The 143507-nt window shown below is 34.6% G+C and overlaps 5 protein-coding genes, 2 long non-coding RNA genes, 1 other non-coding gene and 4 pseudogenes across 9 annotated transcripts; 8 read left to right on the top strand and 4 right to left on the bottom strand.

Annotated features, from left to right (window-relative positions):
* The first annotated feature begins 3244 nt into the window (after positions 1–3244).
* On the top strand, positions 3245–5542 carry LOC142635576 (putative leucine-rich repeat receptor-like serine/threonine-protein kinase At2g24130; annotated as a pseudogene).
* A 4517-nt stretch (positions 5543–10059) lies between these two features.
* On the bottom strand, positions 10060–17366 carry LOC142635570 (F-box/LRR-repeat protein At3g03360-like). The gene is made up of 4 exons (XM_075809708.1): positions 17138–17366; positions 16663–16790; positions 10418–11695; positions 10060–10326 (listed from the first exon to the last, which is right to left on the bottom strand). The coding sequence occupies exons 3-4, from the start codon at positions 11675–11677 to the stop codon at positions 10060–10062; spliced, it is 1527 nt and encodes a 508-aa protein (XP_075665823.1). The 5' UTR covers positions 11678–11695; positions 16663–16790; positions 17138–17366.
* Positions 17367–28943: 11577 nt separating this feature from the next.
* LOC142642347 (putative leucine-rich repeat receptor-like serine/threonine-protein kinase At2g24130) lies at positions 28944–30881 on the top strand. The gene has a single exon (XM_075816702.1). It carries the CDS (start codon positions 28944–28946, stop codon positions 30879–30881), a length of 1938 nt encoding a protein of 645 aa, XP_075672817.1.
* Positions 30882–34710: 3829 nt separating this feature from the next.
* On the top strand, positions 34711–43929 carry LOC142635561 (putative leucine-rich repeat receptor-like serine/threonine-protein kinase At2g24130; annotated as a pseudogene).
* A 2838-nt stretch (positions 43930–46767) lies between these two features.
* LOC142627756 (FBD-associated F-box protein At5g56380-like) lies at positions 46768–49501 on the bottom strand. The gene is made up of 3 exons (XM_075801668.1): positions 48236–49501; positions 47965–48144; positions 46768–47051 (listed from the first exon to the last, which is right to left on the bottom strand). The coding sequence occupies exons 1-3, from the start codon at positions 49460–49462 to the stop codon at positions 46854–46856; spliced, it is 1605 nt and encodes a 534-aa protein (XP_075657783.1). The 5' UTR covers positions 49463–49501; the 3' UTR covers positions 46768–46853.
* Positions 49502–53802: 4301 nt separating this feature from the next.
* LOC142607686 (uncharacterized) lies at positions 53803–55313 on the bottom strand. 2 transcript variants are annotated; one of them, XR_012839367.1, is made up of 3 exons: positions 55017–55258; positions 54549–54670; positions 53803–54203 (listed from the first exon to the last, which is right to left on the bottom strand). It is a non-coding gene; the product is annotated as an uncharacterized LOC142607686 (long non-coding RNA). The 2 variants fall into 2 exon arrangements; XR_012839366.1 differs by having other exon boundaries at positions 53803–54670; positions 55017–55313.
* An 11212-nt stretch (positions 55314–66525) lies between these two features.
* Positions 66526–70224, top strand: LOC142641580 (putative leucine-rich repeat receptor-like serine/threonine-protein kinase At2g24130; annotated as a pseudogene).
* A 9062-nt stretch (positions 70225–79286) lies between these two features.
* Positions 79287–82995, top strand: LOC142627914 (putative leucine-rich repeat receptor-like serine/threonine-protein kinase At2g24130). Its single transcript, XM_075801820.1, has 2 exons — positions 79287–81810; positions 82592–82995. The coding sequence occupies exons 1-2, from the start codon at positions 79287–79289 to the stop codon at positions 82993–82995; spliced, it is 2928 nt and encodes a 975-aa protein (XP_075657935.1).
* Positions 82996–86486: 3491 nt separating this feature from the next.
* LOC142623012 (small nucleolar RNA R71) lies at positions 86487–86595 on the bottom strand. The gene has a single exon (XR_012842037.1). It is a non-coding gene; the product is annotated as a small nucleolar RNA R71 (small nucleolar RNA).
* A 360-nt stretch (positions 86596–86955) lies between these two features.
* Positions 86956–91463, top strand: LOC142635554 (uncharacterized; annotated as a pseudogene).
* A 12530-nt stretch (positions 91464–103993) lies between these two features.
* LOC142627906 (putative leucine-rich repeat receptor-like serine/threonine-protein kinase At2g24130) lies at positions 103994–108098 on the top strand. Its single transcript, XM_075801808.1, has 2 exons — positions 103994–106644; positions 107317–108098. The coding sequence occupies exons 1-2, from the start codon at positions 104100–104102 to the stop codon at positions 107721–107723; spliced, it is 2952 nt and encodes a 983-aa protein (XP_075657923.1). The 5' UTR covers positions 103994–104099; the 3' UTR covers positions 107724–108098.
* A 22395-nt stretch (positions 108099–130493) lies between these two features.
* Positions 130494–134571, top strand: LOC142643733 (uncharacterized). The gene is made up of 3 exons (XR_012845911.1): positions 130494–131238; positions 132673–132750; positions 134049–134571. It is a non-coding gene; the product is annotated as an uncharacterized LOC142643733 (long non-coding RNA).
* Positions 134572–143507: the final 8936 nt, after the last annotated feature.

The following is a 143507-nucleotide window of genomic DNA, read 5'->3' as shown; positions in this document are numbered from 1 at the left end:
TTCCCAACCTATTTGAGATGTGGCATACTCCGTACTTCCTTTCTTTGAATTTGTACAAGAAGTCAAGAATTGTTTTCTAGACTACTCAAGTATGTGGCATACTCCGGTAATAACTAATAAGCAATCCAAACTCAACTACTCAAGTGTCAAGTTGTCAACCAATAAATTAATTCAATGTGTTTTGTACTTATGTTATGTGTGTCCATACATGTGTCCAGCCGGTAGCCAAGGCCCAAGAGGCATGATGAATCATATAAAAGACAAACATGTTCCAATAAATATCATATAAGACTCTCCCCTTCTTAGTTCTTATCCGGAGTTCCAAAACAGACAAACACTCTCCACTCCAACAAACACTCTCCAGCAAACACTATCTTCTCAAAGTCAGAATCTCAAAGCACAAACACGTTAATGGCAGATGGCTTTTGTCCAATCTTACTATCTTAGTACGTACAAGGCTACAACTACAAACACAATCTCTCTCACTCCATTTCCATTAAAACCAAAAAAGAGGGGCTGATGGCTTACCGTGGTGAGCTGCTGCTGCTGCTGCTGCTGTTGCAAGGCGTGACTCAGGCCGGCGAGACCACTAGAGGTGACTGGCGAGGTGAGAGCGAGAGAGAGAGTTAAGGGTCCCAGGTGCGAAAGAGTGAATTTATAGTAGGTAAGTCTGAAAACCTAAACATAAAACGGTGTCGTTTGTGTCCGTGTGTGTGTGTTTTTTTTTTTTTTTAAATTTTATAAAACCCAATACGACTACGTTTTAGTAAAAAAATTTAAAACAGATTCACACCTAATTCTAAACGATGTCGTATCCCTGATCTGAAAAATATTTCTCTATTTCTATTTTTTTTCGGTTCGGTTCGGCTCTACTCGGTGCTTGCTTTGCATCTCCGATGTCCTCACCGCACCGGCATCGGAGCTCCATTCGCATTCCGATCGCCGGCATCGGCTCCATCGGTCGGTGCCAATGGCGGTGCAGGAAGGTCGGTGCCGGTCGGTGTTGTCGGCTTCGGTCATGGTTTGCACACTCCTACCATTACCTAATGCCCTCAAGTAGAAGGGGGACCCTAAAATTTTGGAAAAGAAGAGTAGTAGATTTTTTTTGTTTGGTCTCAGATGAAACTCAAAAAATTTGGTATATCTTTATAACCAAAGAACAAAAAATGTGGTATATCCTGGTAAACATTGTTACCCAATTTTTTTTTTTTTTTTGGTTTAAACAAAATCAATTGTCTCAAAAATAATTTCCTTAACCTCTAGTCAAACCAAAATTCAACAAAATAAAATAAAAATCCGGTTTAAAAAATTAACCACGAAACCATCACAAATCAAAATTCTTAGATCCCTAAAATTTACTCATATTATCGTTTCTCTCGCTCTTGCTCTTTGCCTCTCTCTCTCAGCTCTTGCTCTCTGCCTCTTCATTCTTTATCTATGTTGGTCCTACTCTTAAATCCTCCTGTTGCTGGCTTAAGCTTCCTCGGATTTGATCACATCTAAACTCAGGTATAGTTTTATTCTCTTTTTCTTATTTGATTTTTCCTCTGCAGATGCCATGGTTTTTTGTGGGGGGAATCTTGTCTAATAAGACTTCTGGATGGGGCCGCTGGACCTACTTGAGTTCTGGCTTAGGCCATTGGGCCTTGAAGTTCTATTTTTTATATTTAATAATCTTTTTATTTATTTTTTATTTTTTGGGTTATAGGTAATAGGATATATATATATATATATTTGTGGGTGGATTCTTATCTAATAAAACTTGTGTACGTGGCTATGGGTGGAGTTGTACACTTGTACTTCTGTTGGCCTTGGATTTAAATTTTTTTTTTAATCTTGAGTTTATATATATATTTGTTATAGGTAATATAATGAATATGTCTTTATGCAGGTTGAGATTGCTAGATACTTGCTATTGTTTGGTGAAATTATGATTATACGTTTTATATACATTAGGTTCTATTACTCTACATTTGAAAGTTATTTGTTATTTCAGTCAATAAAAATATATTGTTTTATTAGAAACGTCTACTTAAAAATATGCATCTGGATATGAAAAACTTAAAAAAAAAAATTAATTGAGTCTAAAAAAAGGTCAATGAATAAATTTATTATTTGTAATAAACAAAATATAACACAAAATTTAGATGAAAATATCACAAATGTGTAAGAAATTCACCAAAAAGAGTTAGAAGATAATGAAACAATACAATTGCAAGATAAAAATGATGTTCAATTTTGCACCGAGTTAATTTAAGTAGATTAGTTATATTATCAATTGAAAAGGAGATGTTACAATAACTTAAATACAAAAATTTAATTAATTAATTTTCATTTTAAAATGTAAGAAAAATAGATTTTAAATGAAATATATTATAATATTATCTTCCTAAACAGCACGTCATCCTCTAAGAAATGTATGTTCTTCTATTCTTCTATTAAGAAAAAAAGAAAGAAAAAGGAACCCACATGTTCCACAAAGCACAATATTCTCAAATATTAATGATTGGTTTAATTTAGAGACACTCCAATTGCACATACTCCTTTTGGGAATATAAACAAATTTCTAAATATATGAGAGGTATAAACATATAGAAAAATAATACACACACAAGGCAATCACGTGATCTAAGAAATTACTTGGTTTGGTAATTTGCATATGTTCATGCATTGATTTCATTATTTTCAAGGTAAAATACAAGATGCAGCAATACAATTTTTCTTTCTAAAAAAATATACAAAACTTTAATTTGAAACAACGGTATTTATATCCCACATAGAGGATTCACAATGAGCTAAAAATTAGCCAAAATTTTTTTAGGTTTGGCCTAACCAAGTCTTAGAGAATCTCTCATTAAAAAATCACAGCACTTTACATCGGATTGAGTCATAATCCGAATTAACAATCCGAATTAAACACAAACTAGGCTTCACAAGCCTAAGAACTTCATACTCACTCCTTTAAAATCTTGTTTTTCAAAACATGATTTCAATCTAAATTGTTATTACAAAAATTTCAAAACAATGTGTAAGGAATGTGCCCAACAACAGGTGTGTCATGTGTGATACTTGTTACTCTCAATGGGTACGTGGGCAAGTGCTTACATGTACACCACCATTGCATTTGCTACACGAGTCTTAACGTTGCTTATGCTTCTTTACATAGTTCCAAACTTGTTTTGTGGCTATAAATACATCTCCTCCTTCAACGGGCACAAAATATTAGGGTTCCCAAAGGGTTCAAATGTTTTGTAGCACTCAGCTTAAACAACTCAGCTTGTCATGGAACTTTCTTGAGGGGAAAATTCCCTACCACTTGGGATTTCTTCACAAAATGGTATATCTTGATTTGGGAAGTTACAAGCTTCAAGGTGAAATCTCATAATCACTTTTCGGTAATGGGCCTTTATCCCTGAGGTATATTGACCTTTCTAACAGTTCTTTAAGTGGAGAAATCCCCTTAAAGAATGAATGTGGGCTTAAAGAGTTGCAGTTTCTTTTTCTTTGGTCGAATAGGCTTGTGGGACATGTACCATGAGCCTTTTCAAATTCCACACAACTTCAATGGCTGGACTTGGAGTCTAATATGTTAACTGGGGAGCTACCATCAGAGATTGTACTTGATATGCCAAGGTTACAAATACTCTATTTGTCCTACAATAGATTTGTTAGCCATGATGGTAACAACAACCTTGAACATTTCTTTGCTTCCTTAGGAAATTGTTCTGACCTTCTAGAACTCGAATTGGCAGGAAATAACCTTGGTGGGAAAATACCTCCCATTATTGGTGATCTTTCTACCAATCTTGTGCGACTTCATCTTGATGAGAATCTTATCTATGGCTTTATTCCACCTTACATTTCAAACCTTGCAAATCTTACCTACTTAAACTTGTTGAGTAACTTATTGAATGGTTCAATCCCACCTGAACCATGTCAAATGGGAAAGCTAGAGAGGGTTTACTTGTTTAATAATTCACTCTTGGGTGAGATTCTGCCAGCTCTTGGCAACATTCCCCATCTAGGTCTTCTAGATTTATCGAGAAACAAGCTATTGGGTTCAATTCCGGATAGCTTTGCAATCCTCAGTTAAGAAGACTCATGCTTTACCAAAACCAGCTCTCAGGAACAATACCACCAAGTTTAGGCCAATGTGTCAATTTAGAAATTCTAGACCTCTCTCACAATAAGATTTTTAGGGTGATTCCTAGTGAAGTTGCAAGGTTGAGGAGCTTGAAGTTATACTTGAATTTGTCTAGCAATCACTTATATGGGCCTTTACCATTAGAGAGCTTAGTAAAATGGACATGGTGCTAGCTATAGATTTATCCTATAACAATCTCATTGGCACAATCCCAACACAACTTAAAAGCTGCACTGCACTAGAAATTCTCAACCTTTCACATAACTTTTTAGAAGGCCCCCTTCCATTTTCAGTAGGGCAATTGCCTTATCTTCAAGCAATTGATGTGTTTTCGAACCAATTGATTGGAGAGATACTGCAATTTCTACAGATGTCCTCTACTCTCAAGCATGTGAACTTTTCTTTCAACAAAATCTCTAGAAAAGTATCTAACGAGGGAGCATTTTCATTGCTCACCATAGACTCTTTCCTTGGAAATGATGGCCTTTGTGGCTCAATAGAAGGCATGCCAAAGTGCTCGAATAGACATTCTCATCTTATGCTTATTTTGTCGGTTCTTCTCTCACTATTTTCAATTCTTATTTTGTGCATATTTGGGTACTACCTTGTACAAAGGTCAAGAGTCCAATCACAATTGGAAATATTCAATGGAGGAGACTTGGACCTCAAGCACCCTAATATCTCATATGGGCAACTCAATGAAGCCACGGCGGGTTTAGTGCTTCAAGCCTAATTGGTTCAGGCCTATTTGGTCATGTCTATAAGGGAGTTCTTTGTGATAATACAAGAATTACTGTGAAAGTTCTAGATACAAAGACGGCTAGAGAAAGTCCATGGAGCTTTAAGAGAGAATGCCAAGTCCTAAAGAGGGCAAGGCACAGGAATCTAATAAGGATAATCACAATTTGCAGTAGGCCAGACTTTAAGGCTCTTGTTCTTCCATTGATGTCGAACAGAAGCTTGGAGAGGCATCTCTACCCAAGCCATGGATAGAAATGTGGGCTGGATTTGATACAGCTAGTGAGCATATGCAGTGATGTTGCTGAAGGAGTGGCCTACTTTCACCATCATTCTCCAGTTAAAGTTGTACATTGTGATCTAAAACCGAGCAATATTCTTCTTGATGATGACTTGACAGCTTTGGTAACTGATTTTGGAATTGCAAGGCTGGTTAAAGGGGGTGATGAGAGTGCTAATGTGAAGGAAACAATATCCATCTACTCAACAAATCGCTTATTATGCGGGTCTGTTGGCTACATAGCTCCTGGTAAGTAATTTTCTGCCAAAGCTAGAAGCCTAGAATTAAATATAATTATATTCTCCTCATGTGTTTATGTGCTAGTTTTGTAGTTAGAATTCTTCATAGTGTTTATGTATCAATATGGTTACCCCTACATATTTCATATTTGCTGTATAAAAAGGTATGAGCAAGTCACAAATCTTTATTATATCATTTAGTTCAACACTTCTTGGCTGGTTTGTGCAAAAAAATTATGTTTGATAGGCCAAGATATCTGTGCAATTCTTATGAGGTGATGGAGCTTAAGTGTAATTAAAAAAAAAAAAATGAGCCAAAGTGTAAATATATGGAGTGCGGGGGAGGGTTTTACTGTTTACAGAATTTTTATGAAATTGGGGGGGGGGGGGGATGGGCCAATTCAATTTCAATCTTGATTTTATGGACAATTGATTTTGGTAATAGTGAGGATTTATGTGAGCTTATATATATATATATATATATATATATATATATATATATAGAGAGAGAGAGAGAGAGAGGTTGGGTTCAAGTTGCACCTGGTATAACTCTAAACAATGTTACACCACTCAATATTTTTTAATTGGATGAAATTGTGACAAATCCATTGTTGGATTACATTATTTTCCTATATTCTCCATGCTTGCAAAATTTTAAGGTGATTAAAGATTAATAGTCATGTCGTCAACCAATTTTTTAAATTTCAACTCATATATATATATATATATATATATATATATATATATATATATATATATAACACTTACAAAATTACACATTTTTTACACTGTAGATTTCTGAAAAATCCAATGGTTAAAAAAATATCATTAAATGTTATTTTCTCTATTTCCTTATTAAATTGGTTTCCACTTTCTGCTTGATTAGAGGGTACATAGCCATTTTCAATACCTTGCAAATCATATTTATCTCTACTAAAGAGCACCCCACCATAACCAAACCTCCTGTTTCGGCAAAAAAGTATACCAATTTTTTTAAAAATTTTATGCAGATGAGTAGATCTGGATAGATTTTCATTTAAATGACTCAATCTTACTTCAAAAAAGAGAGAGAGGAGAAGCCAATCAAGTGACTCAATCTTACTTTCTTTTTATGCAGACATGGATAAATTTTCATTTTATGTTTTGAATTTTTTTTTCTTCAAAATAACACCAATTTCCAAACAATTTTGTTAATTAGCATCATTTGCAAACTATTTAGGAAACTAACATCTTGAGTATGTACCACTCGAGTTCACTGTAACAAATCGAGTATTAAAAACTTGATTTCTATGAAAATTTCCAAGAAAACCCAGAAATCAAAACCTGAGACAAACCCAAGCAAGCTTAAGAAAGCAAAGTTGGACCAAAAACCCAATCACAAACCCAAGCTGCGTTGATGCTCACCATCGCTCCGGTGGAGGAGAAGAACACGCTAGAGTTTTGGAGAAGAAGAAGAGTTGGAGGAAAAGATCCAATCTGATCAACTCTGGGGTTTTTATTGGGTTTTGTTCTTGGGGCTTGGAAGAATTAGTTTTTGTTTTGGGTTTTGTTCTTGGGGCTTTGGAAGTTTGAGAGATGAGAGTGGAAGAAGAAGAACACGCTGGATGTTTGAGAACGGAGAAGAGTAGTGGTATGGTAGGAGCAGAAAGACGGAGAAAGAAAAAAAAAAAAAAGAACGAAGAAAGAAGGAAAGCAAAGCAAAGGAAAAAATTGCAAGCGGAAAAACAAAGAAATCGAGTCTCTTAGGCTCGATTTCTAAGAGCAAAATCGAGTTGCTTAGGCTTGAGATATTAATTTCCTAAATAGTTTGAAAACGTTGCTTACTAACAAAATTGTTTAAGGATTGGTGCTAGTTTGCAATATTATCCTGAATTTTTGTGTTTATTGAAATAAACAAAATCATAGTAGTGATTCTAGTGATTTGGTGAAGGTGAAACGGATGATTATTTCCCCAATTGATTGGCGTTGAGCAGCTTTGATGTTGATCATAGCCAAAGGTCCCAAATTTGGCCGCCAATCACTACTATGATTTTATTGGGTAATATCCTTGATAGTTGATAGTATTGGGTCATAATATATCAAGGTACCAAACTCTTGAAAAAATATTTCCACAGAGATGCTTGATAGTATTGGATAATGTCCTGCAACTGTTTGATTCTAAAAAAAAATAAAAAAATCTCGCCATTGTCCTTAGTTTTGTACAAATTTATATTCTACATGGGAGCTCACCATGAAATTCAAAGATACAAACTCAGGAGAGAAGAGAGAGAATGTGAGCACATTTTAGGAGTAGTAGAGACGAATGTGGAAATTCATAAATAAGGGATAATAAATGAAATGGTAATCAACATTAATGAGTTTAATTTTTTGAGCGTTAGATTTTCTAAAATATAATGGTGTACAAAATGTGTAACCCTAAGTAATGTTACACCACCCAATAAATTGATATAAAATTCATATTTTGAAAATCCTACCGTTGAATTACATATTCTATATATTCTTAACATTCATGCCAGTTTTCTTGTCAATTGAATGTTATTTACTATTCAATCTATAAACTCATATTTTATGCATTATTTTAAATTACAAAAATTTGAATTTAAATAATTGATTGATGACATGGCTATTAATCTTTAATCACTTTGAAATTTTGCAAACATGGAGAATATACAAAAATAATGTAATCTAACGGTAGATTTATCAAAATTCGCATCTACTTAAAAAATATTGGGTGATGTAACTTAAACCCAACTCATATATTAATAAGTAAAATTTAGAGAAAGTTCAATTAGAATTTGAAATTTAGAATCCAATTTTGCGTCATGTGTCTAAATTTATGTAGGGATCATACCGTAATTATCCACTTAAGTTTTTTAATCTTTGTACCAAGTGAGTTAATGAGTGCAAAATACTAAGACTCTAGTTTTAATGACCTGTAAAATTCCAAAAAAAAAAAAAAAAACCCAATTACATATACTCAATAAAAACCACCACACAACAAAGTTCACTGCACGTTCTATCTTATTAAAAATTAGGAAAAAAGTTATCATAAGTAGTATTAAATTTAGCAAAGAATTATAACATGAGACTAATTACGTTTACTTAAAAAAATTAACTAATTATTTATATTTTATGATAAATTGTGTTTAATTTTTAATGTATCCATGTGTATGCATATGTTACATGCTATTTTTTTTAATAGTTTGATTAATTATTTATATTTTTATAATAAAAATTGTGTTTAATTTTAAAACTCATCCGCGCATTTGCATGAGTTACATGCTAGTTTCCTTAATCGGCTAACAAGGGGAAAGAAAATGATCAAATCAGGGCCAAACCTAGTAGACCGTAGTGACAACCTTCCACTTTTTTAATTTTAATTTTAATTTTTTATTATCTATTTCCTTGACTTTTTAAATATCTTTTTTTTTTTTTTAGTACTTTCAATGTATTTGCTTATGATGTATGAAAAGCTACTCAGTGAGCTTTCTTTAAACCTTAGAATTTATGAAATCTCATTTCAGAAGTCATACATAATATTAAAAACAATACAACCTCATAAATAATACCAAAAATTTAACTATGCATCACTTAATCCAAATTCATGTCTAACATCACTATCTCACTATGTTATTGTTATTATGGTTACCATAATAATTTAAAATGAATTTCCTTCTCTTTATCCAATTCATCAAATAAGGTATCCTGGTCAAGAGGCATCTCAACTCCATTTCCTCCAAATTTCTCAATTATCACATTTTTTAAGCCGTGCAACCAGCATTGGATCCCAGTAGAGCAGCAACAATTTGAATCTTCTCTATGCAATAATCTACCACATAAGAACTGTAATTCAAGTAGAGAGTAGTTAATATAATTCAAATATAGTTCAATATAAATAAAAACCAAAACTCAGAGAAAATTCAATTAGATTTCATTAGGATTTTTAATCTTGCACTATGTGTCATGTAAAAATCGAAAATTCTAAATTAAATTATATTTTAAATCGAATTTCAATTAGAGTCCAAATTTGTGCCACATGTACCTCTAATTTTTTTAATTTTTGAGGCAAGTGAATTATTGGATACAAAAACCAAAGAGTTTAAATCTAATTAAATTCTAAATCATATATAAGTAATGAGAAACCATTAAATATTTTATAAATGTATGGTTTAAAAAATGGGTAAGCTAATACCATGTATAATTTGAACTTTTTTTTTTAAAAAAAATTGTATATATTGAACTATATAATTATGATTATTTTTAATTATACCCGTATATATGTACGAGGTTACACACTAGTATATATATAGACACACATATATAAAGTATAAGTGACTAAGCGTTTAAGTAGTTAATACTTAATAGTAAAAAAAAATCAGACTTTGTGCAAAAAGTTCAAACACATCCCCATTTATATCCCAAACGTAACCAAAGATGGTGTACCATTTGGAATGCAAAGCTAAGATGTTTGCAAACGATGTAAGTAACCATCATCAAAGTAGAATGCAGCATATGGACTGTGAACCATTTCAAGTGCATCTAAGCTATTTAAACCTAATTAATTTCAGAGAAGTAATTAGAAAAACAATGTGAATAAACTGTTCTTTGAAGCACAACTCGATAAACCTCAACCATGTCTATGGACTGATATATAAAATTTATAAATAAAAAAAAGGATTTATTTTGGGAGGGGAGAGAAATAAAAAATAAATAAAAAAGGAAGAGAAGAAAAAAAGAACATATACCTTTGCGAAGTTTTTATTGGAATCAGAATTTGAGGTGACTAACAAAGTCTTAGGATGACAAGTCAAGAGCAAACCATCGACAAAATCTGAATAACTTGTGGGTGGTGACGATACATGTAGCTTCAGAAGCTCAAGGTCATAGGGTGTAGTTGGAATGAATTCTTCCAAGTTGCATGTAGCCTTCATTACCAAGACAAGATGCAAAAACATTTAGATTTGTAAGTCACCAAAATAACAAAAGGAAGTTAAACTCTAGCTTATCTAGACGTACCTGCCCATTCAGAGTTAGGGTCATGATCTGGATCGGTTTTTCAAGGAATTCCCTCAATTCAAGGAACCAATCAGTGTTGAGCCCACCGTGAAGATAAAATTTAACTGTTGTTTGAAGTGGAGCACTCTTAAAAGACAATTTAGGAAAAGATTTCTTAGCACCAATAGCAACTATGAAATCCTGTAAATTAGGGGTATCAATCTCTGCCTCCCGTAGCTTATGACAACCAATCAATGTAAAACTCTTGAGCGAATGGCTTGAAATATGAACCTTTTCCAACATATCACAAGAATGTAGAGTCAAAGAGTGAAGATGGGGCATTTTTGTATTGAGATCATAAAGCCACTGATCAGTGATACTTGCACTGACTAAGTACAACTCTCTAAGATTTTGACAAGCATTCACCTTGATCTCACCCAACCGCCCAGTAGGATGATCATAACGAAGATATCTAAAGCTTGATCCTTCAACGTAAACCGACTGAAGTCCAACTTCCGGGTAAATGCAAAAATATTTCAGGGGTTTGAGGGCTTGAAATTTTTTCAACCCCAAACAATAAATAAGAGTGAGATGCTCAATTGAAGGGCAGCAAGAAATCAGATTTTGAAGCATCTCTTCGACTACATAAACGCATCGCAAAGACAGTTCTTTCAGAGAATAGAAATTTATAGTATTCTTCAAATTAATGGGATGCTCCAATTTACACCCTGTTAATTTCAATACTGTTATTGTGTTGGCAGAAAAGTCTATTTGTGGCAAAATATACTTCATTCTATTTTTCATTCTGACACTGACTTCGAGCATTTTGACACAATTCTCTACCGCCAATTCTATCCATTTGTCCACAAGAGCCTTTTCCGTATTAGTAAAGCTCACCTGAAGCTTGAAAGTGTCTATGCAAATCTTCTGCTCATAGAATTTTAGTATGGATTTATTCACAAAATGCATCAAATCTTCTCTGGTGGAAAATTCTGGATATTTTGGCCTAAATGGCATATAATCTATCCTCCAATTGTGATACTGTAGGTGCATCTCATTTTTTGGTATATCTTGAAAGTAGTCCTCGTCAAAATCTAGAACAGGGAATGATAAGGTAAAACTTTTCCATCTCTTGGAAAGTATACTGGTTTTTGCAACAGCTTTTGTGGAAAGGAAAGACAAGATATGATGGATGATGACTTCAGGCAATTCTGAGATTCGATCCATGGTACCAACTCCGTCATTCATGTAATTGAACAAATTTCTTCTTCTGTGCTCCATTATGATCAATGGCTGCTCCTGCTTAATTTGCCAAATATTAGTCATAAAAATAATTCCAAAATCTGAAGATGCAAGTGCGTACCATATCTATGATATGAAAAGGTAACAAATTTACAAATTTATGCTACCATTAAACGTGTTCATTTATTTATAAACAAAAGTAATAGAAAAATTGATGGACATCACTCACTCATAAAAAATTTCCTTTTTTTTTCCTTGAGAATAATTAAAAAAAAAAAAAAAGCACCTATTAAATCTAGCTGTTCTAGCATGTTCCATGTCATCCATTGTACCAATTAATATGCAATTCAAAATGCATATAAAGATCGCTGTTGTGAATATTAACCTGTATGGCTGTATCTTTTTAAAGATTTTTATACTATCTGTTTGATTATCATTATTTTTAATTAGAAAAAAGAAAGACAATATCACATAAGTATATAACAATCGACAAAAAGGTAATAAGCTTAAAACAACTATAAACTCTAGCTCCTATAAATAAAATAAAATAAAATAAAAAACTATAACCTCTAGGGCTTTTAAAAAATGTTGGCTTGAAATTGGGTTTCAATCTAGTCTTGTGTCAGTGTGTGAATTAAGAAAACCAATCAAAAAATTTAATCAATCCTCCAAAAACCTCCATATTATCACCCAAAGCTGACCTGAGATCTTCACGTCACAGCTACAAAAATAAAAAATCCTTCTTTATTTCTTTTTCACAAGTGCTGTTCTCTCTCTCCTTGGCTTGGCTGTGTTTCGGCTCTCTTTGCAAAACCACACCAAACTGTGTTATATATATATATAAAATAACCTTTGCCGCCTCAATATCTCCTAATTCAATTATAATAAGAAACCCTGACGCGGTGACTATCTATTTCTTGAACCTCAAGTTGTCAAAATTCTTATTGAAATCGGATAGGATTTTGCTAGATTACATATTGATTTAGGAGACTTTCCAAAGTTAACGTGGTTTAAACTTTAAAATACCACAATCCTTCAAACATATCTGATTAAGAGTCCAAATTTTCTGTCCCACTTTTTCTGATCCACTCAATACTCCACCAATAAAAACTTTAAAACAGAAGATTTGGACTCATGTGGACTGGACTTTGTGCACCTCATGCAAAAACCCCCCATATACCTTCAACCAACGTTTAGTTGCAGGTCATTCTCTAAAATTTAAAAAAAAAAAAAAAAATCGATGTGTCTTATTGTCTAAGATGGTGTTTTATTGTCTCTTGTTGTTTTTTCTTTTCAAGTATTTCTTAATAATAAAATGAGTGCCATGTTCACAACAAATCTTAGGTGATAAGTTATTATGGGTGGGGAACATAGTAATTTAAGTTGTGGATTCAAATTTTTTAATCCACAACTTTAATTACTTTTTTGCCCATCCATAACAACCTACCACTTAACATTTGTTATGAAAGTTTTGTGGGATAACATGTCTCTTGTAATAATAACAATAATTTGTTATCCATCTTATGCATAACCTGAAGTGACAATAGTGAAAATTTGAGGAAAAAAAAGAACAGTGAGAATTTGGAAAAGAAAGAAAGAAAGAATTCGCCGAAAGAAGAAAGAACGAGTGACAAGAACTATGCTACGATCACTACGAAGAGGGCCTGTCTATGCTATGCAGGCGAAGGTGAACATGCAAGGGCTTACGAACCTTCGTCCAGCCGTGGAGGGCGGATGGTCTGCATCTTCGTTAGATTTCAAAATCAAGGTATTATTCTTTATTTCTATGTATATAGTCATCTTGAATCTTGATTTGATTTATACGTATTTTTCGGTATCTTTATTTTTTTTTGTACATTGATTTATATGAATTTGTTTTACTTTCCAAAAGTTTCGTCTCTTTATTTCTTTGTACATTGATTTAAACGCATTTCATTTCCTATCCAAAAGCTTCTCTGTGAAAACTGCGGAGAAAATTCGTGCTTTGTAACCATCTGCTGTGATGATAGCGACACTGTGAAATATGGCAAGAAACGATATTGTCAATTTTATGAGGTTAGAATTGCCGTTTCATTTCACAGTGTGATTTTGCTTTTTACATAATTGTCATTTCATTAAAATCCTCTTCTTCTTCTTCTTTTTTTTTTTTTTTTTTATATATAATTCAGTGCAAAAATTGTGAAGAACGAACGGCCCTGATTACTTTTATGAGGCAATTAAGCCCACCAGCATTGATTAGCAATAGGAACATTACTCTACTCTACTTGGCCATAGATGGCATGGCCCCAATTGATGGCCCTTTGGAATTTGACTTTCCACTGATTGCTAATACCATGGTAAGATTTATTTTTGTAAGTGTACGTGTATGTGTATGTGTATGTGTATGCGTATGTTTTATATTTATATATATATATATATATATATATATATATATATATATTTTTTTTTTTTTTCTTAGGATGGGGCAGCTACAAATAAATTCTTTTTGGAGAAAAAAGATCAAGATATCTTCTGTGGCAGTGCGAATGTGGGCAAAGTTCAAGAAGTCGAATGCAAATTCATCCAACAGTGACTTTAAAGGTATGACTGAGTAAAAGGCAGTGCCACTTTGTAGTCATAGAAGGAGCCTTCACATGAATAATGAGAAATTCTTTTCAGTATTTCCAATTATCTCAACTGTTACAGACATGTTCGTATGCATGTTGGGAGTGAAATCACATCACTACCTTTCACTTATTGCTACTTTTGAGTATATGGCAAGCATTGCCAGCCCATCATGTGTGATGGGAATTCACTCTTGCTGCATATCATCAGAGTCACTCATTCATTTTTTGTTGATCATTCTAATGTGAATACACAAACACAAGAAAAGGTGAGTGAGTGTCTGTAACCAATGTATGCTAGAATATAAGCTGGCTGCCTAGTTGGTCCCTATCAGCACCAATTTTCTTACAGGCAGTCCTTGGACTTTGCCTTTCCTTGTTATACCTTTGATTTTGTTTGCAATAGGCAGTGAAGTCAAAAGATACGTGTTTATGTAAAGAAATATAGAATGCTAGTAACTTATGAGTAATGCTCGGGACACACAAATTTTCACAATATTTTTTTACTACTAGTACTGAGTGCTGACTTGGAAAGCGTGATCGAAGCAACGTATATTTCACATGCATCCACCTCAGGGATTGTGAATAAAATCGCGAAAATTTGTGTGTCTTTAGACTTATTGATAACTTATAAGTACAAGAAGACTATTCCACACACACAAACACAGCTATAATTGAGGGAAGTAGGAGAGACACAGTGTGCAAGAACTACAGAGAAAGTGGGGAAGGAAACAAAGCAGCCTTGGGTTGCAATAACTGAAGACAGCTGTTAAAGGGCCCTAAGAGATGAGTAGTCATTATAGATTCTCCACTTTTTTTTTCTTTTTTTTTTTTTAAAGGGCCCTAAGAGCCTGTTGGCATGGATCTCTCTTAGCAGTTCGTACTACTGATCTAGTTAATATCACAGTGTAGCAATGGATTGGGAACTTATTTGTTAGACAAAAAAATTGGAGGCTGAATCAATGGGATATCTTCAAGCCATCTTTACTACCTTATGGACTATCTGGAATCACAGAAATCTGGTGGTCCATGAAGGCAAACTCCCTAACCCCATGGAAGTGAGATTAACTGCTCAAAATCTCTCTTGCAGGTACCAGGACACATTCACCAAATATTCGGATACCAACAGGCAGTCTATGGATCCAGTTTTCTATGGTGTAGCTAGTAGTGCAGCAAACTCAGCTTATGGGGCAGCTCAAGAAGCTCTGGTGGAGGCAGCTCTGAAGGCCAGGAACATGGGTTTTCACTGTGTACTCTTCCTAAGCAATAGATTCTCCAATTTTGAATAGGAATAAAGATAATCATAATACTCTCTCATGACTTTCTAGAGCACCCAAAAAAATATCTCTTTCTACCTCTCAATTCATACATTGAATCTTAAACTAAGCTTCTAGAGTGTCTTGATCTTGATAATTAGTCTTACTGAGGATCAAAAACTTTGTCATTGTGGTTGTCGTGATTTTCTTAAATTTACTTCTACTAAATAACCCCACCCCCATAAAAATGCATATATGTTCTTTTGCTTACCATTCCAGCAAATGTAATTAGTAGTGTAAATCATGAACATATTTAGCAATCAAGTAAATGCATGTAATTTAATCTAATTAACCAATTACCCAAGTTGATCAACTTGGGTAATTGGTTAATTAACTAGGGTAAATCTATAATCCAACAGTTTTAAAATTGAAGACTAGCAGCTTACAATCCATACATAATTTAGAAGTCAAGATACGAGTGCTTGTTACAACTGAGAGCTGAGTTTATAATGGATACAACAAGTATTTCTCAGACTACAACGCAATAAAGCAATGTGAACAAGCTTTATGAAGATTTCCTAGCAACAATAGAGTTACCTTTGCGTGAAAGTTCTTGACTCCTGATTTTGGGAAAAGACATTGCCACTCATTACTACACATCGCCTTATCAAGTCTTTCTTTTACATTTGCTAGACCATCCCTTTTGTTTGACCATGTGAACTGTGAGCCATTAAATCCAAGATCTATAGGTCCCGTACTATGCATAAACAGCAAACCATGTTTTCCATGAGACTCCAAAATCTTGCCCTAAAACTCCCTACTGTAACCACAGAGCACAACAATACAAAGTAAACCCACCTCACCTCTCCACAGAGAACTCAGACCAAAACCAAAACCAAAACCAAAACAAAAATCTAAAAGATGAGTACCTGAATAAAACTACAAACTTTGCAATTGTTCTAAATAGGGTTATTTATTTATTTAATAATACTATATAAAGCCCCTGTGGTATGGTTAAAGTAAAGTAACATATCCCGTTAAATTTACACAACCTTAATATTTGAGATGGTCCGTTAAAACATTTTCAAAGATCCTTAACTGAATCAAATCATAAAAGGTGTCCGAAAGCAGAATCGAGATCCAACAGAAAAAGTTAAGGAAGAACCTGTCGGAGTGCGTCGTCGTTTTGGGAAGAAGAGTCGGCTTCGTTGTCTTCTTCGGGTTGTGGTTGTGGTTGTGGTTGTATAGGAACAATCTGGTCCTCTTCTTCTTCTTGTGCATTTACAGTGTTGGCTGAAGAAAAGAACAATTTTTTTTTTTTTTTTGAGAAACTGAAAAAGACCAATTGAAGCGTATTTCATACTAAAGGTTGCAATTTGAAGATTAACAATTCTCATAGCACATAAATAGCAACTGATTCTGCAAAATTGGTATATAAATCGTTTTTCAGAAACCGATGCTGAAATAGATGATATGTAACTTAGCATTAAAGATTAGATTTTTGGCAAGGTGAAATTGAAAATCAATCTAGTGGAATAGAATAGAATAACGTTAACTGAAACATTCATTCATAAAAAGCAAATCAGGATCCACTAGAAAAATCAAATGAACTAGTCTAATACCCAAATAGAATAAATAACCTGTTGTTGTTGGAGTGCGTCGTCAATGTCAAAACGCAGGTAAGATTTCCAAATCGCAAAGTGCGATTTTGAAATCCCAAAGCGCATTTCAATTTTGGGGGTTTGGTAAGATTTCCAAAATCGCACCTTTTGAAATCGCAGACCACCAAAAAGCTCGTTTCGGTATTGGAACATCTGAGGCGAAATTCCAAAGCGCAAAAATGAGTGGATGAGCGGACGAGAAAAAAAATGTGGAAGACATGCACGGAAGCGAATAAAATTTGAAAGGTCGGATCGGGTTTGGAGCTGACCCGTACTCGACTCGAGGATTGAAAAACAATACAGTATTAAAATTTTGATTTAATTTTTTTTTTTTTTCATGTGCAATCCATCGATGATTAGGCTATATCTATTGATATTTCATAAAATACCAGTGTAAAAAATAAATAAATTCGCGTCTACATAATAATTTTTTTTCTCTTTTAAAAACTAGTTTTTGACCACGTGCTTACACATGCTTAAAGGTTTTTATATCTTTTGTGTAAAGGTCAATAGTGCTCATTCATTATAGTTCGAAATTATTACATTTTTCAGTTACAAAAATACATAGGGGTATGATAAGATTTATGAATTTTGTGTGAGAAATAATTTGTTGGAATAAATATCATCACATTCCTATATATTTTTGTGATTGGAAAATGTAGCAATTTTGAATTATGATGAATAAACACTGATGATGCAAAGAAGATCAGTAGGCTGGATGCTTCGGACTTGAAAGGACCACTTGCTCTCTTTGCGGCCTAAAGAAAAAAAAAAAGCAAATCAAATGTGACCGGGGCTGCCGGCCAAAAACCCTCCGATGGCAAAGTTAGTTTTTCTCTCTATATTTTTGGAGTTCCAACTTTTTTGGAGTCAAATTCACATACCTTTGCCTTGTCTGAATCAGTCTTTATATAGTGCCTTCATAGGCGGTTATCGAAATTGGAACCTCCCCTGGATTCGAGAAGGTGCAAGGGTCAAATGTAACTCCCATAACTGTTTAGGAGTTATTGCTTCTATTTCACAACGTATACCTGACAGTTATGCGTGGGATAAGGAATTATCACATTATATTCGGAGATTTTCCTAAGTATGATACTCTCGTCCTGGAATTCCTTAGTTAAGTATACTTTGGCACTTGCGTAGGGGTTGTCTCGTCTGACAGACAAACTCCTTCAAGACGAGGTTGTCCGCGCTCTGGACGAGCGCCTATTCTCTGGTGGTGCTTATCTCGTCCAGAGCTCTTCTTGCTTGGACGAGGTAGTTGCAGGTAGGTTTCAAAGGGTGTTTACAATTCCAGATGGGTTACGGACGACCTTTATGGACGACTTGGAGATAGGCAAAATCAGTACCCTATCAAACACTATTAACCTTTACACAAAAAATAGAAGAGTTACGTGCATGCTTAGAGACTAATCTATCTATATATGTTAATTCAAGAAAATCCAATCAGATTTTAATTGGATTTTTAATTGTGTACCAAATTAATTATTGAGAATAAAAATCGAACAGTTCAAATCCAATTAAATTATAAATTAGATTTTAATTGGAATCCAATTTTCTGCCATGTATTCATCTAAGTTTTTAATTTTTGTGGCAAATGAATTATTGGGTGCACAAACCAAAGAGCCTAATTGTGATTTTTTTTAATTGTATTCATGTATATGCATGGGGCTACATCCTAATTTTAATAATGTTTCTATTAGTTTTTTTTTATTGTTATAATTTTTTGTTATTACTATTGATGTGACAAATTATTACTAATTCTAGTCCGGTCCCACCACTAATATCATGTTATTACTTACCAATAATTATTTGGAAAACACTAAAGCCACTTTAGCAGTTTATAAAAATGTTGTATAATAATTTATGTACGTAGCATTTAGGGTCATCCAGCGAGCTAGGGACCTAACCAAACCAACCAAATCTGACCAAACTGAAGCCCAACGAGTGGATCCAAATAGCCCAGTTGGTCGAATACAAGTCTTCTTCCTTTGAAATTCGAAACTTTGGTTTAGGTGGCTAAGTAAAGGACTAGAGAGTCGAATAAACCGAGCTGACCAAAATAGGACTGAGATCGGGTCGGGTTCATGGCCACCTGTAACCCGACCCGATAAAATCGGGTCTTCCAGATAAGAACCCGACCCGACCCAACAAAATATTTATTCCCAATTAATTTACTAAACAAGTTTATAAAATTATAACCTAGCAACCTACTAATCTGAAAGAGAAATGATATGTCCACAACATTTTTACAACAAATCCTAAGTGGAAGATTGTTACTGGTTGTTATTGTTGGAGCAAAAAAGTCATCTTAGTGTTATATTCAAATTTGAACCAATAACAACTAACCACCTATGATTTGTTGTAAAAATATTATAAAAATATTGTGAACATAACATCTCTTAATCCGAAAAAGCAATTGATCTAATTAAAGCTTCAATTTTGGTAAAAGCAAAAAAAGGAAATTAGCATATATAATTACATCCCTATTAGGGATAATTTTTTTAGAATACATTTAGACTACTTGATCTTCTCATTAATTAATTAATTTAAGTTTGACTTAAAAGTTAGTAGCTTACTTTAGCCAATTCCTAACCTGTCATGAATGACCAAATTTTAAATAGGATTCAAATTTGGAATCAAGATTTAATTGAAGAAGACAAGACTCAAAAGGTAACTTAAATTTTTAAAAGGTTTGCATTAGGAAAATTTCAAAAGATGGTTATGATTGGCAAATAATTTATGAAACATTCTAAGTTAAGAAGAAAAAATATATTAGGAATAATTATTTTAGAAGATCATATTCAGAATATAACATCATAATGTTTTTTCTTAAATACATGTCCATAAATAAGAAATATTACTCCTTAACTTGCTCTTACCTTTTTTACCCTTCTTTGACTTATTAAAATACTTTATACATTAAAACACATATCATATATCCTTAAATACATTAATTTATTTCCATTTAAACAAATTTATTTAGTTTCATTTCCTATTTGTAATAAAGGAAATTTTCGTTTTAATGCATTTTCAACCAAATTTATGGCTTTGGTTTCTAATTTCTATTATAAATTAATTAATAGCTTTTTAAATTTCACTTAGTTCTATTTTAAATTGTTCTCTTTTTTTTTTTTTTTTGGAGAGAAAAGATAGAAGATTATTTTTGAGTAAAAACCACAGTAATACAACCTTAAAAGAAATAGTAAGAGAATGAAAAGCTTTCAACAAGGCTTAGAAAGCTTACAAAAGCTAGCACAAGCAACTGAGGTAAGCATGACAGCAAAACGAAAATAGGAAATTGTTCTCTTTTTAATTGTTCATTTAAGAATTTTATGAGCTTTATATTCATAAGTTGAAATACCAAAATGAATTCAACCAAATTTTTTTAAAAAAATATTAATAGGCTAGGTCGGGTTGACCCTAACTTGAAATAAACCCGAGTCTTTGGCGGATCCTAACCCGAGCATCCATCAGACCCACCCAAGACCTTTCGGGTTGGGTTGAATCGGGTTGGGTGGGCCGGGTCCATGCTCAGCCCTGCGTACACATGAAGTGAATTCTCTTTTATGGAGCTGTCTCTTGTATTGATCCATGTTTGTAAAAATTTCCTTTTCACTTTCTTTTGAGGTTCTCTTACACGTTTGCTATAAGACCCATTATATTAGTGCTAACGTGTCATATGTACATGAGACTAAGGAAATGTGCTTTCTCAGTATTGTTTTGCACTGTTGTGACTGTCCAGCAGTTGCTAGTATTTTTCCGGTGCACGTACAAAAATAAAAAAAGAGAAGTGTACAAAAATAAAAAAAGAGAAGTAAACAAAATGTGCGAGCTGCATAGCCTGCATTCTAAACCAACTGGAGCTGCTATTGTGATTGCATTTGTGTGTAGCCCTCTCTGTATGCTCTATGCACATTTTTAAAGGATTTTTACTCTTTAGTTCCTATTTTTATTTATTTATTTATCTTTTCTTTTTAAGGATTTTTTAAGGGTTTATTTGGAGCGAGAGTGGAGGGGAGTAGAGTACAATTTTCTAAAAATAGGTTAATTTTGGGCCAATTCTTATCTACTCTATTCTATGCCTCTTCATTTACATCAATCCAAACAAACCACAATGGTTTCTATAGGCAAATAACTTTTTTTTTTTTTGGAGATGATATAGGCATAAATTAACTTCAAATTAAAAGAAAGTATACTAAAAAAAATCTAACATATTTACGTGAATAAAATGAAACTAATAGAAAATATTCAATGTAGTAGACATATTTTATAAAAAATTTTAAAGATTCAATAACTTGGGCGCCTAACATGCAGATGAAGAATTTAAACAGAAACTTTGATCTATTTTCTTGACTTTTTAAACATCTTTTTCTTTTTCATTTCTAGCACGTTCAATGTCTTGGATGTAATATATAAGAAGCTACTCGATGAGCTCTCCTTAAAACTTAGAATTTATGGAACCACTTTTAAGAAGTCATCTATATATATCTATATCTATATATATTATTATTATATCTAAAAGCTGAAGTGTAGTATTTATTGTTGCTATACTTCAGTTAAGCTACATCAATAACCATGTCATTATCATTTTTTTTTCCAATTTTTTATATGATCTTTATCATTTAAGGTGAATTAAAAACTCTATTATATTACAATCAAAATATCATATTTATCTTATTTTTAACTACTCTTATTTATTATTAAATTTTCAATTCTATTTTAACTTTTCATATTCTCTCTACTCTCTACCTTAATTTTCTTTAACCTTTCTCATTCCATTTTAACTTTTCATATCCTCACTACTTTCTAACTTAATATCATTATTTTTCTATCCCTTTATCTTCCTTTTTTTTTTTACTCTTCTTATTTTTATCATATGTGGTAAGTTGGTATTGGTAGACAAAAAAAGTAATTTCAATGATAGGTTTAATTTAGAATCAATAATAACCTATAATTTGTTGAATGATGAATGATGAATCAATAATTGCTTTTCAATCCTTTTGTAGAAAGGAAAGACAAAATATGATGAATGATGACTTCGGGCAATTCTGAGATTCGATCTGTGGCACCAATTCCATCATTCATGTGAGGATACTTCCCCAATTAATCGGATTTATCCGCTTTGGGGAGCCAGTCCCTCACGGTTTATCGGCTCGTCCCCGAGTGCAGGCAGGATTTTCACCTGGACCAAGGGCTAGACCTTGTAATCGCAGGCTTGACACCAAGTCCCACATCGGTTAGAGTTCCCTCCCACACATGGTTCATATTGCTCAAATTTCTTCTTTTGTGCTCCATTATAATTGATGGCTGCTCCTGCTTTGCCAAATATTAGTCATAAAAATAATTCCAAAATCTCGAGATGCGAATGCGTACCTTATTTATGATACAAATTTATGATACCATTAAACGTGTTCACCTATGTATGAAGAACAAAAGTAATGGAAAAATTGATAGACATCGCTCAGTCATAAAAAAAATCTTTTTTTTTTTCTTGAGAAAAAAAAAATCACCTATGAAATCTAGCTGTTCTTGCATGTTCAGTGTCATGCATATAAAGATCGTTGTTGTGAATATTAACCTGTATGGCTGTATCTATTTTAAGATATCTATACTATGTGTTTGATTGTATTTATTTTTAATTAGAAAAAAGAAAGACATTTTTACATATAAGTATGTAACAATCGACTAATAAGCTTAAAACAACTATAAACTCTAGCTACAGCTGGCTTTTAAAAAAATGTTGGCTTGAAATTGGGTTTCAATCTAGTCTTGTTTCAGTGTGTGAATTAAGAAAATTAATCAATCCTCCAAAAACCTCCAAAATATTATCACCCAAAGTTTCTATCAATATTGTTGTTGTCGTTGACTGTTTCTATCAACATTCAATTGATGTGTGTCTTGGAGCAATTATTATAAACTAAACATCATAGATTTAAAATTTTTAAAAATTCACATCAAATACAGTAATATTATATAATTTACCTGATATCTTCCCGTCACAGTTAAAAAAAAAAAAAAAAAAAATTCTTTATTTCCTTTTCACAAGCGCAGTTCTCTCTCTCCTTGGCTTGGCTGTGTTTCGGCTCTCTTTGCAAAACCACACCAAACTGTGTTATATATGTTATATATAATAACCTTTGCCGCCTCAGCATCTCCTAATCCAATTGTAATAAGAAAACCTGACGCGATGACTATCTATTTCTTGAACCTCACGTTGTCATCAAAATTCTTATTGAAATAGGATACATGTTGATTTAGGAGACTTCGCAAGTTCACGGGTTTAACGTTTAATGTTTAAACTTTAAAATAAAATACCACTATCCTTCAAACGGGATTTTTTTTTTTTCAAATAACATTAAATATTAAAAAATTTAGTTAGTTGTGATGTTTCAAAACAATGTTGAAAACTAGCATTTGGAGTGTCTAAAACTCGAGTTCCAAGACAAACTCGAGTTTTTAAGTCTCGATTTGTAAGCGGTAGGAGTTGATGTGGCAAGGAATTCCACATGGAACTCGAGTTTTAAAGACTCGAGTTTCACTTCTTCTTCCTCACTGAGTTCTTCGTGCAGATCAGACACATATCGTCCAATCGCCCACTTAGATCTGTCTTCATCTCTGTTCTTCGCCGTCAGATCGTTCCTCTGTTCTTTGTCGTCAGATCGTTCCTCTCTCCGTCGTGAGATCGTTCTTCGTCAGATCGTTCCTCTATTCTTCGTCGTGTTCTTTGTCGTCAGATCGTTGGTTCTTCGTCGTCAAATCGTTCTTCCTGTTCTTCTTCCTCGTGTCTGTTCGTTCTTCATCGTTGCTGAAGACTCTGAAGATCAGATCGTCCACCCAGTCGCTGAAGATCAGATCGCCCACCAGCATTCTTCTCCAACCAAATCGTCTTCTTCGGTGCTGCGTTCTTCTTTAGGTTTGTTCTTCATCAAGTCTGACAAAAATCGAGTTTTGAAGACTCAGTTTTGCTTTTTAGAACTCAAGTCTTATAGACTCGAGATCTATGTGGCTAAATTGGTCCCCGGCAGCAATAGAGCTCGAGTTTGAAAGCCTCGATTTTCATCATCGATCTCGAGTTTTAAAAACTCAAGATGTTAGTTTCCAGAATTTTTCTAACCGCATGTTAACTTATTATATATTTTCCCCTCACTGTGCTAACCTGCAAAATCCCTCCTTCAAACGGAAAACATATCTAATTAAATATATCATATATGTGGATTGGACTTTGTGCACTTAGGGCCGGCCCTAGGCAAAAGGGACTAATAAACCCATGTAAAGTGGTTTGTGCACCGTCCAATGGTAAATTAAAAACAAAATTTGGGCACTGCCAATATAAATAGTGATTTCTCAAAAGACTTCCAACCGTAGTTTAAGGCAAAGCTTTAAACAGCTTCAGTGGTTGAGCTATTAATTTTGAAGGTTTGCTTAAAAAAATTTATTTGCTATATCAAACATTTGAAAATTTTTAATAAAAATTTTTGGCATAAATGCACTTTTAGTCCCTACATTTTGCATATTTTCTATTTTGGTCCTTACATTTTAATTTCACTACTTTTAGTTCCTAAATCAATTAACGCGTGTTACTTTGGTCCTTGCCGTAAGTCAACAAACGAAAATATCTGACATGGCTGACAAATGAATTAAAATATTATTAAAAATCCACATCACCCATGCCACGCCAGCATCTAAATTTAAAAAATTAATTTATTAATTTTAACTAGATAAAAAAAATTAAAAACAAAAAATCACATGAATTGAGATCTAAGTGTGTCTTGAACAAGAACACAAACCCAGAAATTAAAAAAAAAAAAAAAAAAAAACAACAACAACAACAAACAACCATTCAACACCAAATTCTCCAGCAAATCACTAATCCACATGATTTTCACAAGGTCCATAATTGAATAACTAATCAGCCACACAACACCGAATTCTCTAGCAAATCAAACCCATAAACCCAGTAAAGAAACCAATCTCCAACAAACCCATAAACCTATATATTTTCTTAGGAAACAAACACACACACAAAAAAAAAACCCCCATAAAATTTAGCTCAAATACAAAGGAACAGATCTCCACTGTCTGTTGCCGTGCTGGTCTTTGATGTTCATGTACAGCTTCAAATCTCGAGGCTTTAGCTGTTCAATTTCGTTGGATACCGTGTGGATGTGTTGGAGATAAGGTCGGAGGATTCTGCGTTTGTCAACTTTTCTGAGGCTCAAAACGAAACAGTTCTTGGAATTGGTCCAGGTTACCTTGGTGCTGAGGAAGTTGTCGTCGATGGTTTGGTTCAGATCAAGGCATAGACCGATGTCATTTGGCGATGCCCTTTTGTATCGTTCGCCGGAAGTGAAGACTTGAATGAGACACTAGTGAAGGAAAATAGGCAGTTTGTGAGGTTAAACAAAGGAAGAATGGTGATGAGGAGTGAGATTGAGATTGAGAGTGGTTTGCATGAGAGAGTGGGATTTATGAATTTGTATTTTTTGCTTAGATGTGTCCGATTTACACAGAGAGAGAAAAAGAGTGAAAGAAACTGAAAACCTGTGAGTCCAAATTGAGAGAGAGAGAGAGAGAGAGAGAGAGAGAGAGAAACTTTTAGATCTGGGTTGGGGTTCTTGGTGTTCTTGTTCAAGAAATTTTTAGGTCTTAATTCATGTGAATTTTGGTTTTTAATTCTGTTTTTAATTTTTTATTAGTTAAAATTAATAAATTAATTTTTTAAATTTGTATGCTGACGTGGCATGGGTGATGTGGATTTTTAATAATATTTTAAGTCCTCCATCAGCCACGTCAAATATTTCCATTTGTTGACTGACAGCAAGGACCAAAGTAACACACATTAATTGATTTAGGGACTAAAAATGGTGAAATTAAAATGTAATGACCAAAATGGAAAAGATGCAAAATGTAGGGACTAAAAGTGTATTTACGCCAAAATTTTTTATAAGTAAAAGATTTCATGTATGAAAATAGATTACTTCAAAACAACTGAAACATAATATAATTGTTATTAGAATGTCAAGGTGTGGAGTTCTAGTCCTAGGTCTTTTGGATCTTTTAAGATTTCATCACCATCTATTCCAATTTAAAAATATAACATAAAATGAAAATATGGATTTCTCTTAAAATGTTCTTTTGAAACTTCTGATTTCTTTACACCAATATTTTAAAGTAAGACGTGCAAAATTTTTACAACTTGATTGGACAAATTAAAACTTATAAGTTGACTAAAACAACCAAATATCAAACAAAATTCAATTAAAATATCTCTATTCTTCTCAAAATTGGATCCATGTTGTTTCTTGCAAGTACTGCTGGGACTCTTGTCCTGATATAGTTATTAAAATTAATCATAGCATAACAGGCTGGTTTTGGATTGAAGGCTATGGCATGCAGCTTGCTCAGGAGGCTGTTGGCTGAAATTTTCCATAATGAAAATTTATACTACTACATTGGTTGATTTTTTGAGGGAAAGATAGACGCAGATGAAATATTTACAGCAAATGTTTCTTTGCTGTAGGAGCTAATTTTAAGAGATCATCTTAGGGATGCAAAATCAAGAGTTTTCTTTGTACCTTTTTCATTTTTTATTTTAATTTTTTGTGTGTGGGGGCATATATAGGTATACAGTGCCGGCTTAAGGTATTATGGGGCCTAAGGCGACAACTTTAAGTGAGGTCTATTTTTATGCTTTGAATATTAATAGAATATTTATTTAACTTTTGGTTTTTTTTTTTCCATTTAAAATCTATTTTTTAGAAAAAAAAAATTATAAATTAAAACGAACCCATCGCATTATTCAATGACTATACAACTAAAATAAACACTATTCATTGAATGAATTAACTAAATACTAAAAAATTATGACTGAAAATTTTAATAAAGTTATATATTTGATATTTCTAAATAGAATTTGAGTATAAATTTATATACTAGTGTAAGATTAATGAGTTCTTTTAACATTTATGTGTGAGAGATTAAAGGATTGACCCATCTAATGAATTATGAAAATATTTTTCTTTAACTAGTTTTTCTTTGATAAAAAACAACTACTTTTTATTTATTGGTGAATATTTAGGGCTTAATTAATACTTCTATTGGTACATGAATATCTCTATTGGTAAAAATTTAGAGGCCTTTTTTCATCGGGGGCCTAAGGCGGTTGCCTATTTGGCTTAGCCATTGAGCCGACACTGTAGGTATATACAAGGATAGGTTGTAATAATGATGGTTGAATTTGAAAAATATAGTTTCATAAAGTAAAAAATTCAAGTTCTGAAATTTTTTAAGTGAAAATTTGAAAATCTGAATTTTCTGGAATTTTTTGCAGAATTTTCTGGTGACTATTCAGAAAGGTTGAAGAGGTTTCAATCTTTGTTAACCATTTTATGAAAAAAAAATTAACAAATTCTTCACACGTGCCTTTTCATGAAACATAACGAGGTTTCAATCTTTGTTAACTGTTTTATGAAAAAATAACTAACTCTCCATACGTGCCTTTTCATGAAACATAACCTTATGGGTATAAATAGAGGCTTTTGTTCACTTGAATATTAACATTGAGGGAAAAAAAAAACTATGACCTCAGAGTAACTTCACTTTGTGTTTAATTAGTTTTTCCTTTTGTCTTTTGTCCTTACAGTTAGTTTTTTACTTATAATTTTACCACGACATCAATCTCTTTCAGTAAGTTAGTTGCATGGTGTGCTACATCTTTGTGAGTGCAATGCATGATACCCAAATGCCAATGAAATCAGGTATGGATCATCTTCTGAACTGACATCAACGTAGTGCTAAAACACATCACTCAGACGACAAATGTGCCGAAACCAATACCCCCAATTAATGCCACATCACCGTCCCTAAGCGTGCCTATTATGCTACATTATCTTCCTAAACAGCACATCATCCACTAAATTAGTCCAAAATCACCACTCACAAAGAAACCCATGTTCTTCTATTCTTCAATTAAAAAAAAAAAAAAAAAAGGAAACCCACATGTTTCACAAAGCACATATTCCTTTTGGGAATATAAACGATTTTCTATATATGTGAAAAGGTAAAAACATATAGTACACACATAAAAGACAATCACGTGACACAAGAAATTACTTGATTCGGTAATTTGCCTATATCTAAACAGTGATTTCATTATTTTCAGGTTAAAATACAAGATGCAACAGTATAGTTTTTCTTTCTAAAAAAATACACAAAACTTTAATATGAAACAATGGCATTTATATCCCACACAGAGGATTTACAATGGGCTAAAAACTAGCCAAATTTTTTTAAGCTTGAGCCGAACAAGCCTTAGAAAATCTCCTATTAAAAAACCGCAACACTTTATATTGGATTGGGTTATAATTCAAATCAAACACAAACTAGGCTCCGCAACTCTAACAATTTCATACAGTCCTTTAAAATTGCGTTTTCCAAAATATGATTTCAATCAAAATTGTTATTAAAAAATTTCATAAGAGTGGGTAGGGAATGTGTGCAACAATAGGTGTGTCATGTGTGATAATTGTTGTACTCTTAATGGGTACGTGTGCTAGTGCTTACATCTACACCACCATTGCATTTGCTACACGAATCTTAATGTTGCTTATGTGTTATGCCATAGTTCCAAACTTGTTTTGTGGCTATAAATACATCTCCTCCTTCAATGGCAGTTAGGCACAAAATATTAGAGTTCCCAAAGCAAATTTTTTTTAGCATTACAATTCCTTCTTAACATTGGACACATATACAGCTTTCCCTCTCCTTATAAATCAATACCACAATGGGTTTTTGTAACTTTTCCATGTACAATTTCCTATATTTGGTCATTGTTGTTTTGTTTGGTGTCTTTGGTGAGCAAAATTCTCAGCTTATGAATGACAAAGTAGCATTACTTTCTTTCATGTCAGAGATTGTTTCAGACCCTGGAAACGTCCTTGAGAATTGGAACTCTTCGGATGTTCATGTTTGCAACTGGGCAAGAGTGAGCTGCAACAATGCAAGTGACAATGTCACAGAGCTTATTCTCAATGCAGCATGGCTAAGTGGCACTATTTCCCCATCACTAGCCAATCTTTCTTCCTTGACTGTTCTTGATTTGTCAATGAACTTCTTTGAAGGTCCTATTCCAAAAGAGTTAGGCTGTCTCACTCAGCTTAAACAACTCAGCTTGTCATGGAACTTTCTTGAAGGGAAAATTCCCTACCACTTGGGATTTCTTCACAAAATGGAATTTCTTGATTTGGGAAGTAACAAGCTTCAAGGTGAAATCCCAGAATCACTTTTCTGTAATGGGTCTTTATCCTTGCAGTACATAGATCTTTCTAACAATTCTTTAAGTGGAGAAATCCCCTTTAAGAGTGAATGTGGGCTAAAAGATTTGGGGATTCTTTTGCTTTGGTCTAATAGGCTTGTGGGACATATACCACGAGCCCTTTCAAATTCCACACGACTTATTTGGCTGGACTTGGAGTCTAATATCTTAACGGGGGAGTTACCGTCAGAGATTATACGTGAAATGCCAAAGTTACAAGTACTATTTTTGTCCTATAATGACTTTGTTAGCCATGGTGGTAACAACAACCTAGAACCTTTCTTTGCTTCCTTAGGAAATTGTTCTGACCTTCTAGAACTCAAATTGGCGGGAAATAACCTTGGTGGGAAAATTCCTCCCATTATCGGTGATCTTTCTACCAATCTTGTGCAACTTCATCTTGATGAGAATCTTATCTATGGCTTAATTCCTCCTCACATTTCAAACCTTGTGAATCTTACCCTCATAAACTTGTCTAGTAACATATTGAATGGTTCAATCCCACCTGAACTATGTCGAATGGAAAAGCTAGAGAGGGTTTACTTGTCAAATAATTCACTTTCTGGTGAGATTCTGCCAGCTCTTGGCAACATTCCCCATCTAGGTCTTCTAGATTTATCGAGAAACAAGCTATCGGGTTTAATTCCGAATAGCTTTGCAAACCTTCCCCAATTAAGAAGACTCATGCTTTATCAAAACCAGCTCTCAGGAACAATACCACCAAATTTAGGCCAATGTGTCAATTTAGAAATTCTTGACCTTTCTCACAATAAGATTTCTGGGGTGATTCCTAGTGAAGTTGTAGGGTTGAGAAGCTTGAAGTTATACTTGAATTTTTCTAGCAATCACTTATATGGGCCTTTGCCATTAGAGCTCAGTAAAATGGACATGGTGCTAGCTATAGATTTATCCAATAACAATCTCTCTGGCACAATCCCAACACAACTCAAAAGTTGCATTGCACTAGAGAGTCTCAACCTTTCGCGTAATTTTTTAGAAGGCCCCCTTCCATTTTCAATAGGGCAATTGCCTTATCTTCAAGCACTTGATGTGTATTCGAACCAATTGATTGGAGACATACCGCAATCTCTGCAGATGTCCTCTACTCTTAAGTATGTGAACTTCTCTTTCAACAAAATCTCTGGAAAAGTATCTAGCGAGGGAGCGTTTTCATTGCTCACCATAGACTCTTTCCTTGGAAATGATGGCCTTTGTGGCTCAATTGAAGGCATGCCAAAGTGCTCAAATAGACATTCTCATCTTACGCTTATTTTGTCGGTTCTTCTCTTATTATTTTCAATTCTCATTTTGTGCATATTTGGGTACTACCTTGTACAAAGGTCAAGAATCCAATCACAATTGGAAATATTTGATGGAGGGGACTTGGACCTCAAGCACCCAAGATGAATATGTATAAACCGCCCAAGATGAATATGTATAGACAATACTTTTGTTTTGAATTATTTATTTATAACATCAAAATTAAAGTCCTTGAATATGGAAAACTAAAACAATCTAAGATGAATTTGTAAAGACAATATATTTATATATTTAATATTGTAAAAAAATTAAAATTAAAAAATAAATAAATATGAAAAAGAATAATGACATGGTAGATGAGGTGGCTCAACAGAATTGTAGCAATAATAAATACTACGCTTCAGTTTTTAGATATAATATATATAGATAAATCCAAAATATCTCAACAATTTCTTTATGAATAGATCTCCCATAATTCAAAAGGAACAAAATTCAAACATCATGCACATAATGCCAATTGGCCAATAGATATAAGACTATTACAAGACCATCTAATCCCAAAATCACCAAGCTTTTTTCCCTGCTCACAACACAATAGCAAAACTCTCAAAACTTACTATTCTTTACAATCTGAAACTGGAGGGAAAATGGGTTAAGTTGACTACTCAATAAATAACCAAATCCTAATTAGTTGAGACAAGCATATAGATTGTAAAAATAATACATTTTACATAGGATCAAATATTTCACATATATCAAAAATTATAATATACTATGAGTTTCAAAATAAACATCAGAAGTTTCATAGACTTAAAATAGTTCATATATTCAAACATAATTCATATTATTGATAATCTTTTATGATTATGGTCACACTATACCCCTGTGAGTCAGTGACTGGGTATCAGAATTAGATGAAACTAGTTCCGTACTAATGTATATCTCCCATTAACTGGGTCTAGAAACACGATAGACTTGTGATGCCTTAAATAAGCTAATATATATTCTCTTTTTTGGTATTGAAGATCGCTATGCAAATTTGATGGGTATTGATTTTGCCCATCTCCAACTCGTCCACAAAGGTCGTCCGTAACCCGTCATTATTTTGACCAAACCAACCAAACCGGGCTAGGGACCTAACCAAACCAACCAAATATGACCAAACCGAATATGGTCGAATACGAATCTTCTTCCTTTGAAATTCGAAAATTTGGTTCAGGTGGCTAATTAAAGGACTAGAGAGTCGAATAAACTAAGCTGACCGAAATAGGACTGAGATCGAGTCGGGTTCGTGGCCACCTGTAACCCGTCCTAATAAAATCAGGTCTTCCAGATAATAACCCAACCCAACCCAACCCAACAAAATATTTATTCCCAATTAATTTACTAAACAAGTTTATAAAATTATGAACCTAGCAACCTACTAATCTGAAAAAGCAATTGATCTAATTAAAGCTTCAATTTTGGTAAAAGCAAAAAAAAGGAAATTAGCATATATAATTACATCCCTATTAGGGATAATTTTGAAATTTTAGAATACATTTAGACTACTTGATTTTCTCATTAATTAATGAATTCAAGTTTGACTAAAAAGTTAGTAGCTTAGTTTAGCCAATTCCTAATCTGTCATCAATGACCAAATTTGAAATAGGATTCAAATTTTGGAATCAATATTTAATTGAGGAAGACAAGACTCAAAAGATAACTTCAATTTTCAAAAGGTTTGCATTAGGAAAATTTCAAAAGATGGTTATGATTGGCAAATAATTTATTAAACATTCTAAGTTAAGAAGAAAAAATATATTAGGAATAATTGTTTTAGAACACCATATTCAGAATATAACATCATAATTTGTTTTCTTAAATACATATGTCCATAAATGAGAAATATTACTCCTTAACTTGCTCCACCCTTTTTTACCCTTCTTAGACTTCTTTGTCCTGATATAGTGATTAAAATCATAGCATAACAGGCTGGTTTTGGATTGAAGGCTATGGCATGCAGCTTGCTCAGGAGGCTGTTGGCTGAAATTTTCCATAATGAAAATTTATATTACTACATTGGTTGATTTTTTGAAGGGGAGATAGACGCAGATGAAATATTTGCAGCAAATGTTTCTTTGCTGTAGGAGCTAATTTTAAGAGGTCATCTTAGGGATGCAAAATCAAGAGTTTTCTTTGAACCTTTTTTATTTTTTGTGTGTGGGGAAGAAGTGGGGGAAAAATTGTTCCCATGTAATTTGTTGTGTACATGTTTTATCAAATAGAAAGGCAGGAAGGGATTTATTCATATGTTGAAAAGGCAAACATATACTCTGAAAAGCTTGGTTTTAGGTGATGTTTTTAGGTAGGAAATAGATAAATTTAGTAGATATAAAAAGGTGTTTCACCCCTAGGGAAGAGATATGTGAAAAAATCTTGAGAGATGTCTTGTTTATTGATTAGAATACCTAAACCAGAGCATCAATTTAACATCAGAGTGTCCTTAGCTGAGGATCGATCTCATGAAGAGGGCTTACTCTTTCTTTGCAAGAAAGATCGAGCCACCAACCATCCCTTTTCTTGTGATCTTCTCCTATTCTTAAATCCAACTCCAAAATTATATATATGCACACGCACCATGCGTGCAATAAGGGGTCATGGAGGATTATTGTTATCAACTAGCATACAACTATACAATCACTCAGAGAATATTAACAATCATGAAAAAAAAAAAAAAAAAAAAACTATGACCTCAGAGTAACTGCACTTTGTGTTTAATTAGTTTTCCTTTTTGTCTTTTGTCCTTACAGTTAGTTTTCTACTTCTAATTTTAACACCACATCAATCTCTTTCAGTAGGTTAGTTGCATGGTGTGCTACATCTTTGTGAGTGCAATGCATGATACCTAAATGAAATAAGGTATGGATCAACATCCGAACTGACATCAACGTAGTGCTAAAACACATCACTCTCAGATGACAATTGTGCCAAAACCAATACCCCCAATTAATGCCAAATCACTGTCCCTAAGCGTGCCTATTATGCTACATTATCTTCCTAAACAGCACATCATCCACTAAATTAGTCCAAACTCACCACTCAGAAAGAAACCCATGTTCTTCTATGCTTCAATTAAAAAAAAAAAAAAGAAGAAGAAGGAACCCACATGTTTCACAAAGCACAATATTGTCTTAATGATTGGTTAAATTTAGAGACACTCAATTGTACATACTCCTTTTGAGAATAGAAACGAATTTCTAAATATATCAGAGGCAAAAACATAAGAAAAATAATACACACACAAGGCAATCATATGAAACGAGAAATTATTTGGTTCGGTAATTTGCTTATGTCCATGCAGTGATTTCATTATTTTCAAGGTAAAATACAATATGCAGCAGTACATTTTTTCTTTTTGAAAAAATACACAAAACTTTAATTTGAAATAACGGTATTTATATCACACACAGAGGATTCATAATGAGCTAAAAACTGGCCAAAAATTTTTAGGCTTGGGCCAACTAAGCCTTAGAAAATCTTCCATCAAAAAACCGCAATACTTTATATCGGATTGTGTCATGATTCGAATCAAACATAAACTAGGCTCCACAAATCTAACAACTTCATACACACCCCTTCAAAATCGTGTTTTTTTAAATATGATTTCAATCTAAATTGTTATTAAAAAATTTCAAAACTAAGGAATGTGTGCAACAATGGGTGTGTCATGTGTAATAATTGTTACTCTTAATGGGTACGTGCTTACATGTACAGCACCATTGCATTTGCTACACGAATCTTAACGTTGCTTAATTATGTGTCATGCCATAGTTCCAAACTTGTTTTGTGGCTATAAATACATCTCCTCCTTCAACGGCAGTTAGGCATAAAATAATAGAGTTCCCAAACGGTTCAAATTTTTAATCGCATTACAATTCCTTCTTAACATTGGACACACATACATCTTTCCCTCTCCTTATAAATCAATACAACAATGGGTTTTTGTAAATTTTCCATGTTCAATTTCCTATATTTGGTCATTGTTGGTTTGTTTGGTGTCTTTGGTGAGCAAGATTCTCAGCTTAAGAATGACAAAGCAGCATTGCTCTCTTTCATGTCAGAGATTGTTTCAGACCCTAGAAACGTCCTTGAGAATTGGAACTCTTCGGATGTTCACGTTTGCAACTGGGCAAGAGTGAGCTGCAACAAAGCACGTGACAGTGTCATAGAGCTTATTCTCAATGCAACATGGCTAAGTGGCACTATTTCGCCATCACTAGCCAATCTTTCTTCCTTGGCTATTCTTGATTTGTCAGTGAACTTCTTTGAAGGTCCTATTCCAAAAGAGTTAGGCTCTCTCACTCATCTTAAACAACTCTGCTTATCATGGAACTTTCTTGAAGGGAAAATTCCCTACCACTTGGGATTTCTTCACAAAATGGTATATCTTGATTTGGGAAGTAACAAGCTTCAAGGTGAAATCCCAGAATCACTTTTCTGTAATGGGTCTTTATCCTTGCTGTACATAGATCTTTCTAACAATTCTTTAAGTGGAGAAATCCCCTTTAAGAATGAATGTGGGCTTAAAGATTTGGGGATTCTTTTGCTTTGGTCTAATAGGCTTTGGGACATATAATACGAGCCCTTTCAAATTCCACACGACTTAAATGGCTGGATGTGGAGTCTAATATGTTAACTGGAGAGTTACCGTCAGAGATTGTACGTGAAATGCCAAAGTTACAAATACTCTATTTGTCCTACAATAGCTTTGTTAGCCATGGTGGTAACAACAACCTAGAACCTTTCTTTGCTTCTTTAGTAAATTGTTCTGGCCTCATAGAACTCAAATTGGCAGGAAATAACCTTGGTGGGGAACTACCTCCCATTATTGGTGATCTTTCTACCAATCTTGTAAAGCTTATTCTAAGTGAGAATCTTATCCATGGATTTATTCCACCTTACATTTCAAACCTTGCAAATCTTACCCTCTTAAACTTGTCGAGTAACTTATTGAATGGTTCAATCCCACCTGAACTATGTCAAATGGGAAAGCTAGAGAGGGTTTACTTGTTTAATAATTCACTCTTGGGTGAGATTCTGCTAGCTCTTGGCAACATTCTCCATCTAGGTCTTCTAGATTTATCGAGAAACAAGCTATCAGGTTCAATTCCGGATAGCTTTGCAAACCTTCCCCAGTTAAGAAGACTCCTGTTATATCAAAACCAGCTCTCAGGAACAATACCACCAAGTTTAGGCCAATGTGTCAATTTAGAAATTCTAGACCTCTCTCACAATAAGATTTTTAGGGAGATTCCTAGTGAAGTTGCAGGGTTGAGGAGCTTGAAGTTATACTTGGATTTGTCTAGCAATCGTTTATATGGGCCTTTACCATTAGAGCTTAGTAAAATGGACATGGTGCTAGCTATAGATTTATTCATGTGTGATACTTGTTACTCTCAATGGGTGTGTGGGCAAGTGCTTACATGTACACCGCCATTGCATTTGCTACACGAGTCTTAACGTTGCTTATGTGACATTACATAGTTCCAAACTTGTTTTGCGGCTATAAGTACATCTCCTCCTTCAACGGCAGTTAGGCACAAAATATTAGAGTTCCCAAAGGGTTCAAATTTTTTGTAGCATTAAAATTCCTTCTTAACATTGAACACACATGCCTCTTTCCCTCTCCTTATAAATCAATACCACAATGGGTTTTTGTAAATTTTCCATGTACAATCTCCTATATTTGGTCATTGTTGTTTTGTTTGGTGTCTTTGGTGAGCAAAATTCTCAGCTAATGAATGACAAAGTATCACTGCTTTCTTTCATGTCATAGATTGTTTCAGACCATGGAAACGTCCTTGAGAACTGGAACTCTTCGGATGTTCACGTTTACAACTGGGCAAGAGTGAGCTACAACAATGCAAATGACAATGTTCTACTTTCAAGCCAAAAAAAAACAAATTGTAACAGAGCCAAGCCCACGGCAAGCCCAACAGATTACAGAGGTAGCAACCCCACGGGTTCTCCAAAAAAAAAAAGAGCAACGCGCCAACGCCTTAGTCCCTAAAGGTCTAAATCAGAAATCACTAAAGGCTTTGTCAAAAAAGAAAAAGAAAAAGAAACCACTAGAGGCCTAAAGCAAACCTAAACTCAGTCCCTCAGAGCGATGCCGCTTGAGCCTCAAGCCAACAGACAGAGATTGGATCGGTCACAGCTCGCTCGTCGGAGATCGGCCCAGTCCAGATCGTCGTTGTCGCTCGCTCGCCCCTCCGCGTCATCGTCGCTCGTCGCTAACCCTCATCAGAGGACGGAGATCGGCAGATTGCTCGTCGCCTCGTCATTGCCTCAGCCTTCAGGCTTCCTTGCTCAGCTGCTCTGGTGCTCCCTCCTTCAAGGTATTTCATTTTACTAAGCTAACTTCTCTCTCTCTCTCTCTCTCTCTCTTTCTCTCTCTCTCTCTTTATTCTTTAATAAGACTAACTCTCTCTCTTTACTCTTTTGATTCTTGAACTGTGAGTCTGTTTGTGATTGGCTCATTGGCCGAACTTTAAGTCTTTAACTTTGTTAATATTTTGTCTTTTTTGACTTTTTGAATTTGGCTTTATCAGTTTATCTTATCCGTTGGTGTTGGTTTTGGTGTGTGTAGTGTGTTGGTGTTGGTGTTGGTGAGATATTAATTGTCTTTTAGTGTAATGTGTGATTGTGAAATTTTCTGATTGGCAGGGGGCATTAGGCATGAGGCGTGCTTGTGTGTTGACTGGGGAGGGGGTAGATGGGCACATGGGGTGGGGGGCTGCACATTACACTGTTTTAGTGCTTTAATTATTGTGTTGCAGATGGGATGTGTAATGTGCACATCAATGGCTCTTTTAGTGTAAACAATATAACAAATTAAAGCAATATAATTAATGACAAATAAATTAAAGCAATATAGTTTATTGTTATGCTAAACAATAATAATTAAAGCAGTATAATTAACCGATACATTATAAAAGACAAACAAATTAAATTATGTTAAGCTAAATAATAATTAATAATTTTATAATTAATGAAACAACAATATAACAAATTATAGTTTATAAAGACAAACAAATTAATGAAACAATTAAACAACAACAATTAATAATTTTATTAATATTTCAAATGAACTTATAGTTTATTGTTTTATTCTTTTGCTAAAATTATAGACAAATATTTGATAAGAAAACTACGTACCCTAGATTCATCTTCTGTGCAAGATTTATCTTCATCTTCTAAGAGAATTTGTGTTGACTTTAACTTAGAAAATCTTCCTTCATATCCTGGGCTACGACAAAAGATATCATCTTACCATCCTAATAATCATGATGAAATAAGAAGATATTATTTAACAAAAGGCCCTTGTCAACCTGTTCATGATTACCTTGTATCACATTTTTCTAGAAAGCCCCGTCGATTTAGAGCCGAATGGTATGTAAATAGAAAATGGTTAGAATATAGTATAGACAAGAATGTGGCATTTTGTTTTTATTGCTACCTATTTGGGCAAGGAGGAGGTGAGACTTTTGTAGCGAAGGGATTCAAATTTTGGAATCTACTTGTGAAGTTAGATTCTCATGTTGGAGGAGTTAATAGTGCTCATAACTAAGCTGTCAAGAAAAGTGAAGATCTACTGAATGAAAACCAACACATTCAAAGTGTTTTGGTTACGCAATCAAATCAAAATAAATTTGAATATCGGGTTCAATTAAATGCAATAGTTGATTGCATAAGATTCCTTTTATGCCAGGAATTAGCTTTTCGTTAGGGATGGCAATTTAGATCCGGCCCGCGGATACCCGACCCGGCCCGACCCTAATGGGCCGGATTTTACCCGGCCCGATAAAGAATAGGGTCGGGTATGGGTTTTTAAAAAAAAACCTGAAGCGGGTTCGGGTCGGGTCCGGGTTTTATAAAAAAATCCGAAACCCGACCCGAAACCCGCCCCGGATAAAAACCCGGTTATGGAGGATAAGACATTTTGTAAGAATTTCTTAGTCTTTTTCATTTGTTAGTTGGAGGATAAGACATTTTGTAATTTTCTAGACTTGTGGGATTTATTTTGTAGCTTTTTAAGTGATTTGTTGATTTAAAATCTTAGTTGTGATTTATTGATTTATGATTAACTTATAATTGGGTTTAATTTGGTTGCCCTATAATGTGGCCTAAATGCCAAATTTTGGCATTTGGGCCATGTTAAATGGCTTAAATAGGCTTGAATATAGGGAAAAAATTTAATGGGCTTCAAAAAAAAAAAATTTTTGTTAGGCTAGATTTGGGCCCAAGAAGATAAACGGGGCCCCGGGAAAAAAACCCGATTAATAATCGGGCTGGGTCCGGGTTTCGGGTCTTGGCCCGCGGGTCGGGTCCGGGTATGCAAAAACCCGGCCCGAACCCGACCCGTTGCCATTCCTACTTTTCGTGGTCACGATGAATCTCAAGGTTCAAGTGATAAATGAAATTTCATTGAGCTTCTACAATTTTTGGGAGATAATAATGAATCTATCAATGAAAAGTTGCAAAAAACTCCGAAAAATTGCAAGCTTACCCACTCTGATATTCAAAAAGACATTGTAAATGCAATTGCACGTGAAACATCCAAAGTCATCATCAAGGATCTTGACAATGGGTTCTTTTCAATATTAGTTGATGAGTCACGTGATATCTCAGTGAAAGAACAAATGACCCTCGTTCTTCGTTATGTGAATAAAAAATGAATTATTATAAAGCGGTTCCTTGGTGTTGTACATGTAGCAAGTACCATCGCTTTGTCACTCAAATATGCTATTGAATGTTTACTTTGTGAACATAATTTGAGTTTATCGAACCTACGCGGGCAAGGTTATGACGGGGCTAGTAATATGAAAGATGATATCAATGGTTTCAAAGCTTTAATTTTGAAAGAGAATAAGTCAGCATTTTATGTCCATTGTTTTGCTCTTCAATTTCAATTGACACTTGTTGCCGTTGCTAAAAATCACGTTAGCATTGCTGAATTTTTTTATGTGGTTAGTAATTTAGTAACTGTTGTTGGAGGCTCTTGTAATAGACATGATGCTTTTTGAGATACACAATTTGCCAAATTTAAAGAAGATTTAGAGAATGTTGTACGTAGAAGTGGGCAGGGTTTGAATCAAGAGACAAATCTTAAACGCCCTGGTAATACACGTTGGGGATCATATTATGGGACTATTCTTAACTTGATTTTGATGTTCTCTGTTGTTGTTGATTTATTTGAGATTATTGAAAAAGATGGTCTCTCAGACCAAAAAGTTGAAGCTTGATCTATTATGAGATTAACTCTATGTTTTGAATTTGTCTTTGCTCTACACTTGATGAAAAATATTTTAGGGATCACAAATGAGTTGTCAATAGCATTGCAAAAAAAAAAAAAAATCAGGATATAGTAAATGCTATGGATCTTGTTAAAGTGTCTAAGCAACGATTGCAAGTAATGAGAGATGATGAATGGAAATCTTTATTGACTGAAGTGTCTTCATTTTGTACCACACATGATATTTCTATCTTGAACATGAATGAAATATTTGTAGTTAGTGGGAGGCCACGATGCAACATTCAACAAAATACAAATTTACATCATTATCATGTTGAGCTATTCTACACAGTCATAGATATGCAACTTCAAGAGCTTAACAACCGTTTTTCTGAGGCGAATACCGATTTGCTACTTTGTATGGCTTGCTTGAATCAAAGTAATTCATTTGTGGCTTTCTATAAGGAAAAGTTGATACGTCTAGCTAAGTTGTATCCCTCTGATTTTCTTGAGACAAATATTTTGGCACTTGACTCTCAACTTCAGAATTACATTTTTTATATGTGTAGCAATGGCTTCTTTTTAGAGCTTCAAGGAGTTAGGAAACTTGCTAAAAGTTAGTGAGCACAAAGAAGCATGAGACATATCCATTAGTTTATTTGCTTGTGAAGTTAGCTTTGACCCTTCCAGTTGTTATTGCAACAGTAGAAAGAAGTTTTTCAGCAATGAAATATATAAAGAATGAACTACGCAATCGAATGAGAGATTAGTGGATAAATGATTGCTTGGTTGTGTATATTGAAAAAGATGTAGTTTGTAGCATTGATAATGAGACTATCATGCAACGATTTCAAAATATGAAAACTCGTAGAAGGCAATTGTAAATTTTATGTATTTGCGTGTTTTTTTTTATTGTTGTTGTTGTCAATATATAAAATTTTCTTTTTATTAGATTGTGTAATTTATGCTTGTTGAGGAACACCCTGAAAAAATTTCCTGGAGTCGCCATTGCTTGTGCGACATGTACCACGAGCCCTTTCAAATTCCACACAGCTACCATCAGAGATTGTACTTAAAATGCCAAGGTTACAAATACTCTTTGTCCTACAATAGATTTGTTAGTCATGATGGTAACAACAACCTTGAACCTTTCTTTGCTTCCCTAGGAAATCGTTCTGACCTTCTAGAACTCGAATTGGCAAGAAATAACCTTGGTGGGAAAATACCTCCCATTATTGGTGATCTTTCTACCAATCTTGTGCGACTTCATCTTGATGAGAATATTATCTATGGCTTTATTCCCCCTCTCATTTCAAACCTTGAAAATCTTACCCGCTTAAACTTGTTGAGTAACTTATTGAATGGTTCAATCCCACTTGAACCATGTCAGATGGGAAAGCTAGAGAGGGTTTACTTGTTTAATAATTCACTCTAGGGTGAGATTTCGTCAGCTCTTGGCAACATTCCCCATCTAGGTCTTCTAGATTAATCGAGAAACAAGCTATCGAGTTCAATTTCGGATAGCTTTGGAAACCTTCTCTAGTTAAGAAGACTCATGCTTTATGATAGGCCACAAACGTATTTACCTCTTGTGTTGGATTAATTGATTAATTAGTCAAGTTTATTAATTAATCAAATTAATATGCAAAGCGCGTGGTAGCATAAACAAATCACCAATTAAACTAAAGTATGCAGCGGAAAATAAATGACACGATGATTTGTTTACGAATGGGAAAAACCTACACGGCAAAAATTCCACCGGGTGAATTTAAGGTCACCACTCTCGAAATTCCACTATTATCACAACAAATAGTTACAAGTAAAGGAATCCCAAGTATCTTACCAACCTACAGTTGAACCCTTACCCCAATACCCAATTGGACTTGTTTTGTAGTGACAATTTCTCCTTTCAATGCACGGCTCCCAAGTACGTGACTAACCAATTTGATGCGCAGATCCCAATACGCGGCTTACTCCTTTGCACAAATCCTAGTACGTGACTAACTCCAGAGCAACCCTTTGATTGTTATAGTTGATTTGTAGCAGCTTCACATAGAAACACCAATAGGATCTTCAATGTTAGTGCAAGAGACTTTGCTTGGTTACAAAACCTAAAGGCGTACAAGAAACGCAGCAAGAACTCTTTCTTCTGAAGAAGGAGGCTAGGGTTTTAAAAAGAAAACCTTATGAAACTCTCTAAGGTTAGATTTTTCTTTTTCCACCTCCTTTAAATAGGAGTTTTAATGGGCTCTCCTATGCCAAATACGTTTACACAAATCTTGGGCTTTCCTAGTCCAATAAGAATTATACAAACTCATAAACAAATAGCCTTTTAGAGTAAAAACGTTGCTGGCTATAATCTGAAACCCGTAAGCTCGATCGATTGGGACATCTGTCGAGCCTTAATGAATCTCGACAGATCGAGCTTCTGTCGAGAAGGTATCGAGACCTGCAGTTTGCACTTTTCTTAAGCAGTTCTTGAGTAATCTTCATGTCTTCAATTTAACCACTTGTAATGATCATCTTGAACCTACTTAGATTTACCCAAATACAAGTAAAGTTCGTTTTGTCAAAGGATATGCCAATTACGTAAAAATATGTCCCCAACACTTTACCAAAACCAGCTCTCAGGAACAATACCACCAAGTTTAGGCCAAAGTGTCAATTTAGAAATTCTAGACCTCTCTCACAATAAGATTTTTGGGGTGATTCCTAGTGAAGTTGCAGGGTTGAGGAGCTTGAAGTTATACTTGAATTTGTCTAGCAATCACTTATATGGGCTTTTACCATTAGAGAGCTTAGTAAAATGGACATGGTGCTAGCTATAGATTTACCCTATAACAGTCTCATTGGCACAATCCGAACACAACTCAAAAGCTGCACTGCACTAGAAATTCTCAACCTTTCACATAACTTTTTAGAAGGCTCCCTTCCATTTTCAGTAGGGCAATTGCCTTATCTTCAAGCAATTGATGTGTCTTCAAACCAATTGATTGGAGAGATACCGCAATCTTTGCAGACGTCCTCTACTCTCAAGCATGTGAACTTCTTTTTCAACAAAATCTCTAGAAAAGTATCTAACAAGGGAGCATTTTCATTGCTCACCATAGACTCTTTCCTTGGAAATGATGGCCTTTGTGGCTCAATAGAAGGCATGCCAAAGTGCTTAAATAGACATTCGCATCTTATGCTTATTTTGTTGATTCTTCTCTCATTATTTTCAATTCTCATTTTGTGCATATTTGGGTACTGCCTTGTACAAAGGTCAAGAATCCAATCACAATTGGAAATATTCAATGAAGGGGACATGGACCTCAAGCACCCTAGAATCTCATATGGGCAACTCAATGAAGCCACTGGCGGGTTTAGTGCTTCAAGCCTAATTGGTTCAGGTCTATTTGGTCATATCTATAAGGGAGTTCTTCGTGATAATACAATAATTGCTGTAAAGGTTCTAGATAGAAAGACGGCTAGAGAAAGTCAATGGAGCTTTAAGAGAGAATGCCAAGTCCTAAAGAGGCACAGGAATTTAGTAAGGATAATCACAAATTGCAGTAGGCCAGACTTCAAGGCTCTTGTTCTTCCACTGATGTCGAATGGAAGCTTGGAGAGGCATCTCTACCCAAGCCATGGATTGAAATGTGGGCTGGATTTGATACAGCTAGTGAGCATATGCAGTGATGTTGCTGAAGAAGTGGCCTACTTTCACCATCATTCTCCAGTTAAAGTTGTACACTGTGATCTAAAACCGAGCAATATTCTTCTTGATGATAACTTGGCAGCTTTGGTAACTGATTTTGGAATTGCAAGGCTGGTTAAAGGGGTGATGAGAATGCTAATGTGAAGGAAACAATATCCATCTACTCAAAAAATGGCTTATTATGCAGGTCTGTTGGCCACATAGCTCCTAGTAAGTAATTTTCTGCCAAAGCTAGAAGCCTAGAATTAAATATAATTATATTCTCCTCATGTGATTATGTGTTAGTTTTGTAGTTAGAATTATTCATGGTGTTTATGTATCAATATGGTTACCCTTACATATTTCATATTTGCTGTATAAAAGGGTATGAGCAAGTCACAAATCTTTATTATATCATTCAGCTCAACACTTCTTGGCTGGTTTGTGCAAAATAATTATGTTTGATAGGCCAAGATAACCAAACCTCCTGTTTCGGCAAAAATGCATACCAATTTTTTTTTAAAATTTTTATGCAAATGAGTAGATTTGGATAGATTTTCATTTAAATGACTAATCTTACTTCAAAAAAGAGAGAGAGGAGAAGCCAATCAAGTGACTCAATCTTACTTTCTTTTTATGTAGATATAGATAAATTTTCATTTTATGTTTTGAATTTTTTGATTTTTTTACAAAATAACACCAATTTCCAAACAATTTTGTTAGTTAGCATCATTTGTAAACTATTTAGGAAACTAACATCTCAAGTATGTATCACTCGAGTTCACTGTAGCAAATCGAGTATCAAAAACTCGATTTCTATGAAAAGTTCCAAGAAAACCCAAAAATCAAAACCTGAGACAAACCCAAGCAAGCTTAAGAAAGCAGAGTTGGACCAAAAACCCAATCACAAACCCAAGCTGCGTTGATGCTCGCCGTCACTCCGGTGGAGGAGAAGAACACGCTAGATTTTTAGAGAAGAAGAAGAGTTGGAGGAAAAGATCCGATTTGATCAGCTCTGGGGTTTTTATTGGGTTTTGTTCTTGGGGTTTGGAAGAATCAGTTTTCGTTTTGGGTTTTGTTCTTGGGGCTTTGGAAGTTTGAGAGATGAGAGTGGAAGAAGAAGAACACGCTGGATGTTTGAGAAAGGAGAAGAGTAGTGGTATGGTGGGAGCAGAAAGATGGAGAAAGAAAAGAAAAGAATGAAGGAAGAAGGAAAGCAAAGCCAGGGAAAAAATTGCAAGTGGAAAAACAAAGAAATCGAGTTGCTTAGGCTCGAGATGTTAATTTCCTAAATAGTTTGAAAACGTTGCTAACTAACAAAATTGTTTAAGGATTGGTGTTAGTTTGCAATTTTATCCTGAATTTTTGTGTTTATTGAAATAAACAAATTCATAGTAGTGATTCTAGTGATTTGGTGAAGGTGGAACGAAGGATTATTTCCCCAATTGATTGGCGTTGAGCATCTTTGACGTTGATCATATCCAAAGGTTCCAAATTTGGCCGCCAATCACTACTATGATTTTATTGGGGAATATCCTTGATAGTTTATAGTGTTGGGTCATAATATATCAAGGTCTTAAACTATTGAAAAAAATATTTACACAGAGATGCTTGATAGTATTGGATAATGTCCTGCAACTGTTTGATTCTAAAAAAAAAATAAAAAATCTTGCCATTGTAAGTTTTGTACAAATTTATATTCTACATGGGAGCTCACCATGAAATTCAAAGATACAAACTTAGAAGAGAAGAGAGAGAATGTGAGCACATTTTAGGAGTAGTAGAGACAAATATGGAAATTCATAAATAAGGGATAATAAATGGGATGGTAATCAACATTAATGAGTTTAATTTTTTGAGCATTAGATTTATATAAATCTAATGGTGTAGAAAATGTGTAACTCTAAGCAATGTTACACCACCCAATAAATTAATATAAAATTCATATTTTGAAAATCCTATCATTGAATTACATGTTCTATATGTTCTTAACATTCATGCTAATTTTTTTGTCAATTGAATGTTATTTACCATTTGATCTATAAACTCATATTTTATTCATTATTTTAAATTACAAAAATTTGAATTTAAATAATCGATTGATGACATGGCTATTAATTTTTAATCACTTTGAAATTTTGCAAACATGGAGAACATACAAAAATAATGTAATCTAATGGTAGATTTATCAAAATTCGCATCTACTTAAAAAATATTGGATGGTGTGACTTGAACCTAACTCATATATTAATAAGTAAAATTTAGCGAAAGTCCAATTACAATTTGAAATTTGGAATCCAATTTTGCCCCATGTGTCTAAATTTATATAGGGATCATACTGTAATTATCCACTTAAGTTTTTTAATCTTTGTGCCAAGTGAGTTAATGGGTGCAAAATACTAAGACTCTAATTTTAATGAACTATAAAATTCCAAAAAAAAAAAAAAAAAAAACCAATCACATATACTCAATAAAAATCACCACACAACAAAGTTCACTACATGTTCTATCTTATTAAAAATTAGGAAAAAAGTTATCATAAGTAGTATGAAATTTAGGAAAGAATTTTAACATGTGACTAACTACATTTACTTAAAAAAATTAACTAATTATTTATATTTTTAAGATAAATTGTGTTTCATTTCTAATGTATCCATGTGTATGCATATGTTACATGCTATTTTTTTTTAACATTTTGATTAATTATTTATATTTTTATAATAAAAATTGTGTTTAATTTTAAAATATATCTGTGCATTTGCATGAGTTTACATGCCAGTTTCCTTAATCAGCTAACAAGGGAAAGAAAATAATCAAATCAAGGCCAAACCTAGAAGACCGTAGTGACAAACTTCCACTTTCCTTAAATTTTATTTTTATTTTTTTATTATCTATTTCCTTGACTTTTTAAATATATATATATATATATATATATATATATATATTTTTTTTATAGCACTTTCAATGTATTTGCTTATGATGTATGAAAAGCTACTCAGTGAGCTTTCTTTAAACCTTAGAATTTATGAAATCTCATTTCAGAAGCCATACATAATATTAAAAACAATAAAACCTCATGAATAATACCAAAAATTTAACTATGCATCACTTAATCCAAATTCATGTCTAACATCACTATCTCACTATGTTATTGTTATTATGGTTACCACAATAATTTAAAATGAATTTCCTTCTCTTTATCCAATTCATCAAATAAGGTATCCTGGTCAAGAGGCATCTCAACTCCATTTCCTCCAAATTTCTCAACTATGACATTTTTTAAGCCGTGCAACCAGCATTGGATCCCAGTAGAGCAGCAACAATTTGAATCTTCTCTATGCAATAATCTACCACATAAGTACTGTAATTCAAGTAGAGAGTAGTTAATATAATTCAAGTATAGTTCAATATAAATAAAAACCAAAACTCAGATAAAATTCAATTAGATTTCAATAGGACTTTTAATTTTATGCTATGTGTCATGAAAAAATCGAAAATTCTAAATTAAATTATATTCTAAATCGGATTTCAATTAGAGTCTAAATTTGTGCCACGTATACCTCTAATTTTTTTTTTTAATTTTTGAGGCAAGTGAATTTTTGGATACAAAAACCAAAGAGTTTAAATGTAATTAAATTCTAAATCATATATAAATAATGAGAAACCATTAAATATTTTATAAATGTATGGTTTAAAAAATGGGTAAGCTAATACCATATATAATTTGAACATTTCCTCAAAAAAATGTATATATTGAACTATATAATAATGATTATTTTTAATTATACCCGTATATATGTGTGAAGTTACACACTAGTATATATATAGACACACACATATAAAGTATAAGTGACTAAGCGTTAAAGTAGTTGATACTTAATAGTAAAAAAAAAAAAATTCAGAATTTGTGCTAAAAGTTCAAACACATCCCCATTTATATCCCAAACGTAACCAAAGATGGTATACCATTTGGAATGCAGAGCTAAGATGTTTGCAAACGATGTAAGTAACCATCATCAAAGTAGAATTCAGCATATGGACTGTGAACCATTTCAAGTGCATCTAAGCTATTTAAACCTAATTAATTTCCGAGAAGTAATTAGAAAAACAATGTGAATAAACTGTTCTTAGAAGCACAACTCGATAAACCTCAACGATGTCTATGGACTGATATATAAAAAAATTAAAATTAAAAAAAAAGGAATTATTTTGGGAGGGGAGAGAAATAAAAAATAAATAAAAAAGGAAGAGAAGAAAAAAAGAAGAACATATACCTTTGCGAAGTTTTTATTGGAATCAGAATTTGAGGTGACTAACAAAGTCTTAGGATGACAAGTCAAGAGCAAACCATCGACAAAATCTGAATAACTTGTGGGTGATGACGATACATGTAGCTTCAGAAGCTCAAGGTCATAGGGTGTAGTCGGAATGAATTCTTCCAAGTTGCATGTAGCCTTCATTACCAAGACAAGATGCAAAAACATTTAGATTTGTAAGTCACCAAAATAACAAAAGGAAATTAAACTCTAGCTTATCTAGACGTACCTGCCCATTCAGAGTTAGGGTCATGATCTGGATCGGTTTTTCAAGGAATTTCCTCAATTCAAGGAACCAATCAGTGTTGAGCCCACCGTGAAGATAAAATTTAACTGTTGTTTGAAGTGGAGCACTCTTAAAAGACAATTTAGGAAAAGATTTCTTAGCACCAATAGCAACTATGAAATCCTGTAAATTAGGGGTATCAATCTCGGCCTCCCGTAGCTTATGACAACCAATCAATGTAAAACTCTTGAGCGAATGGCTTGAAATATGAACCTTTTCCAACATATCACAAGAATGTATGGTCAAAGAGTGAAGATGGGGCATTTTTGCATTGAGATCATAAAGCCACTGATCAGTGATACTTGCACTGACTAAGTACAACTCTCTAAGATTTTGACAAGCATTCACCTTGATCTCACCCAACCGCCCAGTAGGATGATCATAACGAAGATATCTAAAGCTTGATCCTTCAACGAAAACCGACTGAAGTCCAACTTCCGGGTAAATGCAAAAATATTTCAGGGGTTTGAGGGCTTGAAATTTTTTCAACCCCAAACAATAAATAAGAGTGAGATGCTCAATTGAAGGGCAGCAAGAAATCAGATTTTGAAGCATCTCTTCGACTACATAAACGCGTCGCAAAGACAGTTCTTTCAGAGAATAGAAATTTATAGTATTCTTCAAATTAATGGGATGCTCCAATTTACACCCTGTTAATTTCAATACTGTTATTGTGTTGGCAGAAAAGTCTATTTGTGGCAAAATATACTTCATTCTATTTTTCATTCTGACACTGACTTCGAGCACTTTGACACAATTCTCTACCGCCAATTCTATCCATTTGTCCACAAGAGCCTTTTCCGTATTAGTAAAGCTCACCTGAAGCTTGAAAGTGTCTATGCAAATCTTGTGCTCATAGAATTTTAGTATGGATTTATTCACAAAATGCATCAAATCTTCTCTGGCGGAAAATTCTGGATATTTTGGCCTAAATGGCATATAATCTATCCTCCAATTGTGATACGGTAGGTGCATCTCATTTTTTGGTATATCTTGAAAGTAGTCCTCGTCAAAATCTAGAACAGGGAATGATAAGGTAAAACTTTTCCATCTCTTGGAAAGTAGACTGGTTTTTGCAACAGCTTTTGTGGAAAGGAAAGACAAGATATGATGGATGATGACTTCAGGCAATTCTGAGATTCGGTCCATGGTACCAACTCCGTCATTCATGTAATTGAACAAATTTCTTCTTCAGTGCTCCATTATGATCAATGGCTGCTCCTGCTTAATTTGCCAAATATTAGTCATAAAAATAATTCCAAAATCTGAAGATGCAAATGCGTACCATATCTATGATATGAAAAGGTAACAAATTTACAAATTTATGCTACCATTAAACGTGTTCATTTATTTATGAACAAAAGTAATAGAAAAATTGATGGGCATCACTCCCTCTTAAAAAATTTCCTTTTTTTTTTCCTTGAGAATAATTATTAAAAAAAAAAAAAGCACCTATTAAATCTAGCTGTTCTAGCATGTTCCATGTCATCCATTGTACCAATTAATATGCAATTCAAAATGCATATAAAGATCGCTGTTGTGAATATTAACCTGTATGGCTGTATCTTTTTTAAGATTTCTATACTATCTGTTTGATTGTCATTATTTTTAATTAGAAAAAAGAAAGACAATATCACATATAAGTATATAACAATCGACAAAAAGGTAATAAGCTTAAAACAACTATAAACTCTAGCTCCTATAAATAAAATAAAATAAAATAAAATAACTATAACCTCTAGGGCTTTTAAAAAATGTTGGCTTGAAATTGGGTTTCAATCTAGTCTTGTGTCAGTGTGTGAATTAAGAAAACCAATCAAAATATTTAATCAATCCTCCAAAAACCTCCATATTATCACCCAAAGCTGACCTGAGATCTTCACGTCACAGCTACAAAAATAAAAAATCCTTCTTTATTTCTTTTTCACAAGTGCTGTTCTCTCTCTCCTTGGCTTGGCTGTGTTTCGGCTCTCTTTGCAAAACCACACCAAACTGTGTTATATATATATATATATATATATATATATATATATATATATATATATATATATATATAATAACCTTTGCCGCCTCAATATCTCCTAATTCAATTATAATAAGAAACCCTGACGCGGTGACTATCTATTTCTTGAACCTCAAGTTGTCAAAATTTTTATTGAAATCAGATAGGGTTTTGCTAGATTACATATTGATTTAGGAGACTTTCCAAAGTTAACGTGGTTTAAACTTTAAAATACCACAATCCTTCAAACATATCTGATTAAGAGTCCAAATTTTTTGTCCCACTTTTTCTGATCCACTCAATACTTCACCAATAAAAACTTTAAAACAGAAGATTTGGACTCATGTGGATTGGACTTTGTGCACCTCATGCAAAAACTCCCCATATACCTTCAACCAACGTTTAGTTGTAGGTCATTCTCTAAAATAAAAAAAATAAAAATAAAATCGATGTGTCTTATTGTCTAAGACGGTGTTTTATTGTCTCTTGTTGTTTTTTCTTTTCAAGTATTTCTTAATAATAAAATGAGTGTTATGTTCACAACAAATCTTAGGTGATAAGTTATTATGAGTGGGGAACATAGTAATTTAAGTTGTGGATTCAAATTTTTTAATCCACAACTTTAATTACTTTTTTGCCCATCCATAACAACCTGCCAATTAACATTTGTTATGAAAGTTTTGTGGGATAACATGTCTATTGTAATAATAACAATAATTTGTTATCCATCTTATGCATAACCTGAAGTGACAATAGTGAAAATTTGAGGAAAAAAAAGAACAGTGAGAATTTGGAAAAGAAAGAAAGAAAGAATTCGCCGAAAGAAGAAAGAACGAGTGACAAGAACTATGCTACGATCACTACGAAGAGGGCCTGTCTATGCTATGCAGGCGAAGGTGAACATGCAAGGGCTTACAAACCTTCGTCCAGCCGTGGAGGGCGGATGGTCTGCATCTTCGTTAGATTTCAAAATCAAGGTATTATTCTTTATTTCTATGTATATGGTCATCTTGAATCTTGATTTGATTTATACGTATTTTTCGGTATCTTTATTTTTTTTTTACATTGATTTATATGAATTTGTTTTACTTTCCAAAAGTTTCGTCTCTTTATTTCTTTGTACGTTGATTTAAACGCATTTCATTTCCTATCCAAAAGCTTCTCTGTGAAAACTGTGGAGAAAATTCGTGCTTTGTAACCATCTGCAGTGATGATAGCGACACTGTGAAATATGGCAAGAAACGATATTGTCAATTTTATGAGGTTAGAATTGCCGTTTCATTTCGCAGTGTGATTTTGCTTTTTACATAATTGTCATTTCATTAAAATCCTCTTCTTCTTCTTTTTTTTATTTTTTTTATTTTTTATTTTTTTATATATAATTCAGTGCAAAAATTGTGAAGAACGAACGGCCCTGATTACTTTTATGAGGCAATTAAGCCCACCAGCATTGATTAGCAATAGGAACATTACTCTACTCTACTTGGCCATAGATGGCATGGCCCCAATTGATGGCCCTTTGGAATTTGACTTTCCACTGATTGCTAATACCATGGTAAGATTTATTTTTGTAAGTGTACGTGTACGTGTACGTGTATGTGTATGTGTATGTGTATGTGTATGTGTATTTTTTTATTTATATATATATATATATATATTTATATATATATATATATTTTTTTTCTTAGGATGGGGCAGCTACAAATAAATTCTTTTTGGAGAAAAAAGATCAAGATATCTTCTGTGGCAGTGCGAATGTGGGCAAAGTTCAAGAAGTCGAATGCAAATTCATCCAACAGTGACTTTAAAGGTATGACTGAGTAAAAGGCAGTGCCACTTTGTAGTCATAGAAGGAGCCTTCACATGAATAATGAGAAATTCTTTTCAGTATTTCCAATTATCTCAACTGTTACAGACATGTTCGTATGCATGTTGGGAGTGAAATCACATCACTACCTTTCACTTATTGCTACTTTTGAGTATATGGCAAGCATTGCCAGCCCATCATGTGTGATGGGAATTCACTCTTGCTGCATATCATCAGAGTCACTCACTCATTTTTTGTTGATCATTCTAATGTGAATACACAAACACAAGAAAAGGTGAGTGAGTGTCTGTAACCAATGTATGCTAGAATATAAGCTGGCTGCCTAGTTGGTCCCTATCAGCACCAATTTTCTTACAGGCAGTCCTTGGACTTTGCCTTTCCTTGTTATACCTTTGATTTTGTTTGCAATAGGCAGTGAAGTCAAAAGATACGTGTTAATGTAAAGAAATATAGAATGCTAGTAACTTATGAGTAATGCTCGGGACAGACAAATTTTCACAATATTTTTTTACTACTAGTACTGAGTGCTGACTTGGAAAGCATGATCGAAGCAACGTATATTTCACATGTATCCACCTCAGGGATTGTGAATAAAATCGCGAAAATTTTTGTGTCTTTAGACTTATTGATAACTTATAAGTACAAGAAGACTATTCCACACACACAAACACAGCTATAATTGAGGGAAGTAGGAGAGACACAATGTGCAAGGACTACAGAGAAAGTGGGGAAGGAAACAAAGCAGCCTTGGGTTGCAATAACTGAAGACAGCTGTTAAAGGGCCCTAAGAGATGAGTAGTCATTATAGATTCTCCACTTTTTTTTTCTTTTTTTTTTTTTAAAGGGCCCTAAGAGCCTGTTGGCATGGATCTCTCTTAGCAGTTCATACTACTGATCTAGTTAATATCACAGTGTAGCAATGGATTGGGAACTTATTTGTTAGACAAAAAAATTGGAGGCTGAATCAATGGGATATCTTCAAGCCATCTTTACTACCTTATGGACTATCTGGAATCACAGAAATCTGGTGGTCCATGAAGGCAAACTCCCTAACCCCATGGAAGTGATATTAACTGCTCAAAATCTCTCTTGCAGGTACCAGGACACATTCACCAAATATTCGGATACCAACAGGCAGTCTATGGATCCAGTTTTCTATGGTGTAGCTAGTAGTGCAGCAAACTCAGCTTATGGGGCAGCTCAAGAAGCTCTGGTGGAGGCAGCTCTGAAGGCCAGGAACATGGGTTTTCACTGTGTACTCTTCCTAAGCAATAGATTCTCCAATTTTGAATAGGAATAAAGATAATCATAATACTCTCTCATGACTTTCTAGAGCACCCAAAAAAAGATCTCTTTCTACCTCTCAATTCATACATTGAATCTTAAACTAAGCTTCTAGAGTGTCTTGATCTTGATAATTAGTCTTACTGAGGATCAAAAACTTTGTCATTGTGGTTGTCGTGATTTTCTTAAATTTACTTCTACTAAATAACCCCACCCCCATAAAAATGCATATATGTTCTTTTGCTTACCATTCCAGCAAATGTAATTAGTAGTGTAAATCATGAACATATTTAGCAATCAAGTAAATGCATGTAATTTAATCTAATTAACCAATTACCCAAGTTGATCAACTTGGGTAATTGGTTAATTAACTAGGGTAAATCTATAATCCAACAGTTTTAAAATTGAAGACTAGCAGCTTACAATCCATACATAATTTAGAAGTCAAAATACGAGTGCTTGTTACAACTGAGAGCTGAGTTTATAATGGATACAACAAGTATTTCTCAGACTACAACGCAATAAAGCAATGTGAACAAGCTTTATGAAGATTTCCTAGCAACAATAGAGTTACCTTTGCGTGAAAGTTCTTGACTCCTGATTTTGGGAAAAGACATTGCCACTCATTACTACACATTGCCTTATCAAGTCTCTCTTTCACATTTGCTAGACCATCCCTTTTGTTTGACCATGTGAACTGTGAGCCATTAAATCCAAGATCTATAGGTCCCGTACTATGCATAAACAGCAAACCATGTTTTCCATGAGACTCCAAAATCTTGCCCTAAAACTCCCTACTGTAACCACAGAGCACAACAATACAAAGTAAACCCACCTCACCTCTCCACAGAGAACTCAGACCAAAACCAAAACCAAAACCAAAACAAAAATCTAAAAGATGAGTACCTGAATAAAACTACAAACTTTGCAATTGTTCTAAATAGGGTTATTTATTTATTTAATAATACTATATAAAGCCCCTGTGGTATGGTTAAAGTAAAGTAACATATCCCGTTAAATTTACACAACCTTAGTATTTGAGATGGTCCGTTAAAACATTTTCAAAGATCCTTAACTGAATCAAATCATAAAAGGTGTCCGAAAGCAGAATCGAGATCCAACAGAAAAAGTTAAGGAAGAACCTGTCGGAGTGCGTCGTCGTTTTGGGAAGAAGAGTCGGCTTCGTTGTCTTCTTCGGGTTGTGGTTGTGGTTGTATAGGAACAATCTGGTCCTCTTCTTCTTCTTGTGCATTTACAGTGTTGGCTGAAGAAAAGAACAATTTTTTTTTTTTTGAGAAACTGAAAGAGACCAATTGAAGCGTGTATTTCATACTAAAGGTTGCAATTTGAAGATTAATAATTCTCATAGCACATAAATAGCAACTGATTCTGCAAAATTGGTGCATAAATCGTTTTTCGGAAACCGATGCTGAAATAGATGATATGTAACTTAGCATTAAAGATTAGATTTTTGGCAAGGTGAAATTGAAAATCAATCTAGTGGAATAGAATAGAATAACGTTAACTGAAACATTCATTCATAAAAAGCAAATCAGGATCCACTAGAAAAATCAAATAAACTAGTCTACTACCCAAATAGAATAAATAACCTGTTGTTGTTGGAGTGCGTCGTCAATGTCAAAACGCAGGTAAGATTTCCAAATCGCAAAGTGCGATTTTGAAATCCCAAAGCGCATTTCAATTTTGGGGGTCTGGTAAGATTTCCAAAATCGCACCTTTTGAAATCGCAGACCACCAATAAGCTCGTTTCGGTATTGGAACATCTGAGGCGAAATTCCAAAGCGCAGGGTTGCTTTGGAATGAGTGGATGAGTGGACGAGAAAAAAAATGTGGAAGACATGCACGGAAGCGAATAAAATTTGAGAGGTCGGATCGGGTTTGGAGCTGACCCGTACTCGACTCGAGGATTGAAAAAAAAAATACAGTACTAAAATTTTGATTTTATTATTATTATTATTTTTTTTTCATGTGCGATCCATCGATGATTAGGCTATATCTATTGATAATTCATAAAATACCAATGTAAAAAATAAATAAATTTGCGTCTACATAATAATTTTTTTTCTCTTTTAAAAACTAGTTTTTGACCACGTGCTTACACGCATGCTTAAAGGTTTTTATATCTTTTGTGTAAAGGTTAATAGTGCTCATTTATTATAGTTCGAAGTTACTACATTTTTCAATTACAAAAATACTTAGGGGTATGATAAGATATATGAATTTTGTGTGAGAAATAATTTTTGGAATAAATATCATCACATCCCTATATATTTTTTTGATTGGAAAATGTAGCAATTTTGAATTATGATGAATGAACACTATTAACCTTTACACAAAAAATAGAAGAGTTACGTGCATGCTTAGAGGCTAATCTATCTATATATGTTAATTCAAGAAAATCCAATCAGATTTTAATTGGACTTTTAATTTTGTACAAAATTAATTATTGAGAATAAAAATCGAACAGTTCAAATCTAATTAAATTATAAATTGGAATCCAATTTTTTGCCATGTATCCATCTAAGTTTTTAATTTTTGTGGCAAATGAATTATTGGGTGTACAAACCAGAGAGCCTAATTGTGATTTCTTTTAATTGTATTCATATATATGCATGGGGCTACATCCTAATTTTAATAATGTTTCTATTAGTTTTTTTTTATTGTTATAATTATTTGTTATTACTATTGATGTGACAAATTATTACTAATTCTAGTCCCGTACCACCACTAATGTCATGTTATTACTTACCAATAATTATTTGGAAAACACTAAAGCCACTTTAGCAGTTTATAAAAATGTTGTATAATAATTTATGTGTGTAGCATTTAAGGTCACCCAGCAGGCTAGGGACCTAACCAAACCAACCAAATCTGACCAAACTAAAGCCCAACGAGTGGATCCAAATAGCCCAGTTGGTCGAATACAAGTCTTCTTCCTTTGAAATTCGAAACTTTGGTTTAGGTGGCTAAGTAAAGGACTAGAGAGTCGAATAAACCGAGCTGACCAAAATAGGACTGAGATCGGGTTGGGTTCATGGCCACCTGTAACCCAACCAGATAAAATCAGGTCTTCCAGATAAGAACCCGACCCGACTCAACAAAATATTTATTCCCAATTAATTTACTAAACAAGTTTATAAAACTATAACTTAGCAACCTACTAATCCGAAAGAGAAATGATATGTCTACAACATTTTTACAACAAATCCTAAGTGGCAGATTGTTACTGGTTTTTATTGTTGGAGCAAAAAAGTCATCTTAGTGTTATATTCAAATTTAAACCAATAACAACTAACCACCTATGATTTGTTGAAAAAATATTATAAAAATATTGTGAACATAACATCTCTTAATCCGAAAAAGCAATTGATCTAATTAAAGCTTCAATTTTGGTAAAAGCAAAAAAAGGAAATTAGCATATATAATTACATCCCTATTAGGGATAATTTTTTTAGAATACATTTAGACTACTTGATCTTCTCATTAATTAATTAATTTAAGTTTGACTTAAAAGTTAGTAGCTTACTTTAGCCAATTCCTAACCTGTCATGAATGACCAAATTTAAAATAGGATTCAAATTTGGAATCAAGATTTAATTGAAGAAGACAAGACTCAAAAGGTAACTTAAATTTTTAAAAGGTTTGCATTAGGAAAATTTCAAAAGATGGTTATGATTGGCAAATAATTTATGAAACATTCTAAGTTAAGAAGAAAAAATATATTAGGAATAATTATTTTAGAAGATCATATTCAGAATATAACATCATAATGTTTTTTCTTAAATACATGTCCATAAATAAGAAATATTACTCCTTAACTTGCTCTTACCTTTTTTACCCTTCTTTGACTTATTAAAATACTTTATACATTGAAACACATATCATATATCCTTAAATACATTAATTTATTTCCATTTAAACAAATTTATTTAGTTTCATTTCCTATTTGTAATAAAGGAAATTTTCGTTTTAATGCATTTTCAACCAAATTTATGGCTTTGGTTTCTAATTTCTATTATAAATTAATTAATAGCTTTTTAAATTTCACTTAGTTCTATTTTAAATTGTTCTCTTTTTTTTTTTTTTGGAGAGAAAAGATAGAAGATTATTTTTGAGTAAAAACCACAGTAATACAACCTTAAAAGAAATAGTAAGAGAATGAAAAGCTTTCAACAAGGCTTAGAAAGCTTACAAAAGCTAGCACAAGCAACTGAGGAAAGCATGACAGCAAAACGAAAATAGGAAATTGTTCTCTTTTTAATTGTTCATTTAAGAATTTTATGAGCTTTATATTCATAAGTTGAAATACCAAAATGAATTCAACCAAATTTTTTTAAAAAAATATTAATAGGCTAGGTCGGGTTGACCCTAACTTGAAATAAACCCGAGTCTTTGGCGGATCCTAACCCGAGCATCCATCAGACCCGCCCAAGACCTTTTGGGTTGGGTTGAATCGGGTTGGGTGGGCCGGGTCCATGCTCAGCCCTGCGTACACATGAAGTGAATTCTCTTTTATGGAGCTGTCTCTTGTATTGATCCATGTTTGTAAAAATTTCCTTTTCACTTTCTTTTGAGGTTCTCTTACACGTTTGCTATAAGACCCATTATATTAGTGCTAACGTGTCATATGTACATGAGACTAAGGAAATGTGCTTTCTCAGTATTGTTTTGCACTGTTGTGACTGTCCAGCAGTTGCTAGTATTTTTCCGGTGCACGTACAAAAATAAAAAAAGAGAAGTAAACAAAATGTGCGAGCTGCATAGCCTGCATTCTAAACCAACTGGAGCTGCTATTGTGATTGCATTTGTGTGTAGCCCTCTCTGTATGCTCTATGCACATTTTTAAAGGATTTTTACTCTTTAGTTCCTATTTTTATTTATTTATTTATCTTTTCTTTTTAAGGATTCTTTAAGGGTTTATTTGGATTGAGAGAGGAGGGAGCGGGAGTGGAGGGGAGTAGAGTAGAATTTTTTAAAAATAGGTTAATTTTAGGCCAATTCTTATCTACTCTATTCTATGCCTCTTCATTTACATCAATCCAAACAAACCACAATGGTTTCTATAGGCAAATAACTTTTTTTTTTTGTTTTTTGGAGATGATATAGGCATAAATTAACTTCAAATTAAAAGAAAGTATACTAAAAAAAATCTAACATATTTACGTGAATAAAATGAAACTAATAGAAAATATTCAATGTAGTAGACATATTTTATAAAAAATTTTAAAGATTCAATAACTTGGGCGCCTAACATGCAGATGAAGAATTTAAACAGAAACTTTGATCTGTTTTCTTGACTTTTTAAACATCTTTTTCTTTTTCATTTCTAGCACGTTCAATGTCTTGGATGTAATATATAAGAAGCTACTCGATGAGCTCTCCTTAAAACTTAGAATTTATGGAACCACATTTAAGAAGTCATCTATATATCTATATCTATATATATTATTATTATATCTAAAAGCTGAAGCGTAGTATTTATTGTTGCTATACTCCAGTTAAGCCACATCAATAGTCATGTCATTATCATTTTTTTTTTCCAATTTTTATATGATCTTTATCATTTAAGGTGAATTAAAAACTCTATTATATTACAATCAAAATATCATATTTATCTTATTTTTAACTACTCTTATTTATTATTAAATTTTCAATTCTATTTTAACTTTTCATATTCTCTCTACTCTCTACCTTAATTTTCTTTAACTTTTCTCATTCCATTTTAACTTTTCATATCCTCACTACTCTCTAACTTAATATCATTATTTTTCTATCCCATTATCTTTCTTTTTTTTTTTTTTACTCTTCTTATTTTTATCCTCATACTCTTAAGATTTTGACAAGCATTCACCTTGATCTCACCCAACCACCCAGTAGAATGCTCATAACGAAGATATCTTAGGCTTGATCCTTCAACGTAAACCGACTTAAAAAGTCGGTATGTCGGGAAAATGCAAAAATATTTCAGGGGTTTAAGGGCTTGAAATTTTTTCAACCCCAAACAATAAATAAGACTCAGATTCTCAATTGAAGGGCAGCGAGAAATCAGATTATGAAGCATCTCTTCAACTACATAAACACGTCGCAAAGACAGTTCTTTCAAAGAGTAGAAATTTATAGCATTCTTCAAATTAACGGGATGCTCCAAATCACAACCTGATAATTTCAATAATGTTATTGTGTTGGCAGAAAAGTCTATTTGTGGCAAAATGTACCTCTTTTCGTTTTTCATTCTGACACTGACTTCAAGCACTTTGACACAATTCTCTACCGCCAATTCTATCCATTTGTCCACAAGAACCTTTTCAAAATTTTAGTAAGGACTTATTCACAAAATGCATGAAATCTTCTCTGGTGGAAAATTCTGGATATTTTGGCCTAAATGGCATATAATCTGTCCTCCAAGTGTGATATGGTTGGTGCATCTCATTTTTTTCTAAGCGTTGAAAGTAGTCCTCGTTAAAATCTAGAACAGGATATGAAACCGTAAAACTTTTCCATCTCTTGGAAAGTAGACTGGTTTTTGCAACAGCTTTTGTAGAAATGAAAGACAAAATATGATGGATGATGACTTCGGGCAATTCTGAGATTCGATCCATGGCACCAACTCCATCATTCATGTTATTGCTCAAATTTCTTCTTTTGTGCTCCATTATAATTGATGGCTGCTCCTGCTTTGCCAAATATTAGTCATAAAAATAATTCCAAAATCTCGAGATGCGAATGCGTACCTTATTTATGATACAAATTTATGATACCATTAAACGTGTTCACCTATGTATAAAGAACAAAAGTAATGGAAAAATTGATAGACATCGCTCAGTCATAAAAAAATTCTTTTTTTTTTCTTGAGAAAAAAAAAATCACCTATGAAATCTAGCTGTTCTTGCATGTTCAGTGTCATGCATATAAAGATCGTTGTTGTGAATATTAACCTGTATGGCTGTATCTATTTTAAGATATCTATACTAAGTGTTTGATTGTATTTATTTTTAATTAGAAAAAAGAAAGACATTTTTACATATAAGTATATAACAATCGACTAATAAGCTTAAAACAACTATAAACTCTAGCTACAGCTGGCTTTTAAAAAAATGTTGGCTTGAAATTGGGTTTCAATCTAGTCTTGTTTCAGTGTGTGAATTAAGAAAATTAATCAATCCTCCAAAATATTATCACCCAAAGTTTCTATCAATATTGCTGTTGTCGTTGACTGTTTCTATCAACATTCAATTGATGTGTGTCTTGGAGCAATTATTATAAACTAAACATCATAGATTTAAAATTTTTAAAAATTCACATCAAATACAGTAATATTATATAATTTACCTGATATCTTCCCGTCACAGTTAAAAAAAAAAAAAAAAAACTTTCTTTATTTCCTTTTCACAAGCGCAGTTCTCTCTCTCCTTGGCTTGGCTGTGTTTCGGCTCTCTTTGCAAAACCACACCAAACTGTGTTATATATGTTATATATAATAACCTTTGCCGCCTCAGCATCTCCTAATCCAATTGTAATAAGAAAACCTGACGCGATGACTATCTATTTCTTGAACCTCACGTTGTCATCAAAATTCTTATTGAAATAGGATACATGTTGATTTAGGAGACTTCGCAAGTTCACGGGTTTAACGTTTAACGTTTAAACTTTAAAATAAAATACCACTATCCTTCAAACGGGATTTTTTTTTTTTTTCAAATTACATTAAATATTAAAAAATTTAGTTAGTTGTGATGTTTCAAAACAATGTTGAAAACTAGCATTTGGAGTGTCTAAAACTCGAGTTCCAAGATAAATTTGAGTTTTTAAGTCTCGATTTGTAAGCGGTAGGAGTTGATGTGGCAAGGAATTCCACATGGAACTCGAGTTTTAAAGACTCGAGTTTCACTTCTTCTTCCTCACTGAGTTCTTTGTGCAGATCAGACACAGATCGTCCAATCGCCCACTTAGATCTGTCTTCATCTCTGTTCTTCGTCGTCAGATCGTTCCTCTGTTCTTTGTCGTCAGATCGTTCCTCTCTTCGTCGTGAGATCGTTCTTCGTCAGATCGTTCCTCTATTCTTCGTCGTGTTCTTTGTCGTCAGATCGTTGGTTCTTCGTCGTCAAATTGTTCTTCCTGTTCTTCTTCCTCGCGTCTGTTCGTTCTTCATCGTTGCTGAAGACTCTGAAGATCAAATCGTCCACCCAGTCGCTGAAGATCAGATCGTCCACCAGCATTCTTCTCCAACCAGATCGTCTTCTTCGGCGCTGCGTTCTTCTTTAGGTTTGTTCTTCGTCAAGTCTGACAAAAATCGAGTTTTGAAGACTCGGTTTTGCTTTTTAGAACTCAAGTCTTATAGACTCGAGATCTATATGGCTAAATTGGTCCCCGGCAGCAATAGAACTCGAGTTTGAAAGCCTCAATTTTCATCATCGATCTCGAGTTTTAAAAACTCAAGATGTTAGTTTCCAGAATTCTTCTAACCGCATGTTAACTTATTATATATTTTCCTCTCACTGCGCTAACCTACAAAATCCCTCCTTCAAACGGAAAACATATCTAATTAAATATATCATATATGCGGATTGGACTTTGTGCACTTAGGGCCGGCCCTAGGCAAAAGGGACTAATAAACCCATGTCAAGTGGTTTGTGCATCGTCCAATGGTAAATTAAAACAAAAAGTTTGGGTACTGCCAATATAAACAGTGATTTCTCAAAAGACTTCCAACTGTAGTTTAAGGCAAAGCTTTAAACCGCTTCAGTGGTTGAGCTATTAATTTTGAAGGTTTGCTTAAAAAAATTTATTTGCTATATCAAACACTTGAAAATTTTTAATAAAAATGTTTGGCGTAAATGCACTTTTAGTCCCTACATTTTGCATATTTTCTATTTTGGTCCTTACATTTTAATTTCACTACTTTTAGTCCCTAAATCAATTAACGCGTGTTACTTTGATCCTTGCCGTAAGTCAACAAATGAAAATATCTGACATGGCTGACAAAGGAATTAAAATATTATTAAAAATCCACATCACCCATGCCACGTCAGCATCTAAATTTAAAAAATTAATTTATTAATTTTAACTAGATAAAAAAATTAAAAACAAAAAATCAAATGAATTGAGATCTAAGTGTGTCTTGAACAAGAACAACAAGAACACAAACCCAGAAATTTAAAAAAAAAAAAAAAAAAAAAAAAAACAACAACAACAACAAACAACCATTCAACACCAAATTCTCCAGCAAATCACTAATCCACATGATTTTCACAAAGTCCATAATTGAATAACTAATCAGCCATACAACACCGAATTCTCTAGCAAATCAAACCCATAAACCTATATTTTCTTAGGAAACAAACACAAAAAAAAAAAAAAAAAAACCCATAAAATTTAGCTCAAATACAAAGGAACAGATCTCCACTATCTGTTGTCGTGCTGGTCATTGATGTTCATGTACAGCTTCAAATCTCGAGGCTTTAGCTGTTCAATTTTGTTGGATACCGTGTGGATGTGTTGGAGATAAGGTCGGAGGATTCTGCGTTTGTCGGCTTTTCTGAGGCTCAAAACGAAACAGTTCTTGGAATTGGTCCAGGTTACCTTGGTGCTGAGGATGTTGTCGTCGATGGTTTGGTTCAGATCAAGGCATAGACCGATGTCATTCGGCGATGCCCTTCTGTATCGTTCGCCAGAAGTGAAGACTTGAATGAGACACTAGTGAAGGAAGATAGGCAGTTTGTGAGGTTAAACAAAGGAAGAATGGTGATGAGGAGTGAGATTGAGATTGAGAGTGGTTTTCATGAGAGAGTGGGATTTATGAATTTGTATTTTTTGCTTAAATGTGTCCGATTTACACAGAGAGAGAAAAAGAGTGAAAGAAACTGAAAACCTGTGAGTCCAAATTGAGAGAGAGAGAGAGAGAGAGAGAGAGAGAGAGAGAGAGAAACTTTTAGATCTGGGTTGGGGTTTTTGGTGTTCTTGTTCAAGAAATTTTTAAATCTTAATTCATGTGAATTTTGGTTTTTAATTCTGTTTTTAATTTTTTATTAGTTAAAATTAATAAATTAATTTTTAAAATTTGTATGCTGACGTGGCATGGGTGATGTGGATTTTTAATAATATTTTAAGCCCTCCGTCAGTCACGTCAGATATTTCCGTTTGTTGACTGACAGCAAGGACCAAAGTAACACGCATTAATTGATTTAGGGACTAAAAATGGTAAAATTAAAATGTAAGGACTAAAATGGAAAAGATGCAAAATGTAGGGACTAAAAGTGCATTTAAGCCAAAAATTTTTATAAGTAAAAGATTTCATGTATGAAAATATCTTACTTCAAAACAACTGAAACATAATATAATTGTTATTAGAATGTCAAGGTGTGGAGTTCTAGTCCTAGGTCTTTTGGATCTTTTAAGATTTCATCACCATCTATTCCAATTTAAAAATATAATATAAAATGAAAATATGGATTTCTCTTAAAATGTTCTTTTGAAATTTCTGATTTCTTTACACCAATATTTTAAAGTAAGAGGTGCAAAATTTTTACAACTTGATTGGACAAATTAAAACTTATAAGTTGACTAAAACTACCAAATATCAAACAAAATTTAATTAAAATATCTCTATTCTTCTCAAAATTGGATCCATGCTGTTTCCTGCAAGTACTGCTGGGACTCTTGTCCTGATATAGTTATTAAAATTAATCATAGCATAACAGGCTGGTTTTGGATTGAAGGCTATGGCATGCAGCTTGCTCAGGAGGCTGTTGGCTGAAATTTTCCATAATGAAAATTTATACTACTACATTGGTTGATTTTTTGAGGGAAAGATAGACGCAGATGTAATATTTACAGCAAATGTTTCTTTGCTGTAGGAGCTAATTTTAAGAGATCATCTTAGGGATGCAAAATCAAGAGTTTTCTTTGTACCTTTTTTTTTATTTTTTGTGTGTGGGGCATATATAGGTATACAATGCCGGCTTAAGGTATTATGGGGCCTAAGGCAATAACTTTAAGTGAGGTCTATTTTTATACTTTGAATATTAATAGAATATTTATTTAACTTTTGGTTTTTTTTTCATTTAAAATCTATTTTTTAGAAAAAAAAATTATAAATTAAAACAAACTCATCGCATTATTCAATGACTATACAACTAAAATAAACACTATTCATTGAATGAAGTAGCCAAATACTAAAAAATTATGACTGAAAATTTTAATAAAGTTATATATTTGATATTTCTAAATAGAATTTGAGTATAAATTTATATACTAGTGTAAGATTAATGAGTTCTTTTAACATTTATGTGTGAGAGATTAAAGGATTGACCCATCTAATGAATTATGAAAATATTTTTCTTTAACTAGTTTTTCTTTGATAAAAAACAACTACTTTTTATTTATTGGTGAATATTTAGGGCTTAATTAATACTTCTATTGGTACATGAATATCTTTATTGGTAAAAATTTAGAGGCTTTTTTCATCGGGGGCCTAAGGCGGTTGCCTATTTGGCTCAGCCATTGAGCCGACACTGTAGGTATATATAAGGATAGGTTGTAATAAAGATGGTTGAATTTGAAAAATATAGTTTCATAAAGTAAAAAATTCAAGTTCTGAAATTTTTTAAGTGAAAATTTGAAAATCTGAATTTTCTGGAATTTTTTGCAGAATTTTCTGGGAACTATTCAGAAAGGTTGAAAAGGTTTCAATCTTTGTTAACTATTTTATAAAAAAATTAACAAATTCTTCACACGTGCCTTTTCATGAAACATAACGAGGTTTCAATCTTTTTTAACCGTTTTATGAAAAAATAACTAACTCTCCATACGTGCCTTTTTCATGAAACATAACCTTATAGGTATAAATAGAGGCTTTTGTTCACTTGAATATTAACATTGAGGGGAAAAAAAAAACTATGACCTCAGAGTAACTTCACTTTGTGTTTAATTAGTTTTTCCTTTTGTCTTTTGTCCTTACAGTTAGTTTTTTACTTATAATTTTACCACGACATCAATCTCTTTCAGTAAGTTAGTTGCATGGTGTGCTACATCTTTGTGAGTGCAATGCATGATACCCAAATGCCAATGAAATCAGGTATGGATCATCTTCTGAACTGACATCAACGTAGTGCTAAAACACATCACTCAGACGACAAATGTGCCGAAACCAATACCCCCAATTAATGCCACATCACCGTCCCTAAGCGTGCCTATTATGCTACATTATCTTCCTAAACAGCACATCATCCACTAAATTAGTCCAAACTCACCACTCACAAAGAAACCCATGTTGTTCTATTCTTCAATTTAAAAAAAAAAAAAAGGAAACCCACATGTTTCACAAAGCACATATTCCTTTTGGGAATATAAACAATTTTCTATATATGTGAAAGGTAAAAACATATAGTACACACATAAAAGACAATCACATGATACAAGAAATTACTTGAATTGGTAATTTGCCTATATCTAAACAGTGATTTCATTATTTTCAGGGTAAAATACAAGATGCAACAGCATAGTTTTTCCTTCTAAAAAAATACACAAAACTTTAATATGAAACAACGGCATTTATATCCCACACAGAGGATTTACAAAGGGCTAAAAACTAGCCAAATTTTTTTAAGCTTGAGTCGAACAAGCCTTAGAAAATCTCCTATTAAAAAACCGCAACACTTTATATTGGATTGGGTTATAATTCAAATCAAACACAAACTAGGCTCTGCAACTCTAACAATTTCATACAGTCCTTTAAAATTGTGTTTTCCAAAATATGATTTCAATCAAAATTGTTATTAAAAAATTTCATAAGAGTGGGTAGGGAATGTGTGCAACAATAGGTGTGTCATGTGTGATAATTGTTGTACTCTTAATGGGTACGTGTGCTAGTGCTTACATGTACACCGCCATTGCATTTGCTACACGAATCTTAATGTTGCTTATGTGTTATGCCATAGTTCCAAACTTGTTTTGTGGCTATAAATACATCTCCTCCTTCAACGGCAGTTAGGCACATAATATTAGAGTTCCCAAAGGGTTCAAATTTTTTTTAGCATTACAATTCCTTCTTAACATTGGACACACATACAGCTTTCCCTCTCCTTATAAATCAATACCACAATGGGTTTTTGTAAATTTTCCATGTACAATTTCCTATATTTGGTCATTGTTGTTTTGTTTGGTGTCTTTGGTGAGCAAAATTCTCAGCTTATGAATGAAAAAGTAACATTACTTTCTTTCATGTCAGAGATTGTTTCAGACCCTGGAAACGTCCTTGAGAATTGGAACTCTTCGGATGTTCACATTTGCAACTGGGCAAGAGTGAGCTGCAACAATGCAAGTGACAGCGTCACAGAGCTTATTCTCAATGCAGCATGGCTAAGTGGCACTATTTCCCCATCACTAGCCAATCTTTCTTCCTTGACTGTTCTTGATTTGTCAATGAACTTCTTTGAAGGTCCTATTCCAAAAGAGTTAGGCTTTCTCACTCAGCTTAAACAACTCAGCTTGTCATGGAACTTTCTTGAAGGGAAAATTCCCTACCACTTGGGATTTCTTCACAAAATGGTATATCTTGATTTGGGAAGTAACAAGCTTCAAGGTGAAATCCCAGAATCACTTTTTTGTAATGGGTCTTTATCCTTGCAGTACATAGATCTTTCTAACAATTCTTTAAGTGGAGAAATCCCCTTTAAGAATGAATGTGGGCTAAAAGATTTGGGGATTCTTTTGCTTTGGTCTAATAGGCTTGTGGGACATATACCACGAGCCCTTTCAAATTCCACACGACTTATTTGGCTGGACTTGGAGTCTAATATGTTAACGGGGGAGTTACCGTTAGAGATTATATGTGAAATGCCAAAGTTACAAGTACTCTTTTTGTCCTATAATGACTTTGTTAGCCATGGTGGTAACAACAACCTAGAACCTTTCTTTGCTTCCTTAGGAAATTGTTCTGACCTTCTAAAACTCAAATTGGCGGGAAATAACCTTGGTGGAAAATTCCTCCCATTATTGGTGATCTTTCTACCAATCTTGTGCAACTTCATCTTGATGAGAATCTTATCTATGGCTTAATTCCTCCTCACATTTCAAACCTTGTGAATCTTACCCTTTTAAACTTGTCTAGTAACATATTGAATGGTTCAATCCCACCTGAACTATGTCGAATGGAAAAGCTAGAGAAGGTTTACTTGTCAAATAATTCACTCTCTGGTGAGATTCCGCCTGCTCTTGGCAACATTCCCCATCTAGATCTTCTAGATTTATCGAGAAACAAGCTATCGGGTTTAATTCTGAATAGCTTTGCAAACCTTCCCCAATCATGCTTTATCAAAACCAGCTCTCAGGAACAATACCACCAAGTTTAGGCCAATGTGTCAATTTAGAAATTCTAGACCTTTCTCACAATAAGATTTCTGGGGTGATTCCTAGTGAAGTTGTAGGGTTGAGAAGCTTGAAGTTATACTTGAATTTTTCTAGCAATCACTTGTATGGGCCTTTGCCATTAGAGCTCAGTAAAATGGGCATGGTGCTAGCTATAGATTTATCCAATAACAATCTCTCTGGCACAATCCCAACACAACTCAAAAGTTGCATTGCACTAGAGAGTCTCAACCTTTCGCGTAATTTTTTAGAAGGTCCCCTTCCATTTTCAATAGGGCAATTGCCTTATCTTCAAGCACTTGATGTGTATTCGAACCAATTGATTGGAGACATACCACAATCTCTGCAGATGTCCTCTACTCTCAAGCATGTGAACTTCTCTTTCAACAAAATCTCTGGAAAAGTATCTAGCGAGGGAGCGTTTTCATTGCTCACCATAGACTCTTTCCTTGGAAATGATGGCCTTTGTGGCTCAATAGAAGGCATGCCAAAGTGCTCAAATAGACATTCTCATCTTACGCTTATTTTGTCGGTTCTTCTCTCATTATTTTCAATTCTCATTTTGTCCATATTTGGGTACTGCCTTGTACAAAGGTCAAGAATCCAATCACAATTGGAAATATTTGATGGAGGGGACTTGGACCTCAAGCACCCTAGAATCTCATATGGGCAACGCAATGAAGCCACTGGCGGGTTTAGTGCTTCAAGCCTAATTGGTTCAGGCCTATTTGGTCATGTCTATAAGGGAGTTCTTTGTGATAATACAATAATTGCTGTAAAGGTTCTAGATACAAAGACAGCTAGAGAAAGTCCATGGAGCTTTAAGAGAGAATGCCAAGTCCTAAAGAGGGCAAGGCACGGGAATTTAATAAGGATAATCACAATTTGTAGTAGGCCAGACTTTAAGGCTCTTGTTCTTCCACTGATGTCAAACGGAAGCTTGGAGAGGCATCTCTACCCAAGCCATGGAGTGAAACATGGGCTGGATTTGATACAGCTAGTGAGCATATGCAGCGATGTTGCTGAAGGAGTGGCCTACTTGCACCATCATTCTCCAGTTAAAGTTGTACACTGTGATCTAAAACCGAGCAACATTCTTCTTGATGATTACTTGACAGCTTTGGTAACTGATTTTGGAATTGCAAGGCTGGTTAAAGGGGGAGATGAGAGTGCTAATGTGAAGGAAACAATATCCATCTACTCAACAAATGGCTTATTATGCGGGTCTGTTGGTTACATAGCTCCTGGTAAGTAATTTTCTGCCAGAGCTAGAAGCCTAGAATTAAATATAATTATATTTTCCTCATGTGATTATGTGTTAGTTTTGTAGTTAGAATTCTTCATAGTGTTTATGTAACAATATGGTTACCCTTACATATTTGCTGTATAAAAGGGCATGAGCAAGTCACAAATCTTTGTTATATCATTCAGTTCAACACTTCTTGCCTGGTTTGTGCAAAAAAATTATGTTCAACATTCTGTAGACCAAATGATTTGTCAAAATCAATTAGTCAGCTGGTTTTCCTTCTTAGACATTGAATAGCCCCATACTTCTTAGAAAAAGCATCAATAGAGTTCTCTGTAAAGTCAAGTAAAATGATAAGAATAATAATTTAATGAGTTAGGACCTTATTGGTTTAAGCATAGTATTCACTATACTAATAGATTATTTGTTCACAATGCTAGCAATAATTACAACGTAATTTAATGAGTTAGGACCTTATTGGTTTAAGCATAGTATTCACTATACTCATAGATTATTTGTTCACAATGCTAGCAATAATTACAACATACTGCATGTCTTGGTACCCGTTTTCCATTACACCAAAAGTCTCCTAAGGAAATGATGCATCACACTAAGATAAAATAAATTAAGGAAACTGCTAATGCTATTACTGTTTTACTAAAAAAAATTATTGACAAATTAATATGATAACAATTATGATTTGTGTCACATTAACAGCATAATAAATACAAATTTTTTACTATTATACTGATTGTGCTCTTTCATCAATTTAACCAAATGCAGAATATGGATTGGGCAAAAGCGCTTCCCCTACGAGTGATGTGTATAGTTTTGGGGTCCTTTTATTGGAAATTGTAACGGGAAGGCGCCCAACAAAAGTTCTTATTGACAAAGGCTCAAGCTTGCATGAATGGGTTAAGAGTCACTTCCCCTACAAGATGGATCCCATAGTTGAACATGCTCTTGATGGGTGCACCCCATCAGTCATGCCAAAGGAATACACCAAAATATGGAGAGATGTGATTCTAGAAATGATTGAGCTTGGCCTTATGTGCACACAGTTCATACCTTCAACTAGACCAACCATGCTGGATGTAGCCCATGAAATGGGACAGTTGAAGGATTATCTCTCTAATCCTTCCTCACTGTTAATGAAAGAAGAGCCTCCTAACATTGATGGTGTTTGATTTGTTAGAATTATGTGCCCCCAAAAACCAATTTTATAAATTTCTATATGATAATAAATTTCTTTTCATATATTATAATTATCTGTATTTTTCACTATTTAAATGTTGAACTGTGATGTCAGCTTTGTAGACATAACATGTTGATGGTTAAGCAACCAAAGACAAAGAGTGTAATTACTTATAGACTATCAAATTTTCCAAGTTGTGGATATTAACAGAATATTATTGTTTTACTTTGATTCCTTGAAATTTTCCCTAGTATTCCTATTGGACATGTACATGATATCCAAATGAGATTTTTCTCTATTCCCTACAGATCAACAAGCTCTTTTCATCTCAATATTGCATCAAAACCAGCTAAGGATTTCTTTTCTATTTGTTAATATTAGGGAGATAATGCTTTGTAATTAATATAATATATAGGAACTTTAGCTTTTAAGATGTTATCTCCCTCGACAGATAATATTTTAATTAATTAGTGCAATTAGTAAGGAAGGTTAACGTTGTGAATCATGAATCACAAATCTCTTTTGTTCTATTAGTCAATGTATGTCTTAAAAAATTGCAAGATGTGTTTGTAACGACCCCGGAACGATTTTCATTACATTTGCACTCAGTTCTCCTTTTGCATACCAATTCATATGGAATTGCTAAATAAATACCTAGTGGAAGGTGATAATAACACTATATTCTCACTTTATATGATGATACAAACCACTTGAGATAATTTTTATCCCTTATGTAGTAATCGGAGTCTGCTACACCACGGTATATGCTGAAGTAGGTCAAATTGTCCTTCACAAATGATAAGATAGAGGGGTTATAAAAATGAAATATGCAAATGCGCAACAAATTGATTTGAATAACACACAAAAGTAATGTCAATGTTTATATTTAAACAAACATAAAGATAGAAAACTTAGGCAATTGTGTTTCATGACTAGGTATAAGAATATTATGTTATATCAAATTGTCAATGCTTTTTCGCTTTTTCAACACACAAAAAGAAAAAACAAAAGAAAGAAAGTTGTCAATGCTTGCTTGCCTAGAGAATCACTTTTCACCAATGTCCGGTCTACTATCTATATCTTCTCCATTTCTCACCTCCTATGACCATAACCTACTACCTCTCCATCTTTTCTGTCATGCCCCAAACCCAAGCAAAAGCTAGGTACGTGACAACGGTCGCATGCTTATAAAGTAAGCACCCTGTAAGTGTGCAAGGCTTTCTTAGCAACTAAATTTTATCCTCAATAATTATATAAAACTAATCACCGACCCGCGTGTTGCATGTAATAATATTTTTAGGGTGGTCTCATTCTCAAACCCAATTTTTTCTACCGCACAATAAAAAACATCGAGAAACATATCTAGAAAATTAATAAAAATCAACAAAGCTACAATTCAAAATAAAAAAGAAAGGGAAAAATAAAACTCACATCAAAGTAAAACTCCTTCTCCTGAATATGTAAAACATATCAAATATGATTTAATCAATCAAAATATCCAATGCATAGTCAAATTCAAAATTTTAATAAGGCTTTGAAGTAACGCAATAGAAATATGCCGTTGTTTCTAGGCAAAAGCGCGGGTTATAATCTAATCTAACATCTAATCCAACATGTGAAAAATAAATAGATAAATAAATAATTTTACACAAAATTGAATTTGCTTTCTTAAAAATCTCAAACAATACACTAATGAGATACTGATATTCATAAACACTTAAAAAAATTACTCAAATATCTAAAACATTATATAACAAAGACATAATAACTTTTTGCTAATTTGTTAAACAAAATATTTAGAAACAGTGAAAGAATACTGTACAAAGATCATTTTCGTCAATATATAGTCTAGACAATATATTGTCTAGACTATATCCTATTGTTTTCCAAATAAAATAAAACCTGACAACAACACAAAATATGACATATTATAATATAATTTTTCTCCAAATTATATCAACAACAAAAAATATTCATTAAAAGTATTTAGTGTTGTAAATAAAATGACAAAAAATATTTGCATCAAAGAACACTTACATATTGACTAATGACATGCAACAAATTATGAAATGCAGTATGTTGTGTTAGTTTTCCTAGATATATGATAAAATGTCATTCAAAAATCCTAGATCTACACCTTGCACTATGCAAATAAAGAAAAAACATTTTATTTATTTTGTTATGAGAATACCATGACTTCATGATAGAAAATCCCAGATCTGATTTTATGATGAAAAACTATGAATTATATTTTTAATAGAAAATACAGATCTGGTTTTATGATGCAAGAAAGAATGAGTTTTATAAAAATAATTTCAGATATGTTTTTGAGATAGAAAAAAATGAATTTCATATATAAAAATAATTTTGGATATATTTTTGAGATAGAAAATAAAAGAATGAATTTTATGAAAAGTTTCAGGTATGTTTTTGGAACAAAAGACAAAAGAATGAATTTTATAAAAAGAATTTCATATCAGTTTTTGAGATAGAAAATAAAAGAATGAATTTATAAAAAGAATTTCAGATTGTTTTCAAGTGAAAAATAAAAACAAAAACAATTTGTCCTGCAATGATCTAGGTGATAATTAAGACTGGTTTGAAAAAAGGAAAGGGAAAATAAATGACAATGTGTTATTAGCATCTAAATTAACAAACACTCACAATGTCAAAGTGCATTCTTACTATAACAATTAATGCAATCAAACATTTGGATACAATGCATAGACATGACAATTAATCCTAAATTAAGACGTGGATTGCAAAATTTTGTAGTTGAAGATATATATTACAAAATATCCATAGTATAGGTTTCTATCTTTTTCATTCATTAGAAAATCATTAAGTTTATGAGTTATGTACATGATGAGTTAGACAATAGGAGGTACAATGGCTAGCCTTTTATCTTTTCATTTTCAGTTATAATAAACCAAAAGTAAAGTTTTAGAAAACACAAATATTCATCAATCTAAGGTAGAGATGCAAAAGAAATAAAATAAAAAAAATCCAACAAAAAATGAAAAAAAAAATGAGAGAGAGAGAGAGAGAGTACCTTTTTTTATGGAAAAACTATGCATCGAATGGAAGAGAGTGACAAATTTATAGTAAAAGTTTGGATATAAAAAGAGCCAAAATGAATGAAGATAAATTGGCAAAAATTATATGTAAAGTTAAACCGCCCAAGATGAATATGTATAGACAATACTTTTGTTTTGAATTATTTATTTATAACATCAAAATTAAAGTCCTTGAATATGGAAAACTAAAACAATCTAAGATGAATTTGTAAAGACAATATATTTATATATTTAATATTATAAAAAAATTAAAATTAAAAAAAATAAATATGAAAAAGAATAATGACATGGTAGATGAGGTGGCTCAACAGAAGTGTAGCAATAATAAATGCTACGTTTCAGTTTTTAGATATAATATATATAGATAAATCCAAAATATCTCAACAATTTTTTTATGAATAGATCTCCAATAATTCAAAAGGAACAAAATTCAAACCTCATGCACATAATGTCAATTGGCCAATAGATATAAAACTATTACAAGACCATCTAATTCCAAAATCACCAAACTTTTTTCCCTGCTCACAACACAATAGCAAAACTCTCAAAACTTACTATTCTTTACAATCTGAAACTGGAGGGAAAATGGGTTAAGTTGACTACTCAATAAATAACCAAATCCTAATTAGCTGAGACAAGCATATAGATTGTAAAAATAATACATTTTACATAGGATCAAATATTTCACATATATCAAAAATTATAATCTACTATGAGTTTCAAAATAAACATCAGAAGTTTCATAGACTTAAAATAGTTCATATATTCAAACATAATTCATATTATTGATAATCTTTTATGACTATGGTCACACTATACCCCCGTGAGTCCGTGACTGGGTATCAGAATCAGATGAAACTAGTTCCGTACTAATGTATATCTCCCATTAACTGGGTCTAGAAACACGATAGGCTTGTGATGCCCCAAATAAGCTAATATATATTCTCTTTTTTGGTATTGAAGATCGCTATGCAAATTTGATGGGTATTGATTTTGCCCATCTCCAACTCGTCCACAAAGGTCGTCCGTAACCCGTCCGGAAAGGTAAACACCCTTCGGAGCCCACCTGTAACTACCTCGTCCAAGCAAGAAGAGCTCTGGACGAGGTAACACCACCATAGTGATGCACTCGTCTAGAGTGCCGACAACCTCGTCCTGAAGGAATTTGCCTGTTAGACGAGAGAACTCCTGCGCGCGTACCAAAGCACACCCAACTAAGGAACTCCAGGACGAAGGTATCGTACTTAGGAAAATCTCCGAATAAGATGTGATAATCCCTTATCCCACGCATAATCGCCAGGTATCTGTTGTGGAACAAGAGCATAACTCCCAAACGGTTATGCAAGTTACGTTTGATTTCTACCTCTCCTTGGATCCAAGAGAAGTTCCAATTTTGATAACCGCCTATAAGAACACTATATAAAGGCTGTTTCAGACAAGGCCAAGGTATGTTCATTTATTACTCCAAAAAAAAGTTGGAACTCAGATAACATAGAGAGAAAAACTAACTTTGCCATCAGAGGGTTTTTGGCCGGCAGCCCCGGTCGCCTTTGATTCGCTTTTCTTTCTTTTTCAGGCCGTAGAGAGAACCAGTAGTCCTTTGAAGTCCGAAACATCCAGCCTACTGATCTTCTTTGCATCATCAAAATTTATTGGAAGGTCTCTGCATATAATAGTACCGTCAAGCTTTGCCTTAAATCAGGCAATATTTTCTTGGCCAGTTGGCTAAATCAATTTAATTGTGAAATTACTTCATCTATTCACAGATTTTGTATCATTAAGCTGTTTTATAATGGATAGGGATACATTCTCATCAATTACTTAAAATAAAATTAAAAAAAATTAAAAAATAAATAAAAAAAGAAGAAGAAGAAGAAGATATACATAGATTCATTATTCATATACACACATGAACATAGAAATGTAATACACACAGACACTCACACCCTCATATATTGCTTCCAATCTCCTCTCCAGGTTTTGATTTTATACATCAAAATCATTGATTGTAATCAAAATCTCTCAGACTATTTTTCCCCCCCTCAAGAAAATTAAACGAATATCCCATTTGTCTCCTTTGAGCTTTGACATTGTCAAGGGCAGTATCTATTTGGAACAAATTAAGTATGTCCAAGGCTCACCAGACCATTCCACAACAAGATTAAGCCCAAATGTTGGACAAAAAGTACATGCAGAGTGGTTGACAAGCTTTACTCCGAATGGGCCCTGTAGTTGCCCAGTCCGTGGCCATGGACCAAACCAACACACTGAGAAGTAGTATGATGGAAGGCCCACACAGCAACCCAAGAGGAAATGAAGCTGTTTTTACTTTTTATGTGTGCTAAAAATAAAAATTAAAAAAAAAAAAAAAAAAAGAAAAGGAAATGATTAATTAACCCAAACGTGAAGCCCCACTCTAATCAGCATTAGGAACTATGTCTATGGCTGAACCATCTTTCTTGTCTTTTACCTCTCCTTTCTGCTGTATGGACCAAACCAATACATAGGAGGAAGGATCCAACACACGGGATAAGGTGATCATTAAGGGGCTTATTCAAGTACTTTCTGATGGACTTGGAACGCAAAAGGGACCAACAAACCCATGTCAAGTGCTCTGTGCACTGTCCAATGGTAAATAAAAACAAAAAGTTTGGGCACTGCCAATATAAACAGTGATTTCTCAAAAGACTTCCAACCGTAGTTTCAGGTAAAGCTTTAAACAGGCGCGATCCAGTCACCGGATCTCCGGCTGGCACCAACGGCTCCGGTGGTTGAGCTATTAATTTTGGAGGTTTACTTAAAATATTTTACTTGTTATATCAAACACCTAAAAAAATTTTATTAAAAATTTTTTACAAGTAAAATATTTCACCGATGAAAATATTTGTAATATAACTGTTATTAGAATATGCTACAGAGTTCTTCTAGTCTTAGGCCTTTTGGATTTTTTAAGATTTCAGCACCATCTATTCTAATATTTTAAAGTAAGAGGTGCTACATTGTTACAACTTGATAGGACCGATTAAAACTTATCACTTGACTAAAACAACCATATATCAAACAAAATTTAATTAAATTATCTCTATTCTTCTCCAAATTGGATCCATGCTGTTTCCTGCAAGTACTGCTGGGACTTTTTGTCCTGAAATAGTGATTAAAATCATAGCATAACAGGCTGGTTTTGGATTAAAGGCTGTTGGCTGAAATTTTCCATAATGAAAATTTATACCATTACATTCTCTGATTTTTTGAGGGGAAGATAGACGCAGATGGCATATTTGCAGCAAATGTTTCTTTGCTGTAGGAGCTAAATTTAAGAGGTCATCTTAGGGATGCAAAATCAAGAGTTCTCTTTGTACCTTTTTTATTGTTTATTTTTTGTGTGTGGGGAAGAAGAGGGGGAGCAATTGTTCCCATGTAATTTGTTGTACACATGTTGTATCAAATAGAAAGGCAGGAGGGGATTTACCGTAATATTCATATGTTGAAAAGGCAAACATATCCTCTAGAAAGCATGGTTTCAGGTAATGTTTTTAGGTAGGAAATAGATAAATTTAGCACATATAAAAAGGTGTTTCACCCCTAGGGAAGAGATATGTGAAAAAACCTTGAGAGATGTCTTGTTCATTGTTTAGAATACCTAAACCAGAGCATCAATTTAACCATCAAAGTGTCCTTAGCCGAGAATCGATCTCATGAAGAGGGCTTACTCTTTCTTTGCAAGAAAGATCGAGCCACCAACCATCCCTTTTCTTGTGATCTTCTCCTATTCTTAAATCCACCTCCAAAATTATACACACACACATATATTATATTTATATATATATATATATATATATATATATATATGCACATGCACCATGCATGCAATAAGGGGTCATGGAGGATTATTGTTATCAACTAGCATACAACAATGTAATCACTTAGAGAATATTAACATTCAGGGGGGAAAAAAAAAACTATGACCACAGAGTAACTTCACTTTGTGTTTAATTAGTTTTCCTTTTTGTCATTTGTCCTTACAGTTAGTTTTGTACTTCTAATTTTACTACCACATCAATCTCTTTCTGTAAGTTAGTTGCATGGTGTGCTAGATCTTTGTGAGTGCAATGCATGATACCCAAATGAAATGAGGTATGGATCAACTTCTGAATTGACATCAACGTAGTGCTAAAACACATCACTCTCAGACGACAATTGTGCCAAAACCGGCCAATACCCCCAATTAATGCCAAATCACCGTCCCTAAGCGTGCCTATTATGCTACATTATCTTCCTAAACAGCACATCATCCACTAAATTAGTCCAAACTTACCACTCACAAAGAAACCCATGTTCTTCTATGCTTCAATTAAATAAAATAAAATAATATAAAAGGAACCCACATGTTTCACAAAGCACAATATTGTCTTAATGATTGGTTAAATTTAGAGACACTCAATTGTACATACTCCTTTTGAGAATATAAACGAAATTCTAAATATATGAGAGGCAAAAACATATAGAAAAATAATACACACACAAGGCAATCTTATGAAACGAGAAATTACTTGGTTCGGTAATTTGCCTATATCCACGCAATGATTTCATTATTTTCAAGATAAAATACAATATGCAATAGTACATTTTTTCTTTCTGAAAAAATACACAAAACTTTAATTCAAAACAACGGTATTTATATCTCACATAGAGGATTCATAATGAGCTAAAAACTGGCCAAAAATTTTTAGGCTTGGGTCGACTAAGCCTTAGAAAATCTTCTATTAAAAAACCGTAACACTTTATATTGGATTATGTCATTGTAAGTGCACAATTACACCTGGACCCAAAGACTATTATGGGCTCAAGCCCAATGAGCCTTAAACAATGAAATTTGTAGAGTGTGGGCTTGAAATCTAGATTAGAAGTACTGAGAACTTGATAACAGACTATGGTGTGCAAACACTTATAAATAATGAATGATAATTGCAGATGGACCTCCTCTGATGTGAGCCGAGGACTACTGCTATATTATTTCTCTTTTTTCTTAAAGATTACAATTCTTAATTTCTTTCTTAGTTACAGACTGATCCCCCTTTCTTTGGCCTGATCCCCCCTTAAATACTTCTTTTCCTGATGTTTTATCCATGTATTGCTCAAACCCTCTCCCCTCTAGATATTTCTTCTCTTAGTGCCTTTGAATAGTGACCAAAAGTTTCAGTTCTACTGTTCAGGGGTCACTTCCCCATTAATACGGCCAATGAGGTAGGTGCAGAGTCTTTAATGCGGAGGTGGCAGCCTTTGCTCTTGATATTTTTCTAACACCGGTGTATCTAGAAGGTTCAGGGTTTCTCCCTTTTAACCAACAGTCTTTCCAGAATTCTGCCTTGACCTTCGTAGTGAATCTCCGAGTTCTCTTGGGTTTGTCTGAGGAGAAACACACCCTCGGATGTGTCCTCGGACCCTCGGCGTATGGGCCGATTCGCAGTGCTAACAAATTCTTAGCTCAAGAACAGATCGGCTCTCCTTAATAGAGCCCAAAGGCCCAAATGCCCACTTGGGTCCTTTTACTCCCCACAGTCATAATCTGAATCAAACACAAACTAGGCTCCACAAATCTAACAACTTCATACACACTCCTTCAAAATCGTGTTTTAAAAAAAAAATATGATTTCAATCTAAATTGTTATTAAAAAAATTTCAAAACTAGGGAATGTGTGCAACAATGGGTGTGTCATGTGTGATAATTGTTACTCTTAATGGGTACATGCTTACATGTACACCACCATTGCATTTGCTACACGAATCTTAACGTTGCTTATGTGTCATGTCATAGTTCCAAACTTGTTTTGTGATTATAAATACATCTCCTCCTTCAACGGTAGTTAGGCACAAAATATTGGAGTTCCCAAAGGGTTCAAATTTTTTATAGCATTACAATTCCTTCTTGCATTGGACACACATTCATCTTCCCCTCTCCTCATAAATCAATACCACAATGGGTTTTTGTAAATTTTCCATGTACAATTTCCTATATTTGGTCATTGTTGTTTTGTTTGGTGTCTTTGGTGACCAAAATTCTCAGCTTATGAATGACAAAGTAGCATTGCTTTCTTTCATGTCAGAGATTGTTTCAGACCCTGGAAACGTCCTTGAGAATTGGAACTCTTCGGATGTTCACGTTTGCAACTGGGCAAGAGTGAGCTGCAACAATGCAAGTGACAGCGTCACAGAGCTTATTCTCAATGCAACATGGCTAGGTGGCACTATTTCCCCATCACTAGCCAATCTTTCTTCCTTGACTGTTCTTGATTTGTCAATGAACTTCTTTGAAGGTCCTATTCCAAACGAGTTAGGCTCTCTCACTCAGCTTGAACAACTCAGCTTGTCATGGAACTTTCTTGAAGGGAAAATTCCCTACCACTTGGGATTTCTTCACAAAATGGTATATCTTGATTTGGGAAGTAACAAGCTTCAAGGTGAAATCCCAGAATCACTTTTTTGTAATGGATCTTCATCCTTGCTGTACATAGATCTTTCTAACAATTCTTTAAGTGGAGAAATCCCCTTTAAGAATGAATGTGGGCTTAAAGATTTGGGGACTCTTTTGCTTTGGTCTAATAGGCTTGTGGGACATCTACCACGAGCCCTTTCAAATTCCACACGACTTAAATGGCTGGACGTGGAGTCTAATATGTTGACTGGGGAGTTACCGTCAGAGATTGTACGTGAAATGCCAAAGTTACAAATACTCTTTTTGTCCTACAATGACTTTGTTAGCCATGATGGTAACAACAACCTAGAACCTTTCCTTGCTTCCTTAGTAAATTGTTCTGACCTCCGAGAACTCAAATTGGCGGGAATTATGCTAGGTGGGGAAATACCTCCCATTATTGGTGATCTTTCTACCAATCTTGAAAAGCTTATTCTTGGTGAGAATCTTATCCATGGATTTATTCCACCTCACATTTCAAACCTTGTGAATCTTAACCTCTTAAACTTGTCGAGTAACTTATTGAATGGTTCAATCCCCCTTGAACTATGTCGAATGGGACAGCTAGAGAGAGTTTACTTGTCTAATAATTTGCTCTTTGGTGAGATCCCACTGGCTCTTGGCTACATTCCCCATCTAGGACTTCTAGACTTATCGAGAAACAAGCTTTCGGGTCCAATTCCAGATAGTCTTGCAAACCTTCCCCAGTTAAGAAGGCTCATTCTTTATCAAAACCATCTCACAGGAATAATACCACCAAGTTTAGGCCAATGTGTCAATTTAGAAATTCTAGACCTCTCTCACAATAAGATTTCAGGGGTGATTCCCAGTGAAGTTGGTGGGTGGAGGAGCTTGAAGTTATACTTGAATTTGTCTAGCAATCACTTATATGGGCCTTTGCCATTAGAGCTTAGTAAAATGGACATGGTGCTAGCTATAGATTTATCCTATAACAATCTCACTGGCACAATTCCAACACAACTCAAAAGCTGCATTGCACTAGAGAGTCTCAACCTTTCACGTAATTTTTTAGAAGGCCCCCTTCCATTTTCAGTAGGGCAATTGCTTTATCTTCGAGCACTTGATGTGTCTTTGAACCAATTGATTGGAGAGATACCGCAATCTCTGCAGATGTCCTCTACTCTCAAGCACGTGAACTTCTCTTTCAACAAATTCTCTGGAAATGTATCTAACGAGGGAGCGTTTTCATTGCTTACCATAGACTCTTTCCTTGGAAATGATGGCCTTTGTGGCTCAATAGAAGACATGCCAAAGTGCTCGAATAGACATTCTCATCTTAAGCTTATTTTGTCAGTTTTTCTCTCATTATTTTCCATTCTCATTTTGTGCATATCTGGGTACTACCTTGTACAAAGGTCAAGAATCCAATCACAATTGGCAATTTTCAATGGAGGGGACTTGGACCTCAAGCACCCTAGAATCTCATATGGGCAACTCAATGAAGCCACCGGTGGGTTTAGTGCTTCAAGCCTAATTGGTTCAGGCCTATTTGGTCATGTCTATAAGGGAGTTCTCTGTGATAATACAAGAATTGCTGTAAAGGTTCTAGATACAAGAACGGCAAGAGAAAGTCCATGGAGCTTTAACAGAGAATGTCAAGTCCTAAAGAGGACAAGGCACAGGAATTTAATAAGGATAATCACAATTTGCAGTAGGCCAGACTTTAAGGCTCTTGTTCTTCCATTGATGTCGAACGGAAGCTTGGAGAGTCATCTCTACCCAAGCCATGGATTGAACCATGGGCTGGATTTGAAACAGCTAGTGAGCATATGCAGTGATGTTGCTGAAGGAGTGGCCTACTTGCACCATCATTCTCCAGTTAAAGTTGTACACTGTGATCTAAAACCGAGCAACATTCTTCTTGATGATGACTTGACAGCTTTGGTAACTGATTTTGGAATTGCAAGACTAGTTAAAGGGGGAGATGAGAGTGCTAATGTGAAGGAAACAATATCCATCTACTCAACAAATGGCTTATTATGCGGGTCTGTTGGCTACATAGCTCCGGGTAAGTAATTTTCTGCCAAAGCTAGAAGCCTAGAATTAAATATAATTATATTTTCCTCATGTGATTATGTGTTAGTTTTGTAGTTAGAATTCTTCATAGTGTTTATGTAACAATATGGTTACCCTTACATATTTGCTGTATAACAGGGTATGAGCAAGTCACAAATATTTATTATATCATTCAGTTCAACAATTCTTGGCTGGTTTGTGCAAAAAAATTATGTTCAACATTCTGCACACCAAATGATTTGTCAAAATCAATTAATCAGCTAGTTTTCCTTCTTAGACATTGAATAGCCCCATACTTCTCAAAAAAATCATCAATAGAGTTCTCTGTAAAGTCAAGTAAAATGATAAGAATAATACTTTATTGAGTTTGGACCTTATTGGATTAAGCATATTATTCACTATACTCATAGATTATTTGTTCACAATGCTAGCAATAATTACAACGTAATTTAATGAGTTAGGACCTTATTGGTTTAAGCATAGTATTCACTATAGTCATGGATTATTTGTTCACAATGCTAGCAATAATTACAACGTATTGCATGTCTTGGTACCCGTTTTCCATTACACCAAAAGTCTCCTAAGGAAATGATGCATCACACTAAGATAAAATAAATTAAGGAAACTGCTAATGCTATTACTGTTTTACTAAAAAATATTATTTACAAATTGACATGATAACAATTATGATTGGTGTCACATTAACAGTATAATAAATATTTTTTTTTGCTATCATACTAATTGTGCTCTTTCATCAATTTATCCAAATGTAGAATATGGATTGGGCAGAAGCGCTTCACCTAAGGGTGATGTGTATAGTTTTGGGGTCCTTTTATTGGAAATTGTAACGGGAAGACGCCCTACAGAAGTTCTTATTGATGAAGGCTCAAGCTTGCATGAATGGGTTAAGAGTCACTTCCCCCATAAGCTGGATCCCATAGTTGAACATGCTCTTGATAGGTGCACCCCATCAGTCATGCCAAAAGAATACACCAAAATATGGAGAGATGTGATTCTAGAAATGATTGAGCTTGGCCTCATGTGCACACAGTTCACACCTTCAACTAGACCAACCATGCTGGATGTAGCCCATGAAATGGGACGGTTGAAGGACTATCTCTCTAATCCTTCCTCACTACTAATTAAAGAAGAGCCTCCTAACATTGATGGTGTTTGATTTGTTAGAATTGTGTGCCCTCAGAAACCAATTTTATAAATTTTTATATGATAATAAATTTCTTTTCATATGTTATAATTATCTGTATTTTTCATTATTTAAATGTTAAACTGTGATGTCAGCTTTGTAGACATAACTTGTTGATGGTTAAGGAACCAAAGACAAAGAGTGATAATTTCTCATTGACTATCAAATTGTCCAAGTTGTGGATATTAACAGAATATTATTGTTTTACTTTGATTCCTTGAAATTTTCCCTAGTATTCCTATTGGACATGTACATGATATCCAAAGGAGATTTTTCTCTATTCCCTACATATCTACAAGCTCTTTTCATCTCAATATTGCATCAAAACCAACTAAAGATTTCCTTTCTATTTGTTAATATTAGGGAGATAATGCTTTGTAGTCTATATATATAATAATAGGTAAAATTGAGAGAAAATCCAATTAGATTTCAAATTGGAATTCAATTAGAGTTTAATTTTGTATCAATTGTCCCATCTAATCTAAGTTTTTAAATTTTTGTGCCAAGTGAGTTTATTCAATGTAAAAATTGGATTTCAATTAGAGTTTAATTTTGCAACATGTGTCCCATTTAATCTAAGTTTTTTAATTTTTGTGCCAAAGTGAGTTAATTTAGTGTAAAAAACAGGGAGTCCAATATAAGTAAACCATTAAAAACATAATTTTTTAATGATTTTATATTTATAAGCCTTTTTTTTAGAACTAAAAACAATTCAAGTTTATAAGCCATCTATATATATATATAAACCATAAAAAACATAATTTTTGAATGATTTTATATTTGTGAGCTTTTTTTTTTATAGAACTAAAAACAATTCAAGTTTATAAGTCATATATATGTATGTATGTCCCATCTAATCAAAAAACTTTAAATTTTTGTACCAAATGTGTTAATTTAGTGTAGAAAATCAGGAGTCCAATATAAATAAATCATAAAAAATATAATTTTATATCTAACACTGTATATAAAATTAGAGGAGAAGAGAGTTTGAATGATTTTATATTTATGAGCCTTTTTTTTGTATAACTAAAAAAAATTCAAATTTATAAGTCATCTATATATATATATATATATATATATATATATATATATATATATATATATAATAATTAAAGTTTAGAGAAAATCCAATTAGATTCTATAATTGAAGTTTAATTTTGCGTTATGTGTCCTAAATAATTTATTTTTAGAGGGAGTTTTATTTCTTAATTTTGGAATCAAATATGGAACCATATCATAAATCTCCATTCAAATGAGTTATTATGTACAAAAACCAAAGAATCTAGAATTAATGAATATAAAAATATTTTAAAAAAATGTTAAGATGTTATCTCCCTCGACAGATAAATATTTTAATTAATTAGTGCAATTAGGAAGGAAGGTTAATGTTGTGAATTGATGTGCATTGATAATAGCTTAATTTTGCATATTTATATCATTGTTAGAAAGCCTTATCATACTTATTTTGAGGAAATTCATGCATTTTTTATTTGGTTTTGGAATAATGGTGAATAATCAATTTTGTGCTTAATTGAATCTTATTGCTTGAATTTATCTTTTGTAGGAGAATGGAATTAAATAAGTGGATTTGTGCAAAGAAGAAAGCTAATGGACTTTACTTTTACAAGGGCCATGATGAAGTTAAAGAAGACCATCCCAATTAAATTTAAGTCCAATTGGAGCAGGGAATCAAAGGAAATTTGCATCAAATCCAAGTTCAATTCGGATTAGGATTCCAGCCTGCACATCAGTTAGTATTTTTGGCATAACTTTCAGCTAAGATGTCCAATTGAGATGATTCAAGTTGGTCTGGAAAGTTAACTTAAAGGGCTACAACATTGTAGTTTACCAAAAGTCCGAATTCTGACGTTAAATGGGCCAAAATTGTCAGTTAAGTGAAGCCTAAAAATCTGGAATTTTCCCCAAAAGAGAATTCAACTTGTAATAGGATCCTTTGACCTATTTAAAGGCTCTTTAGGGCAAAATTCAAGGGGGGCTAGTGCTAGGGCTGGGGGCCGAACATAGAGAGTGCGGCTACTTCTTTGGTTTTCTTCCATGACAGTTAGTTTTATTTTATTTGTCTAGTTTAATGTTTAGTATTTTATTCTTGTGTTTTATTTTAATTACTATGAGTAGCTAAATTTATAATTAGAGTTAAGGATGAAATCTTGTTAAGAATTATTAGTAATATTTATGTGATTTGATTTTTCCCATAATAGTTGTTCTTTAATGATTTAAATTGTTCTTGCTTCATATCAATTGACTAAGATGAGATTCTAGATATGAGTTAAATTATGTTTTTCTCATAATTTAGGATTTGTCTTAATTAATTGAATGCTTGGTTTATTAATTCTTGATTATAAAATTGGACACCGCTTGTGATTTATCTGTCAATGGATACAATTTATGATTTGATTTTTAGAATTGGATATATCTTGTGATTTGTTTGGCTATAGATACATTTGATGATTTGATTTTATACTTAAGAAGCGAAGAAGAACATGCTTTTGATTTTTAAAATAAGGATTTTAATGAGAATATTTTCTATGATAGCAAGATTGATTTCTAGATTATCATGTAGTAGTTGGGAAAAATTAATGATCATAAATATATGCTGATATGACTTACAAGGCGGATTCCAAAACCTTAATTCCTTTCCCTTGATTGTTTACATCTTTTTATTGCTTTATATCTTTTGCTTAGTTTAACTATTTGCTTAGTTTATTTAATTTCAAAACAACCAATTTTTATTAAACTAAATTAGAATTAATTTGGTTAAGATTTAATTAATTTTCCTACGTTCATTCAAGTCTCTGTGGGTTCGACCTTGTTCTTGTTAAACTATACTTCGGTACGGTTCGTACACTTGCGAGTATTTTAAATTTTCACAACAAATTTTTGGCGCCGTTGCCGGGGACTTGGTTAGGAAAATAAATTAAGTCTTAATTGAATTTTTTTCTTCTACTAGTTGTAGTTAAATTTTTATTTTATTTATAAAAAAAAATTATTTCTTTGTGCATGGTGTATGAGAACTTGGATACGTGATAAAGATAATCGTCTTGTTAGTTTTGATTATTCATCCACAATGGGAGAAACAGGAGATGATTTAAAAAATCTTAGGGAGTTGTTCTCACCCATAACCACCAACCCTCCATCTTGCATAGTATTGCCTGCAACCACAGCTGCACATTTTGAGTTAAAGCCACAGATAATCCATCTTCTGCCTACTTTTCATGGATTGGATAGAGAAGATCCTTATATGCATGTGAAGGATTTTCTTGAGATTTGTGCTACTTGTAAGTTCCAGAATTTCACTGATGAGTCTGTTCACTTGCGTTTATTCCCTTTTTCCTTGAAGGATAAGGCAAAAGCATGGCTTAATTCTGTGTCACCTGGATCTATCACTTCATGGGAATTATTGGTTATAAAATTCCTCTCTAAATTTTTCCCAATGGCCAAGACCAATGCTTTGAGGAGAGAAATTATAGATTTTTATCAAGATGAACAAGAGAAATTTTATGAGAGTTGGGAGAGATTTAAGGACTTGATCTTAAAGTGTCCCCATCATGGTTTTGAACATGGAGACTAGTACAATATTTTTATAATGGTTTGACTTAAGCAAATCATAACATGATTGAGTCCATGAATGGTGGTGGATTTTTGAGTCTTGTAGATGATGAGGCATACAAATTTCTTGAGAATTTTTCTGAAAGTTCACAGCAATAGAATTTTTCCAACCGTAAAGAGAGATCTGCCCCTGTAATTAAGAAAGGAGGATTGTATGAAGTCAGTGAAGATTTAGACATAAAAGCTAGGTTAGACAATCTCACTCGTAAGGTTGAGGCTTTAGCTTTAGGTAGAGGGATGAATTCTGTCAATCAAGTTCAAAGTGAAACATGTTCTATTTGTGCAAGTCCTATGCATACAACACAAATGTGTCCTTCCATAGCTGGGTACCCTGATTTTTATACTGAGCAAGCAAATTCACTGAATAATTATGGAAAACCATTTGCTAGTCCATTTTCAAAGACATACAATCCAAATTGGAGGAACCATCCTAATTTCTCATGGAGGCAAAATCAGCCTCCCACAAATGTAGGTGGACAACAAGTGCATCAACAAAGTCAATTTCGTCCACCTACTCAAGCATATCCTCCCATTCCTCAATCACCTCCTCAGTTTGTAGCACCACCAAGACAACAATCATCATTGGAGGAGTCTCTCAAAACATTCATGCAATCAACTAGTCAAGCCATTCAAGAGATGAAAAGTTCCACCCATTTGAATACTCAAGCTATTTCAAAGTTGGAAAATCAAGTTGGCCAGTTAGCAACCCAAGTTGGAGAGAGGGAAAAAGGAAAGTTTCCTAGTCAACCTATACCTAACCCAAAAGGACAGTATGCCATCAATGGTTCTTCTAGTTCTACTCATGGACAAGAACATGTTCAGTCTATTACTACCCTTAGGTCTGGTAAGCAAGTTGATAATCAAGTGAAAATGCCAGAAGTGGAGGACGATGAAAATATTGTGTTAAAGGAAAAAGATACTCATAGTTCACATGATGATCATGGAGAAAAGAAGGACAACCCACCCTCCATTCCAATTCAGGATCTTAGTTCCCCCCTTGATAAGAGGTTTGTTCCTAAAGCTCCATTTCCTCAAAGGTTAATCAGTCCTCAGAAAAGTGCACAATTTGGAGACATTTTAGAGGTTTTTAAGCAAGTGCAAATAAACATTCCATTTCTTGGAGCGAATAAACATTCCATTTCTTGATGCAATTCAACAAGTTCCTGCTTATGCCAAGTTTTTAAAAGATCTTGTGACAATGAAGAGAAAGACAAATGTCCCTAAAAAGGCATTTTTGACAGAGCAAGTCATTTCAATTATTCAGAATAAATATCCAGTGAAATGTAAGGACCCAAGATCTCCTACAATTTCATGCAAGATTGGGGATCATCTCATTGAGCGAGCTTTGCTAGATTTGGGGGCAAGTGTGAACTTATTGCCATATTCTATATACTTACAGCTAGGTTTGGGGGAGTTAAAACCAACGACCATGACACTTCAGATAGCTGATAGGTCTGTGAAAATCCCTAGGGGTATTGTTGAGGATGTGCTAATTAAGGTGGATGCATTCTATTTTCCTGTTGATTTTGTTGTGTTAGACACTGAGCCTGCTCTAAATGCCAGTACACAAATCCATGTCATTTTGGGTCGCCCTTTCTTAGCCACATCCAATGCTTTGATCAATTGTCAGAGTGGTGTAATGAAGATTTCTTTTGGGAATATGACCGTTGAGCATAATATCTTCCACATAAGTAAACAAGTGCTAGACAATGAGGATACCTGTGAGGTTGACATGATTAAGAGTCTAGTCCATGATACTTTCCTACAATCGAGTTATGAGGATCCTCTAGAGGCTTGCTTAAATCTTTTTGGTTGCAATTTTGATATTGAACACTCAATTGAAGAGGTCAATGCATTGTTAGATTCTGCTCCTCTCTTAAGTACTGATAGCTGGCAACCAAAAGTGATCCCTCTTCCACTTTCTTCATCCCCACCCCCATCTGCTGTGGAACCACCAAAGTTGGAGTTGAAACCATTACCTGACACACTTAAGTATGCCTTTTCAGGTTCTTCTGAGACCTTACCTGTCATTATTTTCAGATTTGGATGACCTTAGGGAACGCCAATCGATAAGTGTACTTCAAGAGCATAAGGAAGCTATAGGTTGGTCAATTGCTGATATCAAAGGTATTAGTCCATCTGTGGTTATGCATAGAATTCACTTGGAAGAGAATGCTAGAACTTCACGTGAACCGCAGAGACCTCTAAACCCTATTATGCAAGAGGTAGTGAGAGCTGAAGTTTTGAAGCTTTTGGATGTGGGTATTATTTACCCAATTTCTGATAGTAATTGGGTGAGTCCAGTTCAAGTTGTACCAAAGAAATCTGGTATAACAGTTGTCAAGAATGAGGATGATCAGTTAGTCCCAACTCGTGTGCAAGCGGGATGGAGAGTATGCATTGATTATCGTAAGTTGAATGCCATGACAAGAAAAGATCATTTTCCTCTTCCTTTTATAGACCAAATGTTGGAAAGATTAGCTGGTCATGCTTATTATTGTTTTCTTGATGGATATTCTGGATATAATCAAATTCCCATTGCACCAGAAGATCAAGAAAAGACTACCTTCACCTGCCCTTTTGGGACATTTGCCTACCGTCGCATGCCATTTGGTTTATGTAATGCTCCTGGTACATTTCAAAGGTGCATGATTCGTATTTTTTCTGATATGGTGGGACGATTTTTGGAGAATGTTTGCACCACCTATCCTTAGTGTTAGTGCGGTGTAAAGAGAAAAATCTTGTTCTTAATTGGGAGAAATGTCATTTTATGGTGAGAAAGGGAATTGTTCTTGGGCATGTCATATCAGAAAGTGGTATTGAGGTTGATAAGGCCAAAATAGATTTGATTTCTAACCTTCCACCTCCTCGATCTGTTAAGGAAATTAGATCATTTTTGGGTCATGCAGGATTCTATCAAAGGTTCATCAAGGATTTTAGTAAAATCTCAAGGTCCTTATGCAACTTACTTGCCAAAGATGCCCCATTTGTGTTTGATGATGAGTGTCTTCATGCATTTAAGAGACTAAAAATTGAGTTGACTTCTACACCTATCATTCAACCACCTGATTGGAAGCTGCCTTTTGAGATTATGTGTGATGCCTCTAATTATGCAATTGGTGCTGTTTTAGGACAGCGGGTTGGAAAGGTTCCCCATGTGATTTATTATGCTAGTAAGACTCTAAATGATGCTCAAATGAACTACTCTACAACAAAAAAGGAGTTGTTGGCAATTGTTTTTGCCTTGGATAAATTTAGATCCTATTTGTTGGGGTCTAAGGTCTTAATTTATTCAGATCATGCTGCACTGAAGTATCTCTTCTCCAAAAAAGATGCTAAAGCTCGACTTATCCGATGGATTTTATTGTTACAAGAATTTGATCTTGAGATTCGGGACAAGAAGGGAACTGAAAATGTAGTAGCTAACCATTTGTCTAGATTAATCGTTGAGCACACTGATGACAATTTACCTATTGTTGAATCTTTCCCTGATGAGCAGTTGCTGCATGTATCCCAAAGACCTTGGTATGCTGATATTGCAAACTATCTTGTCACTAATCAAATGCCTTTGCATTGGACTAAACAAGATAGGTCTAAATTTCTGGCTGAGGTAAGGTATTTCTTTTGGGATGATCCATACTTGTTTAAGTGATTACGATCAAATAATTAGGAGATGCATATCTGAAAGTGACCAACAAAATGTTATATCTTTTTGTCATGATCATGCTTGTGGAGGTCACTTTAGTTCAAGAAAGACTGCTGCCAAGATTTTGCAATGTGGATTTTATTGGCCTTCCATTTTTCGTGATTCCCATGCATATTGTTCAGCTTGTGAGAGATGCCAAAAGTTGGGCAGTATTGGAAAAAGAAATATGATGCCATTGAACCCTATTTTGATTGTTGAGGTATTTGATGTTTGGGGTATTGATTTCATGGGTCCCTTTCCTAATTCTTTTGGTAACTTATACATCCTTGTTGCTGTTGATTATGTTTCTAAGTGGGTTGAGGCCATTGCATGTAGAATTAATGACCACAAGGTTGTAGTCAAGTTTTTGAGAGAGAATGTGTTTGCACGGTTTGGTACACCACGTGCCATTATTAGTGATGGAGGAAAGCACTTTTGCAATAGAGTCTTTGAGCAACTAATGAAGAAATATGGTATCACTCATAAGGTTGCAACACCTTATCACCCACAGACAAGTGGTCAAGTAGAGATATCTAATAGGGAAATCAAGAGAATATTGGAGAAAACAGTTCACCCTACTCGGAAAGACTGGTCTTTAAGACTCAATGATGCACTGTGGGCATACCGTACAGCCTTTAAGACTCCCATTGGAATGTCTCCCTATCGAATTGTGTATGGTAAGGCTTGTCACCTCCCTGTTGAGTTAGAGCATAAAGCTTATTGGGCTATTAAGCGGTTAAATTTTGATCTTGACAAAGCAGGTGCTGAAAGGAAACTCCAAATCAATGAGTTAGAGGAAATTCACAATGATGCATACAATTGTGCCAAATCGTATAAGGACCGAATGAAAAGGGTTCATGATAAAAACATCTTGAGAAAATCATTTGAACCTGGTCAGAAAGTTCTTCTTTATAATTCTCGTTTGCATCTCTTCCTAGGCAAGTTACGATCTCGATGGACTGGTCCATTCATAGTTCGCATTGTTTATCCCCATGGTGCTATTGAAATTGAGAATCCTAAAAATGGTGATATGTTTAAAATTAATGGCCAACGTTTGAAACCATTTTTAGAACTTGAGCCTCCAAAAGTTGAAGAAGTCCTCTTGGATGATCCTGTTTATCAGGATTGATCCCAGTTGTGTTTATCAGGTTTGCATTTTTTTTTTCTTTCTTTCTTTTTCTATTGTTTATTTTCTGCTTCTAGATTAGACTTTGTGTTTATTTTCTTTTTTAGTTTTATTCTCTTTTGTTCTAGCTGATATTTGACAGAAATTAAAATTTACAATAAATCAGCTTGATCAAGGTATGTCTCCTCCTTCTCCTTACCTTACTTGTTTCTACTTGGTTATCATGTTGCATATTAATTTTTTTTTTGCTCTCTTTTCATTCAAGACATATATTTGAGAGTATCATTTTTAACATTGAGGACAATGTTTGGTTTAGGTTTGGGGGGGATGTATATAGATTTCTATCTTTCTGTTGTGTTTTGTTTAGTCTAAAAAATAAAAAAATAAAAATCTTTTGCCTAGCTTGAGGTCTATGTTTTGAGTTTGTTATACTACTCCTGCTTAAAGAATTTCAGTGCTTTCATGCTCAATTCATTGCACATGCACGTAGCCACTCAGACACAACTTGTTGTTGAAGGATAAAAATGATTAGAAATCTTGATAATAACAATGTGGAGACTGTAACCCTTGTGAGTTTTGAGCCAATCATTATTTTTTGAGGGCTATTTATTGTTTCTAATCTTAAAGTTCATTTGGAAGTGCATAACATGTTTCCCTTGTTGTAGTCTCATTGTTCTTTCTTTTGGCCAAGAAAAAAAAATCTAATTTTATGCCACACTTGAATCTTTTAAAGTCATTGATGTTGAATGAACTATACTAGTCTTTGAGAGATGAGATTAGGCCATTTTTGTGTACTTTGAGCCATATATGTGTTTTTTCTTTTTCTTTCTTGATACATTATCGCTAGTCACCCCGTTGAGCCTTTTAATTAGCCTTTCTTTCTTAAAACCCTTATCCATAGTGTTTTAAGATAGAATTTGATCAGTTTGTTTCAATATGGTGGTTTGTGTGAGAATTCAAAGAAGGAAGAAAAAAGAAGTCAAAGAAAGAAAAAAAAAATTGAAGAACAAGGAAAAAAGAAAAAAAGAGGAAAAGTGTCAAAAAGAAGAAAATAAAAAGGGTTTTCATCAAATTATGAGAAGTGAGATGTAAGGAAGGAATACTACTTTGAAAAAGAAGAGTTGAAAAAAAAAATGTTGAATGGAAATTCCAAAAAGTGTTGACATTCTAACTATCTTGAAAACACCTCTTATATTTACCTTCACACATTTTTATTTCATTCCCTTTGCTTTTTCTCTACATTACGTCCTAATAAAGTCCTTATTTGATCTTGAAGATTGTGTAGTTCAGATATTGATATGACTGAGAAGAAAAAGGTGTGGTATAAATTCTTTTTGGCATCCTTTCATGAGACTACTTGTTCTTTCTTGATTAAGCGTTTTTCATATGATTTATATGTGAGGTATTTGATTTTGCTTACATTATTCCGCTCACATATGTTGTTGAGAGTGTTACACCCCATTTCAGAGTGATTTCATTTGTTGAGTGATAACACCGGAAAGATTTGAGTTGAAGCATACTTTCAAATAGAGATTCGAGTCAAGTTTATTCTAAAACTAAGAGTATGTTTGGGTTGGCTACCACTTTTCACTCACATTGAGTTTTGATGGCATGAGAAATTTCTTTAGCATTTGTAGTGTTTTTGAACTTGAACTAATCCTCTTTGCAAAAGGCAATTGAAAAAAAAAAAAAAGTTTGATTTTCTTTGTTTTGTTCATTTTAGTATTCATTCTCAGAATCTTGTGGGTATATTCCCTGCAAACCCTCATGAGACTACAACTCATCCACTAGTGTAAACTAGGGGTTTAAAGGCTTGTTGCATACGCTAAACGCAACCGAAAATTCCAGCGAAAGTGGATTAGTTAGGATTTTTTTTTTCTTTGTTTTTTTTATTTCTTTGTGTTGTTTTACTCTTTATTTGTTTTGCTCGAGGACTAGCAAAATGTAGGTTTGGGGGTATTTGATGTGCATTGATAATAGCTTAATTTTGCATATTTATATCATTGTTAGAAAGCATTATCATACTTATTTTGAGGTAATTCATGCATTTTATATTTGGTTTTGGAATAATAGTGAATAATCAATTTTGTGCTTAATTGAATCTTATTGCTTGAATTTATCTTTTGTAGGAGAATGGAATTAAATAAGTGGATTTGTGCAAAGAAAAAAGCTAATGGACTTTACTTTTACAAGGGCCATGATGAAGTTAAAGAAGACCAACCAAATTAAATTTAAGTCCAATTGGAGCAGGGAATCAAAGGAAATTTGCATCAAATCCAAGTTCAATTCGGATTAGGATTCCAGCCTGCACATCAGTTATTATTTTTAGCATAACTTTCGGTTCAGATGTCCAATTGAGATGATTCAAGTTGGGCTGGAAAGTTAACTTAAAGGGCTACAACATTGTAGTTTACCAAAAGTCCTAATTCTGAAGTTAAATGGGCCAAAATTGTCGGTTAAGTGAAGCCTAAAAATCTGAAATTTTCCCCAAACGGGAATTCAACTTGTAATAGGATTCCTTGACCTATTTAAAGGCTCTTTAGGGCAAAATTCAAGGGGGGCTAGTGCTAGGGCTGGGGACTGAACATAGAAAGTGCGACTACTTCTTTGGTTTTCTTCCATGACAGTTAGTTTTATTTTATTTGTCTAGTTTAATGTTTAGTATTTTATTCTTGTGTTTTATTTTAATTACTATGAGTAGCTAAATTTATAATTAGGGTTGAGAATGAAATCTTGTTAAGAATTATTAGTAATATTTATGTGATTTGATTTTTCCCATAATAGTTGTTCTTTAATGATTTAAATTGTTCTTGCTTCATATCAATTGACTAAGATGAGATTCTAGATATGAGTTCAATCATGTTTTTCTCATAATTTAGGATTTGTCTTAATTAATTGAATGCTTGGTTTATTAATTCTTGATTATAAAATTGGACACCGCTTGTGATTTATCTGTCAATGGATACAATTTATGATTTGATTTTTAGAATTGGATATATCTTGTGATTTGTTTGGCTATAGATACATTTGATGATTTGATTTTATACTTAAGAAGCGAAGAAGAACATGCTTTTGATTTTTAAAATAAGGATTTTAATGAGAATATTTTCTATGATAGCAAGATTGATTTCTAGATTATCATGTAGTAGTTGGGAAAAATTAATGATCATAAATATATGCTGATATGACTTATAAGGCGGATTCCAAAACCTTAATTCCTTTCCCTTGATTGTTTACATCTTTTTATTGCTTTATATCTTTTGCTTAGTTTAACTATTTGCTTAATTTGATTATTTGCTTAGTTTAATTAATTTCAAAACAACCAATTTTTATTAAACTAGATTAGGATTAATTTGGTTAAGATTTAATTAATTTTCCTACATTCATTCAAGTCCCTGTGGGTTCGACCTCGTTCTTGTCAAACTATACTTCAATACGGTTCGTACACCTGCGAGTATTTTAAAATTTCACAACATGAATCATGAATCACAAATCTCTTTTGTTCTATTAGTCAATGTATGTCTTAAAAATTGCATGATGTGTTTGTAACAACCCCAGAACGATTTTCATTACATCTGCATTCAGTTCTCCTTTTGCATGCCAATTCATATGGAATTGCTAAATAAATACCTAGTGGAAGGTGATAATAACACAATATTCTCACTTTATATGATGACACAATCCACTTGAGATCATTTTTATCCCTCATGTAGCACTCGGAGGCCGCTACACCACGATGTATGCTGAAGTAGGTCAAATTGTCCTTCACAAAAGATAAGATAGAGGGGTTATAAAAATGAAATATGCAAATGCGCAGCAAATTGATTTGAATAACACACAAAAGCAATGTCAATGTTTATATTTAAACAAACATAAAGATAGAAAACTTAGGCAATTGTGTTTCATGACTAGGTATATAAATATTATGTTATATCAAATTGTCAATGCTTTTTCGGTTTTTCAACACACAAAAAGAAAAAAGAAAAAGAAAGTTGTCAATTCTTGCTTGCCTGAAGAATCACTCTTCACCAATGCTCGATCTACTCTCTATTTCTTCTCCATTTCTAACCTCCTATGACCATAACTTACTACCACTACCTCTCCATCTTTGTCCTTCAATTTTTCGTGATTTTTAGAATATATATATATATATATATATATATATAGAAGTAATTTTTTTTTTTTTTTTTTTAAAAAAAAAACGATAAGAAAGGTATCCGTATAAGCATGAAACCTTGATTAGGGAGTAAGAGAATCGCTTTCATGGCGGTACTACGTTAAAAAAGAAAACATTCTCTAGTTGTAATAATTACCACTGCCACCATGCATAAAAATACTTGAGGATTATTGCCAAGTATATCTGCTAACTGTTCTTGTTGCATCCATAAGAAATTAAAAATAATTGTAATAATGATGAAAAAAAAAAAAAACTTGAGAAATGAAATTTAGTCTTTGAGCATACATGTCGGCACTAAATTACAACCGGTATTAAGTTATGGGAGATATGCAACTGGTTATATATATAAAAGTGACCCAATATTCATGGATTGCAACTCTGCTATATAAGGTGTCAATTAAATCTTTTGGATAGTGTAGTTTAGGTTCTGAATCAAAAATTACATCTTCTTTTTTTTTTCTTTTTTTTTTAATCGGAATCAAAAATACTTTTGTTACTAGCATTTGAAATATCTCATAGATTCTCAAAAAAAAAAAAAAATTGAAATATCTCGTACAATAATTTTTTTATATTTAGTGTTCTAAATACTAAATGTTTAGCATTTAAAAAACTTAATGCTAGTACTCTAATATTGAGCTGATTGGGATATTTTATTTTGAAGTTTTTTTTTTTTGTTAAGTTCTTGAGTTGAGTAGTTGCTAGCTAGACTAGACTAATTAAAAGAGATGAGATTTAAGTTTTTGGAAGAGGAAGACGCAACTCTGGGGATAAAAAACTTATAACCAATAAAAACAATTTTTTTTTCTTTGGGCCAGGGAGCCCAAAATTGTTTCTTCTTTGGGCCAAGGAAGAGGGAGGCACAACTCTAGGAATAAAATATAGAGATTAAATTTTGTAAGAATGTGGTGTAAAACTCATGTTTTACCCTTCCAATCCTAGCATGTTACATCATTTTATTACATATTTAAGAATAAGCACAACCACATCCAATTAATTCTAATACCCATATATAAATCCATCAAACTTGGGAGTTTATTAAGATGTTATTAGATGTGGCAGGATGTATTAATTTTTAAGTAAAATACTGATGTGACAATCACTTATTAGATGGTATAAAATATAGGTTTTACACCTTATTCTTACCAAATTTGAACTCTAAAAAGTATAATCAATAAAAACAATTCTTTTTTCTTTGGGCCAGGGAGCCCAAAATTGTTTTTTGTTTGGGTCAAGGGGCCGGGCCCCTTGGGTCTGTCCCTGGTGCTACATCTCAGTTAGTGAAATGATCAATAATTGTAAGTACATTGTAACTGACAAATGCATTAGACACAAAAAAATTATTGCACTTTCCGTGAAACAGCACACTGGGTTTTCTCGAAAGGACCAAACTATCCTCGTGTATCATCCTTAAATGTCAAATAAAAAGGGACAAGTTAGTCATTAAAAAATAACAACCAATGAATGACAATAATGTCAACGTCCACAAAAATCTTGTATCAAATCACGAAACTCATTCTTTCATTTGAACGGTTTGACAAGAGCTTTCTAGTAACGTTGTTATTTTGTGAAAATACACGTGAGTGAAAAAAGTGTATAAAAATACATGTAATGTTGTTTAAATAACATTACTAAACCCCCTATTATTATAGTTACTCTCCACTCTACTCTTATTTTACTCATGTTTGATGGTTTTATTAGGCTTTGTTATTGTTTCTCATGGATGGTTCATGGGTCATTGAGAGCTTAGGCTTTATATGGTTATTGACCAACATTTTTTCATCAAAGAATAAGTCTTTAGAATAGCCAGTGACGGAATTGCCACACAAGAATGTGTCAATAATGAGTCTTCCAAAGAAGAATAAACTGAACCCATTTCTCCAATTCTTCAAAATTAGCCAAATGAGTTGCCAAATGATAAGAATTTGGATCCAATGTGTCTTAAATGTGGTGAATTTGTTAATGAAACTGAACCCCAGATAGCCAATTCGGTTGAAAATGAAGTGATGGAGCTCAAAATGTCAGCTGAACAGAAAGAGAGAAGGAAGACAAGGAGAAGAAGCAAGAGAGGCTTGAATCATAAGAGAAAGATTCTTATAAAGTGGCTTGAATCTAATCATACTGCAAGCATTTGGTGTTGAGACACAAATTTTGGGGCATAACATGATGGTCAACATCGTCCTTGGATTTCAAAATCAAGGTACTCATTCCTGGATGTCTTTATTTCTTTGTACATAATCATTTTGATTTATATGCATTTCTTTTACTTTCCAAAAGCTTTTCTATGAGAATTGTGGAGCAATTTCTTGCTTCGTAACTATCTGCCATGATGACAATGGTATTGTTAAGCAAGAAGCTATACTACCAATTTTACGAGGTTAGGTTTGCCTTTTCTTTTTGTGCTGTTGATTTTGCTTTTTACACATTATGCATAAATTTAGTTGCCATTTCATTGAGATACTCTTTTTACCCAGCCATCAATGGCATGAGATTATGAGCAAAGTGGAGGGAGTGCAAAGCAAATTCATCCAGCAATTACTTTGAAGGTATGGCTGACTGCCTGAAACAAACTTTAGCTAAAATTTTCCTAGCCTATTAGGAAGAGTCCACGGGATTGCCGAGGTTACAATGAGTATTTTCCTAGCCTATAAGGAAGAGTCCACGGGATTGCCGAGGTTACAATGAGTAGCAAATTTCAACTTTGTGAAGCCCAAGATGAACACCAGGCATTAGTAGCAAGAAGGACAAAATTGGGAAGAAAAAAAGGTAAATCCTGGCACCTACAACCCTAAACACAAATTCTCATTTTTATAAATAAAAAAGAAAGACATTAAGAGTAGTGTAGTGATTTGATCATACTATATATATGTGTGTGTTTTATAAATTGAAAATTGAATGCAACTTATTATTAATTTTCTCCAATATTTCAATAATTTTTGCCAAGAATTTTGTAACTTAACTAGTTGGCACTTTTCCAACAGAGACATCATTCAAATCCCCCACCATATGTATAAGATTGTAATATTTAGTAATTTTATAGACAAAATAAAAAAGAATACTAGTGTAATGATTTGATCATACTATATATGTGTTTACAAATTAAAAATTGCGTGATATAGTGGCTATCATGTTTCATGCCTACTAAAAAAAATGCAAATATCCTTCAATTTTTTTTTTTCATTCTTGATTGTGTTACTATTTTTTTTTCCCCTATTTGTAGGACATTGTTTTTGTAAGGATGCAATTTGGTTCATAAACCCAAAAGGTAAAAGGATCTAGGCCCAAAGAGCCCAATACAATAAATTTGTAGAGAGTAGGCTAGAAAACTAGGTTTTAATGAGTTAGATAATAATTATAGTTAGCCCAGATAACAAGAAAACAAGAATAAACTGTTTTTTTTTTTTTTAAAGGAAATCGTCCTTGGCACAATCCGAGGAGACTAGTTTTTATATATATATTTCTTTTGAATTTGGTTACAAGTCTAGTTCTTGGTGCTACAGTGGTTTTCTCTCCGTTCTCAGATGATCTTCCACAATGGTGTCTCTCTTCCTTATATTCCCCTCATTTTTATCCATCTCCACTTTCCACAAAGTCCACAATAGACATTGTTTCTGTAAGGACGCAATTTGGTTCCTAAACCCAAAAGGTAAAAGGATCTAGGCCCAAAGAGCCCAATACAATGAATTTGTAGAGATAGGCTAAAAAATTAGGCTTTAATGAGTTAGAAAATAATTATAGTGAGCCCTAATGACAAGGAAACAAGCATAAACTGGTTTTTTTAAAAGGAAATTGTCCTCGGCATAGTCCGAGGAGACTAGTTCTTATATATATATTTCTTTTGAATTTGGTTACAAGTCCAGTTCTTGGTGCTATAGTGATTTTCTCTCCATTCTCAGATGATCTTCCATAATGGTGTCTCTCTTCCTTATATTCCCCTCATTTTTCTCCATCTCCACCTTCCACGTGTAAGTCAAGTGGTTAGCTTTGATCATTGTCCCATTAGCACCTTACTGATGTCTCTAGGAGTGGTTATAAAATTGAATATTACTGTTCAAGTATCACTTCCACTTTAATGTGGCCAGAGAGTTAACTGCAGAGTATTCAATGCGATAGTAGCAGCTTTCTCTTAGATATTTCTTAGCTTCCCTTTGTCCTATGTTTTCCTGATGCTTATCCTTATCAATAGAAGCTTCCGGAGTGTTGTTCTTGATGGCAGACCACACTTTAGCCGAGGTGTCGTTTGTCCTCGGTTTTCCTTCCTGAATCTTCATAACTAGACCCCTTTCTTTATACACTAACGTGGACTTTCGCGATGACGTTTATCCGTCTTCGGATTATTAGGCGTCCTTGGACAAGGCCCACGGCCCAGCGCACACCACTGGGCCTATCATTCCTATAGTTTCAATTGTTGCAAAAACAACTAAATTTTAGCAAGAATACCATATATCAAATCAATTATTTTTCACTTATAAAAAATTCAATTGTCTCTCATATAAATCTTAGAAAAATGATATTAAATTTTCTTTATACTTAAAATAATTAATATAACAAAATAAACATATTTATTCTATTAGTAATCTATCTAATTACATAGAATAAATACTATACAATGTTAGTTCCACACACACACACACACACACACACACACACACACATATATATATATATATATATATATTACATCTCACTAAAAGGATTGAGAAAATTTAAACAGTTAAGATTAATTTTAGTGAATTCACAAATATTTAATTTTAGGCTTTTGCATCAATTGTCTACAAAACAACTATGCATGAGGAATTTCTTAAATAGAATTTATAAAAATAGTCATAAAAATCATTTAATATAAATAATTAATGCACAACTGTATATAATAAATACTGTATGAATTTCCTCTGTTGGTTAATTCAATAAACTAATACCTTGACATGAAAAGCTAAAGGGGTTAAAAGAAAATGAAAGGATGAATGCTCTTTCATAACTATTTAGTTTCAAGAAGAGATCGCACGTGTCCTCGTAGTCTAGTTGGAGAAATGAACACATGTTATCATTATATGTAAGTGAAGGCGGACATGGGAGGACTTACAAAGGCTTCATTTAAACGTTGAGGGTGGTTGGGCTGCATCTTGCTTGGATTTCAAAATCAAAGTGAGTAATAAATTTACCGGTGTTTGAATAATGTGAACATGCTGCTGCAAGTAATATGAAATCTTTCTTTCTCTTGATCTTGAGTTTTAGAAAGGGAAAAAATAAGACAAAAGTCCGTTTAATTTTTTGTTCCTCATGTTTATGCCTAGATTAAGATTATTAATTTTACAGAAGATAATTTATGTTGCAAGATATCTTTGACATTGAATATTTCATTTTTGGTACAGAAGATCACTATGCAAATTTATTGGAAGGCCTCTGCATATAATGGTACCCTTAAGCTTTTCCTTAAATCAAGCAATATTTTCTTAGCTAGTTGGCTACATCAATTTAATCGTGAAACTGCTTCATGTATTTTAAGATTTTGTATCATTAAGCTGTTTTATAAAGTATAGAGATACATTCTTATCAATCACTTAAAAAGAAGAAGAAGAAGATATACATAAATTCATTATTCATATACACATATGAAACATAGAAATATAATACAAACACCCACACCCTCATATATTTCTTCCAATCTCCAGGTTTTGATTTTATACACCCTCAAATATGCCCACGGCCCACCAGACCATTCCACCACAAGATCAAGCCCAAAATATAAATAAAAAGTACATGCATTTGAGATTCTATTGTATTGACCAAACCCATACACACAGGAGGAAGGATCCAAGTCCAACACATTGGATAATTAGGAGAACTTGATTGGAGGGTAAGGTGATCATTTTGCACTGAAAATGGGCTCATTCAAGGACCTTCTGATGGGCTTGGAAGTTGGAACACAAAAGGGACCAAAAAGCCCATGTCAAGTGCACTGTGCACTGTGCACTGTGCAATGGTAAAAAATAGAAAAAGTTTGGGCACTGCCATATACACACTGATTTCTCAAAAGACTTCCACATAGTTTCAGGCAAAGCTTCATGCAGGCAAGTGACTAATATGATAGCATGTCAGCTGCAGAGTTCAGTCCTAGGCCTTTTTGGCCTTCTGTATTTTTTAAGATTTTATCACCATTTATTCCAATTTTAAAATATAAAATAAAATGAAAATATGGACTTCTCTTAAAATGTAATTTTGAAATCTCTGATTTGTTTAAGCCAATATTTTTTTTTAAGAGGTGCTAAATTTTTACAACTTGATTGGACCAATAAAAACTAATCATTTGACTAAAACAACCAAATATTAAACAAATTTTAATTAAATTATCTCTATACTTCTCCAAATAACAGAGTTTATTCGCTTGAATGAATTAGTTGATACCAAAAATATCAGAGTGAGGGGCTTCATCCATGTGCTAATGGAGCTGGCTTAGTGAAGAATGAAGATCTACTCACCACCAAACTTGTGTTTTTGTACGCCTAAGGCTTTGTGACTGAGTTCTCATTCACCATCAAAGTAATTCAAATAGGAAAATGTTAAACATACTATAAATTTTACTACATAAATTTTATTTATTTAATTATTTTTATACAAGATAAAATTTCTATTCTAACCTAATTTAAGTGTATATGTGTGCGAAATTCTCTTCTAGAGACGAAATTCTCTTCTAGAGACTTAAATCCCGGTCATTGCCCTTCACACCCCACAAGAACTTATAATTGTGGAGTGATCATTGTACCAAGGGTGCATGGTAGTCTCCATAACTTTTATAATTTAATGTGACAATGAATATGATAGGTGGATTTCTAAAAACTATTGAATGCATTTTTAAATAAATATTTGTGATTGGTGATATATCTTTATAATTCTCATGTTGTAAATTTTATAATATTTCTAGTATTTTCGTAAACTTGTCATTGATCACATTCATTACAACACCAGTTTGTAGTAAAATTTGTTATAACTTTAGCATTTTCTAAAAAAAATCATATTAAAAAGTAAACATAATGGATTTAAAAAAAAATTATTATATAAAATGCTAGTTAAATATTATTTAAGTAATAATATAAAGGCCTTATTTGAAGATTTCGCCTTAGGCCTCCAAAACGCTTGGAACGGCCTAGCATCAAACCAAATAAGATATATATGAAGGTTGATGATCAAGTTGAAATTGCTATATTCAACATAGATATGTTGCTGTGAGAAGCTTCAATGTGTTTAACCAAAACAAAACGAGCAATAAAAAAATCTGTTTAATAAATTCATTGCTATAAAATTGGTTAAACTTTAACAAACATGGTCTAAATTTTCCAACAAAATGTGGAAAGAATAAACAATGCAAGAAGTGTATGTGTATGATATAACAAGTAACCTTAAGGAGTAATGGAAAATCTCTTGATTGATTAAGGCAAATGAGAGTGATGTAAATGATACTATAAGTTTTACTACAAATATCGATCAAAGATCGTAAACATCTATGATCAATTTTGATACCTTGTGAAAGCCAAAACATTGATCAAAGTCTGGCTCTTAGTTATGACATCGAACTCAACACATTGATTCCAACCCAATCTCAATCCTCTTGCCCTTTTTCATAGGGATCATGGAAAATTCTTGATTTCAACTAGTATGCAACAATGTAATTACATACAATATTAACATTCATAGGAACTTTTTCTTTATGTTTAGTTTTTCTTTTGTCTTTTCTCTTTACAGTTAGTTTTCTACTGCTAAATTTACTACAGCATCAATCTCTTTCATTAGATTATTAGTTGCATGGTGTGCTATATATCTATATATATTTGTGAGAGTGAGAGTGAGTGCAATACATGATACCCAAATGAGGTTATGTATCAACTTCTGAACTGACATTGATATCAACATAGTGCTAAAAAAAGACATCTCTATCTCAGCCGACAAGTTTGCCAAAACCAATACCCTCCCAGTTGCTACATCACCGTCCCCTAAGCGTGCCTATTATGCTACATTATCTTCCTTAACAGCACACCATCCACTAAATATAGCCCAAACTCTCACTAGGAAAAAAACCAAACCACACATGTTTCAACAAAACAAAACCAAATAGTAAACTATTTTAGAAGTCTGATATTTAATTAGGTCGCTGACATGTACAGCACCATTGCTCCCCAAATCTTAACGTTGCTTACGTGTCATGTCACTATACCACACGTGTTGTACACCTATTGGTGACTTTCAAAGTCAATTTTCACAGGCGCCAAACGTACGTTCCTTCCTTCAACGGCAGTTAGGCACAAAATAAAAGAGTTCAAATTTTTTTTAGCATTACATAGTACAATTCCTTCTTTGCATTGAACACATCCATCTCTCTCAAAGGCTTAGTTTTTATCTTCTTATTAAGCCCACGTACATGTTTTTGCATTTCTTGTGTGTCATCCACTCTCTTTCTGTTCAATTCTACAATGGGATTTTGTAAATTTTCCATGTACAATTTCCTATGTTTGGTTGCTGTTTTGTATGGTGTCCTTGGTGCACAAAATTCTCAGCTTATGAATGACAAAGCAGCATTGCTTTCTTTCATGTCAGGGATTGTTTCAGACCCTGGACATGTCCTTCAGAATTGGAACTCTTCAAGTGTTCATGTTTGCAACTGGGCAAGAGTGAGCTGCAACAATGAAAGCAACAGTGTCACAGAGCTTATTCTCAATGCAACATGGCTTAGTGGCACTATTTCTCCATCTCTAGCCAATCTTTCTTCCTTGACTGTACTTGATTTATCAAGGAATTTCTTTAAGGGTCCTATTCCTAAAGAGTTAGGCTCTCTCTCTCGGCTCAGACAACTCAGCTTGTCATGGAACTTTCTTGAGGGGAAAATTCCATACCACTTGGGATTTCTTCAAAATATGGTATATCTTGATTTGGGAAGTAACAAGCTTCAAGGTGAGATCCCGGAATCTCTTTTCTGTAATGGGTCTTTATCCCTGAGGTATATTGACCTTTCTAACAATTCTTTAAGTGGAGAAATCCCCTTTAAGAATGAATGTGGGCTTAAAGAGTTGCAGTTTCTTTTGCTTTGGTCGAATAGGCTTGTGGGACATGTACCACGAGCCCTTTCAAATTCCACACAACTTCAATGGCTGGACTTGGAGTCTAATATGTTAATTGGGGAGCTACCATCAGAGATTGTACTTGAAATGCCAAAGTTACAAATACTCTATTTGTCCTATAATAGCTTTGTTAGCCATGATGGTAACAACAACCTTGAACCTTTCTTTGCTTCCTTAGGAAATTGCTCTGACCTTCTAGAACTTGAATTGGCGGGAAATAACCTTGGTGGGAAAATTCCTCCCATTGTTGGTGATCTTTCTATCAATCTTGTGCAACTTCATCTTGATGAGAATCTTATCTATGGCTTTATTCCTCCTCACATTTCAAACCTTGTGAATCTTACCCTCTTAAACTTGTCTAGTAACTTATTGAATGGTTCAATCCCACTTGAACTATGTCGAGTGGGAAAGCTAGAGAGGGTTTACTTGTCAAATAATTCACTCTCTGGTGAGATTCCGCCAGCTCTTGGCAACATTCCCCATCTAGGTCTTCTAGATTTATCGAGAAACAAGCTATCGGGTTCAATTCCGAATAGCTTTGCAAACCTTCCCCAGTTAAGAAGACTCCTGCTTTATCAAAACCAGCTCTCAGGAACAATACCACCAAGTTTAGGCCAATGTGTCAATTTAGAAATTCTAGACCTCTCTCACAATAAGCTTTCTGGGGTGATTCCTAGTGAAGTTGCAGGGTTGAGAAGCTTGAAGTTATACTTGAATTTGTCTAGCAATCACTTATATGGACCTTTGCCATTAGAGCTCAGTAAAATGGACATGGTGCTAGCTATAGATTTATCTAGTAACAATCTCTCTGGCACAATCCCAACACAACTCAAAAGTTGCATTGCACTAGAGAGTCTCAACCTTTCGCGTAATTTTTTAGAAGGCCCCCTTCCATTTTCAGTAGGGCAATTGCCTTATCTAAAAGCACTTGACGTGTCTTTGAACCAATTGATTGGTGCAATACCACAATCTTTGCAGGTGTCCTCTACTCTCAAGTATGTGAACTTCTCTTTCAACAAATTCTCCGGAAATGTATCTAATGAGGGAGCGTTTTCATTGCTCACTATAGACTCTTTCCTTGGAAATGATGGCCTTTGTGGCTCAATTGAAAGCATGACAAAGTGCTCAAATAGACATTCTCATCTTATGCTTATTTTGTCAATTCTCCTCTCATTACTTGCCATTCCCATTGTATGCATACTTGGGCACCGTCTTGTACAAAGGTCAAGAATCCAATCACAATTGGAAATTTTCAATGGAAGGGACTTGGAGGAGGAAGAACAAGAAAGGAAAGAGCTCAAGCACCCTAGAATCTCATATGGTCAACTCATTGAAGCCACCGGTGGGTTCAGTGCTTCAAGCCTAATTGGTTCAGGCCAGTTTGGTCACGTCTATAAGGGAGTTCTTCATGATAATACAAGAATTGCTGTAAAGGTTCTGGATACAAAGTCAGCTATAGAAACTCCATGGAGCTTTAAGAGAGAATGCCAAGTCCTAAAGAGGACAAGGCATAGGAATTTAATAAGGATCATCACAATTTGCAGTAGGCCAGACTTTAAGGCTCTTGTTCTTCCACTGATGTCGAATGGAAGCTTGGAAAGGCATCTCTACCCAAGCCATGGATTGAAACGTGGTCTGGATTTGATACAGCTAGTGAACATATGCAGTGATGTTGCTGAAGGAGTGGCCTATTTGCACCATCATTCTCCAGTTAAAGTTGTACACTGTGATCTAAAACCGAGCAATATTCTTCTTGATGATGACTTGACAGCTTTGGTAACTGATTTTGGAATTGCAAGGCTGGTTAAAGGGGGTGATGAAAGTGCTAATGTGAAGGAAACAATATCCATCAACTCAACAGATGGCTTATTGTGCGGGTCTGTTGGCTACATTGCTCCTGGTAAGTATTTTTCTGCCTAAGCTAGAAGCCTAGAATTAAATATGGTTAAATTTTCCTCGTATGATTTCTTTGTTAGAATTTTTCATAGTTTTTATGTTTCATTATGGTTACTATCACTTATTTGCTGAGCAACTCACAAATCTTTATTATATCATTCTGTTCAACACTTCTTAGTTGGTTTGTGCAAACAAATTATGTTCAACATTCTGCACACCATATGATTTGTCAAAATTAATTAGTCAGATGGTTTTCCTTCTTAAACACTGAATAGCCCCATGCTTCTCAAAAAAATCATCAATAGAGTTCTTTGTAAAGTCTAGTAAAATGATAAGAATAATAATTTAATGAGTTAGGACCTTATTGGTTTAATCATAGTACTCACTAATCACTATACTACAAGATTATTTGTTCACAATGCTAGCAATAATTACAACGTATTGCATGTCTTGGTACTGGTTTTCCATTACACCGAAAGTCTCCTAAGGAAAATGATGTTTCATACTAGGATAAAATATATTAAGGAAACTTCTAATGCTAATACTGTTTTACTAAACAAAAAATTTAAAAACTGACATGACAATGATTATGATTAGTGTCACATCAACAACATAATAAATAATTTTTTTTACTACCATACTAATTCTACTCTTTCATCAATTTATCCAAATGCAGAATATGGATTGGGCAGAAGTGCTTCACCTAAGGGGGATGTGTATAGTTTTGGGGTCCTTTTATTGGAAATCATAACGGGAAGACGCCCTACAGAAGTTCTTATTGATGAAGGCTCAAGCTTGCATGAATGGGTTAAGAGTCACTTCCCCCATAAGCTGGATCCCATAGTTGAACATGCTCTTGATAGGTGCATCCCATCGGTCATGCCAAAGGAATACACCAATATATGGAGAGATGTGATTCTAGAAATGATTGAGCTTGGCCTTTTGTGCACACAGTTCACACCTTCAACTAGACCAACCATGTTGGATGTAGCCCATGAAATGGGACGGTTGAAGGATTATCTCTCTAATACTTCCTCATCACTGCCAATTGAAGAAGTGCCTCCTAAAACTGATGATGTTTGATTATGAAAATGGTTACAAGAAAATTGAAACTTAACTGAAATTTCAGATTTATTTTGATTTGTTGAGTACTACTTACATTTGTTTGATTAGTATTTAATTTGTAAAGACAATTCTAATGGATACTTAGTTTATCATTGGTTCCTCAGCCACAGCACAGATGTTATATATTGTTTTACTTTAGTTTATAGCCATTGGTTCCTCAGCCACAAATGTTATATATTGTTTTACTTTTGATTCCTTTTCTGTTGAAATTTTCCTTCTTGTATGACTATTGGAGATGTACATGTCGTACAAATGAGATTTTTCTCTTGTCACTGCAGGCCAACAAGCTCTTTTCGTTCCAAATTTGCATTATTAATATCCCAACCAACCAAAGATGGCCTTTCTGATTTGTTAATATTTTAATTAATTGATTAGTGCAATTAATCATCAAGGAAGGTTGTGAATTATGAATCATAAATTCCTTTTGTCCAATTAGTCAATTTATCGCTTAAAAATTTGCTAGATATGTGTTTGTAACAACCCAGATCGATTTTTCATGACCAAATTTGCACTCAGATCTCTTTTTGCCTACCATTCATTTGGAATTGCCTTAAATAAGTACCTAGTGGAAGGTGATAATAATACAATATTCCCATCTTATATAATGATACAATCCACTTTAATCCTTTTTATCCCTTATATATATATATGTATATACTAGCACGAGGAAGCCGCTGCACCACGATGTTTGCTTCAGTAGGTCAAATTGTCCTTCTCATACGACAAGATGGGAGGGATTATAAAATGAAAATGCAAATCCTCATACAAATTGAATTCAATAAAAACACAAAAGAAACGTGAATTCTAAATTTAAGAAAACACATAAAGATAGAAAACTTAGGCACTAGTGTTGCATGACTAAGTACATAAATATTATGATATATCAAGTTGTCAATGCTTTTTCATAAAAAAAAAATAAAAAAAGAAAGAGTTGTCCATGCTTTTTTTTCCTGAAGAAAACACTTTCCACCAATCTACTGCAAGTTATATTTATGGCCCTCTTCACTATAACAAAGTTGGGAAGAAAAGATTCTTAAGTCCTAGAATAAATCATAGCCTCTACTCTTTATTTCTTCCCCCATTTCTCACCTCCTATGACCATAACCTACCACTTCCACCACTTCACCATTTATTTCCTTTTCTCTTTTTTTTTCTTTTTTTTTTTTGTTGTGATTTTTTCATATGGAAGTCAAAAACATCAAATCAAAAATTTCAGATGAGAGAGGTATCAATGAAACCTTGATTATGGAGTACAAGAATCTCTTCATGGCCTTCAAGGAAAACATGTTTTTTTTTTTTCACTAGTACTTCTGGTACTATGTTAAAAAATATTCTCAAGTTATAATTACCACTGCAACCATAAAAATCCTTGTAGACTGACAATTAAATCTTCTCTGCTAGCTGCATCCAATAAGAAGTTAAAAATTGTAATTAAATTCAATTGTAATAATAATAAAATAAAATAAAATAAAAACTTGAGCAAAGGACCTTAGTCTTTGACCCGACACTTAAAACTGTATGAATTTATTTACCTGACGAACTTTACTATTGGGAGATGCAACTGGGTTCAGGTGGCATCATCATCTAGTGCAGCTAATTAAGTTTCAGTCGTAACAATTTCACAGGCTTATTTTCTCTTCTTTACAAGTATCACTGATCTGTATCCTAGATCTTTATTGCTTTTAAATCTAATGGGAAATGACTCAAGTAATGCTAGACATCCTCTGGTATCCAACCAAGTTTGAAAGGTTTGGTCCAGTAACACCAAAAATATAAGGTTGAATATCCACCAGTATTTAGGTCCTCATGTTCTCTCTTAGTGATTTGATTGGAAATATAAGCCCCTACTTTACTAATCCATCATTATCATTTGTCTGAGGGAAACAATTTTTTTTTTTTTAAATTAATGTGGGCATTTCTTGGGAAATTAATTAGGGATGGCAATTCGTGTTCGTGTGTTGGGTTCATGTCGTGTCAACTCATGAGTATCCAATTATATAGGTCAACACTAACTCGTCATGTTTATTAAACGGGTCAAGATTTCTCAACCATAATACGACACATTTATTAAACAGGTCAATCATGTCAATCTGTTTATTAGATATTATCAAAATGAAAAGAAAAAAAATTATGAAAAACAAACAAATAAATATTTTTAATATAAAATTCAGAATTAATGAGTAATTACATCACAAATAGTCATTCAAAACTAAGACATGTCTCAATATCACAAATAATCAATCACAATATGTGAAAGAAAATAAACCACAACAACTAATAAGTTTATATATCTAGGATTTGAAGGGTATATTGGTAAAATGTTATTTAATTAAACGGGTTAAACAAATCAAACGGATTCCATATGCTAAATACTAACCCAACTCATTTATTAAACGGGTCAGTCGTGTCAATCCGAATATAACATGAACCCATTAAGACTCAACTCATAACCTGCTAATTTCATATTGTATCGTGTTGGGTTCGCAGATTGTGTCCCCTAAAATTAATCATTATAGTACTGCAACTAAATTTTATTTTTTATTTTTATATATAGCACCATTAGTACAAATTAGACCTTAGTATTTTAAGGAAGATCAGACATTATTAATGACTAAATCAAGGTGCGTTACCGATCAACCATTTAGAAGATGATATGATGTAGGGGTGTCAATTCGGGTTAGCGTGTCAGGTTTGTGTCGTGTCAATGTAGGGATATTCGACCAAATGACTCAACTTGAACCTGACCCATTTAATAATCATGTAATGATCCTTCAACCATAATCCAACCTATTAATAAGGCGGGTTGACTTGACCCAACCCACTTGACATGCTTAATAAACGGCTCGTGTTGGGTTAACACAAATATAACACAACCCATTTCAACTTGAATAATATTAAATATAACATCCATCTAGAATTTTTTTTTTTTTACATCCCAAAAGTAATGCATACATTCAAGTTTTCAACCCACATTCAAAATATTATAGTTCAACAAAAATATAATATTTATCTAAAAATAAATTCTTTACACCTTAAAAGAAGTGCATAAACTTCAACCCAAATTCAAAATAATATAGTTTAACAAAAATATAATATCCTCAGGGTTTGTAAAGTTTCAATTTCTAATTATATCCCTTATAAGTTTTTGTAATTACTCACTTTTCTTTTTAAATTTGAAATATAGGTTAGATATAAAAGATATTTGACAAATCTAAAATAAAATGAATATTTATTTGTTATACTAATTAAACGGATTGTGTTAAATGTGTTATTTTGATTTGACACAAATAAATTAGCGTGTCAAACGTATTTATTGCGGGTTACGTGAGTTGACTTGTTTATAACATATTTTTTATCGTGTTGCTTTCGAGTTGACCCGTTTATAACCCAACTCCGCTAAGGCCTAATCCTAACTCGCAAAAACCCGTATCAGGTTTGTGTTGTGCTGGTGGGTTGAGTCGAACATTGACACCCCTAATATAATGTTAGAGTCATTTTCTCCAAAACATAATTAGTAAACAAACGTACGTATGCATGTTTTTAAAAAGCTACCGTATATTTGATGAAACAAAAATATTCTAAAAATTAATGTTTTTTATAATTAAATATATTAAACATTAATCCAAAAAAAAAAACTTATTAAACATGTGTGTGGGCCTTTTTCGCAAATGTTGGGCTAGGCCGCCTGCCGCTACACTAGGCCCAAAGATTTCTAGATCAGGTTGTTAGGACCGGTCCAAGAGCAACCCTCTTTGGTCCGGCTTGTGCGCAAACGATGAGTCCAAGCCCAAGGGAAGACGCTGCAAAGTGAGCTTATTCCTTGTTTCTACCGCAGAAGGAACTTTTCTCCAGTTTCTGCCGCAGGTCTAACTTTTCTGCTATGCAGTAAAACTGTCTGCCGTGCAATAAAACTGTTTGCTGCAGAGGCTGTTTGCTGTGCATTAAAGTTGTCTGTTGTAAGACCTTCTGCTGTTCAACAAAGTCGTCTGCTGTGCAGTTTAGCCTTCTGTAATGTGAACGACTCTTCATTTTTTACTGCAAAAATACTTTTCTACTTCCTGTACATAAACAAATCTAAAACCCAAAGAAAATACCAATCAAGCAAATGTTAGCTTACATGGGTTAGTATATTCTCAAATATATATACATACGTATATCCATAAATATACTTATACAGGTGCACAGAATGTGAGAAACAAAATACATGTATATATATACTTATGGCAGGATAATGGGTCAAAGGCAAAACACGTAACCACAAAAATAAAGAAGAAAGCTTAGGCAGGAAAGGTGTAGATAACACAGTAAATACAATAAAAAATGTGTTATAGCAGAATAATTAGTACAGCAAGTAAAAATACCACAGCAGAACAACTGATGCGGCAGACATGATAAAAAACGTGCTACAGTAGGATAACTAAATACAACAGTTATAAGTTTTAATGAGTGAAATCAAATATATTTGTGATCAAAATCAAATATTGAGTCTTCCCATAGAATAAGTAAACCAAGAAGGAACCCAAACCCCAAATTGAACAACCTTGTTAAAGGCTCCTGCCATAAGCTTTTGCCATCAAAGTTGTGCATTTTGGAGAATAGGCCTAAATGGCTACTAACTATCATTTTTAGAGACTTCAAAGAGTGGGTTTGCTAAGAGGGAGGAAAAAGATGGTCTATTGATACATGCCTCTATTCATGCTGCGTTTTCTCTCTTCTTTTTACCACTTTCTTTCTTTCTCTCCGTTCTATTTTTTATTTTTTACTCTTAGTTTTCTTTCTACTCTCTTGTCGTAGGTTGTTTTTCTCACTTGGGTCTTTTCCCTTAGATGCTTCCTCTCTTGGGTTCCCTTCCCATTGGGTCTCTCGTCCCCCTCACCTTTGGGTTCCCCCGTGCTTACTACCTTCCCGTTCCTCCCTCCTTTTCTCATCCATGGCTACCTCCTTTTATAATGAACAAATTCAATGGGATTTCTCCCTTTTACCCTTAAGGCTTCACCAACTGTTTTTGGTTCCTTGTGGACATCCATTCAAGACCACCCACTAATCCATTGGTTGCCCCGACCATTGTGCTTGCTACACCATTCCTCATTTCACGACAAAATTCCTTTCTGTTTGCTTTTTGCTGTATACTTCTACTCTAGGTTCAAACGGATAGGGATTGAGCTACCTCACTACCTAGCTCTATGGCATGTATCAGATGGTCCCAACCATCCACTACTTCTTTTGGGTAAGATACCATCCCAGCAAGACATTTTCCCAAAAGAAGTTATGGCAGGAAACCAAATATAGACCCCATTTTCCTCCCACCACCAAACCACACCCTCTGAATCCTCTTGACCGCGGGCCCACTCCCTTGTATTGGCTGGGTACAGGTTGGTAGTGCTCCGGCCCTTCTGTGTTTCTGCTTTTGTCTCCTTTCGTTCCCACGCTGTTTCCATCGTAGCAGATGAATTCTGTTTTTGCCTGCTGCGTGTTTTTTGTCTTATTTCATCATGATTTTCCTGTTGCATTTGTTATTTTCTTTTGGTTTGACTTTTCTTTCCTTTACGTGATTCCTGCTGCTGACACTTCCTGCTGTTCCTTATCGTGCTTCTTCATATTAGCTTTCACGCCTATCTTCTTTATTTAAAAGGATTTGGGCCTTTATAGGCCAAATAATGATGAATGGATCAAAAAGGTTTTGGGCCCAATTTATCTTCATCTGCCGAAGCCATTCTACCAGAAAACTATATTCTGCGGTAGATTCGTATTGTTGCAGCTCACTTTCCCATGCATTTCTTTCTTTGGACCTCTCTTGCTCTTTGGTCTTCTTGGTGGGCCATTTGGGCCTTACTTTTCATTGGGCTTTCTTCCTCATAGATTTGCAAAAATGGGCATCAACAACATGTATTATACATTTTCTCCGAATATATTTGTACAAACATACTTTAATTTGACTTAACTTCATTAATTTTGTTGACAACATAATTGCTTCTTTTGTTAAGGTGTATCAATTAATATATAACTATATATGACAATAAAATTAATCATTTTTGTGTTCCATATTTAAATATTATCGAAATAAACACCAATATTTTCATTTTTTTTATTATAATTTTTTATTTGCTGAGAATTTTCTATAATCTAAATGCTTAATAACACGTATGTATATTATATTTTAAATAAAGTGAAAAAAATCATAATACAATAAATACATTTTGTTATAATTATTTTTTCCTAAGTAAGTGATTGAAGTAATAAATGAAACATCATCTCTGATTAACTTGTTATATGTTTTTCTCAAAAACACAACAAAAAAAAAAAAAAAGATACAATACTAAATATATTAAAATGCTTAATTAACTATTTTTATAACATTTTACAATATTATATATACTAAGATAATATCATAAGTATGTCATTAAATTAATTTATAATAAAAAAAAAAAACTTTTTTCCCTATATACCTAAGTTCTGTCCTTAACTATAGCTCAATTAATCATTTAAACTCTAGTTTAGGATATTTAAACTACAACCTCGCTCTTCTTTGCCTTACTTTGCAGTTTGTAGGGCAATGCACAGGTTAGACTCACTACAAAACACGCAGGTCTTAGGCCGCGTTTTTTTAGGCCGCGTTTTCAAAAACGTGGCTATAAATGGCATAAAGCCGCGTTTTTTAAAAACGTGGCTTAAGTTATCCATATGAAGCTGCGTTTTATACGTGCGGCTATAGCCCATGTCTAGAGCCACGTTTTTAGTATGTATAGCCGCGTTTTTCTGACTGGAGCTATAGCCGCTGTAGAGAGGGAAAATTCCCGACCTATCACAAGCTGACACATCATACTACCAAGTCCACAAAATACAACCAATTACAAAGCGCCACGTATTGCTGCTAGGTTTTGCCATCGCTATTCAGAAACCAATAGAAATTTGCCAAGTGTCATTGAAATAAAGGCATGAAACTGCATCAGCAGGTGTAAGCAATGACACAAGCAGCTCCGCACGTGTAAGCAGTGACACAAGCACTCAGCACATGTAAGCGATGACACAGGCAGCCTCGCACGTGTAAGCAGTGACACAAGCACTCAGCACATGTAAGCGATGACACAGGCAGCCTCGCACGTGTAAGCAGTGACACAAGCACTCAGCACGTGTAAGCGATGACATAAGCGGACCAATCAAACTCCGCCACGTGTCGCTCACCTACCCCTAAACTCCTATAAATAGAAGCCTTCCTAAGACATTTAGGAGGAGACAGAACAGAGGACAGACAGGAGACAACACAGACAGGACGGAGACAGAAGGAAGAAGATATCTTGAGTTCAGAAATCCAGAAGCTCTGCCGGAATCAAACCCCGAAGCCTCCAAGAACTTCAAGAACTTCAACCTCGAATGCAAACAACATTCGAAGCAAAATCATCCAAACTACTCGTCCAGATCTCAAAGTCCACTGGAATCAAGCTCAAAAGCCTCCAGAAACCTCAACAAACCACAAATTGGTGAAGCTCTACGGATTCAAGCCTCCAAAGCCCCGAAGAACTTCCACCACAAACCTTCAAATACGAAGAACAATTAAAGAGGAATCATCCAAATCATATTCCTAAATCTCAAAGTTCACTGGAATCAAGCTCAAAAGCCTCTAGAAACCTCAACAAACCATAAATCAACGAAGCTCTACGGAATCAAGCCTCTAAAGCACCGAAGAATTTCCACCACAAACCTTCACACACGAAGAACACACGAAGAACACGAAGAACATACGAAGAACACGAAGAACACGAAGAACAAAGGATTTCTAACAAGCTCATAGCCAGAGATTCATTGTAAACCCGTTTCAAAGATCTTCGATCCATTCCTCAGCCAAATTGAAGAATATCTTATGTTCAAATCAAAATCACATTACCACAATTACAATCAATAAATCTTTCAAGGAGATCGAATCAGAGGATCACTCTTTTGTAATTACAGAGAATTGTACCACACATTTATCAATACAAATTCGTAGTTGTGAAACTATTTTACTTGTTTGATTTATTTCGAACTAAGAAATTTAGTCGTCTACAAATTCTGGCACGCCCGGTGGGACCTCTCTGCCTCTCATCTCTTTCTCCTTCAAAAGAAAAGAAATTCGATCTGCTACTAGCTTCGATGGCTTCTAACAAGAATGCTCAAAAATCGGTGATGGATGCTTCCATTGCGGATGATTATGTCGGCCCAATCACTCGTAGTCGATCCAAAGCTCTTGATCAACCGCAACCCCAATCAACCAAAGAAAGCAAGCTTCATAACATCATCTCTCTGGACTTTCTTGCAAAAAGGAAAGCCACGGCTAAGGATTCATCTGTCTCGAAGGATCTTGAGATCAATGATGAATCATCCTCAACAGAGACCTTTTCTATCAACTCTTCACCTGTGATGAGAAGCCTAAGGAACAAAATGCCTTTGACTCATCCTGTCTCATCGTTTTCTCCATCATATCTAGAGGTCATGCCAGTAATGATGACCAACACCTCTACTGTGGAAGAAAAGATGGCTGAAATGGAACAAAGGGTCACCCTTCTCACAAAAGCACTTGAAGATAAGGACGTCCAAATTGCAACTCTGATGAACAAACTAGAAGTCCAAGATTCGGGTGAATCAAATCCAGACCTTGAGCACCCTCCTGGCTTTACCTTGAAGGGAGAAAACGCTAAGGGTAATAAGGGAAAAGGAGGTGAAGGCACTTCTCAACAAGGACATTCCACCTCAATGGCCTCGATATCTGTCCAACAACTGCAGGACATGATAACAAACACCATACGAGCACAATATGGAGGTTCTTCCACACATTCTCTCATGTATTCAAAACCATATACGAAGCGCATTGACAATATGAGAATGCCAAATGGGTATCAACCCCCCAAGTTCTTGCAATTCGATGGCAAGGGAAACCCTAAGCAACACATTGCTCACTTTGTAGAAACATGTGAGAACGCAGGGACTCAAGGAGGCCTCTTTGTAAAGCAGTTTGTTCGTTCACTGAAAGGGAATGCCTTTGATTGGTATACAGACTTGGAACCTGAGTCAATTGATAGTTGGGATCAGTTGGAAAGGGAGTTCCTTAACCGGTTTTACAGCACGCGCCGCACGGTAAGCATGATGGAGCTTACCAATACTAAGCAGTGGAAAGACGAACCCGTTGTTGACTACATCAGTCGGTGGCGTTCTTTGAGTTTAGATTGTAAGGATAGACTGTCTGAAATATCTGCTGTAGAAATGTGCATCCAAGGCATGCATTGGGGACTTCTGTACATCCTACAAGGGGTAAAACCCCGAACATTCGAAGAATTGGCAACTCGTGCGCACGACATGGAATTGAGTATCTCTTGCCATGAAAATGTGAAACCTCCCGTACCTGAAGAAAAGAAAGAAAGGCGAGAAATAAGGAGGAATGACAGGAATACAAAAAGTAATGTCAAACACTCTATGAATGTTAACCCTGCCCCAGTCAAAATTTCGACAGGAAATGAAAAGGCTAACGAGAAGAGACCCGAGGGAGGTCAACGGCGTGAGACGCGTCGCTCATCACTCAAGGAATGGGAACAAAAGGTGTATCCTTTCCTTGACGCTGATATACCCGAAATGCTAGAACAACTGCTCAACTTGAAATTAATTGAATTGCCAGAATGCAAACGACCGGAAGAAGCAGGAAAGGTTGATGACCCGAACTATTGTAAGTATCATCGCATCATAAGTCATCCGATCCAAAAATGCTTTGTTCTTAAAGAACTCATCATGAAGCTAGCCAAGGAAAGGAAAATCGACTTAGATGTTGGTGATGTTGCTCAGTCAAACCTTGTAACATTTGCTTGCGAGTCGCCTAGTTGCATGTCTCTAACTACTAAGCAGAGGGTGAATACCACGTTCATCCGATTTGGTTCTTTGGAACCTGTTCAAGTTCAACTCTCACAAAAAGCATCTGATTATAATTCAAATGATGACAAAAAGTCAACAATGGATGAGGAAGAGGGTTGGACGTTGGTTACTCGTAAGAGATGGAAGAAGAGACGAGTATTCCCTCTTCATTTGATCACCCAAGAGTCCAGAAAAACACAAAACCAAATTCAGCCGCAGTCAAGAAGAAAGAATGATAAAAGGAAAAAAAGACTAAGAACGGAAATGTGCGATGATTCGGCCCAAACCCAAAAATTTCGAAGTCTTGTCACATTGGAAGAATTTTTCCCCATAAAATTCTTTCAAAACAAGTCAGCGGAGGCTGTTCACACGGTCTCTCGTTGTGAGATTGATGAAAAACAGGAAGGTGTTGACCATGGTAGTTCAAATGAGACTTTATCGCCTTTAGAACAACTCAAAACTCAAGTTGATAAAGTGGAACCCTCACAATCCTCCACCTCACCGAAAGAAGGGATCACCCAAGCTCTTGAAAAGCCAAAGATTTACACTCCTTGTGCCAATACACTTCAAAAAACACAGGAATGTTTCGCGTGCTCCCCAGACTTGACTTTCACTGACGAAGATCTATTGTTAGGCCCTAAGCCTCACAATCGTCCACTTTATGTCTCTGGTTATGTTCGTGAACAAAAAATTGATCGCATTCTCATTGATGGAGGCTCAGCTATTAATATACTGCCGAAAATGACAATGAGACGACTTGGTCTTGCTATGGAGGAATTATCACACAGTCGCTTGGTCATACAAGGTTTTAACCAAGGAGGACAACGCGCCATCGGCATGATACACTTGGAGTTAATCATTGGAGAATTGACAAGTAATATTTTGTTCCATGTCATTGATGCCAAGACAACCTACAACATGTTGTTAGGACGTCCATGGATTCATGGGAACGGAATAGTGCCGTCAACTTTGCATCAATGTTTCAAGTATCTTCAAGGTGGAATAAAGAAAGTAGATGCCGACTTGAAGCCTTTTGGAAACTGAAGCTCACTTTGCTGACGCGAAGTTTTATGTAGAAGATGATATCCCTAAAGAAGTTCTCCCAGTTGAAGTCCCGTCCATGAAAAGCAAGCAGGGTGAAAAGAAGCATGTTAAATTCATCACTAGAAAGGATGTTCCTTCCTCAAAGGAAGATCCACGACATGGGAATAACCAGTCTAGTGAGTCTACCAGCAATTCAGAAAGCAGATGAAAGCTCTACGCCTTCCAATAACCCTCCATTCCTCCGTTATGTACCACTGTCACGCCGCAAAAACGGACAATCACCATTCACGGAATGCCTTCAATCTACAATAGATATGCGAAGACCTCCTACAAAGCTCACGATGAAGGATGTAGCCATGTTGAAAGAAAATCATGTAATGCCTTTAACCTCATCCACAAATCCTTTGCCCTCAAGGCCACTAAATGGATTCGTGAAGTCTTCACAAAGTCCGACAGAGCATGGTATTCTACCAAGTGAGCGGACGAAAGAATGGTTTGACCCAAAGGCATATAGGCTATTAGCCAAAGCAGGCTATGATTTCTCAAAACAAAGCGGCCTAGGGAAACTAATTCCAGAAGCCACTGGAGAAAAGATGCACGGCCTTAGTAAAACGCAAGGAAAAATGCGACTTGAAGGGCATGAAATTCCTATCCCAAAGACCGGAATAGGTTATACTCCAGAACCACCAGCTCAAATATGGATCAATAAAAGAAACAATGCTTCAAGTTCCCAATACATAACAGCAGAGGTTGATGAAAGTCCGAATCAGAGAAAAGATCACTCTTCATCACGCATCTCAGTATTCGATCGCATTAAGGCTTCATCGTCACGAGTTACAGTGTTCGACAGGTTGAATACGGCTTGTTTAACGCAAAGTCGGGACACTTTTGCGTGTGGATCAGTCTTTAATCGATTGGGGGCAACAAAAAGGCCCATTGATACTTGCTCTGAAAGTTTAATAAACTTTGAGGACCAAAAGGAGGAGAAAACTAATGATGAGATACGTAGTAGTATTCCTTCACGCATGAAGCGTAACTTTATCTTGGATATCAGCACTGAAGGAGCTCTCAAAATCAAAAGGCGAACGATTGTACACACAAGTCAGTCATTCGTCCACAATGAGCAAAATGAAGAAGTATCATCCTCGTTTCACATTACAGTAGAAGAAGATATACTGTCAGATGATGAAGCCGCAAAGAATGAGGTCAATGAAGCTCCCCTAGCCTTGGAAGATGGAGTACAGGCTACAGTTGATGAACTTAAAGAGATCAATTTAGGAACTACTGAAGAACCTCGACCAACTTTCATCAGTGCCCTTCTCACGCCTGCAGAAGAAGAAAGATACCTCCAGCTCCTGGTAGAATATAAAGATGTGTTTGCTTGGACTTACAAAGAAATGCCTGGGCTCAATCCAAGTATTGCTTTACACCATTTGGCAGTAAAGAAAGGCGTGCACCCAGTAAAACAAGCTCAAAGACGCTTTCGGCCGGAGCTTATCCCTCAAATAGAAACTGAGGTCAATAAGCTAATTGAGGCAGGCTTCATCCGTGAAGTACAGTATCCGGAGTGGATCGCTAATATCGTCCCTGTCAAAAAGAAGAATGGACAAATCCGGGTGTGCGTTGACTTCCGTGATCTGAACAATGCATGTCCCAAGGATGATTTTCCGTTGCCTATCACTGAGATCATGGTTGACGCCACTACTGGTCATGAAGCCTTATCTTTCATGGATGGCTCTTCTGGTTACAACCAAATTCGAATGAATCCTAAGGATGAAGAGTTCACAGCTTTTCGTACCCCTAAAGGTATTTACTGTTACAAAGTGATGCCTTTTGGATTAAAGAACGCTGGTGCTACTTATCAACGAGCCATGCAAAAGATCTTTGATAATGTACTTCATAAGTACGTGGAGTGTTATGTCGATGATCTGGTGGTTAAATCAAAAAGGAGGGAAGACCATCTGGTAGATTTGCGATCCGTGTTCAACCGCTTAAGAAAGTATCAGCTTAAAATGAACCCTCGCAAATGCGCTTTCGGTGTAACATCCGGGAAATTTCTTGGTTTCGTTGTTAGGCACCGCGGTATTGAAATTGACCAGTCCAAAATTGAAGCCATCCAGAAAATGCCAGAGCCTAAGAACCTGCGAGAACTTAGAGGCTTGCAAGGAAAACTAGCTTACATACGACGATTCATTTCAAACTTGGCAGGTCGATGTCAACCTTTCAATAGATTAATGAAAAAGGATGCACACTTTCAATGGGATGAGGCTTGCAGCAATGCTTTTGCGCGCATCAAAAGATACTTGCTTAATCCTCCAGTTTTAGGTGCTCCTATCCCCGGAAAGCCTTTGGTGTTGTACATCGCGGCACAAGAAAGGTCTCTAGGTGCTCTTATGGCACAAGAAAATAAAGAAGGGAAAGAAAGAGCCCTTTATTATTTGAGTCGGACTCTCAATGGAGCTGAATTAAATTATTCTCCTATTGAAAAGATGTGCCTCGCTCTTTTCTTTGCCGTAGACAAACTGGAACATTACATGCAAGCACATACGGTCCGTTTGATAGCAAAAGTGGATCCGGTTAAATATGTCCTCTCCAGGCCAGTGGTTTCGGGTCGCATAGCTCGATGGGCAGTCCTGCTGCAACAATACGACCTTACATATGTTCCGCAAAAAGCCATCAAAGGACAAGTATTGGCAGATTTCTTAGCTGATCACCCAGTTCCATCTGATTGGGAGTTCTCTGATGATTTTCCAGACGAGGATGTGTTTTACATTGAAGTAATGCCACCATGGATGATGTTTTTCGATGGGGCTGCACGTCAAGAAGGAGCGGGGGCAGGTGTAGTGTTTGTTTCTCCACAACGACAAATACTTCTATATTCGTTCTCATTAAGTGAACTTTGCTCCAACAATGTAGCCGAATATCAAGCATTGATCATTGGTCTACAAATGGCCATTGAAATTGGCATATCGCATCTCGAAGTCTTTGGGGATTCCAAATTAATTATCAACCAAACCTTGGAGCAGTATGATGTCAAGAAAGAGAACCTTGTCCCTTATTGCAAATATGCGAAGAAGTTGCTCGCAAATTTTGAGGCAATTACATTGGAGCATATACCGAGGAAGGAGAATAGACAGGCCGATGCTTTAGCCAATTTGGCTACCACCTTAGCATTATCTCAAGAAGAGACAGCCAAAGTTGCTGTTTCCCAAAGGTGGGTGGTGCCTTCCGTGATTGAAGAAGAAAAAGAAGAAAAGCAAGCCAACGTCATCTCTGTATGCCTCGTCGAAAATGAAGATTGGCGACAAACAATCATTGAGTACCTTCAACATGGAAGACTCCCAGATGATGTACGCCACAAGACTGAAGTTCGGCGAAGGGCTGCTCGATTTATTTACTATAAAGAAACTCTCTTCCGCCGTTCATTCGATGGTTTGTTTCTCCGTTGCTTAGGAGAGGAAGAGGCTAAACAAGCCTTAGAAGAAGCTCATTCTGGAATATGTGGTGCACACCAATCAGGTCCTAAGTTACACTACAGGATCAAGCGAATGGGTTACTATTGGCCTACGATGGTGCAAGATTCCATGGAGTATGCTAAGAAGTGCGAAGCTTGTCAATATCATGCAAACTTCATCCATCAACCACCAGAACCTCTACACCCAACTGTAGCTTCTTGGCCTTTTGATGCATGGGGACTTGACGCAATAGGACCATTACCAAAATCATCTGGCGGCCATTTGTACATCTTGGCTGCAACTGATTACTTCTCGAAATGGGCAGAAGCTGTGCCTCTTAGGGAAGTAAAGAAAGAGACGGTGGTCAATTTTATCCGAACTCACTTGATCTATCGGTATGGTGTCCCTCGATATATCATAACCGATAATGGCAAACCGTTTCAGAATAGGTTGATGACAGAGTTGTGCGAGAAATTTGCATTCAAACAGTACAATTCTTCTATGTACAATGCCCCAGCAAATGGATTAGCCGAAGCCTTTAACAAAACTCTTGGCAGTTTGTTAAAGAAAGTGGTATCCAAAACTAAGCGAGACTGGCATGAAAGAATTGGAGAAGCATTATGGGCATATCGAACAACATTTCGAACGCCTACTCAAGCAACCCCGTATTCTCTCGTTTATGGAGTAGAAGCTATCCTTCCCTTAGAACGCCAGATCCCATCACTACGGATCGCCATTCAAGAAGGATTAACTGAAGAGGAAAATGCCAAGCTTAGGTTGCAAGAGTTGGAGGCACTGGATGAGAAAAGGCTCGAGGCCCAACAACGCCTTGAGTGCTATCAAGCTCGTTTGTCAAGCGCATTCAATAAAAAAGTTAAACCACGATCATTCCAAGTTGGTGACTTAGTCCTCGCTGTTCGAAGACCTATCATCATGACTCATCGTACAGGCGGTAAGTTCACCTCGAAATGGGATGGACCTTATGTTGTACAAGAAGTCTACACTAATGGAGCTTACAAGTTGATTGACCAAGAGGGTGTAAGGATCGGCCCCATCAATGGGAAGTTCCTCAAACGCTTCTATGCTTGAAAATCAAGAATTGCTCCTCGGTAAGAGCTTAAACTACCCACTGCAGCACTACAAGAGTACATGATGTTTTTCCATTACCTTTGAAAGTGCACCAATAAGGAGAAATTAATCCCACTTTATGTCACCATTTGTGAGTGTGGCGTAGTGGTTGGATGTCCATGTCACCCTTGAGGCCAAGGTCTCGGGTTCGATTAGAGATGATACCCACTATTGCACAATTGGTACCCATGAAATGCCGTGGGGTGTAGGGCAAGGATTACACACGTGAGCCCTCCCTTTTTGTAAAAAAAAAACAAAAAAGAAACAAAAAAAAAAAAAAAAAAAAAACAAAGCAAAAGAAAAAAAAACAAAGCAAAAGAAAAAAAACAAAGCAAAAGAAAAAAAAACAAAACAAAAAAAAAATCATCAAAAAACAAAACAAAAGAAAAAAAAATCATCATCAAAAACAAAGCAAAAGAAAAATTAAAAAAAATTTTGGTTGAACTACGTAAATGACTTGATCCCTCTCCAGGGTACGTAGGCAGCTTAGTACTTTTCACTAAGTTCAGTCACATAAAAAGAAGAAGGATTGTCAGTCTAGCTTGAAGAGTTTGTCCAAAGGTCGTCAACATGCTTTCAAGAACCCTTTGATTGGCAAGGCGTCGCTTGAGATCAATCAATTGCTCACTATATGATGTTCAAAGATCATTGTGGTAGAAAGTGATAGCTGCAAAGAATTGGTGTTACGTAGCTTTCCTTGAAATAATGATAACTTGATTCTCGGTTGTGGAGTAAAATAAAATCTTCAACCTCTGTTGCAAGGAATGGAGTCTGCATGGCATTGCTCATCTTTTGTGGACATATTCTCACGTCTCTGAAGTATACTTTGCATCACTTATCTCCTGGGGGCATCTTTTTTGTACCTTTCAAGTCTAGGCTATATTGTCTCTCTTCTAGGATGTGTCACTTCACAACTCTGAAATTCGAACCACATCATCTCCCTTCTGAGTGGTGTTGTTTCACATCAAGTCTCTAAAATCTGGACAATGTCACCTTCCTCCAACATCTGAAGTTGATGTTGCATCATCTCTCCTCTAAGGGCATGTTCGTGCAATGTCAAAATCATGGCGGCATTCTTCTCACATCTTCAAGGTTTTATTGGCATCTCTTTGCATCCTCAAAGTCTTGATGGGAGCTTCTTGAAACTTCAAGCTTCATTATAAAGGCCAATATTAGTGCAGCTTCTGTGCAAATGAAGTGTTGACGTAGCTTCATGGCAAAGATGAATGTTGGCATAGCTTCTGTGCAAATGGAGTGTTGACACGACTTCATAGCAAAGATGAATGTTGGCATAGCTTCTGTGCAAATGGAGTGTTGACGTAGCTTCATGGCAAAGATGAATGTTGGCATAGCTTCTGTGCAAATGGAGTGTTGACACGACTTCACGCCAAAGATAAATGTTGGCATAGCTTCTGTGCAAATGAAGTGTTGACGTAGCTTCATGGCAAAGATGAATGTTGGCATAGCTTCTGTGCAAATGGAGTGTTGACACGACTTCATAGCAAAGATGAATGTTGGCATGGCTTTTGTGCAAATGAAGTGTTAACGTAGCTTCATGGCAAAAATAAATGTTGGCATGGCTTCTGTGCAAATGGAGTGTTGACACGACTGCATGACAAAAATGGATGTCGGCACGACTTCAATATAGAACTATTGGCCCAGCTTCGATGCAAATGAAGTGTTGACGTAGCTTCATGGCAAAGATGAATGTTGGCATGGCTTTTGTGCAAATGAAGTGTTGACGTAGCTTCATAGCAAAGATGAATGTTGGCATGGCTTTTGTGCAAATGAAGTGTTGACGTAGCTTCATAGCAAAGATGAATGTTGGCATGGCTTCTGTGCAAATAAAGTGTTGACGTAGCTTCATGGCAAAGATGAATGTTGGCATAGCTTTTGTGCAAATGAAGTGTTGACGTAGCTTTATGGGCGATAGCATTATTGTCTAGCTGAATATCCTTATGGAAACGTCGTTGCAAAGACGAATATCACTAAAAGATTGTTGATGCAAGAAAAGAATGTAACAACATGAAGGCATACGTCCTTGCAACGTTGCTATCAATGAAATACAAAGTCACCAAATGAAGGCAAACACTTCTATGAGAACGTCAGCGTGAAGTTTGATATCAAAACCCAAAGATCAAGGAAACTGAGCTGCAAAACAAAAACAAGCAACAACAAAAAAAGCGAAGTCAGAAGAAAATCTCATTGCATGGCTAAACAAAGGATAAAAGAAAAAGAAAAAAAAAATCTTAAAAGCTGGAGAAGAAGACTGAAGGCTGGTTCTTGCCCGATCTTCGAATCCTTGAAATAAAGCATCATGATTCCCTGAAAAAAAAAAAAAAAAAAAAAAAAAAAAAAAAAAAAAAAAAAAAAAAAAAAAAAAAAAGTGAAAATTTTAATAATAATAACAAATAAATAAATGAATTTAAAATAATAATAATAATAAAATAAAATCTCTACACTTTTATTCAGAAGATTACACTTTGAATAAATGTATGCATGCCCGTAGGGCTTTATATAGAAAATTTCTGGGATAAACAGACAAGAAAAAAGGAGGAGAAGTAACAAAGTTCAACAATCAAAGCTTCCCTTCCAGAATTTTCAAATCTCCTGTCAGAGCAGCCACCATAATGTCTTCATCCCTGTCGAGCAGCCACCATAATGTCTTCATCCCGTCGGGCAGCCACCATAATGTCTTCATCCCGTCGGGCGGCCACCGAATTTCTGCATCATGTCCAGGCGGCCACCGCAAAATTAGACCAAAGAAAAAGCCATAAGTCCAACAAAGACCCACGACTTTCTCGACCAAATTTGTGAAAATCCAGACTTTATTTCACAAAACTGATACCACCATTAGAGCTATCGGCCTTCGATCTACAAAACCTGAAATTTTTAGGTCCAAACGATGAGCCACGCGCCACCACGCGCCACCACGCGCTCGCGATGACCACCGGTTTAGTCCATCAAACCGTGCAAATCCGTGCACAATTTCACAAAACAGACCACATAGCAGTCTTCTACGGCCTAAAAGCTACAAGATGTGAAAATTTCAAGCCCAAACGATGGGCCACGCTCCGCCACGCGCCGCCAGAATGTCCGGCGATCCCAGCTTCAGGTGCACGCGCTCCCACGCGCCGCAAGAAGATTCCACGCGCTCCCACGCGCCGGTGATTTCTCACGCGCGTGCACGCGCCACGCGTGACACGCGCTCCAGGCTGATGACGTCACGGATGACGTCATCCTCCTCGGCCCGGTCCAACCCGCTTAGACCCGGTTCGACCCGACCCGGATCCGGACCGCCTGAAAAAAAAAAAAAAAAAAAAAAAAAAAAAAAAAAAAAAACTTGGCAAATTAAGTATTTAACTTGGACTTTGACCAAAAAGTCAAAATTTTCAAAACAAACCTGTCCTACTCAATTTTTCGCGTACTTTCCAATTTTGGGGTCCGTTTCTTCAACCGAGACTCGAAAATTGCACAACAGTCTAGTTTCTAAAAAAATTGACTTTTGCACAAATTTTGACCAAAAGTCAAAATTTTTAAGATTGACCTATCTTGTTCAATCTTTCGTGTACTTTCCAATTTTTGGGTCTATTTATTCATTTGAGAATCCAAAATTGCTCAAATACTGTGATTCTACAGCTATTGGCTTTGATGTAAACTTTGACCAAAGATCAAGATGTTCAAGCAAAACTTGTCCTATCAGGTTTTCGCAAAGATTTTGATTTTGAAATCTAGGTATTTGTTTTGGACTCAAAAACTACATCCGCTTCTCCAAAGTACTAGCGGTGTCCAAAATTTAAGCTCTCAAGATCATAATTTGAGACCCATCCATTTGGTCTGATTCCCTCAAAATTATCCTCCAGACTTGATCAAGGCTCCCCTTTCAAAAGCAGACGAACTCTCACAAGTATGTCTCAAAATTGAAATTACATTGGGTCACTACTTCAGCCTATTATTTTCGTCGGTGCCTACCGGTCTTCAACCTAACGTTCCCATTCGGCGCCTACCATTCTCATCCGCCGTTCCCATTCGGCGCCTACCATTCTCGTCCACCATTCCCACCGAGAAGTCTCATCCGCCATTCTTAAACCACCCAGCTACCATTCTTCATCTCTTCACTATAAATAGGAGGGCAGGATCTGTTAAATCCATCAAGAAAAAAAAACACATACACCGAGTCATGAAATGAAGATTTGCTTCTTTCAAATTTTCAAATCCTCCTTCTCACAGCCAGTTCTCACTATGGTCTCGTCATTCTCAATACCGAGCAACCAAGATCACTTCATGATCAGTTTGAAATCAACCCCTTCATGGTTCAGTAGTAACCCTTCTCACAACATCATCACTGTTTTAGGATTCAAACAAATTTTGTTTCCTCACATAATGACCACGTTTGTTCATAGAGTTATTCATAACAAGGTCGGCATCGTTGTTCCATGCTTTCTTGGATTTGGTTCACTAGGAAATCCAAGTCCAGCAGAGACACCCGTTCTTGAGACCAGAGCTTCCATAGTCTCTCTTCAACTGTTTGGTCTCCCAATAGAAGCGGTGGTTCGGAACAAACAGCAACTTGGCTGGTTTCTAAAACCAGGATCACAAGTTAGCTCCATCTTTCATTTGTTATGCTTTCCCAATAAAGTTGCATCAAGTGAAGATGGTAAGAAGTGTTGGGGTATCCTACAAATTGTCTCCCATCCAACACTTGTGATGACCTCCAAGGTACCAGCTCATCAGAAATTAGCCTTTGGTGTCGGTGAAGGGTCCCCAAAGCCTCATTCCATGTTTCCACCAGCATGGGGTCCAAAGGTCATCATTGCTGGTACCACAAAACACACTTTCTGGAATTACTCCAACTTAAGATCAGCTTGAAGAATTTCAGAAAATATACTTCTGAAATTACTTCAACTTAATGTCCGTCAGTATGGTCCAGTTACACAGGCGCATTCAACGACTTGCTGACGGACATCATTCAGCATGCAGCCAGTCCCACATCCGAAGGTGTACTTCCCAGAGGCATCTACACCAGAGAGTCCCCAACATGCAGGGTCAGGGCCATGGTGTCGTATGTCTCACCCATCCACTTTGCTTCATCACTATCTTCTTCACCATCAACATCAACAAACCCAAAACACTTTTCTGAAATTACCCCAACTTAACCTGAGTGATGCGATAACGCAAGCACATTCAACCACACTCCCACCTGTTCTTTCTGTAATCCGAAGTATACCCTTCAGATATAACTTCACCAGAAGTCCTTAAAAATAAGAGGCTAGCTCCAGAGCTCTGCATGCTGTATGCCAACATACTCACCTCTTCTCTATCTTCAACACCCTGTGATCGCCACCAACGATCCAAAATACTCTTCCGAAATTACCTCAGCTTAACATCTACCGAAATGTTTCAATCTTGCAAGTACATCCAACTTCTTGCAAATAACTTTCAGCCCCACCAACCCACTCCAAGTACCATTGAATACTCTTCTGAAATTACTTTGACTTAACCTTTGCTCAGAAAGCTCGGTCACACGAGTACATTCAAATACGGGCAGACCCCTTCTCAGTCTCATCAAAACCTTTCATATGGGTGGGTCTACTCTTCTGCAATTACTTCATCCTGCTAAAAGCTCCACCACCTTCAGCTATTTCACTAGAAGAGTCAAGTATAAAAAGGAATCCACTTTCTTTCAAGACTCATTCATTCACCACACTCTAAAAACTGTGTGCATGAACGAGTCTCGAGGGGGCATTTGTAGAGAGGGAAAATTCCCGACCTATCACAAGCTGACACATCATACTACCAAGTCCACAAAATACAACCAATTACAAAGCGCCACGTATTGCTGCTAGGTTTTGCCATCGCTATTCAGAAACCAATAGAAATTTGCCAAGTGTCATTGAAATAAAGGCATGAAACTGCATCAGCAGGTGTAAGCAATGACACAAGCAGCTCCGCACGTGTAAGCAGTGACACAAGCACTCAGCACATGTAAGCGATGACACAGGCAGCCTCGCACGTGTAAGCAGTGACACAAGCACTCAGCACATGTAAGCGATGACACAGGCAGCCTCGCACGTGTAAGCAGTGACACAAGCACTCAGCACGTGTAAGCGATGACATAAGCGGACCAATCAAACTCCGCCACGTGTCGCTCACCTACCCCTAAACTCCTATAAATAGAAGCCTTCCTAAGACATTTAGGAGGAGAGACGGACAGACAAGAGACAACACAGACAGGACTGAGACAGAAGGAAGAAGATATCTTGAGTTCAGAAATCCAGAAGCTCTGCCGGAATCAAACCCCGAAGCCTCCAAGAACTTCAAGAACTTCAACCTCGAATGCAAACAACATTCGAAGCAAAATCATCCAAACTACTCGTCTAGATCTCAAAGTCCACCGGAATCAAGCTCAAAAGCCTCCAGAAACCTCAACAAACTACAAATTGGTGAAGCTCTACGGATTCAAGCCTCCAAAGCCCCGAAGAACTTCCACCACAAACCTTCAAATACGAAGAACAATTAAAGAGGAATCATCCAAATCATATTCCTAAATCTCAAAGTTCACTGGAATCAAGCTCAAAAGCCTCTAGAAACCTCAACAAACCATAAATCAACGAAGCTCTACGGAATCAAGCCTCTAAAGCACCGAAGAATTTCCACCACAAACCTTCACACACGAAGAACACACGAAGAACACGAAGAACATACGAAGAACACGAAGAACACGAAGAACAAAGGATTTCTAACAAGCTCATAGCCAGAGATTCATTGTAAACCCGTTTCAAAGATCTTCGATCCATTCCTCAGCCAAATTGAAGAATATCTTATGTTCAAATCAAAATCACATTACCACAATTACAATCAATAAATCTTTCAAGGAGATCGAATCAGAGGATCACTCTTTTGTAATTACAGAGAATTGTACCACACATTTATCAATACAAATTCGTAGTTGTGAAACTATTTTACTTGTTTGATTTATTTCGAACTAAGAAATTTAGTCGTCTACAGCCGCGTTTTTTTAAACGCGGCTATAGGACCTTTTTTTATTTTTTATTTTTTTATAAAAAATCTTAACCAATGGCCTCATTTAAAAAACCCCAGCTCCAGCTTGCCTTAAGCCGCGTTTTATAGACGCGGCCTTAAATTTAGTCTGAAGCCGCGTGTTTAAAACGCGGCTTTAGTTTGGGATGGGGCCGCGTTTCTTAAACGTGGCTTCAGATTTTGCCTATAGCCGCATGTTAAAAACGCAGCTTTAGGCTTTGTATAAATAGTACAGTAAATAATTTACACCCTTCTCCCATTGCACATCATCAGCCTCCATCTCTCAAGTCCTCACCCTCCATCCGATCTTAACCCTCACCCTCCAAGCCTCCATCTCTCAAGCCCTCACCCTCCACTTTCTTTCTTTCCTCTTTTATTCTCTTATTCTAATGGTCTCACCCTCTCCAGCCGCCACTAATCTCTCCAGCCATCACCATTGTTGCCCAGCCTCCGCTGATCTCATCAGCCATCGTCGATCTCGCCCCGAGCCCATGCTAGCCCAGCCTTCGCCGATCTCGCCCAAAACATCTTCGCGCTGTCCTCTTCGTTAGTCTTCCAATCTTATTGCTTCAGATCTCCTACCTTCAGACCTCCCCACCTTTAGACCTTCCCCACCTTTGGACATCCTACTTTCTAACACTTTCATTCTCTGTTTATGCATAAAGTTTGAAAATTTGTGTTATGTTTAGGAGAAGGTGAGTGGCAAGAGCAAGAAATGGAGGCTATGGAGGAGTTCTTCAAGGGATTTAGGGTCCTGATGGAAAGGTTTCAAAGGAAACCACAGAGTAGCTTCTGAAGGGTTTGATTCTCCAGTGGCTGATGCTTTTACAGCTGCAATGGCCACAGTGGTTCGTGCTCATCCTAAGGATTTCAGGGCTGTAAGACAAGAATGGACTGCTATTCGAATCCAAACTGCTTTTCGTGGCTTCTTGGTATATGGGTCTCTCTTCTATTATCTTTCCCTTTTTCTCTATTTGGTTTCATATTCTTCTACTTTCTAAGCACCATAGACTTGAAATATATAGTTATCTTATTCTTTATTAGTTTATTTCACATCGAAAAGTTTAGTTCTTGATGTTTTAAATTTAGCTCCCAAAAGCAACGTTGCAACATTGGATTGTTTTATGCTAATATGTACAGCTTTAATATATGAGGGGGAAATGGACAGAAAATTTCAAAGTTTAATGTAGAGGAAATTAATTTTAAACTTACATCCAAGGGGTTAGTCTAATGGTTCATGGCCTCATGCCATCCATGGGGTCCCAAATTCAAGTCTCTTAATCAATACCTTAGGGCCAGTCCTAAAAGATTCTTCAATGTAATTACCAAGAGTGTATGGGATGGGCGAATTACCTTCAAAGTTTCAGACTTTTTTTTTTCTTTCTTTATTGAGTTCTCATATTAATTGAATTTTGTTAATTGGATGATTGTTTGGTAGACCCACTTTTTTTTTTAATTATTATTTTGATTTACATGCTGAATTTATGGCTGTAGAGAAATTATGAGCTAAGATTGTGGTCCTTTGTTTTTTGTTTTGTGAATGCTTTTATCTGGGTTTTGGATTTTGTTTATGAAAATTGGGAAATAATTTGTTTTTTAAGGTTAGCAACTTAGGTAAGCATTATTTGTTTTGAGGTTTTGATCTGAATTATGAGAGGGTCTTTCCTTGCGGGTTGAATGACCCGTTAGTTTCATGATTTGTGCTTGATCAAGTGCAGCCAAACACATTGGCTTTTGTTCTATGCCACTTGATGTGTACGTCAAACTATGGTTTTAGCGTTTTGCACATTTATGCCTTACAAGTGATATTTCTTATATTTTAACTTAAATTTATCTTACTTAATTCTTTTGTATTGTGTTGGCTGCTCTCTATATACTCATATAGATTGCGCATTTCAACTAGTCTTCTTTTCAGCTACTAAGTTCTATGCACCTTACATCTCCCAACTATATTAAAAATAAAAATAAAAATAAAAACCTTTGAAGCTACGCTATAAGGACAGTTTGGGAGTTTTCCTGTGTTTATATGAGTTGGATTTCTGGTTCCTTTGCCTATCATTCATTTGTGTGGGCATGTGTAGATTTTTTTTTATTACTTTGTTACCTTCATTATATTTAGGAGACCAGCCTCTTTAGTAAATGTAGGCATCAGAAGTGGAAAGGTGTGCCACAATATTTAGAAAGGGCTTTATTTACATATTTTTTGAATAAGGAAAAATTGGTTACAGGAAAGCACCTACGCATGTCAGTCATTTTGTTATTAGCATATATTTACTTACTATTTTTTAAGTATTTGTTCATTTCGTTTTTTGTTTTTAATTAATTAATTATTTTTTTGGGTTGCTCTGCATGTGTGTGTGGATCAGTCATTACAAAGGATTGGACTTTGACATCTACTAAATTCATCAAAATGTTACTCTTCTGAAGCAGTAGCAGCTAAAAAGGTGGATATTGTTACACTCTGCTGACTGAACATTTGATTTTAGTGGTGGAATTTTGGAATATCTTTGTTTGCATGAGTGTTTGTTCTATCATCAACTTATAATTTAATCAAAAGTTATCAAATTTCATAGCCTCTGTGGACAAATTGGTGTGTGTGTGTGTGTATAGAGGTGCGTATGAACCAAAGAACTCAATTTATAATCAATAAGTCTAAAAGACAAATTGTTTCACAATAGTTGAGGTGTAATAGAGTTGTAAATGGTTAATAATAAAGTAGTGTTAGTGGTGGACCCAAATGGGAATTAATAATAACTTGAAAACTTAGTGTAATTTGTTTGTCAAAAATATTGTCTTTGTACCATTACTCATTTATAATTCAGTTGATTTTGCTTGTACAACTTACATGGACAATGGGCAAATGCAAAAATCCTATGCATAAGTCATTGAATCTCTTTTCTATTTATTTATTTCTTTTTTTGGCTATGTGAATGTTCAAAAGCTCTTCAAGTACCCAACTGTTTGCTAATAATTACAGGTAAGAATCCCTTGGGGATGGCCTTAAGATGTTAGCTAGGAGTTTGAACACAAGACTGCGTGAATGTGCAAGAAAAGAGAATTTTGTAAGAATCCCTTGTTCTTTGTTTCTTTTCTCTGGATCAATCTCTTTATTTTTTTTTTTCTTTGTTTTGTTGATAGGAAATTTTGACTTGAAAGAAAAGAGAATTACGAGATTTATTTTTTACTTCTTCATCATTTTGTTAACTTCTCTTGCTTGGAACTGAACTACTTTCTTAGTTACGTAAGGACCAAATTTGAGGTTGAGGATGAGAATATTAGGATAGTTATTTCCTAGATTTTGTATGTGTGTGGTTGCCTTTGAGCCTGCAAAGATTTTGTGGCTTATCCAGCATGATTTTCTACATAAGTTTAGAAATGCTTTCCTAGGATATTTTTCTTGCTATTCTTCTTGCTATCTATAAGAAATTAGTTAATATCACTTGTCTTATTGTCTTATTAGAGTTGATGAATTATGCTAGGTTTGGTTCATTGGGAGGCTTTTTGCCTTCACAAAAATAGCATTATTGTTGTGATGTAGGCAAATAAATTTTTGGAATTTCAGTGTATAGATGCTTTGTGGAAACTAGAAAGTTTCTCTATTTTTTGATTGTTATTATGATTGTTATATCCTGCTATTTGAACTGTGGGCATCAATTTTGTGTTTCATTGCTGAGAAAGTGTAGGAAAGTCAAAGGAAAAAAATGTTCCTAGTGTAATTGTGTTCCTTTTGATCTTCTTGAAGGCAAGAGAGAAGCTAAACAACAGCTAGAGAAGCAAGTTGCCAAAAAGCAAAAGGGGGATGAGGGTGTAAAGCAGCCTGTTGTGAAGTATTCAGAGGTTATAGCTGCGTTCAAAACGCGGCCATAGTTGTGGGCTAAAGCCGCGTTTTAAAAACGTGGCCATAGTGATGGACTGAAGCCGCGTTTTTAAAACGCGGCTTTAGCCCACAACTATGGCCGCGTTTTAAAAACGTGGCTTTAGCTCACAACTATGGCCGCGTTTTAAAAAACGTGGCCACAGACACCTCAAGCCTATAGTTACGCATTTTAGACCACGGCTAAAAACGCGGCCTAAAAAAACGTGGCTATAGACCAAATCGTCCTATAGCCACGTTTTTTTGAGCTATAGCCACGTTTTAAAAACGCGGCTATAGAACTTTTTTTTTGTAGTGACTTCTCTGTATTACCAAAAAAAAATTATATTTATATCTCTATGTGTTCTAAAAGCTCTAATGCTTATTCAAAAATTCGACTTAGACCCATTTGTGTTCTAAAAGCTCTAGTACTGCGTGAAAAAAAAAATCTTATTAATTTGGACCACAACAACTTATGAAGCGAAAGTAATGACATTATTATATTGCACAAGTTTATTATGATATCCACACAGATATCTCAAGAAATTTATAATAACCACAATTACACTACTAAATCCCAAAAGCAATAATAATTAAATAATAAAACATGCAACATCAAGATTTGATAGCAATGTGGAAACTCAATGCATAATCTCTTAAATGGAAAAACCATTTTAGGATCCAATCTCATTAGAAAGACCACCATAAAGAAACATTTATAATAGTCTATACTCACAAAACCTTTATAGTAGTTATAGACTCTATACGTAACCTTTGCAAATATTTTATTTGCCTTTCTATCATAGTAATCCCAGAACTTTTGGAATCTTTCTTTAGTTATCTTCCCCATGAATAAACATCGCATAGTTGAACCACATTTCTAGCACTCTAAAGAACTCAAAATTTGCAACAATAGTACATTAATTCATTGGAATTAAACTTCATAGTTTCAAGAAGGATTAAAAGCTCAAGGTATGTTAAGAGCACACAATGTTTTTTCTTCTTTTTGAAATAAAAGAAAGTATAAAAATGATTTTAATTTATTTAGGATTAGGAAAAAATTAAGCTTCAAGATTTGAAATTTTTGGCTTTGGTATGGCAGCCTTTCTTGTTCTTAAAAGTAGTGTATAATATGATTTATATATATCCAGTGATTTGGTCAGGCGAAATACAAGCTAAGTTTTTGTCTTCGTTATTATTTCCACCTTTTAGTGATTTACTAGAGTGAGACGTACGTGTTTTGCTTAAGCGAAATTTCTATCTTTAGTTCTTCAATATTTGGTAGCTCTTGACAAATTCATATCCAAGTATCCAACCCAATTACATCAATATCAATACCTTTTAACCTAATTTTGTCATGTGGGACTAGTGGAGGATTTCGTAAGATAATGAGGATATCCTATTATAAGTGTAGAATAAAATTCATTTATCCTATTCTAAGTGTTCAACTTTTGGCTATATCAATCGCATACAAAAAAAAAATGGTCAATTAATCATAATTTTAAATTTAATAAAAAAAATCAAATACACCGTATACTACAATTAGTAGAACATAAAATAAAACCCTAAGAGAGAGACAGAATTTTATTCCATTTTGTGGTTCAAAATTCCAAAAGTCACCAAGATAAACTAGTATAAGCTTAATAATTAATCTTTCATACAGTCACTAATAGGACAAGTTTCTGTATCCTTACGTGACCTGTACAGCTGAAAAACTTTAATGGTTGATCTCTGCTATTATCCTATTCGGTAACATTCCAATATCCTCACTGATCACAAGATCTTGTGCTCTCTTTTTCGAATCTTTCATTGAACAACTTTGATGAATGGATACATCATTACTGACTGTGTCATCTTCAATTCCATTACGTATCTTTCCTGGGCAATCCACGTAAAGCAATTTGATACCTAATGATATTGGAACTTCCTAGAAATTCAAGAATATATATGTTTCTTCAATGACGTAAGCATAGTTTAACCGATGATACAATATATACTTCAGCAAATAAGGGTTCACAAAGGAAGCTGATTTGTATGTCCACTTACTATTTGTGCATTTGAAATTGTTTAAAAAGTCAACTTTTTTTACTATTCAACTTATTTTTGATACTATTTATAAGTCTCTATTGTACTATTTCAGTTGTTTTTTAGTTTTATTTACAGTATTTTCAGTAAAAAATTTAAGTTGTTACTTTCAATTAATTAAATAAACTGTTTCTAAACCAATACTATATATATATATATATTAAGCACAATCTATATTAGGCAGGAAACTAAAAGAGTGTGATTGTGTTCGGGTTTGGATTTGTGGCAGACACGTATAGAAGGAAAAAGATTCCCTATGTACTTTTTTTTGTTTCAATGAATCTAAGTTGAATGACAATCTATATTAGGCAAGAAACTAAAAGAGTGTGATTGTGTTCGGGTTTAGATTTGTGGCAGACACGTATAGAAGGAAAAAGCTTCCCTATGTACTTTTTTTTGTTTCAATGAGTCTAAGTTGAATGACAATCTATATTGGTCAGTGTTTACTTTGAACACATAATCTCCATAATTTTAAGTGAGATGTCCATATTTTTTATGAATGTTCACATTTAAAACGTATGATGTATAGAAACAGGTGTGAGAGGATCATTGCTTTTTTTATAAAAGTGACTTGCCGAATTATGTAACCATGGTGAAAGAACAGGAGCAAACACGTGTCTATGATCATATCTCTACAGATATGAGTACTTATCTTTTGATTTTGACAAAAACCTTTAGATCCACCTGTGTGCAGTGGAAGAATGTCTAACCACATCTTTCCACAATTTTCAGCAATAAACACAATCCTTAGGCATTTCAAGGACTTGTTGGTATGTAAGAACCTTGTGATAAAAGTACCTACATTGATGGAAACACTATGAGAGAGAGAGAGAGAGAGAGAGAGAGCTAGGGTTTCTTTTATGTGGGTGGTTGGTTATAAGGGATGCTAGATTTGGATCGGGTGCAATTCATCTCTCCCAACATACAAATGTTTTTATTATTTTTACTTTTCAACTTTTTAATTTTCAATTTCAATTCATCTATCCCTATTTAGAACAAACTTTTTCTCCAAACTATGATGCTAGATTTGGATAGAGTGCAATTCATCTCTCCCAACATACAAACGTTTTTATTATTTTTACTTTTTTACTTTTTAACTTTAATTCTCAATTTCAATTTATCTATCCCTACCTAGAACAGAGTTTCTCTCCATTGGAGAGAAACTCTTCAAACTTCTCATATATATCTTTTTTGGGTGTGAATTTTGAAAATATAACCGTTGAATTTTATGTTCCTTGTGTTCTTAACATGCGTATCAAATTTCGTTCAAATTGGATGTTATTTACTATTTGATCAATTAACTTAGTTTTTATATACAACTTTGGATCACAGAAACTTGAAATTATAACATTTATTTGATGACATAGCAATTGATCTTTGATCTTTGATCTTCTTTAAATTATGAAAGCATTAAGGATGTAATAAGAACATGCAATCTAACGGTTGAATTTTCAAAATTCACACTCAATATAAAGATATATGTTGAGTTTGTAGGGTTTCTCTCCAAACTAGTTTGGAGAGAAACTTTGTTCCCCTACATACAAACGTTTTTATTATTTTACTTTTTAACTTTAACTTTCAATTTTTAGATTTGATAGCTATCGCATCAAAAACAAATACCCTAAGTATTACTCTTGATCTCAATCTAGGAAAGTCATCTCCTTTTTTGAACCACTTTTTATTATTTAGGAAAGTGCGCTTAAATAGTTTATTATAGTAAACCCTAGTTACCCTACAACTAGGGTTTTCTTTGATACTGGGTTATCCATATGTAAGCCTATTGGGCCTAAGCACATGGTGTAATGCTGCAAAACCAACGCAAGAACATACCTATCAGCCATCTGGTGTACCAGGGTTGCAATTGCAAAGTCACATTTTTATGAAGGGCTTTATAAGAAATCACTATTCTCATAAACAGGGGAAAAAAAGAAAAAGAAATTACTAATCACATGCGGAGGGCTCATAAAAACAAATATTGATTTTAGCAACATGCCTTTTGCCACACTCCAAAATTTTCTTGTGCTTCCTCACATGGGGAAGGGACCTTTGAGAAGGTTTCTTTATCTGTGTCAAACTTTAAAAAATTGGCTTGACATCTGGTTGTTCAGACTTGTGACAATATGACACAACAATTATACAACCATGAGATATGACTTCTTTATACCACTATCATACATCTAATATTAAAAGCTATGTTCTTAGCCCTTTTCATTATATGACAACCAACAATGAAGCTAGGATTTCAAATTTAAGGGCTGTGAGGGTCACTTTTTGGACGATGTCCAGGGCCAAGCTTAAGCAAGGACCCCCGGGCCCTCTTGTTGTAGTTTGAAGGGACTGGGCTTGGTCACCGCGGCTAAATGGGTTGTTTACAAACCAAGCAATGCACAGGGCAAGACTCCTGCAATACGCATACACTAGCAAGCGAGAATGTATGTGTTGAACAACAAGAAAACAACAAAGGAAGACAAATGTAACAAAGAAACACAAAAATAATTGTTCGGGATCCTCAAATCAATAAGAAATACTCCATTAGTTTCCTTAATTGTGGATTACAATGTGCTCACTAAATCGTGCTACAAGGTCCAAATAAACTCAAAAATTACAGACTTAGATGGCTATCTAAACCTCTAAGACTTGCAAAGTTTGAATCCTTTTGAATCTAAGTATTGTACTATAGTGGCTGTTTCTGGGATACCGGGAGATATTTTCTTATTTTCTTAGAGTTTTGACAAAGTTTTATGATTCTATTATGATTTCACTATTGCTTAATCATGACCTTCACTGTTGCTGCTTTCTCCTTTTATAGCGTCACCTCAGGGCCCCGGGATACCACTAGTTCCCTCTCTTTGCTTCGATAACAAAGCTTGTAGCGTGCTAGCAGCTTTGGTGGCCGACCCATTCCTTGTTTCTCATAGTTCTCTTCTTTTGGCGCTTTTTCTCAAAAAGCCCCTTGCTGACCTTCCATTCTAAGGTGCCTTCAGGGAAGCTGACCTATAACTTCACTTCCTCCAAGGTTTCTCTATCTTCCTTTTTCCAGACTTAGCCTTTTGGCCGCCCCTCCTTTTTTGTCATTTTTTTCCAGTGAGCCAAGTTCTTCTCTGCCAAGTCGAAGATTTTTCCAACTACTTCCCTTTATGGTTCTTCTTTATGGGTTCCTCGAGGTACCCGCCTTTTGCTCATAAGTTATTGCTCTCCAAACCCTCTGGTTCTGTGTTGCATCACTGAGTGCTTAAGAATGACATATATGTCCTTCGTTCCTTGTGCCTTTTGGTTCCCCTTTTGAGCTGTCTTAATCCTTCTTTGGCTGTGCTGCACGCTCCAGAGATCCTAGGCCCTTGGCAATCTCCGGGATCCAGACCCAACTCTTTCTACTTGACTCTCTTTGGTCCTCTAATTTTGGCAAGCTAAGCCCTTTTCTTTCTTCCCTTTATTTCATGGATTCTAAGACCTGCCCCTTCATGGATCTTGGGCCTCAAATCTATTGGGCCTACCATCTTTCTCTTTTGTGTGAGCCCAACTCCTTTTTTTCTCAATTTTACTTTCCATGGGTTGGCCCAATGTGCTATTTCTTTAGGCCTTGTGTCATGGTTTTTTTTTTTTTTTTAAGACCTCAACAGGGGCTAATAATTTGTGGATTGTGATTGTTTGTACCACTATCATACATCTAATATTGTACACTGTGTGCTTAGTACTTTTCATTATAACAACTAGGAATGGAGCTAGGATTTCAACTTTGGGGGCTAATAATTTGTGGATTGTGATTGTTTGGGGTGATCTATAGAAGGGAGCCAAGATTTTGGAGGCAATGAACACCGGCCAAATTTTATTTTTCTTGGCCCAATTCAAATTAAGCCCTAATATTTCTTTTTATTTTTTTTTAAAAAAAATATTCTGCAACCCAGGGGTCAATCCCTAGTGTGGCTCTGTCCCTAATGACAGCTTTGCATTCTGATTTGGAATTACAAAATTGGTGACCAATCTATATATATAATAATAGGTGAAACTGAGAGAAACTCAAATTAAAATTTCAAATTAGAGTTCAAATTTTGCGCCATGTGTCCTAAATTATTTATTGGTAAAGAGTTCTATTTCTTAATTTTAGAATTAAAGAGTCTAGAATAAATGAATCATAAAAAAAAGTGTTTCACAATAATTAAAAAAAGCATGTACAATTTACATTTTATATCTAATAATATCCTTACAAATTTTTTTAAAAATAGTTAACAAAATACAAAAATGACTATTGTAAGTGCACAATTTGTACCCTAACCCAACTACGTGATGGGTTCAAGTCCAAAAAACCTTATACAATCAAATTTGTAGAGCGTGAGCTTGAAACCTAGGTTTTATGAATATTGGACAACAGATGATGGGCTAGATTGCCACTATCTACACAATCGATGGATAAAAATAACGGAAAATCCTCCTTGGACATAAGCCGAGGATGTCTTATATTGCTTTTCCTTCTTCAAACAATAGATTAAAATTAAAGATGATGCGTACAGTGCTTTTTCCTTTTCTTTTTTCTCGCTCCCCCCTCCTCTAATGCCTTTTTCGTTCTTTTATATCATTCTTCTTCTTCCTTTCATCTTCCACGTGTAACACAAATCACCCAATTAGATACTTGTCCCATCCACCACTTTCTTGAAGTCTTCAAATAATAGCTATAAGGCTAATCACTACTATTCAGAGGTCACTTCTCTATTAATACAGCCAGAGAGGTAGGTGCAGAGTCTTTAATGTGGTGGTAGCAGCTTTCTTCAAGATATTTCTCATTCGTTATTTCTTTCTATAATTTTTTGTAGAATATAACTCCACCCAACGGACCTTCTAGAATTTCCTTCCAAACATCCTGACACGTCGTACGATCTTCACCTGACTTGGCCGAGGAGATGCCCCTCCTCGGATAATCCCTATCAATCTCCCCAACAATAGTTTATTTGTGGGCTTTAAAGCCCTGCTCGGACAGGTAAATACCCCCAAATCAGGCCCACGGCTCAAAAGCATATTTTGGCCATCCTGCCCCTACAACTATCAATAGTATTTAAATTATATATGTGTGTATATATATATGAATTATATTATGCATCTTATTGTATATCTTTAAGTGTATCTATGCATATGCATGGGTCATAAGCTAGTGTTTGAATAATGTGAACATACAGCTGCAAGTAATATGAAACCTTTCTCTTGATCGTCATAAATTTTAGAAAAGGGAAAAGTACAAAAGGCCTTTTAATTTTCTATTCGTCATGTTTATGTCTTGATTAAGATTCTTAATTTCTTATATATACACAGAAGATCAATTAAGGTTTGTTGCAAGATATCTTTGTCTACATGAACAATCTTAAAAGGTAGATTATAAATATAAAATGCAAATGGTAGAGTATGATCTTTACAGCTTCAATATATATTATAGTGCAAAATTAGAATTCTTCTTGATTAATATCATAGTGCTGGCTCATCATCCTCCTAAATTGGGTGGAAAGCCATTAACATATATATTGTAGGGTAGAAGTTAAGAAGATGGGGTATTGTCATATCTGAGAATTAATTAAGTTGATCAGCAGACCTTTTTGTTTCCACCAAGGGGCCGGCTCAAATATTGGCTGATCATCATGACTTCAATAAATATTTACAAGTTGAAGCCCTTAATGATGACTTGCTGCCGTAATAGGAATAGTTTTTCTACTTAATTTTTACTCAATTTCAGATATATTTTTTGGGTTTAGAAGATTTTAAATAGCTTTATATATATATTACTAGTGTGTGTTTGACAAGGTCAAAAAAAGTCTTTTTTTTTTAAATTAAATAAAAAATCTTTTTAAGCTTATTTTCGTGGGTTCCATACCAAAAAAAAAGTACTTTCTTATTATAAATTTCAATACTTTCATTTCAACAAACAAATAATCGGTAAGTGCAATTACCTTCAGTCACTGTCCTCGGTTGTTGCTATGTTATAGCCCTATCCAAAATTATTTTGTAATAATAAATAAAACGATATAGAATGCACACAGGTAGATTACAAGAGCTTTAAAGGTTGATTGCAAATGATAACATTTACACAATGCTCATCCCACTTGCGGGTTAAAAGAAGCGTCACATTTCCTTGCTTGTGCATGGACATGGAAAAGAGGAAAGTAAAGGATGACTTGGTGATCCATGATAGTTACGTCCTCAAGCAACTTTTACTCTCCTTCTCTATTTCATCTTACACAGAAACTTGACTAATTTACAAACATGTTAATATGCAAATGTCCATTGTTTTTGTTGCGCAATATCACACCCTAAAGTTTCAAACAAATATATATATATATATATATATATATATATATATATATATATAATATTTAAGGGTCATGCTAACGAGTGTTCTCAGGGTGTTAGTTAACAATTCATTTTAGAAAAGTTTTAACACCTCTTTTATGGAAAATGAAAAAAATTATCAAAACATTAATTTTTTTTTTCTTTTCCCATAAGAACTTTTTTTAAATGGATTATTAACCAATACTTTAAGGGTATTCATTAATATTTTTCAATATTTAAAATAATTTATTGTTGCTACACTTCTATTAAGCGATATCAGTGCAATATTTCAGTCCATTCGGTTCACTTCGATAATGCTTTGGGAAGAGAGGTTTGTATAGAAATGAGCTACTTCATTGACAATTAAGTCACATTTTCAGAGTAATGTTAGTAAATTTTTTATCAAATTACATTTTTATTATGTTATTAAAGTCCTGTATTTTTTTAATATAAGTGATAAGTGATGGATTTACTTATATGTACTTCCTCTTTAGACTATTTAAGATGTATAGAGGAAGAACCATTTGACATTTGTAAGGAGTACTAGAAACAGATTCATCCAACTACACATTATATTATTTACAAAATATCTCACCTTTATATAATAATTAAATGTAAAAAACGCATTATGTTTTATTGAAAAAAATTTACAAAATTTAAAACACATTCAAATAACAAATATAGATAGCTTAATTTCTAAAATCTAATGTATTATATCAACTGTATTTTATTTAAAAATAATCACATTATTTTAAAAAATGTTTGGAACTAACACTTATAAATCTTATTTACTATTTTTATTTTTCATCGACAAATTAAAAAACGGATTATCAAAATGCGAGTCTAGACTAATAATAGTAAAGATAAAATCACAAAATTATGCATATGGGCTATGTCAATTTTATGGCCCAAGTAATTTGACTAATTTTCAATTGAGCAAGTCCAATGTAATCA

This window comes from Castanea sativa, chromosome 1 (assembly GCF_040712315.1).
Source record: "Castanea sativa cultivar Marrone di Chiusa Pesio chromosome 1, ASM4071231v1".
NCBI classification, from domain to species: Eukaryota; Viridiplantae; Streptophyta; class Magnoliopsida; order Fagales; family Fagaceae; genus Castanea; species Castanea sativa.
Note: the sequence above shows the minus strand (reverse complement) of the source record. Positions and strands in the feature narration are given on the sequence as shown.

What these genes read in the sequence shown, in the direction of transcription:
- LOC142635570 (XM_075809708.1), bottom strand. Translation starts at nt 11,677, where the DNA reads ATGGAGCACAGAAGAAGAAATTTGTTCAATTACATGAATGACGGAGTT. An exon ending in CCCTAACTCTGAATGGGCAG is followed by an intron (nt 10,327 to 10,417) that starts GTACGTCTAGAT and finishes TTGGTAATGAAG; the next exon opens with GCTACATGCAACTTGGAAGA.
- LOC142642347 (XM_075816702.1), top strand. Translation starts at nt 28,944, where the DNA reads ATGGGTTTTTGTAACTTTTCCATGTACAATTTCCTATATTTGGTCATT.
- LOC142627756 (XM_075801668.1), bottom strand. Translation starts at nt 49,462, where the DNA reads ATGAATGACGGAGTTGGTACCATGGACCGAATCTCAGAATTGCCTGAA. An exon ending in CCCTAACTCTGAATGGGCAG is followed by an intron (nt 48,145 to 48,235) that starts GTACGTCTAGAT and finishes TTGGTAATGAAG; the next exon opens with GCTACATGCAACTTGGAAGA. An exon ending in CCAATAAAAACTTCGCAAAG is followed by an intron (nt 47,052 to 47,964) that starts GTATATGTTCTT and finishes CTTGAATTACAG; the next exon opens with TACTTATGTGGTAGATTATT.
- LOC142627914 (XM_075801820.1), top strand. Translation starts at nt 79,287, where the DNA reads ATGGGTTTTTGTAAATTTTCCATGTACAATTTCCTATATTTGGTCATT. An exon ending in TGTTGGCTACATAGCTCCGG is followed by an intron (nt 81,811 to 82,591) that starts GTAAGTAATTTT and finishes ATCCAAATGTAG; the next exon opens with AATATGGATTGGGCAGAAGC.
- LOC142627906 (XM_075801808.1), top strand. Translation starts at nt 104,100, where the DNA reads ATGGGATTTTGTAAATTTTCCATGTACAATTTCCTATGTTTGGTTGCT. An exon ending in TGTTGGCTACATTGCTCCTG is followed by an intron (nt 106,645 to 107,316) that starts GTAAGTATTTTT and finishes ATCCAAATGCAG; the next exon opens with AATATGGATTGGGCAGAAGT.